At 36.8% G+C, this 115,430-nt stretch overlaps 4 protein-coding genes and 1 long non-coding RNA gene across 5 annotated transcripts; 4 read left to right on the top strand and 1 right to left on the bottom strand.

Moving 5' to 3' along the window:
* Positions 1–8,539: 8,539 nt before the first annotated feature.
* LOC120472345 (voltage-gated potassium channel subunit beta-3) lies at positions 8,540–49,424 on the bottom strand. The gene is made up of 14 exons (XM_089129849.1): positions 48,241–49,424; positions 27,236–27,279; positions 26,560–26,597; positions 25,880–25,959; positions 21,253–21,297; positions 20,091–20,135; positions 19,501–19,544; positions 19,329–19,415; positions 19,156–19,241; positions 15,744–15,864; positions 13,451–13,545; positions 13,185–13,305; positions 12,871–12,959; positions 8,540–11,502 (listed from the first exon to the last, which is right to left on the bottom strand). The coding sequence occupies exons 1-14, from the start codon at positions 48,462–48,464 to the stop codon at positions 11,413–11,415; spliced, it is 1,209 nt and encodes a 402-aa protein (XP_088985975.1). The 5' UTR covers positions 48,465–49,424; the 3' UTR covers positions 8,540–11,412.
* Positions 24,456–58,173, top strand: LOC148981551 (uncharacterized). Its single transcript, XR_016168214.1, has 4 exons — positions 24,456–24,595; positions 25,230–25,384; positions 57,189–57,304; positions 57,986–58,173. It is a non-coding gene; the product is annotated as an uncharacterized LOC148981551 (long non-coding RNA).
* Positions 58,174–73,497: 15,324 nt separating this feature from the next.
* slc25a11 (solute carrier family 25 member 11) lies at positions 73,498–90,436 on the top strand. The gene is made up of 8 exons (XM_039662093.2): positions 73,498–73,683; positions 76,540–76,692; positions 77,023–77,229; positions 80,726–80,816; positions 81,415–81,505; positions 84,949–85,048; positions 88,356–88,407; positions 89,862–90,436. The coding sequence occupies exons 1-8, from the start codon at positions 73,607–73,609 to the stop codon at positions 90,015–90,017; spliced, it is 927 nt and encodes a 308-aa protein (XP_039518027.2). The 5' UTR covers positions 73,498–73,606; the 3' UTR covers positions 90,018–90,436.
* Positions 90,437–91,482: 1,046 nt separating this feature from the next.
* On the top strand, positions 91,483–97,880 carry spag7 (sperm associated antigen 7). Its single transcript, XM_039662092.2, has 7 exons — positions 91,483–91,619; positions 92,098–92,165; positions 92,258–92,346; positions 93,062–93,146; positions 95,233–95,322; positions 95,594–95,750; positions 97,035–97,880. The coding sequence occupies exons 1-7, from the start codon at positions 91,535–91,537 to the stop codon at positions 97,145–97,147; spliced, it is 687 nt and encodes a 228-aa protein (XP_039518026.1). The 5' UTR covers positions 91,483–91,534; the 3' UTR covers positions 97,148–97,880.
* Positions 97,881–98,778: 898 nt separating this feature from the next.
* Positions 98,779–110,731, top strand: rnf167 (ring finger protein 167). Its single transcript, XM_039662433.2, has 10 exons — positions 98,779–99,024; positions 101,833–101,944; positions 102,839–102,919; positions 103,013–103,159; positions 103,346–103,433; positions 103,824–103,914; positions 106,785–106,890; positions 107,334–107,427; positions 108,351–108,431; positions 110,108–110,731. Exons 2-10 carry the CDS (start codon positions 101,855–101,857, stop codon positions 110,539–110,541), a joined length of 1,212 nt encoding a protein of 403 aa, XP_039518367.2. The 5' UTR covers positions 98,779–99,024; positions 101,833–101,854; the 3' UTR covers positions 110,542–110,731.
* Positions 110,732–115,430: the final 4,699 nt, after the last annotated feature.

Here is a 115,430-nt window from a genome sequence, read left to right on the forward strand (position 1 = left end):
ATGGGGCTGAGTAAATTATCAGCAAAAGTCTTTTTTTTTTTTTTTTTTTTAGTGAACTTCTCTTTAAGTGCTAACAATTAGGTTTGTTCTTTTTGTTACCTTGCCCTAATCGGGCGCATCCTGATAAAAAAGGCGCATCTCTTCTCTGTTCAGGTGCAATCACACTGACAACACTTTGCTGCAGCGAAGTGACAAAGCAATTCATTTTCAATGAGAGTTGGCAGCAAACATCTTAAGCGGAGTTCAAATCCTGCAGCTGTATACTAAAAAGCGCTATATCTGATGCGCTATTATATTTATCGTTTCACGCATCATTTAACGTACAGGGAAAAAATATTTGATGTTTGATTCTGATTTTTGGCCAGAATAAGCTACAGAGTGGACATGCCAATAGTCAAATGTCTGACTCTGTGACACTAGCCAAATACTGCATCTTTTCAATGGATTGTACTGTTGTTCAATAAGGTGCTGATGAAATATCTTTCCAAAAGACTTTCAGTAGACGACACCTTTAGATTAGGGTCTAATTCTCACTTTTAACTATGACTTTTGCCTTCATTAACTCCTAATTACTGCTTTTTAATAGGTGGTTATTAAGTTTAGGTATTGGGTATAATGCATGCTAATAGTGAGAATTGGACGCTAAACTGAAGTGTTGCCGATTTTTAGTTTTTTAAAGTGACTTTTATACAGCCTAACTATCTTTCAGCCTTGTTTTCATCCATGTTAAATTCAATATGGTGTCTACCCTGACTGATGTCTGTTCTCAGACAGTTGATTGAAAAATAAATCATGGGCAACAACCACTTAAATCTTGCTGTATTCTTGTCGCACCTGGTTCTCCTATTTTCAACGTTTTTAAGTTCTCAATTGAAAATAGGCTTGTTTGAGATGCGCCTCGCCTCGCCTGCAATGTAGTCGAGAGTAGGCGGGTGCAGTGAAGGGAGGAGTGAAAAAAGCACAATAAAGCCGGACAGATCTCGGTTCTCGCAGTGAATCAGACATCTGTGAGATCAAAGGCGGATATCGCGGGATTAACGGGATTCACGCTCGTGCACGTGTTGCTAATAAACTGTTGCTTTTATATAAAAATAAATATAATGAACAAGACACCCAAAGTACTTGTTATTTAATTACATTCCAAATAGCCTATGTGTTTATCAATCTTTTTTTTTCTTTAATACAGACGTGTTTTTATATAGGTAGCCTAGCCTATTGTTTTAACAAAAATGAAATATAACCCATATGGCACTGTCAGAGAGTTTATTCACCCATATGTATACACATAAAACATGATATCAGTTTTAAAATCAAACATTTTAAAAGAGAACAATTCATCTGTTGTTCTTTTATTTTTATTTTTATTTATTTTACCTTTTTATTAGAATGCAAGTTACAAACAGCCTACCTACAAGCACCACAATTCGTGAAACAAATAGGCCTATTATACAGCGACAAATAAATAAACATCAGAATAAAATTAATAATAAAATAACCTAAATAAATAAATCAAAATAAGCTTAGCTTAAATAGACAGACTTAAAAACTTCATCATCTATAAAATGAGAGCTATTTTTCACTTGAACATTTTAGAGTAGGCCTAGTATATTTGAGTTACTGACTATAGCTTTCTTATTTTTAACCCGTTTAAGAGATTCACAATATAGATCAGTTTCAATTTGAAAAAAATAAATAAATAAAACATGGCCTTGATTTGGAGAATTTAGCTTAATGAAAATGGAATTTACCTTCATCACTGTTGTTTAAACCAATGAGCATTAAGCTGTGTCGTCAGCAAGTCGTTTCCCATCATGCTTTTGATCAGCGCAGTCGGTGGAGAGCAACTGCGCGCGACTGCAGAATCCGACCCTTCCGCCTTGCGCTCGCGAGAGTTTTTTGACATACGTCGGCATGACATCAGAGCCAGGCGGACCGTTCTCGGACACATTTCTAACCGGCATGCATCTCGCGCTGATCACCGGTGATCGATTCTGCGCAGAATTTGCTCATCTCAAACAAGCCTAATAATATACAAATGGGAAAAAAATGTGCTACTTTAATTGTTCCAGTTGATGTATTTATTTAAAAAAAGCACAATAAATAGTTTGTGTATAGTTTCCAAAATACAGTACAGACAAATATGTTAGTAGTTGATATTTTCTGCATACTTTCCTTTAAATAAAATAAACGCACAACAAAAATAAGTGGCGAGAACTGCGGTTAAAGGTGCAATTTGAGTATTTAGTAACTAGGGTTGTGAAACGATTAATCGCATCCAAAATAAAAGTTTGTGTTTACATAATATATGTGGGTGAACTGTGTATAATTATTTTGTATAAATAAATACACACACATACATGTATATATTTTAGAAAAATTTGTCATTTATATATATATATATATATATATATATATATATATATATATATATATATATAAGAAAACATTTCTTAAATATTTTCACGCGTGTGTTTGTGTGCATTTATATTTGTAAAATGATTAAACACAGTACACATACATTTATTTTGTAAACACAAACTTTTATTTTGGATGCGATTAATCGTTTCACAGCCCTATGAACAGAAATGCAGTATGACATCCATAACTATGTTTTCAGTGGTGTATAAAGAACATAATAAAAAAAAAACTAATTTTTTTATTACCGGCTTAGAATGAGACATTTATATAATCTCCATAACCGCGGGCACCCGCTTCTACGAAGGTCGCCATATTGTGGCGTCATATGTTTCTACCGTAGCCGAACGCGAACACACAGCGCTACAGAGCTTTTCATCACTACCTTGAAAGAGAAGTAGCAGAAAGCTGGAAGCCATAAACACCGTGAGTAGTGACTTTTCCCTTGTCAGTAGTGTAAAATATGTAGTTGGGTTGTTTCATGTAACTTAGTTCTCCCTCACCAGATAAAGGTCCGTGTTAAAGAAAGGTCCGTGTAAGCTATATTTAACCCCGCGTTAGGTTGTGCCCCGCGCTCCCCTTTTTCCTTGTTACCTGAACCGAGAAATTACTGTTTATTTTGTCAGCAAAACTTTTGACAACTCCAGCTTTCTTGAAAACTAGACTGTCCTTCCGCATTTGTCAATGGGACCAACCTGTAAAAGCATGAATTTATGCTGTGAAAACGGACATTTTAACATGGGATCTATGGATATTTGGGATCTCCCTCTAGCGGATTTTAGATGCATTGCAGTTTTTCGCACTTCGGGTAGGCTTAATTTTTCAGATTAGAATGTTGCCGCTTGATTAGCCTACAGATGAGTTAAGAATGCTATTGCCATAGTGTTCCATTTTTACCATAAAGAGTATATTTACGTTACATACATTTACATTACATATTTTAAAGAGTAGACAAAGTATGAAGCAATTTTAAATTATAAACCTTACAATAACTGTTTTGTTAACAACCCTCTGTCGATCCGACTGAGGTACAAAAATGCGGAAGGACAGTCTAGTTTTCAAGAAAGCTGGAGCTGTCAAAAGTTTTGCTGACAAACAGTAATTTCTCAGTTCAGGGAACACGGAAAAAGAGCAAAGGTTAATTTAGCTACATATCGCTACTGTAATATATGATGGCTGCCAATCTGAACACACAACCAGAGGACTCGCACTCTATAGAGCCAAAGCTCAAGAAACTGTTCATTAATAAAGCAACGGGCCGCCGTGACCTTCATTTTAGAATTAATTATAAATTATGCATTATTCACGTTAATTATGAACATGTATATGGTAGTTCTTAGTAGTCTGGGAGATAAATAGTATGCTTAGTAGTTAGCTAATAGTGACTTACGGTATTCAAATGAGCGCTGTTACTTACTAAGCCGTTAATCGGAGTTTCTTGTTAGTTATTAGTTGAATGTTAATATTGCGTTACATTAGTTCCTTTTGTTGTTATTCATTCATGATGGAAGAGTATTTTTAAGTGTATAATGCTAATGCACATACATAGAACCATTCTTGCGTATGCGTACCCTCTTTCTCTACTGGAAAAGGCACACAATTCTGCACAATAATCTGTAGGCCTAATTTATATATTTAAGTGATTTTTGATTGTCTAAAGCTGCGTGAGTGTGTCTGTACTGTATATGTACTGTAGCGTATTATGCACATTCAGCACTGGTGCAATGATCATAACAACTGACTCTCATGGGACATGAGGCACATATTTTACACCAAACTCAGCACACATTCATCTACACACTCTCTGCTTCTGCATGGCTATTTTCAACCCTTTGCGAAAGAACTGGGTCATATGTGTCATCTGGGGCAGGCTAAATATTCACTGAGACACACTCACCTAAAAGATTATTAGGAACAGCATACTAATACTGTGTTTGACCCCCTTTCGCCTTAATTCTACGTGGCATTGATTCAACAAGGTGCTGAAAGCATTCTTTAGAAATGTTGGCCCGTATTGATAGGATAGCATCTTGCAGTTGATGGAGATTTGTGGGATGCACATCCCGTTCCACCACATCCCAAAGATGCTCTATTGGGTTGAGATCTGGTGACTGTGGCGGCCATTTTAGTACAGTCAACTCATTGTCATGTTCAAGAAACCAATTTGAAATGATTCGAGCTTTGTGACATGGTGCATTATCCTGCTGGAAGTAGCCATCAGAGGATGGGGACATGGTGGCCATAAAGGGATGGACATAGTCAGAAACAATGCTTTTAGGTAGGCCGTGGCATTTAAACGATGCCCAGTTGGCACTAATGGGCCTAAAGTGTGCCAAGAAAACATCCCCCACACCATTACACCACCACCACCAGCCTGCACAGTGGGAACAAGGCATGATGGATCCATGTTCTCATCCTGTTTACGCCAAATTCTGACTCGAGACTGAAATCGAGACTCATCAGACCAGGCAACATTTTCTCCAATTTTGGTGAGCTCTTGCAAACTGTCGCCTCTTTTTCCTATTTGTAGTGGAGATGAGTGGTACCCGGTGGGGTCTTCTGCTGTTGTAGCCCATCCGCCTCAAGGTTGTGTGTGTTGTCTGCATACCTCGGTTGTAACGAGTGGTTATTTCAGTCAAAGTTGCTCTTCTATCAGCTTGAATCAGTCGGCCCATTCTCCTCTGACCTCTAGCATCAACAAGGCATTTTGGCCCACAGGACTGCCGCATACTGGATGTTTTTCCCTTTTTTACACCATTCTTTGTAAACCCTAGAAATGGTTGTGTGTGAAAATCCCAGTAACTGAGCAGATTGTGAAACACTCAGACACCAACAACCATGCCACGCTCTAAATGGCTTAAATCACCTTTCTTTCCCATTCTGACATTCAGTTTGGAGTTCAGGAGATTGTCTTGACCCCTAAATGCATTGAAGCAACTGCCATGTGATTGGTTGATTAGATAATTGCAGGTGAGTGTATTTTTGCTACTCGTTGCACAATGATGGATTTGAAAAGGCTTTTTTTTTTCCTGCTACGATCCTGATGACGCTCTCTGATGTAAGAGATATTTACATACTATACTTTATATTCAACAAGACAAAATAACATTTTATAAAATATGTAAACATGCAGGTTTTTTGAATCCCTCATGAAACAATAATAAAGATGGATGTAGTTTCTGCAGGGGTTTGTAAACGTTTAAGCAAAGATGCCTCTGAATACTGTTGAATTCGGTCTATGTCTAATGTGTTAGAGGTTCAAGTATATTGTGTATTTGTTCCATCAGATAAAATCAGATTTTTTTTTTTTTTTCAATTTTCATGGAAGCTTGTTTCCGCCACAGAATAAAAAAATATATAAAATCTTAAATGGTTTTATTCAGTGGAAGAGACAAGCTTCGGTAACACTTAGACTGTCATGACACCTTCATAACCATGACATGACATATGTCAGACATCTCAAACAATGTCATATTTGCATTAAAAACGTCATTATTGAGCGAAAGACACTTAATGACAGTTGTCACAAACATGCATACTTCATATTCAAAACATATGTCATGTCATGATTATGAAGGTGTCATGTCAGTCTTAAGCACACCACCAAATTATTTTCTGATTGAGATTGGCACAAAAAGTCTTCCCTTATTTCTGGATTATGGGATGATATTTATCTATAACATGTTTTGGGCAGTTTTTGCAAGATTCAGTCAGCCAGAGAATATCCTGTATGTCCAATCACTTGGCTTTCTTCAAATGACATTTTACATGTGAATCTAAAACGACAGTGTGCTTTAATTATATTAGTATTGTGTGCTGTGAATTTGTCCTGTTGGATGACATTCACAACATACTTCAACGTGTGTGTGTGTGTGTGTGTGTGTCATGCAATGTGATTTTCATGACATAAATGACAACTGTGACAATAGTTTTCTCCACACATTTTAAAGGCAAGCAAGATACATTCAGTACAGGGCATGTTTCTTGTTTGTTTGTTGTTGTTTTTTGTTCTTTTTTCATTTTTTCTCGTTGCATGACAAATTTAACATATTCAGGCAAAATTACCATATGAGGGAGTGCACTAAATGTATATATACATTAGTTCAGGTTAACTAATGATTATGCATGTTGATTTAAAAAGATCAATCATTTCGATGCCTTTCCATCTTGCCAAAAAATGAGGAACCAACTCAGGTGCAGAACTTACAGAAGTCATTGAGCACGATAAATACAGAGACACATTAGAAACAACCAAAGCTGAATACAGAAGTGAACTTGGATTAGCACTAACCCCATTCAGAAGTGACCCAGGACCAGCTTGACCTTCACAGAGTAAAGCTGCGTTCACAATACCAGCGATAGAATCGCACACATTTTTCATTTTTGGGCGACATGGGAGATATGGTCTGAAACACTTTTAGGCCCAAAACCTGAAACGAGTTAGCAATTTAGCATTTCCATTGTCCTGAAGTAAATGTTTGGTTAAATGGCTGAAATAAGGTCAGCGGTGAACACAAGTTTAAGACACTTTCATGTTTTATTCTACGACATAAATCACATCAATATTACCCCACTCGTGATTTTTTTTAACTGTTTCTTGTCTTGAAAAAGATGGTTGTGGAGGAGATTAAACGTCATAGTGCTGTCTGACTGTCTGCCTGAAAAGATCTGAATATAAAGCATATAAAGCAGTCTGAATATAGCCGCTGGCAGTGTGAACGCAGCGTAAAGCTGAAAAAGTGCCAGAAAGCTCTTTGAGCCTTTTTACGGAAAGCAGCACGTACAGCTTTCCATTAAAATTTCAAACAACAGAAAAATAAAAAAACAAAATTGTTAAGTGTAACTAATACAGAATCTCGGTAGCTTGCGGGTCTGGTTTCTCAAATGCAAAACTGATCTCAGTTCAATATAAAGGGTCTCTGTTTGGGCTGAACTAAATGTCTTTGTCTTTTTGTTTTGACTGGGTACTATGGAAGCTTGTTTCTGCCACGGAATAAATAAATAAAAAGGGTAATTACGACTTTTAACTCACAATTCTAACTTTCTCAGAATTCTCAAGCAAGAATTGTGTTAAAAGCTCGCAATTGCAAGGGAAAAGTCTGAACGGTGTAATAAAGTTGTAGTCAACTTTTGAAAATGTGAATTTGTATCTCACAATTCAGACTTTTCTTCTCACAATTCTCAGTTTATCTCTCACACTTCTGAGAAATTGCAAGTTATAAACTCTATTGTGCAAAAAAAGGTCAGAAATGTGAGATATAAACTTACAATGGTGAGATATAAAGTCACATTTTTTTATTCTGTAGCAGAAACAGGCTTCCATGGGGTTCGGCAGCATGCTGTCAATTACAACAGAAAATAGTTTGCGCTTATGATTTAGTTTGCATTTTGTGTTTTACAGTAATGCTCTCACAATAGTGGAAGTGAATGGGGAATGGTATTGTACTATGGTAAATGTTAAAATGCATACCATTTTGAAAGTGTAATGACAAGACTAGCCAAAACTAATGCGAGAAATCACTTCTCTGGGCAAAGTCTGATTTTTCGGGATGGTCCTCACTGCAGAACACGAAATCCAGGGTTTTCGCCTCCCACTCCTCCCACCTTACAATATACCTTACACATACATATACCTCACATACCCATAACCTATCCATCTCCGCCCCCTAATCCCTAACCCCAACCTTAATCCTACCCATCTCCACCCCCTAATCCCTAACCCCACCCTTAATCCTACCCATCTCCGCCCCCTAATCCCTAAACCCACCCCTAATCCTACCCATTTCCGCACCCTAACCCCACCCCTAATCCTACCCATCTCCAACCCTTGATTCCTAACCCCACCCTTAATCCTACCCATCTCCGCCCCCTGATCCCTAACCCCACCCCTAATCCTACCCATCTCCGCCCCCTGATCCCTAACCCCACCCCTAATCCTACCCATCTCCACCCCCTGATCCCTAACCCCACCCCTAATCCTACCCATCTCCAACCCTTGATCCCTAACCCCACCCTTAATCTTACCCATCTCTGCCCCCTGATCCCTAACCACACCCTTAATTCTACCCATCTCCGCCCCCTGATCCCTAACCACACCCCTAATCCTACCCATCTCTGCCCCTAATCCTTAACCCCACCCCTAATCCTACCCATCTCCACCCCTTAGATGTGGATCCAACTCCGCCCCCTGGATCTTGTGTACTGCAAAGAGGAGCTACTGGATTTTTCAGCTGAGCTTCACATTTTAGCTTCAAACCTTGTGGCGCGTTTGCCCCCAGATGTCATTTCAAATGCATTACTGTAAAGAACATTTTTATTTTTACAAGCTGAGATCGGTCCAAATGATTTCCTGTGGAAACTGACAGCATACCATGCGATGAATTTTGGGTTTAGGAATCATTTTGGTTCTGAGACACTGCACATTGTGATATTCGGTAATGACTTGTGGGAAATTAACAATAGATATTTAATCTAGCAAATCTGTGTCTTTCTCTCTGAAATAATGGAATGACACAAACACATTAAAAGTGAAGCGCTTCGCTTTTCATTGTCACTGACGCAGCTTGTATTTGTCAAACACACAAAGCAATACTAGCACAGTTCTCTGGTCATGTTAACCTATGACCCTTCATGACTACTTGTGAACTATGATCTTAAATTATGAATCTGTCCACTTAGTGCAAAGGATGCTGACCGCTCAAGCCAAGCCCCACACATATGATGCCTTGCAAAAGTATTCAGACCAGGAACCAAGTTTTAAATTATGATGAATTACAAATCCTGCATAAAAGGTGATGTATCTTCATCACCAAACAGAGAAACAGATTTACAAAATTAACAGTCGCCGCTATATCCAGCCCAGTCATTCCCAAACATGTATATGAGTGAAATGAAACGAGAATAAAAAATGTTGTAGGATGGGACTTGATTTTGTTGTGAAAATTGATTTGATGTTTGGATGGGTGTGGTTTGCTATTGGTGGATCTCATGTGAGTGACGGGTAGCCCCGCCTTCGAGCCAGTAAACAGAATGTTACTACTTTCTTTTTTTCAGACTTTAACAGTGTTAACACTCAAATGAAGATATTTTTTTAGATTTTCAAACTAGAGTAGGCAAATGTTGTTCGTATACTGTTGCTACAACCCATTCTCATGGCAGTTTATAACTTTTTTGGCAAATTCTTATGAATTCATTCATGTTTTCATACGATCCGCTTACGCCCCACTGATGGTTAGGTTTAGGGGTGGGGTGGTGTTAGGGATCATGCTTATGTTTTTTTCTAAAAAATACATAGCAATAGCAATAATACTGACTAAAAGACTTGTTTTTAAACAAGTGAATTGGTAAAGGTCTAAATATGTTTGCAAGGTACCGTATACACACTCGCACGCCCCTCCCATAACTGCACGGATTCTCTTAAAGGGACAGGTGCACTGTTGTAAACACAAGGAGAGATGGAAAGGAAGGGAAATGGAGGAAGACTTGTGATGTGTCCAAACAGCTGTTTGCAGTTTCTGCATGTTGTTCCCGTCACACGCCGGAGTCTTTGCCACGCTCTCCTGCACCGTGAGAATGAAATGTGACAGGCAGCGAACAACGCCCCAACACACGGGGACAGGCACCTCAGAAACTGCTTCGCTCGCGTCAAGTCCATTTTTACAAGTCACTCGGGTGCAACACCAGCAACCGAGAGTTGGATCGAAAGAGTCACTGCATGCACACACACAAACACTCGCTCATACTTTCTTGAACACACATCCGCACATCCATGCCCACGCGGAATCTGCGCAGAGTTCGGCAGGATTCAGAAACTGCTACACTTCGTTCGCCCCGCACATCTTGGTTTAATAAATATTTGATAAAGTTTCCAGCTGCCAATAATAATGTAGCACTCTTAGCTTCCTTTAACTCATTTTATCATGTTTGATCCATTGCACAGAATTCCGTAGAGGAAACAGTGGAATTCTGCAGTGGAAAATGGAATTCTATTGTGGAAACTGGAATTCTGTTGTGGAAACAGTGGAATTCTGCCGGGGAAACTGGAATTCCGTAGTGGAAACTGGAATTCCGTTGTGGAAACAGTGGAATTCTGCAGGGGAAACTGGAATTCCGTAGTGGAAACTAGAATTCCGTAGTGGAAACAGTGGAATTCTGCAGTGGTAACTGGAATTCTGTTGTGGAAACAGTGGAATTCTGCAGTGGAAACTGGAATTCTGTAGTGGAAACTAGAATTCCGTAGTGGAAACAGTGGAATTCTGCAGTGGAACCTGGAATTCTATTGTGGAAGCAGTGGAATTCTGCACGGAAACTGGAATTCCGTAATGGAAACAATGGAATTCTGCAGTGGAAACTGGAATTCCGTAGTGGAAACAGTGGAATTCTGCATGGAAACTGGAATTCCGTAGTGGAAACAATGGAATTCCGTAGTGGAAACAGTGGAATTCTGCATGGAAACTGGAATTCTGTTGTGGTAACAGTGGAATTCTGCATGGAAACTGGAATTCCGTAGTGGAAACAATGGAATTCTGCAGTGGAAACAATGGAATTCTGCAGTGGAAACTGGAATTCCGTAGTGGAAACAGTGGAATTCTGCAGTGAAAACTGGAATTCTGCAGTGGAAACTGCAAGAAAGTCCCGGTTCCGTCTGAGCCTGCTGAAAAAGAAGATTTGTGACACTCTCATTCACCTCTTTCTATCGGCAGTACTTCCTCCTGGGATACTGAAACTTTAGTCTCTCCGAATAAGGAAATGGGAAAGTTGTTGTTCGTGGCGTTTCTTTGATGACAGTCGTGTCCATGTTTAATTGGTAGGTTATGTTGGGATATTTGAGTAGGGTTCGAGAGAGCGGTGTGGTATCGGAAGCATGTTGCAGAAGGCATGCAGGTGTTGTAATATACGGGAGAGCAGAAAAGCAATGGTACGCCATGTTGCGTCTTTTCCACTTGGCTTGCTTTGTCTTTTCAGACTGCACATGTTCATGTCATCTCTCTAGTTCCCTCACGCACGTGACTCTTTCTTGGAGTGAGGCTTGTTGCCCAGGAGAGCATCCATCTCGCTCACAGTCTGAGGCGTCATTTGAGACAGCACCTGAAGAGAATATGAAAATAATGTTATGAAGTCTCATTGATCAAAAGTGTCAGTAAAAACATTCTATTTTAAATCAAAGCTGTTCTTTTGAACCCTCCAATCAGTCATTGAGGAAATGTATCACAGTTTCCACAGAAATATCAGGCAACACTAATATTTTCAACATGGGTAATGATAAGAAATGCTTCTTGAAGATCATATCAGAATATTAGAACCCTTGTGAAAGAAGAACACTTCAGCACTTTATTTATTCATGTAAATAATATATTTCAAAAGAATATTCACACTCATGTGTGAATTGAATGTAACGCCTTCTGACTCTAAATTGCATGTTATTTACAATTAAATGAAAATATATTATAGTTTCCATTTATATTAAATGCAATTAGTTTAACTTAGTGTACTGATAAGCATTCATGATAAACCAAAATATACTTTAATCTATTGAAACTTGAATGTCATTTAAATATATTTGTAATTACACATTTACATATAAGGTTGCAATTTAAAAAATATTTACAAATAACACATTACAGTTAAAATCTTAATCCAGTACTTTACATGTGCTTTATTTAGTATGTTAGTTGACGACACGTCAAAATAAGTGTACTTCTTTAAAGCACCACAAAATACTTTTAATTTAACGTTATTATAAAACTGTAATTAAGTGTGTTAATAAACATAGAGTAGTCATGAATGTGAACTTTCTTTACGTACACTTAAAAGGACTTTTATTTAATCAATATTATATCACCTGGCTGCCAATAAGTATAGTTTTTTTTAAAAAATTGTTTACTTTTAAGTAAGGCCGTCAAACGATTAATCGCGATTAATCGCATCCAAAATAATAAATGAAAGTAATAAAATAAAAAAAGTTTGTATTTACATAATATATGTGGGTGCACTGTGTATAATTATTTTGTATATATATAAATACACACACATGCATGTATATTTAAGAAAAAAAAATATTTCTATATAAAATATTTCAATATAATATAAATTAAATATAAATCTATATACATGAAAATATTTCTGAAATATATACAAGAATGTGTGTGTATTTATATATATATATAAAATAATTATACACAGTGCACCCACATATATTATGTAAACACAAACCTTTATTTTGGATGCGATTAATCGCGATTAATCGTTTGACAGCCCTACTTTTAAGATTTAAAGTGCACTCTGAGTACTAAGCACACTTCTTTTTTCACAAGGGAATGATTTCTGAAGGATCATTTGATGAAGGAAAAGTAATAACAATTATACTGTAAACATTCCTTCCTTGACCTTCTTTCAAAAAACAATTAAGCGGTTTACCTTTGAGCGGTTGTGTGTGTGTGTGTGTGTGTTTATTACCCGCATGGCTCCGAGGTTCTCAATAAGCTGGTCTGTATTGGAGACACCAAGAAGTACAGAACTAACCCCTTCACTGCGCAAACACCATGCTGAGTGAGAGATTTCACAATATATAAACCGTTAATAAACAAACCGTTAAATGACCGCCCGATGCAAATTGCGTGTAAAAATGGCAAGCACTTTCTCCGTCTGGCATGCTCCAATATTCACTCTACACAACTTAGCACATATACGTGGATGATTATTGGCCCTGAAAGTCGATCAGACCATTAGCACCAATATTTAAAATCCAGGCTGAGCCGTGAGACACTCACCAATGGCGAGTTGAGCAGCCGTGCAGCCCAGCCTGTCAGCCACCAGGTGGAGCTCTTTGATTTTAGCGAGCTGTCTGCGCCCTTCTTCACTGTACACTCGCTCCTTCAGCCACTGGTAACCCTAATACACAATCAAACATTGAATTTGAGACCATTAAGTACAGGGATATAACATTATTAGATGACAAAATATGAAATCAAATAAGGAAAAAAATGAAAAATTAAAAAAAGAGGAAGCTACTACTGACAAACTCTTCACGACTCACTTTCATAGCGGCTCTTGAACAGTCTGGAACGCCATCGCTGTATTTTCCTGTGATCAGCCCACATGCGAGAGGAGACCAGGTCATCGCTCCAACGCCTGACATGACATGTGACAAGAGTTGACATCTGTTCTAATTAAACCTCAAATCCAACAATTAAAAATCATGAAATGAAGTAATTATTTAAAAAGTGCTCATAATTTAAGAAGTTGGGCAACACAAAACTCATAGTACCATGGTATGAACGACTTCTTCAGTACGTTTGTCATTCAGCTCAGCTATTTTCATGCTGGAACGTGGGGTTAGTGTCATTAAACAGCCATTGCCGGTAGATTATGTACTAACAAAATATATTTTTATAGCGTAAAACATCATGGTTGATGCTTCATCAGTGATTGAGCTCTTAATAGCATGAAAAAGACTTAAAGGGGTGGTTCAGGATTTTGGACATCGGGCCTCATTTCCAAATTAGCCTTAGTGTTATTTATCAGTGCAGACAGTTTTAAAAAAAATTCATCCAGTCGTTCCAGTTGCATAGTTCGCCGGTGCTAGGCTAGCGCGAGTCAACGGTAACTGCTAGCCTGCCATTACCCACTCCATAGTTCACCAAAAGTTTGATTTTTAACATTATTCTCTCAACAGACATTTAAGGCCTGTTCACACCAGGGCGAATTTCGCGTGTGTTATTCGCCGACGTTTAACGCCTCGCGACTAAACAAAGGGTTTTTAGTTTCGTTTTTTTAGTTTGACGCGCCGCATCAAAAACTATCCGACCAATTAGATTGCCGCTTTTGCTCACCTGTTTGGAGCTTCTGAAGTTACAGTAAAACACAACTTGGGGGCGCTCAAACACAAAACGGTCTTGCCGAGCACACATATGCAACGGCGAAGAAGATATACGCCAAGTAGCGTCGCCACTTACACTGCCTGGAAGAAATAAGACGAGGAAGATGAATGTAGAGCTGCTGGTCTCGTTGGCACTAGAACATAAAGAACTATATGACAAAAGCGACAGTGACTACAAACACCATGATAAAAGAAAACTGATATGGAGTGGTATTGCAGAGCAAATTGGCGCCATCTAATGTCAGGGAATGAATTTGCATGTTCACTCGGCTCATCGTCAGCGAAAATCGCTCGGGTGTGAACACAAAAAACACGTTGAAATAACGTGCGCTAATATCCGTCCCGGTGTGTACGGGCCTTTACATTTTTTAATGGCAGGCTAGCAGTTACCGTTGACTCGTGCTAGCCTAGCACCAGCGAACTATTGAACTGGAACGACTGGATTAACATTTTTGAAAACTTTTTTGAAAATGTGAAAACCTTGCTCTGTTCTGTGTGACTCTCCTGTTCGAACTCGTTCATCAAAATGAACAAATCTTTTTCTTGAAATCATAAAAGTTACCTTCAAATCATATTGAATGATTTGAAGGTAACTTTTGTGGACTGACCGATCTTGTGGTAGAGCTCCAGTCGTTCATCAAAACGAACAACTTTTTTCGAGTCATTTGGTTGATTCAACGAACGAAATGAACGAATTGACTCGGAAAATTTTTTTTTCATTTTGACGAACGAGTTCGAACAGGAGAGTCACACAGAACAGAGCAAGGTTTTCACATTTTCAAAAAAGTTTTCAAAAATGTTCATCCAGTCGTTCATCAAAATGAACAAATCTTTTTCCGAGTCAATTCGTTCATTTCGTTCGTTGAATCAACCAAATGACTCGAAAACAGTTGTTCGTTTTGATGAACGAGTTTGAACAGGAGAGTCACGAACGTGCGTCACAGAACAGAGCAAGACAATCATTTGAGCTTATAAAACTTAAACTTTTTTTTTTTTTTTTTTTTTAAATGAGCGATCGTTTCGCTTGATAAGACCCTTATTCATCGTCTGGAATCGTTTAAAGCCCTTTGAACAGTTTGCAGTTTGCTCTAAAACTGTCTTTTGGTCCTTGAACCGTTTGGTTACCAGTAAAGTCCATTATATGGAGAAAAATCCTGAAATGTTTTCATCAAAATCCTTAATTTCTTTTCAACAGAAAAAAGAAAGACATGGACATTTTGGATGACATGGGGGTGAGTAAATTATCAGCAAAAGTTTTTCGTTTTGAAAAAAGTGAACTACTCCTTTAATATACAGTAGAGTGATCAGTCATGAGTACGGCCCATGCCACGTTGCATACTACACATAGCCTACAATCTGAGCAACTTCCATTTGGTTTAATGGCACATTTTTTGGTTCAATAACACATTTGGTATAATGAATGATTTGAAGGTAACTTTTGTGGACTGACCGATCTTGTGGTAGAGCTCTGGCAGCTGCACCTCCACTTTATCCCTCTGGAAATAGTGATACTCGGCCTGCTCGCATACTGGTGGGATTAAGTTAAACTGCCTCGCTACGGAGTATGCCTCCTAAACACACACACAGAAGAGAAGAAAAGGTTAGACTGTCCTTTCTGTAGCCGAGATGCTAACAACCAGTGTTGTGTACAGCAGTGTTTAGAAGTCAATAAAAGACATTTAAAGATGACAAATATCAACAAAATGTAAAAAACGCATCAATTCCTTTTCCAAAAAAGTGTTACCATGCATGATTCACAATGGTAAGCTTATTATATAAGTTTTCATATTTTAGCTTTTGCGTACATGCGTCACTCGTTTTGTCATATCCGTAAATAGAGAAAAGATGCTCCGGCTACTTTAATATGTGTGTGTTTCGAGTGAGAAAGGTTGACATGGAGTGGGTAAATCTCCAACCTCACCCGTGTTACAAAATAACAGCGAACAGAGGAAAGTCTGCCGGCAAATAGAGGACGCGACAGAGCTCGTAATAATACAAGAATCAACATCGCCTTGGCTTTTCATGGTTGGAAAGAACTAAGGAAATTGAAATGCGGAGATCGCGTTTGTATTACTCAACAGGCGAGTAAGGTATTTTTAGAGATGTATAAAGTACTAGAAACCCGGACTTGAGTAGAAGTACAAGTGCTCTATCAAAAAAGTGACTTGAGTAGAAGTTGAAGTGCTCTTTAAGCACCACACTTAACCCTCCTATTATCCTTGGGGTCAATTTGACCCCATTCAATGTTTAACATCTGTAAAAACATAATTTTATTTATTTTTTTGCTTCAAATTTAATGACTTTTCCTAATTTAATGGGGACAACTCTGTAAACATAAAATTAACCTGCTAATATTTTTTCAAAGTCCTGTACAAATTTTGTAACATCGGTGTTCCTTGGGGTCAATTTGACCCCAGGCTCTTTTAGATGTATAATAAAACAGAAGAAATATAAAAATTTCACACACATTTGTTTTGGTTGTTATATTGAGGTCATTATAACATGTTATAATTTGAATTCATAATGTTCATTGTATTTTTACATATTCAATATCATTTTCAAAAAACGTCCCTCTGTTTTAGGGCTCTAACCAAACATAACCATATCTGTAGTATTGCGAGAACTACTAGTAGTTCGCATGACATGTGACATAATTCTCAAGATAACTAATAATTCTTTCCTGTGTATTTGGGAGTGGAAAACATAATTTTTGTGAGAAATTTGATGTTTCCCGTGCCATGGGGGAGGAGAAAACATAATTTTTGTGAGATTGACCCCAAACATAACTCGTACTATCCTTGATAAAATAAATAGTTTTTCTTTCCAAATGTCATAGATTACATAAATCTTAACTTAGAAATATTATAAAACACATTAAACACCAGATGTATTTATACTTTTCCAATTTTAGGTCATATCAGTAAGATTTTATGTTGATTTGTGAATTTCTCCATAGTCGTGCAATGGGTATTCTGGATGTATAAGGGGTTAGGTGGGGTGGGAAGGGGGTTGGTGGGTGGATGTCAACTTAAAACGTTACTTAAGTAGTCAACAAAGACATAAATTAACTGAGACAAACCTTTGTAAAAAAAAAAAAAAAGATATTGTGGAGGTTTAAATTACTGGGGGTAGAAGTACTTAAGTATTCAAAATTTTTCGTACTTAAGTATTGCAAGTAGTTTATTTTAAAATTCACTACTTAAGTACTAAAAGTAAAAGTACAAGTATTGTGTCATGTCATTATTAAAGAAAGCAGTCAAAAGTTTGAACTAGCAATCAAATAAGGCACTTTGGCGGGATACAAATTTGCTTTGGCGGCCGCCCAAAAAAAATGTCATTGCAGGACAATCCCTGCATTAGTTGTCAATGTGTGTCAATCAATACCATTACCCTATAAAACTGGTGTGTGATTAGGCAGCATGAAAGCCAACTTGCAACGAATGATTCGTAAAATTTGTATAATTCTAACGAGTAACTAGCAGAACATTAAAAAACTATCGAAGTAAAAGTATTAAATTCATCGAAAATATCTACTGAAGTAAAAGTAGAAGTATGAGAAAAAAAAACAATACTCTAGTAGAGTACAGATACAGCATTTTAGTACGTACTTAAGTAGTTCTACTTCGTTACTATACATCTCAAGGTATTTTATTGAACAGATAAATTGCCACATGTATCTCTGTAACAGAGTTGATTGTAAAGCATCATCTATTGTGAAGAATCATTTCATTATGGTTGTTGTAACGCTGTGTGTCGTAACTCAAGGAAGTAGCGTGTGTCTTAATGGGTAAAGCTACAGTAACGTCTTGAGATCCTTTCCAACTAAACTGGTTAAATCTGTTAAGCCTATAGTGAATGTTTTATGAGCAGTAAGATAACTACATTCATCTGCAGTCGCACAGAGCCGACACACAACCGAAACAATGTTCTTCCACAAAATGCATGCAGTTTTGTTTTTAACCACCAGAGGGCCTAAAAGTTACACAGTGTACCTTTAATCAAATTATATTTTGTGTGATAGTAGTTTATTTAGTGTCAAGTGTCAAATGACAAACAAATGTTACTTTACTGTTAATAATCAAACACATTCTCCTACATTGTTTTTTCATATGTAGCGTTTGAAAGTCCAATGGACCCGGTAAATTGGACAGGTCAGTTAAAAAAAAATGTTTTGAGTTCCTGAATCTTCCTACAACATTTTTAGTTTATATATATATTAGGGCTGTGCAGAGATTAATTGCGATTAATCGCATCCAAAATAAGTTTGAGTTTACATAATATATTTTTGTGTGCTGTGTATAATTATTTTGTGTGTGTATATATATATATATATATATATATATATATATACACACACATGCATGTATATATTTCAAAAAATGTGTTCTTCATATATAAAAAATTATATTTATATATAATATAGATTATGTATTTAATATATATAGTGTTTATGTGCAAATAATTCTTATATGCATGCATATGTATTTATATACACAGCACACACAAATATATTATGTAAACACAAACTTTTATTTTTGATGCGATTAATCGCAATTAGTCTTTGCAGTGCACAGCCCTAATATAAATATGTTTGTTCAAGTTGTAGATGCATGTAATATATATTTTAATATTTTTAAATGCCATTATGCCCTTGGGTGTTGGTGGCTTGTAGTGTAACAAGCTTTCTTTTATAGTTGAACTACTACAAATTGCGAGCTCGAGGCTTTACAAGCTACAGATTCAATGTTGCCCAACACTGGTATACACTTATTTCATTACAATGGTAAATGTGTTATATTATGAAGATCAGATGGTATGCTTATGGAATGAACTTTGTTCTATTGAGGGATGATAGATCCTACCATGATCTCCATGGCGCTCCAGCGGGACGTGCCCCAGTACATGGCCATACCCTGGTTTATAACAAATGTCATCGCACGTACTACCTCTGAAAGAACATACACACAACAGTGCTCGTGATAAGCCATATAGCATACATTATTCATTCATAACACATGTAAAAGCGAAGATAGACCTTCCATGGGGCTGTTGACATCGTTTCGGTTGGCAAAGACAATATCCACGTAATCCAGCTGTAGTCTAGACAGGGAACCTCTGAGACCTGTGGATACATCACCATCACTGTCTCTCCGCTTAATTATTATCGTCATAATCTCGAGGGAGAGGTGGGGTGAGCAGCACTTTACCTTCTATAATGTGTTTCCTAGACAGGCCTCTCTCTGTCTCTGCCCTGATGATTATAAATGCAGATGTCAGAGAGGAGAAGATATGGAGTCCGAAAATGACTACAGTTTATTCACTGAGTATTAGCATGCCGGAGTACAAGAAGTTAATATTGAATAACTTATATTTCAAACACAATATCTTAACTGTACACTTAAGAATTAATAAATGTAACAAAATAATGTGAACAATTTTACAGATTTATATATATATATTAGTGCTGTCAAAACGATTAATCGTAATGAGTATCTATATATATTATATATATATATATATATATATGTGTGTGTGTGTGTGTGTGTGTATAACATATGCATATACATATACACATATATATGTATATATATTGTATGTACACACATTATATAAACACAAACTTTAATTTTAGATGCGATTAATCGTGATTAATCGTTTTGAGAGCACTCGCGTAAAACAATATATATATATATATATATATAAATGTCATTTGTAAATTATTTTGTTTATATGTTCATTTTGACACTATTCTGATTTATTCATGTTAATCTATATGATTGTAGAACTGAATACTCACTGTCCTCCCCAGTAGATCTTAGTCGTTACAACATAACTGGACCGTCTGAAACACATTTTTTGGGGGAAATGTTGGTTATTATAGTGAGATCAAGCCAAATCCTGTCCTATAATAACAGCCACATTTACTCTGAACTCAACCTGACAAGATATAATGTAAAAACTAGGGCTGTCAAACGATTAATCGCGATTAATCGCATCCAAAATAAAAGTTTGTGTTAACATAATATATGTGCACTGTAAAAATGAATATGCTTTATCTAATCAATAAAATTGTGGCAACAGATTACAAGCATTATTAATTAAATTCAACAAAATTAGAATTGAGTAATTAATAAATTGAATTCCTTAAAAGTTAACCATTTAAAAAGAGTAAAGTTTACACCCAAATGGTGTAATGGTGACTTAGATTGGTGTAAGTTGGTGTAAGTTTTACTCATTTTAAGTGGTTAATTTTTAAGGTATTAATTATTACTCAATTTTAATTTGTTCAATTTAATTAATAATATTCCTTGTAATCTGTTGCCACATTTTTTTTTTATTAGATAAATCGTATTTGTTTTTATAGGTGCACTGTGTATAATTATTTTGTATATATGAAGAGTTCAGATGCAAAAGCCTCTAAATGCCATTTGAAATTTTCTTCTTTAATGATGATTTTTATCAAACTTGTATATTTAAGTTCAGTAATTTCACTTAAATAACATTGACATTTAAGTGAAATGACTGAACTTAAATATACAAGCTTGATAAAAATGATCATTCTAGAAGAAAATTTCAAATGGCACTTAGAGGCTTTTGCATCTGAACTCTTCATATATAAATACACACACATGCATGTATATTTAAGAAATAATTTAAAAAAAATATTATTTATATATGAAATATTTATATATAATATAAATTATATATAAATCTAACACAGTATATACATGAAAATATTTCTTTAATATATACAAGCATGTGTGTGTGTATTTATATATATAAAATAATTATACATAGCACCCGCATAATATATTATGTAAACACAAACTTTTATTTTGGATGGTTTGACAGCCCTAGTAAAAACGTTTTCCATGATTAATGTCTTGAGAAGAAGAATATGTAAACTTCTTTGCCACAAAATTCATCCAAAATGAGAAGCATGAGAATAAAACGGTCACCTCCAGCCTTTCTTCTTGATGATGTTGCCTAGAGTGATTTCAGCCCTGCAGAAAAAGGACACAAAATCTGAAAACCTATTTTTATTATTATTATTTGTAAAAATACAGATGAAACTCGAAAAATTAGAATATGGTGCAAAAGTTCATTTATTTCAGTAATTCAACTTAAAAGGTGAAACTAATATATTATATAGACTCATGACATGCAAAGTGAGATATTTCAAGCCTTTATTTGTTATAATTTTGATGGTTATGGTTCACGAAAACCTTTTCACCATATTCTAATTTTGACTTTGGGGTTTTCATAGCTGTAAAATTTTACCGTTAATAGTCTTTTACCATTAAAATCATGTTTTTTTGATAAATCTATATTTTGTGTTATTTGTATTGTATCACGTGAATTTGACTAGTGTTATACATGATGCATGAAGAAAGAAGGGTTGGTGCTAGACAGTCTTTTGACCGTGGAAAAGGCTAGAATTCATGTTTGGTGAAGTGTAAAGTAGTTCTGTGTTTGAGCTCTCTTATCATGTAACAAGACAAAGAATAAGTAAAGCTTTAAGAGACAAGTTATGGATTCAACCATTAAATCCTTTGTGCAAATGGCAGAGAACGAAAAATGGCTTAGATTGCCATGACCCTTGTGAAAAGAGTATTGAGTGTGTACTTAAAATACACACTCAATAGATATACATAAAACAAAGTAATTCCTACTTAAGTGGGTCAAAAAACATACAAATGTAATCTATAATACATACATTACCATGCAATAAAGTGTTGAAAACATTACATTCAGTTCACACTTAAGCATATTCTTAAAGTCCCCCTGGGGTGAAAATCAAGCTTTTAATGTTGTTTATGTTATATAATCTATGCGTTGTTTTTAATATGCTTTAAGACAAACCATGTGTAAATTCATAAGTCGACAGCATTGCTGAGTATTTTCTCCTTAAAACTGCACTGAACCAAAGGCAGTCTCAAAAACACGCTTTGAAATCGCTGGTGACGTCACAAACCTTGAAACCAAGGAAAAAACATTTAAATATGACATTTTGATGATCAAAAATTAGTTTTAAGGGATACAATTATTGACTAGGACTATTTCCGTAATAAGCACTCTTTTTTTTTAAGTATGAAAAAGCTTCTAACATGAAAATGTGTACAGGTAAACCAATCACCTTGTGATGATTAGAGAGGAATGTTCTATCCAGACATTATTTCTTGCTTTATTTGCGGTACTAATATCTGAAATTAAACGGTGCCTTACAGTTTGATTCAATTACAGTTCAATTTGTGAGGCAAATTCACTAGATTCAACCTATAATGTCAGCACATTTCTGAAATGAGCTGATGTGAAAACAGAAGTGAGTATGTGAGCATGTAGGTCACCAGAGCCGTATGCCAGCCAGATGCCCGCCGCACGCAGGACTCTAGAAGCGTGAAATGGAAAGACATGCTTCTTCATGTGGAGTGACCCTGCGTTTAAAAGTGACCTGGCTAGCTGGCCAATAGCCATTTATTTTACAACACTGACTATTTCAAAACTATGGAACATAAAAATGTTTAAATCATTAAAAGAGGTGCTTCACAAAAGTGTTTTAAATCGGTGCTACCTGGCTAGAGACAATAGAAAAAGGTGGTTGTCTTCTCTCCCTTTTGCCAAATAGGTAGGAAAACTTCAATACCCATAATGCACAAGGCTTAAAAGCATTATTGGATGTTGCCATCCAAGGCCACTCCCACCATGCTAACTTTTAGTCATAATGGTGTTGACCCTGGTGCAGGATTTCAAAGATTAAATGTTTAGCGGGAGGAAGTTTTCCTGTCAATGGGCGGGGATACAAAAAAGTGTGAAAGTATAATCTGTAGTTTTAAGCAATCAAAGGTCATCCGGCGGACTATTGTTGACAAATAAATGTGAAATTCTCTGTCCACGTAATACGGAGTACAAGTGAACACGGTTTATTTACATATACCACCGACATTCTAACAATACAAAGCGGGTTGAAAAATGTCAACGTTACACTTAAATTTTTCAATTATTAAAATGAGTCATAAAACACACAATGCAGTTGTGTAGCATCTCTGTGGACTTTTTTTTTTTAAATGGACATCAAGATTTTCGGTTAAAATGTATCATACTTTAGAAGATTTGATTACAAAAGATTCAACTTTGTCACTATAAATGCACACACATACATATACATTTATTAAAGTATTACTGTAGTATTAATTTTTGTTCAAATGCATTTAAGATGCAGATGAAAATGCATTAAGGGAAGTGTATATTTGGTCAACATTAGTTTACATTTTGCAATTTATAATCAGTCCTACAGTGTATGGATTTTTAAATATTCAATAAATAGCATGTAAAAAATCTGCATGCAAAATAATTATAAAAGAACTAGCAGTTTGAAGATGGTGTAAAGCATGTCACATTACAGGACATGTGGACTTCTCTTCTTCATATAATCTACACATGCTGCTCCAAATGTGTTCGTATAATCCCTCAAATAATCACCAAGATCTACTAACGGCTGTTCAGTTCACACAACCTTTATTTCAAACTATGGTTATCACATTACATCAGCAGTGTCCACTGGAGTACACTGTCCAGTCCTGCTCATGGAGAGCCTCCATCCTGCAGAGTTCACAACACACACTTAACTGGGACTAAAGCTAAACCCTGCTGGCAGGAGGCTCTCTCTCTCTCTCGCTCTCTCTCTCTCTCTCTCTCTCTCTCTCTCTCTCTCTCTCTCTCTCTCTCTCTCTCTCTCTCTCTCTCTCTCTCTCTCTCTCTCTCTCTCTCAGAGAGACTGAGACTGGAAAGCCCTGCTCAACAACATTGTCTACAATCCTAAGCTCTCAATTCTGTTTAGTCAGAAAGAGATGTAAAAAGAAACAACCAATCTTGTAAAAAAAAATTATTATGCAAGTGACTATTCACTAGCACTAGTCTACCTTACTATTTTTATAAAATTGTTACCACACAATACAATTATTAAAGCAAAAATATATGTATCATTGCACCTCTCATGAGGGAAAATCACTAAAAGTGTTCCTTCCGCTGGAAAAAATAGTCCCTGGCCGTGAACAGAAACAGGAGTTACATACACTATTTGGCCATTAGATGGAGACAAAGACTGTCTTTATGAGTGAGTCTGTCAGTGAAGAAGACTTTTATATTGACAGGACTGAAACTTGTGAACATGGAGAAGCAAGACGCAACGGACCGATGACTAGGGCACGGGAAACTTGATTGGGCAACGGACATTCAAACGGATTTTTAATCACGAATATAGCAGAGATCTGAAGGAAAATGCTCTATCTACTGTAAATGCAGGTAGGCTACACTTGCTTACTCGATCTCTCACAATATAGGTTACTCTAATCAATATCAGTGAGAACAAACATGTTTACGTTGCTAGAGGGGTTGTGTAGTGTTACATAGAACCGTTGGATGAAGCGGTCATTTGTGGTTTTATCCAGAGTGAATAAAACACAGCGATTGACCAATCAGAATCAGGGACTGTAACTAAATGTATTATATAAATAATATGCTTAAGTGCAAACAAATTGTAATGTTTTTGGACGCATGCTAATTGCAATTAAATGCAAATGAATTATAGTTACGATTTGTATTCCTAGCTGAACTTTAGAGTGCTTCTTTTTTTTTTTTTTTTTTTACCTACTTACAGAAAGTAGCCTACATCTTTACTTATAGTGCCATAATTACTGCTATTATATTTGAAATATGGTTAAAGCGTACAGCTGAATGTACTGACAAGCATTTGTGGTTAAAATATACTTTAAAGAGTAACTAAACACTAAACCAACTTTTTTAGTTAAGGATCTGTAAGAATGGATCTTTAATAATACCAGTCATTGATTCGAGTAACGTTTTTGACATTTGTGTATAAAGTGTTTTATTTTCTACAATATGTGGTGTAAAAACGTCTTAGTGCTGCCCTCTTCAGGTTGAACGGTGGCTACTGCAGTTGAATTTTCCTATTGGATGTTCCACACTTCGTGACGTACCCAGGTTTCAGCTCACCACGCGAGCCACGCCCTTGGCAGTATAAAAACCATCTTGTGTCGTCAAAACCACAGTTGGGAGTCAGGAATTGGAATTGTGAGTATTGAAAACGACCAGGATAGAGTGTTTTAGCATCTATTTCGTCCCCTCTATCTCCGCTGGGGTCAGCCCACTTTTTCAGCATTGTCAAATATTGCCAGTGGGTGGAGTCAGGCTCCGACCAGGGGTTTAGTTACCCATTCACTTCAACATTTCTTGGAAGTTGCAATTTAAAATATATTAAATGTTAAATTTAATAGCACATAAAGTATATGTGCTTTAAAGCACAAAAAATGAATGATTTAAAATGCACTTTCATGAAAGTGTACTGTATTTAAGTACGTATGCAAGTGTCCTTTTTATCATTAATATTATATTATTCACAAGTACAAGAATTGAAGTGCATATTCAGTACAATTAAACACACTTTCTTTCACAAAACACATTAACAAAAAGTGTCGATCGGAATAAAATCCACACCTGTGGCCCATTGTAGAACAGCAAAGAGAAGTACATGGAATCTCTTCTCCATTATATAGTTGTGAATCGTACCTGCCTGAAGCATAGACTTCTGCTGTGTCGAACAGATTCACTCCGTTCTCATAGGCTATCGTCATCAGACTCTCTGCCATCTACAGAAGAAGACATCCACACGCATAAACTGACAGAGGTCTGGCCATTTACATACAGTACATGCTCTTGGTGCAAAAGATGCTTCAGTTACCACAGAAAAATAATTCAAACTCATGCAGATTAAACTCATGGAAACTCCCAACATTACAATGATAGGCTACTTTTATGAGCTTGACTGAACTAATGCTGTACAACTACCATGATAATGTTACATTTGTGGTGTTATCTAGCATAAGGCATTTCACTAACTATTTGTATATCTTCAGGGCTCGAAATTTGACGCAGGATTGCGGGTATTGCCCATGATTCTAATCATTCCCGAAGGTCTCCCATTTATAATGCGGGATATTCCCGCAATCGTGATCCACACAGATTATAAAATCAAATCGTTCTTTTAACAACTATCTGCCTGACGCAATTCCACAAACAGCGTGAGTGTTCAGCGTCTTCTATCTCTTCTCTCAAAATGTGTTGTGCAAGGCAAGCAGAGATCACGTGGGTGTTTGAATCGAGATGGCGATCTTTTAACGATTAATCGTGCAGCTCTAGGAGGTGATTGTGTGAGGTAATGTAAAACTATCCTGAACATTACAGTTCACCTCGTCCGAGATCTGAGATCCAAATGTCACCCAGGTGCCTGTGAACAGAGAGAGAGTGAGTCAGAGAGAAGGATGAAGAAGTTGGATATTTTATTTAATTAACATTAGAGCCCGACCGATAAAGGATTTTGAAGGCCGATACCGGTACAAATATTTTTGGGTTTTAAAATCCGATATATCGGGCGATATTTTTTTGTATTTTTTTAAACTGGACATGATAGTCACAAATTTTGTCATGCTTATTTGAGTTAAGAGAACTGATGTGGATGTTCTTTTAATTGTTATTCAAGCAATGTATGTATCGTGAACAATTCAACGAGTGTTGCCAACAGGAACGGTGTAGAGTGCCCTCTGGTGGACAAACTATACAACTCCAACACTCATGACATGGTTCAAGCGTATTTCGTCTGTTTTTATGTTATTTTTGAAATATTCATTTATCGGCCATTATAACTGCCGATACCGATAGTTTGGAAAATGCCTAATATCGGCCGATAATATCGGTCAGCCGATATATCGGTCTGGCTCTAATTAACATTATATTTTTAAAATATACTTTTAAGATTTGAAGTGCACATTCAATACAATTAAGCACAATTCTTTTTCACAAGAGTAAAAGTATTTTTAACATGGAAACGATTGACACTTTCACTTAAATGACCGACTGGATACTCACCAAGACCCAAGCAAGAAACACGTAGACCCGACTTTCCAAGGTTTCTGAGAGAAAAGATGAGAGAGAAAGAGTATTTAGTTCTCTGTCCTCAGTACTCCAATCCTCATGATTTTTCTTCTACTCATCCATATAACTGAAAGTATATCAATACTGGATGTAGTAAAAGTAATGATATGAAAAAGCTATTCGCTGTATGGATTTGTGTCCAATAGGAAATGGACACAATCGCAGGGAATATTCTCAAAACTTTGGCTATAACATTCTGCCAAAGTTATGAGCAAAGGTTCTTCCAGTAGTGTTGATAGAACGTTAACATTCAAAATGATCTCTTTAATAATGTTATCAGCACAAAAATATTATCATTCGTGGAATGACATTTTTTTAATATCGAGAAAACATTCCCATCAAGGTGCAATAAGTGTCCACTCATGATGGGGGAGGGAGCAGAGTGAGCCAATCAGCAGTAGGGGCGTGTCCACTCATGATTGGGGAGAAAGAGTGAGCCAATCAGCAGTAGGGGCGTGTCCACACATGATTGGGGAGAAAGAGTGAGCCAATCAGCAGTAGGGGCGTGTCCACACATGATGCTCACAACCGGCACATCCGGGAATTTAACTGTCAATTTTGTCCCCGCCCCCTTTTAAGGGGAAAACAAACTAGACTCCCCATAGACTTCAATGTGCATATGGGGCAGAAAGAGTGAGCCAATCAGCAGTAGGGGGCGTGTCCACACATGACTGGGGAGGAGAAAGAGTGAGCCAATCAGCAGTAGGGGGCGTGTCCACACATGACTGGGGAGGAGAAAGAGTGAGCCAATCAACAGTACGGGGCGTGTCCACACATGACTGGGGAGGAGAAAGAGTGAGCCAATCAGCAGTAGGGGGTGTGTCCACTCATGATGGGGGAGGAGAAAGAGTGAGCCAATCAGCAGTAGGGGGCATGTCCACACATGACTGGGGAGGAGAAGGAGTGAGCCAATCAGCAGTAGGGGGCGTATCCATTCATGATGAAGGAAGGAGACAGAGTGAGCCAATCAGCAGTAGGGGGCGTGTCCATTCATGATGAAGGGAGGAGACAGAGTGAGCCAATCAGCAGTAGGGGGCGTGTCCACACATGACTGGGGAGGAGAAAGAGTGAGCCAATCAGCAGTAGGAGGCGTATCCATTCATGATGAAGGGAGGAGACAGAGTGAGCCAATCAGCAGTAGGGGGCGTGTCCACACATGACTGGGGAGGAGAAAGAGTGAGCCAATCAGCAGTAGGAGGCGTATCCATTCATGATGGGGGAGGAGAAAGAGTGAGCCAATCAGCAGTAGGGGGCATGTCCACACATGATGGGGAGGAGAAAGAGTGAGCCAATCAGCAGTATAGGGGGCATGTCCACACATGATGGGGGAGGAGAAAGAGTGAGCCAATCAGCAGTATAGGGGGCGTGTCCACACATGATGGGGGAGGAGAAAGAGCAAGCTATCAGAAATAGGGGCGTGTCCACACTTGATGGGGGACAAAAAGTGAGCCAATGAACGGGAGGGTGTTTGTTTAGGTTGATCTTAATATCAACAGTGTTCCTCATAAATCGACCACTAGACCTTTATTGTTTTCTCTAGCATTCATAAAAAACCTGGAAAAACAGGATGTTTGAACATTCTGAGAATATTCATATGTTCATAACTTAATGGGAATGTTAGCACTTATATAACACAAATCATTTTATAGCAGTAAATAGTATGGGGTAAAAATGCAATTACTATGTTCAGACGAGTGGATGTCTGTGCAGTTGTATTATTAACTAGATTAGTTTACAAAACCTTTAATTTACACGTTATAAAAATAACTTTTCATAAAAAATATCAAAAAATGTAATTTGGAAATCTGAACAATTTGTTACTTGCAGGCAGCCCAATATACATTTATATAGATATCAACTTCTCACGTTAACATCAGATTGCATATATTGGCAAATGGATATGGAGCTGTGTTCAAAACCATTGTAAATAAAAAAGATGGGTCGTTTTGAAATGTAGAGTAGCACCCGTGGCCGCTTTAATTACAGATGGATGAACACCAGTTGAAGATGGGCGATGTGTCACCCGTGCCTGCTTCTCATCCGAGCTGCTGCTCACTTACGTGTCCAATGGAGAGATAGAAAGAGACAGATTGTCAGTGTGTTTAGATCCAGGCGGCTGAACCACGCTTTCTCTTCTCTAAATCTATTTTTGTTTGCCCGGCTAGTCTATTTATAGAAATGATGCAATTGTGCATTTGTTTGTGTCCAGTCTGTGTGTGTGGACATTATCATTATATTGATAGTTACATATTACCAGCCAAGACTGTGAGAAATCACTAAATTAATAGCCTGAATCATTAATTTGATCTAAAAAAGTAGCGAGAAAAGGCACATCTATTCATCACACGAGAGGAACGGGTGAGAGAGAAAACTGCAAAGCTCTTTCTCGCTGACACAAATATTTTCACTTTCTCTGTCATCCTTCATTTTTATCTTTCTCCATCCTTTCCTCTTTTCCACAGCGCTGCATTAGACTGCTGAATCACACACACACACACACACAGTTATGCATGTATGACGAGAAGCCGCAGGGAAGAAAATGTGAAGCTCATGCGCTGAATATTCAGTCGATGCTGGATGTTTACATCTAAATGTGCACACACATTGGGTTTCCATGTTTTATGGGGACTCTCCATAGACGTAATGGTTTTTATACTGTACAAACTGTATATTCTCTCCCCTTACACTAACCCGAAACCTACCCATCACACAACACTTTCTGCATTTTTACAGTCTCATATAAAACATAATTTAGTATTACTATTATTAATAAGCTGTTTTCCTCATGAGGACCAAACAAGTTCCCCACAAGGATAAGGATTTCAGATATTGCCATTTTTGTGGGATTTTGTCCCTATAAGGGTTTACCAGCCCCCCACACACACACTTGTATTTCTATCATGGTGAGGACTTTCCATAAAATTAATATCCTTAGAGGCACTCCTCACAAAAACCTTTTTGCAATAGTATTAGTTAATAGTATTATTAGAATCCAAAGCTGCAAAAAGCTCTAGTCCATTGTGATTTTAGTATCATTCAGATTCTGTTTTAGTTAATATTCATAATTTGGGTTAGTTTTAATGTTTTTGAAGCATTGAAAATACATTTTGGTCCAAAAATAATTTATTCAGCATTGTATTGTCTTCCGGTTCTGTTGTGGATCCGCGTTCTGACGTGTGTCTGGTGCGTCCGTGTATTCGGGTTCAAGTAGGGCTGCACAATTAATCGAATTTGTAATCGCGATTACAATTATGGATGCCACAATTATGTAATCGTTCAAAGGCACAATTATAAAAAGTCCACTTACATTTTTCTGTGTGCTTAAAATGTGTTTTTTCCCCATTGTTTTAATTTTAGTTAGTGTAACATTATAATTACCATTAAAGCAACACTATCTAACATTGTTTACTTAAAATAATGTTTCCAAAATCTTATCAGTGGTTCATCAAGTCGTAACAGGGTGAAAGGCACTTCTGCCGTCGCCTGCCGGGGTCTGTTTCACTTTTACTGGCACTATGTAACTTCGGGGTTCGGGTAGGAACCCGACCACAAAAAGAACTACAAAATTCGACAAGCACTACAATAGTCATTATTTCGTTTTTTCTTCGTTTCTGATGTCGCAATACATCATCCTTTCATGAAATCATGTAACATACTCTACCTTGTCTGTGGACATCGCTCATTCTAAAGCCGGTGCTGGATAAACAGCGAGCGTGCGTGCGACGGTAGGCTAAATTATTTATGACAGCGGCAATGGACAATTTCATTTCCAACCAGTAGGGCGACCGAAGAGGAAAAGTTACTTGGTGTTACTTTAAACATAGAAAGGAATTGAACGTTTTTCAGGAGTTTTCAGGCGTTTTATTTTGATATAACAATTTGCATGCAGTCACTTCGAACAATGGCATAAAGTTGTTCAAAACATCATTCAATGTAAATTGTGATAATCGTAATTAATAATCGCAATGATCGACAATTATGATTTTTTGTCATAATCGTGCAGCCCTAGGTTCAAGTAAATATGGCTGGGCAAATAAATGCAAGTCTTCCTCTGTGTGGAAATCCTTAGACATGTTTGTGAAGATTGTTTTGTACAGCGTGCGTCTCCCTCAGACTGTAACCGAAGCTCAGCCGCACCAGACACACGTCAGCGGATCCACAACAGAACTGGAACACTGTAAAAAAGTAAGTAACCTGGTTCCCTTAAATTTTTAAGTTCATTGAACTGGAAAGAGTGAGTTAATACAATGAAGGAGATTAATTTAACCATCAGAAACTCAAAATTATATGTTATCTGAACTAAATAAATTATCTAAGTTGATTTGACAAAAGAAAAAATGTTGTGATTACCACACTGTAAAAAAATATTGATGGTTTAACTTAAAAAAGTAAGTAACCTGGGTTGCCTTAAAATTTTAAGTTGATTGAACTGGAAAAAGTGAGTTAATACAATGAAGAAGATTAATTTAACCATCAGAAACTCAAAATAATAAGTTATCTCAACTAAATAAATTATTATAAAGTTGATTTGACAAAAGAAAATATGTTGTGATAACAAATCTTGAAAATATTTTTTACAGTGAAGACAATACAATGCTGAATAAAGTCGTAGTTTTTGTTATTTTTGGACCAAAATGTATTTTCGATGCTTCAAAACATTGTAACTAACCCACTGATGTCAAATGGACTACTTTGATGATGTTTTTATTAACTTTCTGGACAAGGACAGTATACCGTACACACATTTACAATGGAAAGACGGAAAACTCTCGGACTAAAGATGAACGGAGGTCTTAGGGGCTTGGGACGACATCAGGGAGAGTCATTAATGACATCATTTTCATTTTTGGGTGAACTAACCCTTTAAGCCCTGAGTTTTTCTTTGCTCCTTGTCCAGTGTTAACGTTTAGTTGGAAGCGTAGTGTGCTCTTGCATTTTCTGTTCAATAAGATATTGCCAACCGTGACAATTTTATTTAGAGCAACAAAAACACTGTTAAATGGTTTTTATGGTATAGTTTTAGTTAACTATAATAGCTCTGCTGTATGCCTGAGGCTTTCAAGCTTCAAAAAGAACACAAAAGCACCGCTTGTATTATTAATAATCCATGTTTACACTGTGTTACACATTTTCTGAAGCCATGATAGCGCAATACATGTGTGAAACTTAACTTCGAGTGGGTTGATAAATGTGGATCAACTGACTGGAAGAGCTCAGGACAGAATGGCATAAATGGAGAACGCCCATTCATTGTAAAGATATGGAAAAGAGTGACTATACACTATACCGTTCAAAAGTATTAAAAAAAATGACTTTTATTCAGCAAAAGGTGCATTTAATTGAATTGAATGACATTTATGTCACGAAAGATTTCTCTTTCAAATAAATGCTGTTCTTTTTAAAATCCTATTTAGCAAAGAGTCCTGAATAAAATGCACCAATTTCCACAAAAATATGTAGCAGCACAACTTCAAACTGATCATAATAATCATAAATGTTTCTTGATCAGCAAATCGATACATTAGAGTGAGTTCAGAAGGATCATGTGGCGTGAAGACTGGAGTAATGATGCTGAAAATTCTGCTTTAATCACAGCAAAAAAATACATTTTAACATATATTTACAATTATCAAACAGTTATTTCCAATCCTTGATTCTGATTGGTCAATAGAGGGAATGCTTAAGTGAATAAGTCACGTCTGAAGGGGTTACTCCGCTTCGCGTCAAGCCAAACAACGCCTTTCAGCCTTTATAAGCACAGTCTCTCGTGCCTTTTTGCATACAGAAAACAATTTACTTTATAATTGTAATAATATTTCACAATATTACTGATTTTACAGTATTTCTGATCATATAAGAGACTTCTTTCAAAAAAATCTTACCAACCCCAAACCTCTGAAAGGTACACTCTAAACAATGCTGGGTTGTTTTAACCCAAAATTGGGTAAAATATAGACAAACCCAGATATTGGGTTAAAAATGTAATTTAAAAATTTTAACCCACCTTCAACATTCACTTTCAACTGTACATTTTTACATTACAACATTTGGGTTTGTCCATATTTGACCCAAATTTGGGTTGAAATAACCCAGCATTGTTTAGAGTGTAGTGTTTTAATGAACACATTTTAATTTCTGGGCGAATTAATCGTTTACGTGGTTTTCATTTTAGGCACCAGCCAACAGGAGGTCATTTTATGTTTTACTACAAATATCGGCAAAACACACATCCCCCACACACACATGATTCACATTCATACACGTGTGCACAGATGCACAGACTCTTGCAAGACATGTGACAGACTCATACTATGCATCATGCAGCAAATAGGTTTATATTAAACCACTTTCTGATTGCTTCTGACTGTATTTGGAAAGACAAATGACTTGTCGGCTGGTCATCATCATTAGGTAAAGACATTTGCTCAAGACTTTTAGAAGTCAGATACCTTCTGTGGTGCTTTCTTTTCTCACTCTCTTATGAACACAAGCTTTTTGTGTGAAAGAAAGAGGTTAATGATGCTGAGATTTTGGCTGATTCTCGTTTTCCTACCACAAGACTCACTATAAATCATCCTGTTCACACACAAACACATGCCTCCGCAACAACATGCTGTTCTATTTACTGGTGTGTTAACATCACCATGGTGTATGCGTAGACATTTACAGTTGTAGTTTGTGAAGTCAGCACTGTAAGGATTCATGTTACTGTGTGCTTTTGCACCCTTATGTAACCTATTTAATTAGTGGGGATTTCTAACACCCTAAAAAAACCAGTTCTGATTCACACTTTTTAGCAAGTAAAAGGCCTTTTAATATAATTGTAAAAATGGCAGACTTCAGGTCGTGGTTCACGTGTCTTTTTGTTGTGAAACTTTACTGATTTCTATAAAGTAAACGCAGTAACGTTTATATTTTTAGTAATATTCCAAGATGAACAATTACTGGACTGAAGCCACTTTAACCTGATTATCAATAAAACATTTAAAAAATAATAATTATAATTAGGGCTGTCAAACGATTAATCGTGATTAATCGCGATTAATCGCATCCAAAATTAAAATTTGTGTTTACATAATATATGTGGGTGCACTGTGTATAATTATTTTATAAATAAATACACAGACACTTGCATATTAAGAAATATTTTCATGTATATAGATTTATATATAATCAATATTATATATAAATATAAATATTTTATATATAAATAATTTTTTTATTAAATATGCATGCATGTGTGTGTTTCTCTCTCTCTCTCTCTCTCTCTCTATATATATATATATATATATATATATACACACAAAATAATTATACACAGTGCACCCACATATATTATTAGCTATATAGTTTTTATGTTTTTTTTTTTTTTTTTGTGACATCAAGATCTATCCAGGGACAGCAGATGTAAAATAGCCTACTGCCTAATTCTGGTACACTGTACATTTAATCATGTATCATTAGTCTGCATTGTCCCTGTTAAATAAACCTGAAATAAATTAAATAAATAAGTAAATAAAAAAAAATGTAAACACAAACTTTTATTTTGGATGCGATTAATCGTTTGACAGCCCTAATAATCTGAGTATCAGAAATGTGAGTATCAATAATGACGCATCAGACGTTTCTTTGTTCATGTTTTCCCCTACAATAAAATGAAGCATTTAAATATCATCTTACTGATATTTAAAGACATTAGAATTAATTGTTATTTATATGCATTTTATGTTAGTAAGTCTGCTATACATTTATAAAGATCTCAATGATTTATATTACCAGCTATTTAATTTTTTGTCCATATAAATATCAGCAACTGCACCGAATTGCATATTTTTGCTCAGTTTGGGCTTCTGAATAATATCAAGGTGTATTTTCTTCCTCAATATTCTCCCTATATCAGACTATATGAGCCATAAAAGCATGATTTATCGAATTTGGAAAACAAGATGCTAACTTTTTTTGTCAAAATGTTCAAAACACTGTTCTATATTCAAAAATGTGAACATCTCACTCACATTGTTGTGCTGATAATATTTGCAATGACATTACAGATTTATTTGCACGTGTAGTCTCAGACTTTTGGACCTCACTGAATATGATCACATCATACATCAGCGGCCGGAGACATCAGGCAGATTCATAAAAATCAGAAATGCAGAGCACAACACCGTCCAGAGTCAGACACACTCCTCTCAGAATACTGCAGTGCACCACAACAGGGTAGAGAGAGAGAGAGAGAGAGAGAGAGAGAGAGAGAGAAATGTGAAGATGAGAGTGAAGGCAGATAAAGTGTAAATGAAATAATGACAAGCACAGGCAACATTGAAGAAATAGAAATCAGGAGAGAACAAAGAGCGAAAAACAATGATCTAGAAAGAAAGAGGGAACGATTTTGAAGGAATGTGGTGAATAGTGAAAGAGAGAAAACAGAATGAACAGAAGTGTTTCTCCACAGAGTGTCTGTGGGTGCAAGCCGTAAAAAGGCCCATTCTGATTAATGTACTTTATAATGAGTTGGCATAGGCAATTATTGCACATGCTGAGAAGAGAGAGAGGGGGGGGGGGGACGAGCGAGTGAGCAGAAGAGAGAGAGTTATGTGCTGAATGGCTTACTTCTGCATACTACATATGTATATAGTGTGCAAAAGAGAATATTGCATAAAGTAATATTAAGGTATATTAATATACCTTCTATTTCCGGTGTGATGCATGAACTCAGTACTTTATTATTTGAATGGACTGCCAAAACTGGAATGGAATGGAAAACAATGTATTTATTTCTGAAATGAAAACCACTTGCCGAATTAAAGATGTAACAGTAACGTCACACACATCATTGAAATTTTGGTCTCACTTAATATAAAGTGTCTTTAATTATGTACTGGCATTTAAATTAATCATTCAATACAATGTACGTATTGTGTTTTACATTTGCACTTATGTAAAACATAAGTGTTTTACATTTACTGCACTTGCACTTATATTTTTTTTAAAATCCCTGGATTTCATTACAGCTGTAATTCATTTCTGTAATTAAGTCTATAATTACATTGTTGACCGTCCCTTATACATTAACCCACCCGTAAACTTAATCCAATGTCAGAATTGACACCAGTCTTTAAAATAATTAAATTTTAGTAAATTGATAAAAGTTAAATCCCTGGTGATGGACAGGGATGGCAGCTGTGGTGGAAGGTCTGGTACTCCTTGTCCACCAAAGCATTTTGAGAGCCGGTGCCTACTCGCGACAGACCCTGCACCCAAATCCGCACTCTACATAACAGGCGAACTGTCTGCACACGCAAGGTCTCTCGCTCGCTTGCCTCTCTGCCGTGCGCTCACGCGGTTTGGAGCACAATATCTGTCTCGCATGCACGCTCGCTCGCTCTGGATTATGGGATATTTTAACTAGTTTGCGGTATAACTAGTCGATCACGAGTGGCTCAACAGGTAGATCTATAGATAAACTTATCTTTCAGGCGTTTGACCGACCGGGTTGACACTTCAGTGTGAGAAATTGGGGGTGTGGCGTGAAAGCGTGAGAATTGGGTCAATTGCGTGAGTCTCACGCTGAATGTGTGAGCAGTGTTGTAGTTGAGACCAGCTCACTTGAGTCCGAATCGAGACCGAGACCATAGAGGGTCGAGACCGAGACCATAGAGGGTCGAGACCGAGAACATAGAGGGTCGAGTCTGAGTTGAGACTGAGACCAAAGATAGTCGAGTCTGAGTCGAGACCGAGACCAAAGAGAGTCGAGTCCGAGACCAAAGATAGTTGAGTCCGAGTCGAGACCAAAGAGAGTCGAGTCTGAGTCGAGACCGAGACCAAAGAGAGTCGAGTCTGAGTCGAGACCGAGACCAAAGATAGTCGAGTCTGAGTCGAGACCAAAGAGAGTTGAGACCGAGACCATAGAGGGTCGAGTCTGAGTCGAGACCGAGACCAAAGATAGTTGAGTCTAGGGATGGCTCGATACCACAATTTTGGCTTCGGTACGATACCAGAACCTAATACCTCGGTATCGATACTAAATCGATACCACAGTCGGAAAAAAGAGTCTAAATTTAAGTGAATTGAAACAATTTTATTAAACACTGCTTTAAACTCTCAACTACCATATGTGCAAAGAAAAGTATCAAAAAAAAACATATCAAAATTTAAAAAAATAAACAAATTATGCATAGGTAAAATTTTGATTTGGGAAAAAACCCACTGATATTACACAATTAAAATAGGTTAATATAATAGATTAACATAATAGAATAATGAAATGATGTAAACCATTAGCTGTCATGCATCAACAGAGAATTATCAACATTTATTGCATTTATTCATCTTGGTTTGGTTACTGTTTGTGTTTGGGTTCATATTATGCATATAATGCATTGCAAAAAGTAATGTTATGATGCTAAACATACATTTTTAGGTCATTTTATTACTGATTGATCTAGATTAACCAATGCTATATTGTTAGGTCAGGTTCCTTAATGAATGTTGACAAATGTAGCTTAATTGTAGGCTAATATTATTAATATTTATATTACCATATCTCTCTCTCTCTCTCTCTCTCTCTCTTTCTATCGCCACAGCCCCAGTAATGCCATTCATTTATCACTTTTATGCGTTATTAATTTAAATTAAATGAATATATTTTTTTGAAATAAATTGCAAAAATGAGATCATGAGACGTAAACTGAGATCATTCAGACGTAAACTGAATTGGTTCTAGCGTGTCATGCAAGAAGATTTGAGCTTTCGTGTTTACCATATCATATTTGATTGATAAGCTCTTAGGTATGTGCGCTGTTCAGCGTTCAATAAAAGTCTAAATTAAATCAGTTGAATGATGAACTCACCAGTCGATCTCTTGAACAAGTCCGGATGACCAACTGACGAGCGCTTCGGCAGATTTGATGTGTTGCCTTCGATGGCAACACATTATTGAAAGCAAAGATTGCAGAATGGTGCATTGAGTTCTGTATCTACACTATTCTCATTACTTTAGTAGGCAAAGTAATGCCTTATTTCACTAATTTTGCTCTCTCTATTTAATAATTTCGGGCGTGTAAGCTTCATTTCCACCATGTTCCTTCGTTTGCCGGTTTCGCGTGACTCGCGTCAGTGTCGGTAGCGCACTGCCGCCTAGTGGAGAACTTCGGAACAGCAGCTCATCAAATACCGAATTTAACAAAATGATGATATTGTACCGTTTGAAATTTATTATATACCGGTATTTTTGCAATACCGGTATACCGCGCATCCCTAGTTGAGTCCGAGTCGAGACCAAAGAGAGTCGAGTCTGAGTCGAGACCGAGACCAAAGATAGTCGAGACCAAAGAGAGTCGAGACCGAGACCAACGATAGTCGAGTCGAGACCGAGACCAAAGAGAGTCGAGTCTGAGTCGAGACCAAAGAGAGTCGAGACCGAGTCGAGACCGAAATCAAAGAGAGTCGAGACAGAGACCAAAGAGAGTCGAGACCGAGTTGAGACCGAGACCAAAGAGAGTCGAGTCTGAGACCAAAGAGAGTCGAGTCCGACTAGAGATCGAGACCAAAGATACAGTAGTCGAGTCCTAGACCAAAGAGAGTCGAGAACGAGACCAAAGAGAGTCGAGACGAGACCAAAGAGAGTCGAGACCGAGACCAAAGAGAGTCGAGTCCGAGTCGAGACCGAGACCAAAGAGAGTCAAGACCGAGACCAAAGAGAGTCGAGTCCGAGTCGAGACCGAGACCAAAGAGAGTCGAGTCCGAGTCAGAACCGAGACCAAAGAGAGTCGAGTCCGAGTCACGACCAAGACCAAAGATAGTCGAGTCCGAGTCGAGACCGAGATCAAAGAGAGTCGAGACCGAGACCAAAGAGAGTCGAGTCTGAGTCGAGACCAAGACCAAAGACAGTCGAGACCGAGACCAAAGAGAGTCGAGACCGAGACCAAAGAGAGTCGAGACCGAGTCCAAAGAGAGTCGAGTCCGAGTCACGACCAAGACCAAAGAGAGTCGAGACCGAGACCAAAGAGAGTCGAGTCTGAGTCGAGACCAAGACCAAAGACAGTCGAGACCGAGACCAAAGAGAGTCGAGACCGAGACCAAAGAGAGTCGAGACCGAGTCCAAAGAGAGTCGAGACCGAGACCAAAGACAGTCGAGACCGAGACCAAAGAGAGTCGAGAACGAGACCAAAGAGAGTCGAGTCCGAGTTGAGACCGAGACCAAAGAGAGTCGAGTCCAAGTCGAGAACGAGACCAAAGAGAGTTGAGAACGAGACCAAAGAGAGTCGAGTCTGACTCGAGAATGAGACCAAAGATATTCGAGATCGAGTCGAGACTAAGACAAAAGAGAGTCGAGTCCAAGTCAACTCTGAAAACTCCATATCTTCTCTGAAAACTCCATATCTCCATATCTTCTCTGAAAACTCCATATCTCTCAAATAACGAAGGTATTCCAAACTGTCTCTCATCTCACAAAAATGTCCCAACTCAGTTAACTGAGCATCGAAAGAAGTAGTACTTATGCATTTTAAGAAAAGGTCCATTCCCTGGAATGCCTCACCCTTCAAAAATTTTATATAAGCATTTTTTAGCGACGTGAGTTTCTCCAGAGTTCACAGCATAAAGCAGCGATTCGCTTGGCTAACTCGAGCTGTTGCTGGGGCAGTGATACTGCAATACTGTGATGCAATGTCTGAAGCTACAGCAGACATAACAGAGGAATATGTTTAATGATGTAAGACAGGAATGAGACTGGAAGATATTCCATGACATTATACTAAAAAAAAAAATGTATGCAGTTAAATATGAGTCACCATACGCCTGTGAGAAGAATGTGATAAGATTAATTTGCTTAATGTGATAAAACAGATCTGTTTCATTAACATGACTGTTAACACCCAGGAGCTAGAACAACAACTGAAAACACTAAAACACAAACATAAATGTGTAAAGAGCGACCACTGGTCTTGTGGTGCACTCTGGAGGTTTTGGTCTTGGGTCTAGTTCTGTCTATTTTGTCATGCTTTAAATTTAAATAACAAAATATTTTGATGCATTGACTACTAAAGCACATGTAAAAAAATTACTTGATTTTAACATCAACTATAGTGTGTTAATCAACATAACATTTGACGTGAATTTATAACTTCATCATTACAAATGTGTAAATATATTTAAATGAATTGCATACAAATCTCAGTAGAAATGACATTAAAGTATATTTTAGGTAACCATCAATGCTGGTCATTACATTCGGCAGTGCATTTTACCATATTTCAAAAGACAATAAAAGTCATAGTGAAATTACATACTAAGATGTACTTAAGTCTTACTTAAGTGGGTCAAAAATAATAATAATTCTGTTATAATTTATTCACCCTCATGTCTTTCCAAACCCATAAGACTTTTGATAATTTTCCAATCACAACAGAATATGTTTTTAATGAAATCTGAGAGATTTCTGTCCCTGCACTGAAAGTCTGTTTCTCAAAACTTTGAGACTTTAAAAAGCCCACAAAAAAGACTGTAAAAGTCTTCTAAAGAGACATAACATTGATCAATGCACATACAAACATATTTTTGCCTCAGACATGCATCTCTGCAAGTATTATAACCTCCTCGGTTCGGATCATTTGAAATATGATCTTTTTAATAAATAACTTTTGACATGTGAAAAGTGAAACATGGATGTTATTAAACATCTTTTGTGTCCCTATAGGATAAAAGTCATACAGATTTAGAACAAGGGTGAGTTATTTATAACAAATAATAATTTTCATTGAACGAAGACTTTAAAAAACTTTTCACAATGAATCAGTGAAAAACATACTTTTAAAAAGAGTATTAATTATGGACATAATAAGATACTTAATATACTTGAGCCCGGACTGAATGTGATGTTTTTAGGACGTGTAATTGCATGTTATTGACAATTAAAAGTTGTAAAATAAAATAAAAATAAAAAATAGGATTGGAAATTTTGGAATTTTTATAATTACTTGTATAATCTTTGAAATAAGATTAAAGTGAGAATGTACTGACAAGCATTTAAACTAAAATAACTTTGATGTCATTTCTGTTGAAACTTGAATGTCCTGCATTTAAATATATTTGATGAGGAAGCATTTTAAAAATATCAAATAGCACACTCTCAGAAAAAAAGGTACCTTGGGGCTGTACCTTTTCAAAAGGTACACTTTTGTTCCTAAAGGGTGCATATTGGTAACTTAATGTACATATTAGCACCTAAAATGTACATAATAGCACCTAAAATTAACATATTAGGACCTAAAATACACATATTGGTACCTAAATGTCCAAATTAGCACCTAAAATGTACATATTAATACCTAAAATGTACATAATATCACCTAAAATGTCCATATTAGCACCAGAAAAATTACATATTAGCACCTAATATACATATTAGCACCTAAAATGCACACATTAGTAATTAAAATGTTCATATTAGTACCTAAAATGCACATATTGGCACCTAAAATTCACATATTAGCTCCTAAAATGCACATATTAGCACTTAAATATCCATATTAGCACCTAAAATGGACAAAAGTTTACCTTTTGAAAAGGTACAGCCCCAGTGTACAGTTATAACAAAGTTAAAATGTGCTTTTAGTATGTTAGTCAACACATCAAAATAAGTGTACTTCTTTAAAGCACCACAGAGGACTCGACTCTCTTTAAGATTATTGAAAGCATATTAAGTTTTTATTTTAAGTTAAAACAATGATTTAAAATGTACACTGAAGTAAAACCTTTACCTGAACATTAAAAAACATTAAAAAAAAAATAATATATTATCTGCAATTAGAGTACATATACTTACTACTGTACAATTCAGTGCACTTCTTTTTCACCAGAACCTTCCAGTATTGAAATGTTCGCCTGACAGCAAACACAGCTAAACCAACACCCATTATACTGACACAATGACGAATGTCAATCACTGTCAGCCACTTCAACCAGGAACTGATATAAAAAAATAATGTAACATTTGGTTTGTGAATATTTCTCAGGCTAATACAGAGGACGTTGCTGTATAACCTGTCAAGCACAGCCATAATCGCAGATGATCTGTCGTCAGATGCGTATGTTTCTTAATGGCCTCCATCTCCCAGTGCATGAAAATGAAAGCATACATAGGAGTAATTAGCATAATTATAGCTATTGTTATTCTGAATGCCATTAATGGTCTTTCAAAGCAAGTACACATGTTGGTAGGTATACATACATTTGGAAAACTGCAAGCGGGTGCAATTAAATGCATTTATGTGGGGATGTTCTGAATAACATCTTTTAACAAAACCAGAATAAAAAGGCTGTTGCAATGCACACTGTACATACTGTTTAGAAAAGTATGCAGTGTATACTGCATAAATGCAGTAGGCAGTATGCTATACTCCTTTCTTAATGGGGTCATATATCACACCGTCTGACGCCCCTCCCCCTTGAGCTTCTAAAACTTAAACTTTGTTATTTATTTATTAAATGAGCGATCATTTCGCTTGATAAGACCCTTATTCATTGTTTAGAATCGTTTAAAGCCCTTTGAACAGTTTGCAGTTTGTACAGAAAGTGTCACTTGGACCTTGAACCGTTTGGTTCCCATTGAAGTCCATTATATGGAGAAAAAATTTCATCAAAAACTTTAATTTCTTTTCGACTGAAGAAAGAAAGACATGGACATCTTGGATGACATGGGGGTGAGTAAATTATCAGCAAAAGTTTTTTCAAAAGTGAACTACTCCTTTAAATACACATGCACTTAAACAGCTGTTTTTGACCAGGTAATGAGTGTTTTCTTACAATACTAAGGTGAATTTTTAATTAAAGTATACAAATTTTTCATTTAGACCATCAAATTAACTTGAAACTAGGGCTGTGCAAAAATTAATTGCGATTAATCGCATCCAAAATAAAAGTCTGTGTTAACATTATATATTTGTGTGTGCTGTATATAATTATTTTGTATATATAAATACACACACATGCATGTATATTTAAGAAAATGTGTTATTCATATATAAAATATTTAAACTTATATAATATAGATTATGTATTTATATATATAAACAGAGTTTAAGCGCAAATAATTCTTAAATATATACATGCATGCATAGGTATTTATATATACAAAATAATTATATACAGTACACACAAATATATTATGTAAACACAGACTTTTATTTTGGATGCGATTAATCGCAATTAACTTTTGCACAGCCCTACTTGAAACCCTTTAACATGTCACCCATTATGCTATTCATTAGTGTGTGTGTGTGAGAGAGAGAGATTTGGTTGAGAGAAAGGAATGAGTGCACTTGAAGCAGATTTTGGAATGAAAATACATTGACCACTAACTAGGTTACAGTGCTTTTGAGTCTATATTAGCTGAAAACTGAGATGACAGTTTATTGAGGAAAACTCCAGAAATACAATCTTCCTATTTTTACCAGCAAACTTCCACCCTCTGACTAATAATCTCTGTCTTTTATACACCATGGCACAGCTCAGTAGAGATGACTCCAATAAAAACACAAAATAAACTTGATTAAAAAAAAAGTTTGTTGAGACAAACTTTAATGTTGTCTTTAGAAAGTAGTTTGAAGTCTTAAGTTTTAAGTCCAGATACTGTAGATAGATAGATAGATAGATTGCGTGCATGCGATGCGATTTTTGAATTACTAAGATTAAAATGGGTAATGATACCCATTAAACATTATTAGAAAGGCATTTTAGCATTCAATATGCCTTAATTCGAATTTATTAAATTATATTTTTATTTACACATGGTTAAAATGTTTACTTGTGGTAACCATGGAAATCTACAAAATATTATAGACCTATTTGAACTATGGTCACTGCACTGTAATGTTCAGTTTCATGAGGGACTGCCAGTGACAGGCTATTGCACCAATAAAATGTATCCTTTTTATTCTGACAGTGTGATTTATATAAAAATTTGTTACAGAATAGCATATTAGTATGAATTTTTAACATTCAATTTAAAACAATTCAATTGCACAAACTATGTACGCAACAATGTGTTTATTGTGAAATAGCTGCTCAAACATATATTTTTCAAAGCATTGTTCGAATCACGATAACAATTTATAGATCAGTGGTTGGAATGTATTGTTGTCTCTGCGATTGATTGGTTCTGACTTGCAGCATTCGCGTGTGTTCAGTTCAGATAAGCAGGGAATTGGTTCTACTACACAATTATTCACTAACATAGGTAGTCCAATTCAATATATATAAGCAATATATTGTAAGCATTAGATTTCTTGTCAAATAAACAAAAAATTACTGGTAGAAAAAAACCTATAGTATCGATATATCGACACTTCGTATCGATCCGCCCATCACTAGTAGTGTCTGTCCAATTTGAAGAATTATCGTCCAGAGTTTGCTTTCAGGGCCGGGTAGATCGAACAGACTGAAGTTCAGCAGAGTGCTAACTCGTTTAAATAATGGCTCAGCAATCACTGAGAAAGTGGGTGTGCAGTCTGACGCTGAGATTAGTACAACACAAACACACACTCACACACAAATGTATTGAAGTCAACATGATATTCTGAAACTGATTTCAGAGTGACGCTACACTCTTAGAAGAAAAGGTTCTATCAGCGCTACGTATTTGGAACCCCTAAAAGGTTCTATACACTCTAAAAAAAAGGGTTCCTCTGGGTTCTACATAGAACCCTGGGGTTCCATACTTGGCCAATAGAACCTTTTACCAAAAAAAATGGTTTTATATAGAACCATTTTAGAGTTCCATATATGAAGCGGGGGATGGAACCATTTCTGGTTCTAAATAGAACCATTTCTTCTAAGAGTGTAGATATTCAATGAGAACAAAATAGGGTGTGGAACTAGATTTTATTCACCCAGAATGCATTGCATGGACAACACAGTATGTTTGGGGTGTGGAGCCTTCTCGCCTCCCACTTTACAAAGAAAGTAATTTCAGCAACACAGCAAGTAGCATTTTCTTTAAGATAACATGCGCTGATATTTGTTTGTGTGTTATTTGTAGGTTATGTGTATTATGTGGAATGCAATTATACAGTGCACACACACACATATTTCACAGTTGGACAGTCCATGCTGTCCATTAAGTCTTTAAAGGTCATGTTCTACTGTCTGAGGGAAGCTATTATTAGGACATGAAGCATTACTGATTTATCCATTAAAGTCAACAAGGACTCAAAATTGACCCTATAGACATCCCATCCATGACTGTGCAGGACTCTATGGAGGCTTGTTTTTGTCAGGGAATAACAAAATAATACAGGTAATTGCGACTTTTTATCTCACAATTCAGACTTTATTTCTTGCAAAAAATATATCATTAATATATATATATATATATATATTTAAGTTATAAACTGAATTGTGAGAAATAAAGTCAGAATTCTCAGTCTATATCTTGCAGTTATTACTTATTTTATTTTGTTATTCCTTGACAAAAACAAGCCTCCATAGAGTCCTGCACAGTCAGACATGGATGGGATGTGTATTAGGGTCAATTTTGAGTCCATGTTGACTTTAATGGATAAATCAGTAATGCCTCCAGTTCTAAAAATAGCTTCCCTCAGACAGTTAAACATGTCCTTTAAAGGGACACTCCAGCCATTTGCATTAAGCTTTCCATTGTTAGAAACCCAGTTATACTATTGAATGGTCGTGCAACACTCTCTCATTTTCCCCTGAGACGAGAGAAATCCGCTATTTAGCTTTTTCACTTCCTCCTACAATGGTTTCGTCATTTTACGTCATTGTAGGAGGAAGTGTAAGAGCACTAGATTTCACCCTTTCAAACCCGCCCATAGGGGGTTGGACCTAATGCGCTAACAGACCAATCACAGATCAGTGCCAGTGTGTCTGATTTCGCCGGCAGAAACTTTTTGAAAATAAGGACGAAGGTACTGAATACACAGACGGATGGTGATTACACATAGTGTCGGCCATCTTTGTTTGTAAGCTAAGCTAGCAGGCTCTTGTTCTGTGGAGAAAGCTGAGTAGTCGGGGTTACCATCCTCTTTTTCATGGACATGTCCGACCGTCGATGTCCGGGATTCAGTGATCGGTTGATGTGCCTTTTAACATTGCTAAGAAAATCCCCGCTCCTCTGTGAGAGATACGAGACCGGTGCGTCTCACAGGTGTCGCTCATCGGTAATCACGCCACCGGCCTCACGATGTTCTCCCGCGGCCCTCACTCGTCCCGCTCGCCACAGTAAACATGATGAACGGCGACTGTAGGACGCAAAAGCCCAATCCCGGACATTTTGGGCGATCTGGAAACACATTTTCGGGCAGACTCAACACGGAGACTCATTAGTAGCCTAGACTTGTTGTTTAACTACTGCGCTCTGTTATCGGTAGGCGTGGCCTCCTAGGGCAGCGAAGCAAGTGCATTTTGGGAGTTGTTGTCTTTCATCCACATGAGCCAAAAATACATTTTCTGGCTTTTCTCAGTCTAGAAAGCTCCAAATTTAAAAATAATTTTACATTTATTCTACATAAATTGCCCATTTTAAATACACATTCATCTTCCCAGAGGTGAAGTATCTCTTTAAAGACTTAATGGACAGCATGGATTGTCCAACTGTAAAATATGTGCTCTGTATAATTCCTACAAATAAAACTTTCAATGCAAAGTTCTGTCATGAAACTCTAAATGGTGGAGCCTTAACTCATGGGTGGATTTCCCACCCAAAACGCTTGTCTAAATGCAGAATAAAAATGATAACGCAACGCCACTTTTGCATTTTCTCCTCAGATCGTTTCCGTGTAAACATAGCCTGACATATATGTGTCTGTCATGGATTTGCACTGAATTGATTCTCAAAAATAGGGAACAAAGTGTGTTCCGTATCAGTTTACTACGGAACAAGACTTTTATGTGTCAAATACGGAACGATTCTGTATTACACAGAACGGTTGGCAACCCTACTGCTCAACCTTCAAATATTTTGTCAGCGTCTCATATAGCAGTTTGCAGCTCACTTTCAGAAACCCTCCACCTTCCCCAGCTCCACCTGTATAGATCAGTTATGGTTAATTCATGTATGTATGCTATATTGTATAGCAGAAGCATGTCTTTCTTAGTAAAAGGAATGAAAGGCGTCGCTATGACGACCGGGTACTATTTGTGGCGGTACTGTCTACAATGGAAAAGAAGTAAAAAGGCGAGTCGAGTCGAGTCGAGCTGTACTGGTAATGGAGAAGCAGCCGCCTTTACAGTTCCTCCTGATCCAAAACAACGAGCTCATGCTGTTCACACCATAACTACTGTCACGTGGAAGAGGTGGAAAACCGTGACGTTACATTCAGAGCGGTTCGTGACTTGAATTTATGCGTTTCAATGGCAACACTCAACGCTGAAATGAATCTGCAGCTGTCAGGTGGTACAGGTCAGTGCTCTTTAAGACATGAGGTTGTTTAACGCCGTCTCTCGTATCGTGACGCTTTGCAGACTCTGCTGTGTGCGTTCATGTGTTCTGAAGGAGGCGTGGCCTTTCTGAAGGGAGGGTGGGATCTTATGCTTTCAAAGCTAGCTCGCTACTGCTAGCCTCTCTTAAATTGCCTACCCTACCTTTAATGAAATACAATATTGTTTAGTTGGACTCGTACTCAAGCCCTTTTGGACTCGGACTCTAACCCAGCACTAGAACTGGTCCTAAAATATAAGTAAAAGATGCGATTCAATGCCTGGCCCTTTGACATCCAGTTAGCCATTCCTTCAACTCACCCACAACACAAGCATTCAAGTGAGCACAAACACACTCAGTATTAAAGCGGCTGCCCCTTATGAATCTTTAAAGAAGCCATAAAACATCAGCCAGTGCCGAATAACCCAGTCCCAGACTGAGCTGCCACCCAACAGGTGGCGTTACACACACATACACACACCAGTTCCACCTGTCTCACCTGTATTTCATGCTACTGTGCCGTCCGAACGCCTCCTTCATGTGGGCGTGGCCTTGAGGCAGTGGCCGTGTTTTGACTGAGCTCTGGGGGGGGTAGTTGCCGTTTCCTCCCTGTCCTCCTCCCCCACTACTGCCCCCTGGTGGAGGGGCAGTTCGCAGGCCACACAGCCGGTCCTCGCTGCGGCTCTTCAGATTGTGCTCCGTACAAGCAAATGAGACCTGCATCCTGACCAGCTCTCACACACTGTGTGTTAGAGTTTATCAGTTTGAATCACTTTAGAATATGTGTGTGGTAGTCTCACAGTTCGTGATAGATAGATAGATAGATAGATAGATAGATAGATAGATAGATAGATAGATAGATAGATAGATAGATAGATAAAGCCAGGTCTTGCACCTGCTGGCACAAACTTGCAGCTGTTGCGCGGTAGTCGCACGTCCAAACGCAACCCTAACGTGCGTGTTTATGTCGCAGGGCAAAAAGTCACGACTGGCTGCTGTCCAGGCCTTTAATGTGCTGATGCGTGCACAGTCTGACTTTGCATTCTCTCACTGCACTTCCCCAATACCTGGATCGACGCGACTTGAAGACGCTCCTCTCCGTGTTGAGGCATTCCTCCGCAGAATCCGGGTGGTCTCTCTCTGTGCGAGGCGGGGGACCTCGTCAAAATGCGGAACCACCCATTCACGCCGGCTTTCCAACGACTGGATGCGCAACAGCCGGTGCCGCTTTCCCAAATGGCAGCAAAGCCCAGCTACGCGAAGGGCGAATGCAGAAACGCACGCTTGTGTTCACGCGCGCCTGCCCATCTCCTCGTCTACAGTCGTAGGACCACAAATTCACGCACTATAGTGACGGTCACTATCTGACACACAGCGCGCCCTCACGCGCTCGACACAAGGCAGCGAATGTCGCGCTGTTTTTCTGACGCGTAATTGCCATGGTGATCATCGAACGCGATCAAAGGAGAGTTTGACAGCTCCGCGGTGTCCAAATTCCATCGTCTTACTTTAGTAGCCGATATGTCACATCATGAAGGCGTTAGAACGGCGGAATGCTGTCGATGGAGATGTGAGGGGAATTGAGCATCCGTTCAGAGCAACAGAGCCATCAAACGCGAGACTGCCAACTCAGAACCAAATGAAACCCTCATTGAACCCCCACCCTCTCTCTCTCTCTCTCTCTCTCTCTCTCTCTCTCTCTCGCGCGCGCGCTCGCGGATTTCCATTGTGATTAATGTGTGAATTGAGCAGGACCACTGCGGAATAATCATGTTATTGTTTGGGTCACACACACACACTCAATATTTTACATTCCCCGGTTGCTTAAATATAGCCTATGTAGCAGCAAGATTTTAAAAAACAATACTAAAATGATGCATAAAATAAAAGGTTTCAAATATTATAAAACATAATGAATATGTGGGGGGGAAACGAACAAAGATTTACACATCTGAAGTCAACCTATATTTCACTAATCAGGCCCATATTACATTTTAGCAACTACATCAGTTTCTTTTAACCATAAATTGTCCAAAATTGATTAAAAAACTACAAAAATATATATATATGTTTTGAAAGAAATTTCCTTTTTATAAGAGTCCACAGACACCCTGCAGTATACATTTCATGAATATTAGAATATTATCAAAAGAGGTCATCACTTTTATCCTTTGAGAAAGCTCACAACTTTCACAACTTCAATCGCATAAGCCATGAGAAAGAGAGAGCAAGGAAAATATTCAAGTCACAATGAAACAGAAGTAGTGATAGGCCTTACAATGCAACATGTTCCTATCGACATCTTTGTTGATCCTGTTCCGAATCCAATCAACCAATTAGATTTGAGGTACAATTTTACAGTTTATGTCAAGTTTAGAGTTACAGCCATGGTTAGATGCTTCTACATCAGTGTTATTCACCATCATTTCTGATTTTAGGGGTAATTTAGGGTTAGGTTTAGGGGTAAGGACAGGATTAAACTACATTTTCAGACAGGAATGTTCCTCCAGGATCAACAAAATATGTTGATCCAGGAACATGTCATACTTTGCAAAATCACGGTGACATCCGAGTGAGGGATTATTGAAAAAGAAAACAATGTAGGGCTGGGATTTGGCTTTGTGCATCAGTTGTTGATTGGATGTTGAGATGTGGGCGTGGCACTCAAAAGTGGAGGAAGATGAAGACATTTAGAATTCCTAAACTGAAGAATTCCTGACTGTAAAAAATAATCCCGTAATAAAATGGTAAACTACTGGCAGCTGTGGTTGCCAGCATCATACTGTAAAAATACGGTGTGTTACTGTTTTTGAAATAACAGCTAAATACCGTATTGTCCGCTACAGTATTAAAGTTTAATTTAACAGCTATATATTCTAACACCGTGTCCTAACTATACGCGACGCCGTGACCATAGCTGTCAACATTGAACATTGAAAATAAGGGAGATTTCCCGGAATCCATCGCCAAAATAAGGGATTTTTTTTACATTATTAAGAGCATAAGAAAAAAATGAAAAAAATATATATATATTTTATTCCTATGTTATGCTGTAGTGGACACCAGGACTCGATTGTTTAAAAAGGTCCAGTTATGACATTTTGATTAAACATAACAAGGTCCGAACCTTATGAAAATGAATTGTTCACATTAAAGTTTATAACGTGCTTATAAAATACACAGTGTGAATTTTGATTTCATACTGTCTTTAAGGTGGCGTGATGATGAAAACCAGGGCAAATAACGAAATAAATCCGAAATATAACTCACACACACTTTGCTTCAAACAGGTTGAACCACACTGCAATAACCTCTCAATAAACCCTTAACACAAATATGAATAATAGAAATGTGCTCTCGGTTTCCCTCAAAACGGGCCAGGGGTGGTTTAGTTTTCAGAGCCAGATGGTTGTGCTTCTGTTGCTGTTGAACATCTGCACCGAACCAGATTAAAACCTCAAAATGATTCACACCAAAGCATCCCGAATAATGCCTTATCCTGAATCAATGTGAAACTTATAAGGAGACATGTAAGGATTTCTTCATTCGGAGTCATGGGAGTTCTTCCTCAACTGACTCTTCAGATGGATCAACATTTGTACACCGTCATGCAGCTGAAGCATGTTTTTTCAAAGCTGTTTCAGTGCACACAGAGACTGCCAGCCAATCAGAGCGAGGCAGTGCAGAGGAGGCAGCCAGTGACAGCGAAGCCGTGCTGTGTAGCGAACATGGGGGAAATGAACAAATCTGCTCTCATCAGAGAACATCTGCATGCTGAGACACACAGAGGGAGATGGGAGTGTAACTGTCACTCAATGCATGTGCTTTCTGATAATGCAAATGAATCAATCGAGAATCCTCTTTTATCATTCACTGACTATAAATGTCTCTAACCGGACCAGTATTGCAGGAACTGTCCGTGGTTCTGAAAATGCTTCAGTAATGCCGGATCAGCAAGAATAACAATCAATCTGAAATTAAAGGCAGATTTTATAGGGCATCAGACTAATTAGCATGTGAATATACACTCACCTAAAGGATTTTTCAATTTCTCATTAATGCAATTATCTAATCAACCAATCACATGGCAGTTGCTTCAATGTATTTAGGGGTCAAGACAATCTCCTGAACTCCTGAAGCTAAGTACATCCCCCTTTATTCTCATCTAAATATATTATATATATACTAAATATATTAAGTATATTAATATATACTTTTTTTTCTCATTATCCCCATTATGCTCCATGATGATTCTCTTAAATTTCTCAATCCTGAAAATCATCTGGAGACTATTTTAATCAGCTCGTGCAACAAATACTATCATCACTACTGAACATTACATAATTGTAATAAGAAACCATTTAGATTCTTTACGATGATGAGAATTGTGGGGTGATGATGCACTGACACTTTATTTTCGATGGTCCACTTTTGACATTCAACATTGCAAATATGTCAACTAGCAGTGTATTGGACTGTTTGCTTAAGATCTGCTAACACTTTATTTTAAAGCTCCTCAATAGACATTATACTGCCTATAAGTACCTTTGCAAGTACATGTCATCTAATTCTAACCCAAACCCTATCAATCTACAAACACGAGAGTTACTAGTTGCTTATAGTTTCAAGATTTGTTATCACAACATATTTTCTTTTGTCAAATCAACTTTATAATAATTTATTTAGTTGAGATAACTTATTATTTTGAGTTTCTGATGATTAAATTAATCTCCTTCATTGTATTAACTCGCTTTTTCCAGTTCAATCAACTTAAAATTTTAAGGCAATCCAGGTCACTTACTTTTTTAAGTTAAACCAACAATATTTTTTACAGTGTAGTAATCACAACATTTTTTCTTTTGTAAAATCAACTTAAATAATTTATTTAGTTCAGATAACATACAATTTTGAGTTTCTGATGATTAAATCAATCTCCTTCATTGTATTAACTCACTTTTTCCAGTTCAATGAACTTAAATTTTTTAAGGCAACCAGGTTACTTTTTTAAGTTAAACCTACAATATTTTTTTACAGTGTAGAATGTCTAAAATGGACAATCGAAGTAAAGTGTGACTGAAAATAATAAAACAGGCCTCATTTTCTTCATGCTAAATATTATTACCTTTTTTATTTCTTATTCTGAGGTGAAATATGATATGGACATGTTCTTGACAAGTTTTGTGAGATTCACTCACAAAAATAACATTAGCGTTGATATAATAGGAACGTTATGCTCGTATAATAAGTGAAGCAATACTGTGTTCCTGAGATAAATACATTACACTGACCTCCTGTTTAGCTTTAATAGTTGCCTCAGCTGCAAACAACGTGAGGTGCAGCGACTGAACATGTGCTTTGTGAAACCAGAGCACAAACCACCTGGAGTCCATATGGCGGCAGAAAGAAAGACAGAATATGCCCTCTTATTTGCCTGTAAGGTGTGTCCTACTAAAAGCGTAATTAAGATATAATTGCAAATTAATTGGCAGAAAATGACAAAAGTAGGTCTCGGACGATAGTGTGAAGGGATTTATCAGAGGACGAAAAGCTCTACTTTCGTTCTTGCTCCAATTTCACGAAGAAGAAAAAACATTGGAAAACAGTTTCGCTTTTTTTTTCTTTAATAAATCTGTTGCATGGCCTCCAGTGGACAGTGAAGAGAACTGCACTTCAATTATTCATGGGAGTAAGAATATGTTTTACAAAAGAGGAAACCTGGAAGCAGATCGCTGTCCCCCCTGGAGAGACAGAGCTTTTAAGTGCTTCCATCTGGACAAAACGCAATATACGATAACATAAAGTGTACACAGATACACACACACACTTCTAACAGCAGTTTTTAAGCTGCTGAGAATAAGCCTCTGCTTCCTCGCCATCTTTACCTTCACAGAAGCAAAATGTCCCATATTTCATTGGAAAACACGAAAACACACAATATCAGGAATTAATAGCTCCTTTCACATGGCAATCGTGGTAAATACAGTAAAATTATCAGAATAAAACATAAATAGGCTGATCAACGGCTCCTTCAAATGTTTTCCCGTGAAATGAAGGATAAAACAGATGGATCCTTCTTGGCCTTGTCTACCCCAGAGTTAATTGCGCGACAGTCACGACAGGATTTTATTTTTGAGAAAGAAATTGCCGAATTACACTTTAAATGTAAGTATAGGGTTTCAACTTACTCAAATATCTAATGATACAACTTTAAAGCAGCTCAAATGTTGACTTGTGTGCAATTACAGTACATATAGGCCTAGTTTATACTCTTTATTATATACAGAAATGGACCATGGTGAACATATTTAGACAGTTTGTGAACCCAGTTTTGTTTTCAGACAGCCCCCTTGTGGTGAAAATTAGGCTTATAATGTTGTTTATATGTCTATGTGGTGTTTTTAATATGCTTTAAGACAAACCATGTGCAATTCATAAGTCAACACCATTGCGCAGTATTTTCTCCTTAAAGGGATACTCCATTTTTATTTTATTTTTTTTGGAAATAGGCTCATTTTACAACTCCCCCAGAGTTAAACTGTTGAGTTTTACCGTTTTTGAATCCATTCAGCCGATCTCCGGTTCTGGCGGTACCACTTTTAGCATACATTAGCCATTAGCTAAGACCATTAGCATTTCTAAAAAAAAAAATGACCAAAGTGTTTCGCTATTTTTCCTATTTAAAACTTGACTCTTCTGTAGTTAAATCGTGAACTAACACCGACGGAAAATGTAAAGTTGCGATTTTCCATGCTGATATGGCGAGGAACTATACTCTCATTCCTGCGTAATAATCAAGAAACTTTACTGCCGTACCATGAGTCCAGCAGGCGTAATGATATGACGCAGCGCCTGAAAATAGTCCCCGGTGACTTCCAACGTGACCGGGACTAAGTTTGTGTAGTTATGTTGACAGAAGGTAGCCTATTTTCAGGCACTGCGTCATATCATGAAAATGAAATGCTAATGGTCTTGTCCACTTTAATGATGTATGCTAAGCTATGCTAAAAGTGATACCGCCAGAACGGGAGATCAGCCTTTAAAACTTCAGTGAAAAAAACGAATGTCTCCAAAACTCGCTGGTGTTTCTGACGTCACAAACTACCTTGTTGTAACCAATTATGTAAACGTACAGGTGGCCTTTAGCATAATATTAACAGAGCACTAGGGGAGTCTCAAGACATGCTAGGAGGTTATCCCGGTATTTTTTTTTTTTTTTGTTGATATGAAAAATCGGGTAGAGTTCGCAATATAGCGGGTGTTATGATGTATATTACGATGTTATGATAAACTACGTCTTTCTCCACTGACGTTCTGAGTTGTTCAAAGCGTTTCTGATGATTTTTAGATGGCAGACTGGTATGGGAACATGGTTTGTGTAACATTAGCAACACGTAACAACGTATAGTCAAGCAAAAGGCTAATCATATTTACCGTTGGGTGTCTAACTTTATAAAGAGGGATACCATTGTGCAGTAAATTGGCTGAGTGAATCTCTGAGCTGGATTGAGCGAGTGGAGGCGGGGCTAATTAGCATATTCATAGTTCTAAATGAAGGATGTAGAGTTGCGTTCAAGCTATTTTAAGTCATGAAGATTTTTTTACAGAGGATAAAACGTTTAAATATGTAATTTTGGTGATCAAAGATGAGTTTTAAGGGATACAATTATGGACTTTAAAATAAAGTCTAGCAAATACTGTCACTCATCAGCTGTCACAGTTGCTAGGCGACAAGAACAGTCCCATTCAACAACGCTCAGTCCGACATACTTCGAAGGCGTGGCCTTTGAGTCCTTCGGAGGATGCAACCTTTGAATTGACCTATGGCTAAGCCACGCCCCCTCCACTCACTGCGCTATGGCAGCCGTCACATAGGAGACATTTCACAGGAAGCAATTGGTGATTTTTGGAGACAGAAAGATTATATATCATCTGGAAGTCACCTAAAGGGCCTTAACTATGCATTGGAGGGTTATATGAATAATTTTATTTTTGTGAATTTAATTTTATGATTGGCTCATCGCGTTTGAGGGCGTGGCTTAGCCATAGGTCAACCTTTAGCACCAACGTACTGGACATTTCTGTGATGTCACTCTTCTGAAATGACATTTAAACACTGCGCCGTTGTCTTCATTCACTCGCATGAGGAGAAGCACTTCAGTTTCACTAACCGTTCGATTTGAAAACATATTTTGAGTGACAGGCAGGAGAGTGCTGATGAATTGAAAAGGCGGTGAAGTTTGATTTTATTTACACTTTTCAGGCAAATATAAATGACTTCTTTATTGCTAATTGTCTCTGCATATTTTGAGCAGCGACGGAAGAATCAAAACAATCTGTTTTGCACGGCGCACCAATATTCTTATTGTGATTTGTGAATTTGTATTGAAGTGAGATCACCGGTCAAGCCATCGAGGACCTTCGTTCTTTTTCACACACACACACACACAAACAAACACTCTTGAGTTCTCTCATGCTATTTAAAGATACTGTAGCCCCTGTGCCTCAAAACAGCGGACCTTGAGCACGGCCGGCAGTTCCCATGGCAACCCGCATAGAGCCAATCACCTGGGGACACAGAACAGCCTTATGGGATTTGTGGTGCAATTATAACAGGATTTAAGTATTATAAACTTCAGGAAATGTCTTCTATGCCAAAAGTGCCCTAATGTTTATATTTATTATTGATAAAGATATTGTGGATATTTGAAATATTAACTACACTCACCTAAAGGATTATTAAGAACACCTGTTCGATTTCTCATTAATGTAATTATCTAATCAACCAATCGCATGGCAGTTGCTTCAATGCATTTAGGGGTCAAGACAATCTCCTGAACTCCAAACTGAATGTCAGAATGGGAAAGAAAGGGGATTTAAGCAATTTTGAGCGTGGCATGGTTGTTGGTGTCTGAGTATTTCACAATCTGCTCAGTTACTGGGATTTTCACACACAACCATTTCTAGGGTTTACAAAGAATGGTGTGAAAAGGGAAAAACATTCAGTATGCGGAAGTCCGCAGAGGCGGATGGGCTACAACAGCAGAAGACCCCACCGGGTACCACTCATCTCCACTACTAATAGGAAAAAAAGGCGACAATTTGCAAGCGCTCACCAAAATTGGTGAAAATGTTGCCTGGTCTGATGAGTCTCGATTTCTGTCGACATTCAGATGGTAGAGTCAGAATTTGGCGTAAACAGGATGAGAACATGGATCCATCATGCCTTGTTCCCACTGTGCAGGCTGGTGGTGGTGGTGTAATGGTGTGGGGGATGTTTTCTTGGCACACTTTAGGCCCCGTAATGCTTGTCAAGACAATACAATGCTGAATAAAGTCGTAGTTTTTGTTATTTTTGTCCCAAAATGTATTTTCGATGCTTCAAAACATTGTAACTAACCCACTGATGTCACATGGACTACTTTGATGATGTCTTTATTTCCTTTCTAGACAAGGACAGTATACCGTACACACATTTACAATGAAGCTCTCGGACTAAATCTAAAATATCTTAAACTGCGTTCTGAAGATAAACGGAGGTCTGACGGGCTCGGGACGACATGAGGGTGAGTCATTAATGACATCATTTTCATTTTTAGGTGAACTAACCCTTTAAAGGGTAACTCTGGGCAAGTCCATGAAAATGAAACTACTGTAAACACACAGACCAGAAGCAATGTCACTTTGTACAGAAACACCATGTGATAGACTAAACACGTACGTAATACACACACTCCAAAAAATGCTGGGTTGTTTTAACCCAATTGTGGGTCAAATATGGACAAACTCAAACACAGGGTTAAAAATTTAATTTAAAAAAAGTAACCCAATGGCTGGGTTTGTCCATATTTGACCCAAATTTGGGTTAAAACAACCCAGCATTTTTAGAGTGCATGCGCATGTGACCGTTTTCACAAATTTGTGAATTCATTTTCAAAAATGTGCACTCTGAAACACGTTTTCAAAAGCAATTTCAGGCCCCCAAAAATGCCATTGGCGTGTAAATGAACGGCCAAAACGCATAAAAAGTTTAAATTTTTAGTTTAAGGTGGCGGCCCCTGAACTGAAAGGGTAAACATGAAGAAACCAAGACATATTATCAAAAACCCAAGACATAAATGTCTTTATTGTCACTTTTGGTCAAATAAATGCACCCTTACTAAATAAAAATATTAATTTCTTATTCTATCTTCAGTTCTGAAAGTAGCTTCTGTTTTGCTCCTATCTTTTCACATTTGCTTTATCAGGTTTGACACCATTGAGAGTGCATTTCCCAACACACACTCACCGGTACAGCATGGCTTGTCTCTCTGACTGGCAGTCATTGATGCTGAGTCCACACTCCCTCAGGTAAAGCTCAAGACGCCGGCGCTCCACCAGTCTCTGTGCCGCCTCCAAAATCTGCGAAGCCAGGGCATTCGTTTCTCCTTTCTGCCCCTTTCCACGGCTTGGCACGTTTACTTTTGCCCCAGTGCTGCTCGCTGCCCCCGACGAGGCTTTCGGCTTCTTGCTGATCCCGTACAGGTCCTCGACGGAGAACTTGCCCCCCTTTGCCCCACGACCCCCAAACATGGCCATTTTCCAGGGGTTTTTGTTCGGTCTGTCGTCGTCTTCGGTTTGAGCTCTCAGTTGAGCATTTAGACGCACTCCGACTAAGTGAAAAAAGATAAAAGAAAGGTAAAAAAAGCAATGAACAAAGTTTCAGCTTGCAGGTACCAAATTGAATATCATTTATCTGAAACACACACAGAGTAAAGAAGAAAAAAAGTCTCATCTTTTGATGTTTTTTTCTTTTACATATCACTGTCAAAAGTCATTCCTTTTTAAAACATCATCTTTTTCACTGCAAAAAAAGTGCATTTTCTTAAAAAAAAATAGGGGTTTTTATTTTTTTATTTTCTTAACATTCTAAAATAACGAGATGCATTTACTTTACAAGCAAAATTGTGCAAATAATAAGCTTTGCTTTCATAGAATATCTCCTGATTTAAGATTATTTTTCTTACACCAAATAGTTTTTTTGATGTAGTTGTTGTTGCTTAAAGCATAAACCTTTAAATAAAATAAAAACAACTCGGACAAATTTAAAAAAAAGTTTACAAATCGCAGAAAAATTCAATTTCGTTCTTACTTTTGTCTCTTTTGCTTTCTCCTCTCTATTTCCCAGTCTCTTTCGCTCTTTGGAATGAAAGATGACAGAGGATTTACAGTGATGTTGTTAGATTTAAACACACACACACACACTAATGCTCAATCTGCTTGCATTGGGCTTGATTTAAAAAAATAGCAAACCTCAGATAAAAAGTGCCCAGGTCGCCCCTCCCTCATCCAACAGCTCAAACTAATGGTGTGGAAAAAGAAACGCTAAAAATGACACAATAAATCTAAGGACAGACATCCAAAAGGAAGCCAAAAATACCCCACCAAGATCTAATAATAAACGGGAATGGTTGACAGGCATCATAACATCATTTTCAAACAGGGCTATAAACAGAATATGCAGTTATTCAGTACAAGATACAAGTTTATACAGGCCGTTTTCAGGTGTGTATGAAGGACAAATCACAAATTAGATCTGTTTTACATATCATTTGTTTCTAGCAATTGGACTACAATCAAAAGTCGTGAATCCAGCACTCATTGCTCATCAAACTCTTTTGAGACTTAATGATCTGAACTGATTGGTTTTTATAGCTATATTCTAACAAGCATATTCTTATTTTACTTAATATATACAAAACAGACTGAATCTGCTTTGACTTCATTTTAGGATGTAAAATGCTAAAGTGAGTTGATATTTGTTGATATTATACAATTTTGTTGTGCAATATCACAATTTATCGATCACAATCTTGCTGTTGTTGTATAATCTCAGCATAAATGTGATTACATGAAGCCGCTCAGTCAAAACTGAGAAACATCTGAAACTAAATTGAGATTAAAATGAGACATGAAAAAACACCATATAATCTACTGGGTTGTTTCTCTCTCACACACACACACACACACACACACACACACACGCACGCAGCCAGATGTGTTGCTCTCTGTCCCATTTGTGTCAGAGGAGCACAGGAAGGGTTGAGGATGGAGATGGGGGAATAGAGAGTCGTGTAATGGATTCACAGTCATTAATCTGTTGCTCTCAGCACAGCTCCATTGCATTCTTTAGCACTGCGATATTCATCCATCAGAAAAATCCAAAAAAGAAGAATATATATCTTTTAATATTTTAATTATAAAACTATTGAGATAAAAGAAGTGCACTTACAGCATACTTTTAAAAAAAGAGTACTAATATGGAAATAAAATACGTTAAAATATATTCTTAAGGGCACAAATGGAATGTTTCCAGACACGTAATTACATGTAATATGCGATTAAACGAAAATGTATTAGTTTAAATGTGTTATAAACTTAGGTTAATAAAAGAATGAACTTTAAGCAAAACTTACGGGTGCTTTTTCAAAGTGTTATAAATAATAGTCATGAAAGTGCCCTTATACGTTTAAAGGGTTGATTATGATTTAAAGGGATAGTTCACTTTGAAATTAATTTTTGATATGTTTTATCTTACCTCAAGGGCATCCAAGATGTAGGTGTCTTTGTTTCCACAGTAGTTTTAATTTTGATATTTTTAGGTCAAACCGTTCTTGTCTATCAGTCATATAATGGAGGTCTATGGTCACCACCTCAAAGAGCATGCACAGAGAAGTCCAAATTAAACATGATTTAATGACTCGTAAATGTAAGTACACATTGATGGCCTAAGACATGAAACGAGCGGTTTGTGTGAGAGAACTAGCAGTATTTATATATTTTTTACCTCGTGTAACCACAGCCACGTCCAAGTGATCTGAAGGCACGGGCGCTTCGGTCTGCGCATGCGCCGGAAGTAATCTCTCGCGCGTGTACGTCACTCATTGTTTACACACAGATTTTGGAAGTTTCACCTTTCACTGTGAAGATCTAAACATATTTAGATATACGGGAAATCGCAACGGAAAACGATTTCAACATATCAAAATATGTTTAGATCTTCACAGTGAAAGGTAAAACTTACGAAATCATGTAAACTTTGTTTTATCACACAAACCGCTCGTTTCGTGTCTCAGGCCATCAATGTGTACTTACATTTACTAAGTACACAGTTTAATTTGGACTTCTCTGTGCATGCTCTTTGAGGTGGTGACCATAGACCTCCATTATATGACTGACAAGAACGGTTTGACCGAAAAATATCAAAATTGAAACTACTGCGGAAACAAAGACACCTACATCTTGGATGCCCTTGATGGGATGCCTTAGCCTGGTAAGCTTGGATGCCTTAGCCTGGTAAACTAAAACATACCAAAAATTAATTTCAAAGTGAACTATCCCTTTAAATTTTTTAAAAGTCACGACGCTCAAAGTTCAATGCAAATTAATGTAGATGTTTTCTTTTACAGAAATCGGTGGTGACATCACGAGACTCTAAAATTTGCATAAACCCAGTTTCCAGAACGCGATTTATAGATTATCATGACAGAATATAATCAATGACTAGAAGATAGTTAGCGCCACATCAGCTGCATACATTCATCAATTAACCATTCAGAAATGTCCTGTTGCATTCTCCATGTTGTCACTTCTTTTCCATGTTGTGTCTCCATCATTGTCCGACTTTGACTTGAACATAAAAGGTTTAAAGTTTTAAGTTTAAAGAAATTTTCAGTGTGTGTCTGTGTGAGGTAATCGTAACCGACACGCATATGCTCTCGAAGCTCCGCCCCCTGTGCCGGTAGCAGCATTTAAAGGGACATACACAAAATAAACGGTTCGTTTTTGCTCACCCTCAAAAAGTGACAATTTTAACATCCAATAAAAAATATCTGTGGGGGCATTTTGAGCTAAAACTTCACATACACACTGGGGACATCAAAGAGTTATTTTACATGGACCCCTTTAACATTTGAAGTAGGCATATACTACAACAAGTGCACATTCAATAGAATTAAGTACACTTATCTTTTAGCTACACTTAATTAAAGACTTACCAATTTTGTTTGTTAGGTAAATGTATTTTTTATTTTGAGGATTTTTTTTTTTTTTTGCAAAAGAAATTCATGCTGTCTGTATTCTTGTGAACTGTGAAGTGAAGCACTTTGATTTTCATATAGTTCGTATTACATCCTTGGAAAAGTGCTGTGGCTGTGGGAATACCCATAATTCCTTGCACTTGAATAATTTATTTAAATGTGGTCAAGGGGGAGAGTCACGTGATGGCAAGCTGGGAAATGGCAGCACCTTAGAGCAACGCTTCTGACACCCATCACCAATTAGATGATTTAATACATATTTCTTTCGCAAATTTAATCAAACTTTAATAGATAATTTACTTTTTACCTGAAACATTCGACAAACGACAAAATGACATCTAAGCAGCCGATTCGAGGGGTGCAAACACGTCTGAAAACAACGACCCCAGAGGCTAACGATTCCCCGTCACAAGAGTCAAGTAATCCAAACCCGAATTGGAAAGATCTTTTTGCTGAAATTAGTCAAATGAGCGCAACTTTGCAGGGGGTAGCAAATGATGTTATTACCATCAAAACGACTACTACAGAACTTAAAGACGCGATCAGCTCCGTACAGGCCAGACTCGACGAGGCAGAGAATCGCATCTCGCACGTGGAAGACGCATCGAATCGCTTGTCTGGTGAAACTGAGAGGATGACGAAACTTGTGGACGAACTCTGGAATAAAGCTGAGGATTTGGAAAATCGCAGCAGACGGAATAATATCAAAATAATCGGCCTTAAAGAGGGGAAAGAAGCGGGGTGCAAAATGAACGAGTATGTACAGAAGATCCTGTCAGAGGGGCTCGGGCTGATGGGATCGGAGTTCGAGATTGAACGGAGTCATCGGAGCCTGGGGCCCAAACCTAATGATGGTCAACGTCCCCGGGTCGTGTTGGTGAAATTTCTACGTTACACCGCGAGGGAGAAAGTCCTGGCCGCAGCAAAAAAGAGCAGGGGATTTGAATGGGAGGATTGCAAGCTGTCCATCTTCGAGGATATGTCGAGGGAGAGAGCGAGAATAAGGATGAAATTCGTCGCATCGAAGAAGTTACTCTGGGACCGTGAGGTTCGTCATACCCTGGCCCACCCAGCGACGTTGAGGTTTACTTGGAAGGGGAAAAAGCTAAGTTTTACTGATCACATGGAAGCGGAACGATACATAAAGGAGCACATCCATCTACAAGGAGGTGATAAATAAAGTGCTGTGACTGGATACATGTAAGTCGAAGTATTAGAATACGGGGTTACAATGGTGGGTGGACGAAAAGCTTTGGGGTCTGTCTTCCCGAGTCAGTGAGTTTTTGCTGACCGCGAGCATCACGGACCAAATGTTTGACCCAAAAGTGGGATCGCTGCCCCTTATGGGCAGTGTTTTGAGTTTACTTTTTTCTCCCTTTTTTGTTTTACTTTCTGTATGTTTTTCAAGGATCTGTTTTTCACAAAAATGTGTGAAGTTAAGTTGTTGGTTTTCTAGCGGAATTAACTATGGATATAATACCAGTTTATACATGTTAAAGGATGTTTGTTTGTTTTTTTGTTTTCTTTTTTTTTTCGAAATTGTATCGAGGCACAACAGGGGCAGTCAGTGTGTTATATTTTATTAGTTTGCGATGGATAGACAACGTGTAAATTTAATATCTTGGAATATAAATGGCTGTGGTTCACCTGTTAAAAGAAAAAAGATACTTGCATTTCTTAAGATCAAAAAGGCTGATATTGCCTTTTTACAAGAAACGCATTTCAAAGATGAAAAGGAAGCCTTGAAACTTAGAGGTGGATGGGTAGGTCATGTTTTTCATAATTCTGTATCAAGCAAGAGGAGTGGAGTAGCCATTCTAGTCAGGAAGAAAATAAATTTTGTATTGATGAATCAACATAAGGACAAGGAAGGTCGTTTACTCTGCTTAGAAGCAAAGCTCAACGATGTTAAAATAGTGCTGTGTAATGTATATGCACCAAATAAGGAGGAACCTGAATTCTTTCATGAGGTAAACAAAACATTGACAAACCTCGAAGGTTATGTTATACTTGGAGGGGACTTTAATCAGACTATGGATGGCATCCTGGACAGAAGTCAAAACAACATCAGAGCAATCCCTAGAGATAGGGCTGCTATTCACACTCTAAAAGATGACAATGGATTAACAGATATTTGGAGATTGGTTAATCCACGAGAAAGGGAATACACATTCCTCTCAAACTGTCACAAGACCTTTTCAAGAATTGATTACTTTTTGATCTCCAAATCCTTAACTGACTGTGTTGCTGATTGTATAATTGGAGTAATAGGATTGACAGATCATGCACATGTGGAGTTAAAATTAGAATTAAAGGGGGATTATAAGAAAAGGGGGAGATGGAGGCTTAATACATTTATGCTGGAAGATAAGGTCTTTATAGATTCACTGCAGGACGACATAAAGATGTTTTTTGAACTTAATATTGGGTCAACTCAGAGACTAGCAACAGTCTGGGATGCCTCTAAAGCATTTATTAGGGGGAAATGTATTGCTTATGCCAGTAGGAAAAAAAAAGAGAGTGTTAAAAAAATGAAGCTTTTAGAAAAACAAATCAGTGATTTAGAAAGAGAATTGGTACAAGGTTTTTCAGACTCGAAATTTAAACAGCTTTGTCAATTAAAATTTGATCTCCACGAACTCTTTAATAAGAAAGCAGAATATGCATTATTTAGATTAAAGACTAAGTATTATGAGAGTGGGGAAAAAGCTGGGAAACTCCTAGCTAGGCAGATTAAGCAACATGAGGCATCTCACATCATACCTGCAATAAAGGAGGGAAATAAGGTGTTCACCTCTAACAAGGAAATTAATAGGGTTTTTAATCAGTTCTATTCTAAACTATATACATCAGAATCCTATCATAGTCCGAAGGAGTTAAAAGACTTTTTAACCAATGTTACATTGCCCACTTTAACTCCTGAAGAACGAGACTCAATAGATGCACCTATAACACGAGAAGAGGTTAGAACTATTATAATGTCTTTGAAATCTGGAAAATCACCAGGCTCAGATGGATTTCCAGCAGAATATTATAAGAAGTTTGTCGATGAGTTGACCCCAGTATTAACTGATGTATATTCAGAGGTACTTGTCAGTGATATGTTACCTGACAGTTTTAATGAAGCTTTAATATCACTTATACCAAAACCTGGACGGGATACGATGGATCCTGCTAATTACCGCCCTATAAGTTTATTAAACGTAGATTGTAAAGTGTTAACAAAATTATTAGCCTCACGATTAGAAGGTGTTCTACCTAGAATTATACACAGAGATCAGGTAGGTTTTATCAAAAATAGATCCTCATCTGACAATATGAGAAGACTATTACATCTCATGTGGATGAATCATTCTAATCTAGATCCCATTGCGGCAATATCACTTGACGCAGAAAAGGCCTTCGATAGGGTGGAGTGGGGGTTTCTTTTCGCGGCCTTAGAAAAATATGGTTTTGGTTCAGGCTTTGTGAAGTGGGTTAAAATTCTTTACTCCAACCCTAAAGCAGCAGTGATAACTAATGGAATAACATCATCCTTTTTTAATCTATCTAGGTCCACCCGCCAAGGCTGCCCCCTTAGTCCACTACTTTTTACATTAGTTTTAGAACCGCTTGCTTCAATGATTAGAGATGAAACAAGAATTGGGGGCGTATTTGCAGGGGATAGAGAACATAAATTGCTACTGTATGCTGATGACATAATGCTAGTAGTTAAAGACCCTGCTTGTTCCTTGCAAATACTCCTTAATTTGATTGAATCTTATTCTAAATTTTCAGGATATAAAATCAACTGGCATAAGTCAGAGGCTATGCCAGTATCAGCAGTGTGTTTTGCTTCCTCAGTCAGTGCATTTAAGTTTAAATGGATGCATAAAGGTATTAAGTATTTAGGTATCCACCTGAGCCCTAATTTAGAGAATATAATGAATTTGAATATGGATCCTTTGTTACACAAAATACAGGCAAAATTAGATGGTTGGAAAAAGATCTTGTTAACTTTATGGGGAAAGATTAATATAATAAAGATGGTGATAGCTCCTCAGTTTAATTACATATCGGGGATGGTCCCTCTAACTATGCCTCCCCAGATATATAAACGATATAATGCTATGATTAAGAATTTTTTGTGGGAAGGTAAAAGACCCAGGATTGGCTTTAATAAGTTATGTTTGCCCAGAGATAGGGGAGGTTTAGCATTGCCGAATGTAGAGCTCTATAAAACAGCATTTGAAATGTCTAAGATCGCCAAACACTGGGGGGAAGATAATTTAGATTTAGATTGGGTATTAATAGAACGACAACTTACTTCCCCCTTTCGGCCAATAGAGGCTTTTTCACAAAATCCAGAAGGTGACTTTCAACATCATATGACCAACCCAATACTGCTTCATTCCAAAGAAGTTTGGAAAATCGCACACAAAAAATGTAAGATTTCTCACATGAGCCAATATTACTCCTCAATATGGAATAATCCTTATGTTAAGGTAGGGAAAAAGCCCTTGTTTTGGGGACAATGGTTTAGAAGTGGAATACGCACCTTAAAGGATTTATTTAGTAATGATACATTTTTATCTTACAATAGTTTAAAAGAGAATTTTAACCTAGAAGGCCGGGATCATTTCTGGAAATATTTGCAGATTAGAAATTGTCTGGTAGCAAAGGTTTCCACTGGACAGGACAAAAATGTTTTAGAAAAATTTTGTGAACTACCAAGACCCCTTCAAAAATCATCTAAATTTTATCATCTAAGTTTAAGGATAGGTGATAAGAACTGTGAAAACTTGAGATTGATTTGGCAAAGAGACATTAATAGTGACATAGATAAGGATACTTGGAACAGAATTTTGTCTAATAGTGGAAGGTACATAAGGGAAGCAAGAGGTAAATTTATCCAGTATAAGGTGTTACATCGGTATTATTATACGCCAGTGCGACTTTTTAGAATGGGCTGTTTAAGTGATAATAGATGCTGGAAATGTAAACAAGAAATTGGTACATATATGCATGTTCTTTGGCATTGTTCAAAGATTCAACCCTTTTGGAAAATTGTGTTAAAATATCTTGGAGAATGTTTGGGATTTAACCTTCCATTCTCATCAAGGATTTGCCTTTTAGGCGATAAATCTGAGATTCCCCAGGTTAAATATATTGAGTTTTCCCTTGTTACAGTGGGTGTAATCACGGCAGTACGATTGATACTCCGATTTTGGAAAGATATTCAATGTCCTTCATTTAAAATGTGGATTGAGTCTATGGTGGAGAATGTATCATATGAAAGAATGTTAGCTAAAGTGAACGGAAAGCATAGAGATGTTAACATGTGGGAGAATTTTATTCAGTTGGTTACTTTGAAGGATGACTACAGGCTTGAGTTGTAACTTGCCCATACTGTTGTGCATAAACTATAACCTTTTTATTTATTTGTTTATTTATTTTTTCCTTCATTCATTGTTATTATTTTGATTGTTGCATTTATTTATGTATATATTTTGTTATATATGAGAAAACCAATAAAAACTTAATTTCTAAAAAAAAAAAAAATGTGGTCAAGGGCACTGCACTGACTTATGAGGATATGCGCAACATTCTTATTTAAAATTAATGTTTTTAGCTCTATACATTTTGTTGATGTTTTTACAAAGCTGTGGTTGCATTATTAGGTTGGATTCATGTATTTATATTAGTAAATCTGTGTCATCTCCTTAACACCAGCATCTATCTAGCTTACAGAATGCTTTTCAGATTGTTATGTCATTAAAAAAAAGATCTATCTTTAGAAGAATTTATTTGAATATATCTGTCTGAAGAACAGTGTTCAGATGTGACTCGGAAACACACACGGGATGTGACAGGGGACGCTGAGCTGCCCTTGATCCATCCGCTGTAAGAGGGTCAGATTATCGGGGATTAAACTCTTGCCTAAGAGACTGCGATTGACTGCAGTCTCCCTGGGCACATCTGTTTCGTCTCATCTCTTCTCTTTCATTCCATCAATCACTCTCTCTTCATGCCTTCATTCAAGAGCACTGGGTTCTGTCCAAAGCGAGATAAATGTTTATAAATGTGTGGGTAGCAAAAAAAACATATTCCAAAATTCTGCTCCTTTGCCTTCACATGTTTTTCTAGTAAATATCCCATCACTCTCAGAAAAAATGTACAGAAGCTGTCACTGGGGCCTAAAATTTACATATTAGCACTTAAAATGTACATATTAGGACCTAAAATGGACATATTAGGACCTAACGAACGTGTATATATTAACACCTAAAATGTACATATTAGCACCTAAAATATACATATCACCTGAATGGACATATTAGCACATACAATGGACATATTAACACCTAAAATGTACATATTAGAACTTAAAATGTAAAAATTAACATCTAAAATGTACATATTAGGACCTAAAATGTACATATTAACACCTGAAATGTAAATATTAACAGATAAAATGTACATATTAGCACCTAAAATGTACATATCACCTAGAATGTACGTATTAGGACAAAAAATGGACATATTAGCACCTAAATGTACATATTAACACCTGAAATGTACATATTAGCACATAAAATGTACATATTAGCACCTAAAATGTACATCACCTAGGATGTACATATTAACACCTAAAATGTACATATTAGCACCTAACATACATATTAACCCTAAAATGTACATATTAGCACCTAAAATGGACAAAAGTTTACCCTTCGAATAGGTACAGCCCCAGTGACAGCTTTCGTACTTTTTTTCTGAGCGTGTACCTGGTATAGTCTTTACAAATTCATGTGCTTGCTTGAGAAAGTGCACAGTGAATCTACATTACAATTTCTTTGCTATAAGGAACATTGAAATCCCTAAAATGATCTTGCTTAAAGGTGCTAAATGATCAGGGACATGTAAACCCTCAGTAATCCACAACATATGTAGAGACAGTCTACTCCAGCATCCCCAGAGCTCATGAGATGATGTCATGGCAATTACATAAATCCATGTGCAAAACAAGGGGCCAAGGTTCACCTGGTTATAGCACGGTCCCTTTAGCCCCTGCTGGTAGATGCCGTAATTACAATGTCTGGCGGCTGTAAGCTGCCGTCTAAATCGATCCAATGGTGGTACTCGATTAGAGGTGAAGGTCTCACGTGTGTTCCGTCTCACATGTCTTTCTTTCTTCAGTCAAAAAAAAAATAAGGTATTTGATGAAAACATTCCAGGATTTTTCTCCATATAATGGACTTCAATGGGAACCAAACGGTTCAAGGTCCAAAAGACACTTTCAGTGCAAACTGCAAACTGTTCAAATGGCTTTAAATGATTCCAGACGATGAATAAGGGTCTTATCAAACGAAACGATCGCTCATTTAAAAAATAAATAACAAAGTTTTAAGTTTTATAAACTCAAATGCTCGTCTTGCTCTGTCATGCACGTTCGTGTTCAGACTTGTTCATCAAAATGAACAAATCTTTTTCTGAGTCATTTGGTTCATTCAACGAACAAAATGAACGAATTGACTTGGAAAAAGATTTGTTCATTTTGATGAACGAGTTCGAACAGGAGGGTCACAAACGTGCGTCATAGAACGTATAAAACTTAAACTTCGTTTTTTTTTTTTACACGAGCGATCGTTTCGCTTGCTAAAACCATTATTCATCGTCTGTAATCGTTTAAAGCCCTTTGAACAGTTTGCAGTTTGCACTGAAAGTGTCTTTTGGACCTTCAACCGTTTGGTCCCCATTGAAGTCCATTATATGGAGAAAAATGCTGGAATGTTTTCATCAAAAACATTAATTTCTTAATTTCTTTTCGACTGAAGAAAGAAAGACGTGGACATCTTGGATGACATGGGGGTGAGTAAATTATCAGCAAAATTCGTCATTATGTTAAGCCCGCCCACCGACTCTATACACGATTTGATTGGCCTGACCAGAGTTTGGTTTTTCCAGCTAAAACGTCTATGGAGAGTTGCTAGACCACACTGGCTAAGAAATTATTTTTGTTGCCGCTAGGTTTCTAGGCTAAAATCAAGCAGGTTCAGTTGAGATTCAGTTTGATTATAATTAATTTTTGTGTGAATATACATAAATGATCGAGTCTGTTCAGACAATTTGTACTAAACCGCTCAATTAATTGATAGTTTTACGATCACTTTCTGAACGTTTTGAAGCATCAAAGTGGTAGTTGCGTATCTGTCAATGGAGGGACAGAAATCTCTCAGATTTCATCAAAACGATCTTAATTTGTGTTCTGAAGATGAACGAAAGTCTTTTGAAGGTGAGGAATTAATGAAAGAATTTTCATTTTGGCTGAACTACAGTCATAAACGTGTTCTCTCTTTAAGTATACTTACTAAGTATTTCTTGAATATTATATTATCTGCAAGTACATTTTAAAATAATGCTTCTATGGTTTGAAACACAGCACAAGTGCACATCCAATACAATTAAGTGCACTTCTTTTACATAAGGAAGGCTTTAGTAAGGTTTCTGGACCCTTATTTCGATTCATCACTATAAACTCCTCACAATGACATGGTGTGTGTGTCAATGTAAATATGTTCTTTTTCTCTTGAAAGTTGAGTAGATCATTCTAGAATGTCTTGCTTCTCATAACAATCACATACAATGTTTATGCAGGACTTGCCTTTCCTTCTCCACACAATCTCTGATTCATTTCCAGCCAAACACAAACACTATACGTGTAGGGAATTGAATCAGAGTCAGTGGTCAGCAGCAAAACTCAACAACATGATCTTAGCTGAGCATCTTGACAGGCTGCTGTGACCCCTGTGAAATCATTTGTCTATTTATATCTCCAGTGGGTGATGTCTTAAAGCGGTCTGCAAAATAAGGGAGGGCGTACAGTATCTAGAGCACATCTACAGGACAGAAAATAATATAATGGTAAAACCAAGGTCATTTGAACTTACGCATCATCAGAGACTTTAAAAACACGCCCACTGTCCAGTTCTCAGGCATATACAGTGACGCACACATGAATGAGTTATATGTTATAATGCATGGTGACAGAGAGAGGCCAAAGGCATTGCATATAGCCTTCAGGAGAAACTGTGATGATGGGTTATCATCTTTCACCAAAGGAAAAGTGCAACACAATTATAAAATACACACAAAAATAATCTTTTACTAACCTGAAATAAACAGATGTCAAATGGACTTGGTTACACACATGGCTGAAAACAGACTCTATATATTTCTACAAATAAACACAATTTTTCATAGGCATCTAAACATAATCAGGATTTCTAATGTATTTGCACATGTTTACATGCACTGAAATAAAAGATCTTCTATGCTAATTTCACTCAATCTACCAGAATATGCTATTGCATATGATTTAGCACACAGTGTTTCTTATTGTTCCATTACAAGGACCAATCCTTGCACACGATACACTGCTTCATCATCTCATGTACTCCACTCTTGTTTAATCTTATGTATTGAAATGTGCACAGAGAGATTCTCTTACATTTTTTGCTATTTTCTCACAGATTAAATAAAAGTAAATAAAAAAGAGAAATGAAATAGGTCCCTGCAGCCTGCCACCTCCATCTCGACTGTCTGTGTTTCATAACGAATGATCAGTCAGATCACTGCAATAGGATGCCCCCTGTTGTCATACTACAATTCATTTTATGCCTGAACACAATATTATATTTATTGAATTGGCTAAATATAGATCAATCGTTGCATGCATTACCTGTCTTAGATTAAAACTATGTTCTTTCCTGAATGCTCTTAGAAAATGGCTTTAAAATGTCAGGTCCAAAGTTTTACCAAAATGCATGCATGTCCAAAAAATATTGTGCCATGTGCAAAAACATTTTTTTTTTTTTTTCCTGATAAGCAGTGAAAAGTAGGCCTACATTTTAATCTCCTTCGTGGACATTTAAGAGTTATTGCTTTCTTCTTTCAAAGTTTTTCAAAGACTTTCTTCAAAACAAAAAGAAAGTCAAATCATATATCTAGAGAACAAAATAACATTTCATGTCGAAGAAAAATCTATTTCTTCTCAACAGAAATCGAAATTTGAGCTCTGGATTAAATGCGTGCATTTACTTATCTCACTTGCACAAAAACATTCAGTATTCCTCATAAATAAAAAGAGTGAAGTACAAATGCTGAATATTATGCACAAATCTGCAATTATGCAAAATTCACTTTTATAAGGTGTTTGAACACGGATGTGTGTCCACAATTTATTATCCTTTTTTTTTTTGGCCTTCAAAAGTCTTAAATTGCACACATGTACATTGTCAGAAAAAAAGGTACAAAAGCGGTCACTGGGGCTGTACCTTTGTATCCAAAGGCTACATATTGGTACCTTAGTGGTACATATTAAAATGTACATAGTAGCACCTGAAATGTACATATTAGCTCATGAAATGTACATATTAGCACCTAAAATGTACATATTAACACCTAAAATTTACATATTACCACTTTCCCCCCATTTCAAGCCCTCCCTCAGACAACAATATAATAAAATTTAAAAAGCCAGTTCATGACCCCTTTAAATCCATTAATACCAAGAGCTGGTGCCTGACATAACATGGAAACTAACCCATGGATGTAATTCACTAATCGAAGAAAAATATGTATACCATACATACATATTTTTCTTCAAATAGGGATTACATCTGTGGGTTGATTTCCATGCTTCAGGACAAATTGATCAGAACAAAATACTTCAGTATTGACTTTGAGAAACACACAATAATGTGTTAAAAAAATTGTCTTAGTAAAAGTTATAAATATAGTAATAAAAATATACAATACAACCTAAATAAAGTATTCAACAAGACAGCCAGTTAACATCAATTAACACAAGTAAATAAAGCAATTAAGGAGCTCTTTGAAGGTATATCTGAATAAAATGTGTAATGCATATGACATACGCATAATTATTCTCTCCCACTAGCATTTGCATTTATTTTTGGTGTTGCTGTTGATGTTAAATTACCATTAGACCTCTGCAGTAGATTGAATTCTCTTCTTTTAACCCTCAAATTGTATTCACTTTACAGCCCTTAAACGTGGACAAATGTGGCCACAGAGGACTCAGGTGTGATCCTAATTTTAATTTATTATAAATGTTATATCACTGTCTTCGATAAAGTTTTGTCTATCCATTTATGGCGCTTTTTCAAAAAGTACTATATTTTATATGTAATTTTTGCTTATTTTTTTGTTTTATTTTTATTTTTTTACATTTTTTAACTACATTAAAATATCATTCCAATAAGTTCTTACAGCTAAAACCTAAAGATGAAGTGACTTTGCTGTCATCTGATGTCTTATTTTGGCTTATTTTAGAATGCTCTAAATTACAATTTTTCCCATTCATTTCTATGTGTGCCCATTTTTGACCCAAATACAAGATTAAGGATTTTTTTACCTCCCACTTAACATTGTAGAATTGAGTCAAAAAATGTGTGTGTTCAGGAGGAAAACTTAGGTAAAGTATCTAAGTCTTGTACCGCTCAGATCAAGGGAAGTATTCTTTAAAAATAAATCAAAACTATTTTGCCCACATTCATGCAGAATACGGTTTCCTCGCAGCTGAAAAGGCGTGTCTGTCTCTTTAAGACACAAGATTATACGTCACGTACGTCCTCGGCCCCGCGACTGAAAACTCGAATGTCATTGGTCCATGCGTGTTCCGCTTGTCGTGCGCGTTCCAGGCGAGTCACCTTGCTGTCCACAACAGCAGAAGTAGACCAGCAGAACAGAAGGTGTCCTACCGAAACCCGAACCAGCACTGCAGCCATGGCATCCGCAGCGCACACGGGCAAACCCAAAACCTCGCCCAAATCTATTAAGTTTCTCTTCGGTGGCTTGGCGGGGTATGTATGCGCCTATCATTCAGCGGCGCTCTCTGTTGCATAGGTTTGAATTGAATGAGCAACTGATGAGAGAGTGAGATTATTGATAAGGGTCATCCGTTATCAGCTGCGCGAGCTAGTGATCAGAATCAGCATAAGGAGTTTATGTGGTGTGTTATGGCTTTTCTTGTCTATTCTGCGAGTTCTGTAGTGAATGGTTTTGCAGGCCCAGAGAAAGCCTGGTAACCCCGTGTCAAAATTTGAACTTCAGAATAAATGTCACGCGTCGTCATGTGTCATTGAGGAATTTACGTTGAAACCTTTAAATATTAAATCCCATGCTTAAATATATTACTACACATGACAGTTCCCTCACACATGGACTCTCTGAAATAAACACAAGACCTGTAACGTTAAATCAATGCTGTTTCTTATACAGGTTGTCCTTGGGCAAATGTTAAAGTCACCATGAAATCAACACGGACAATTCTTGTTCAGTTTTTAATGGAATTTATTATAAAAGATTTATCCGTGCATATAGTCTAATTATCCTAATCTTTATTTATTTTATCCTAATCCTAATCTTTAATATGCCCTCCTAATCTTTATTCTGAATATCTAAACATCTCTGCTCTTTTCTGATGACGTGTTTTCTGCCACAGGGGCGGAGCAACCTGTCACTCACATGAGATCCACCAATAGCAAACCACAACCATCCAAACAATTTCCCATGAACAAAATCTAGATTTTTTTTTTTTGACCAAGAAGCCTTTTCATTCGGATATAGGGAAGAAAACACTATCTCAACTTCTGTTTCATGCACACTTTAAAGGCATAACTGAGCCAACATCTAAAGGTGCGTTCCATTCGACCGTAAGTGGACTGCGAACATTGCGAAGTGGACTTCACAGGGTATTTCGCCATCTTAAGTACGATTCCAATCCGAAGTGAACGAACATTTTCAGTTCGAAGGGCACTGCAAATGGCATAGGGAATAAGGGAACATCGATACAATTGGGGATGAAGGTTACATTTTCATAGTCTATTGTGCGAATACCTACACAAATTAAAAGTGCTGAGAAGCAGTCTAACTAATAAAATGTTTTGACTTTTATTTATTAGGCTGTTTTTTTCTCTATATATGATTTTAAATTAGAAAGCAGAGTAAATAATAATATTTAATATTGTAATTTTATATCATAATCTGCGCGACCCCGTTGTTACCTGTCTTTGATGATTTCGCAGTGCATTCCAAATGAGCGATTATTGACAGCGAAGTCCACTACAACGGATGTACCGTGTTCAGGGAGTAGGGAGCAGTGAACACTGCGAAGGGACCTTGTCGAATGGAACGCACCTTCTATCTAGGATACCATAAATTCACTAGTTTAAAAGGAATTTTTTTTTTTTTTTTTACGACAGCTGTTTTAGGATCCTCAGTCAAAAAAACACTCCTGTTTAAGTTCTAAATACATTTCAATCATTATTTGGAAATAGTCTCACAGATCCTGTTAAGATTGAAAAGCAAACAGGATGAGCAGATACTGGATGGACTGAGATTCCTACTAGTTCCAGTTTTGGGATTCTTCTGAATTTTCAAACTGGCATATTTAATCCTTTTTTTCTTTTTTCTTTTAACAAAGACATGTTTAATGTTACAAAAAGGTTTTCACAAAAATTAAGCAGCACAAATGCATGTCAACGTTGATAATAATAATAATAATACATGTTTTTTTGAACATTAAATCAGCATTTTAGAATGATTTCTGAAAGATCATGTGACACTGAAGACTGTAATGCTGAATGTTCAGCTTTGATCACTGGGAAAAATACCTTTTAACATATTCAGAAAAAAAACATTTATTTTAAGTAGTAATAATATGATAACATAATATTACTGTTATTAGTATTTGTTTGATAAAAAATCTGTAGATGCAGGATATTTAATCCTATTGGGGGATCATGTTGGTCCTGTAGAGAAAAATTCATTTTAGTTGTCCTTATCTTTTTTTTTTTTTAAATTTTTGATATTTTTTTAACAGGTTTCCATTAACATTAGTTAATAAAAATACAGCTGAGCTGTACATGTTAGTTCATAGTGCATTAAAGGGATAGTTCACTTTTGTACCCTCTTTTGATAGTAATTTTTGGTTTTATCTTACCTCAAGGGCATCCAAGATGTAGGTGTCTTTGTTTCCGCAGGAGTTTTAATTTTGATATTTTTAGGTCAAACCGTTCTTGTCTGTCAGTCATATAATGCAGGTCTATGGTCACCACCTCAAAGAGCATGCACAGAGAAGTCCAAATTAGACATGATTTAATGACTCGTAAATGTAAGTACACATTGATGGCCTAAGACACGAAACGAGCGGTTTGTGTGAGAAAACTAGCAGTATTTATTTATATCGTTTTTACCTTTTCACAAAGCGCCCGCGGCCTCAGATCACTTGGACGCAACTGTGGTTACCATAGGTAAAAACGATATAAATACTGTTCGTTTTCTCACTCAAACCGCTCATTTCATGTCTTAGACCATCAATGTGTACTTACATTTACGAGTCATTAAATCATGTTTAATGTGGACTTCTCTGTGCATGCTCTTTGAGGTGGTGACCATAGACGTCCATTATATGACTGACGGACAAGAACGGTTTGACCTAAAAATGTAAAAATTGAAAATACTGCGGAAACAAAGACACCTACATCTTGGATGCCCTTGAGGTAATGTTAACAAGATTTTAATAAAATATTAGTAAACGTTGAAATTAGCAAAGATTCATAAAAGCTGTATAAGCGCGGTTCATTATTGCTTCAATGAACCTTATTGTGAAGTGCTACCGATTTAGCTAACATGCATGCATTCTCTCTGACTTCCAGGATGGGTGCAACAGTGTTTGTGCAGCCGCTGGATCTGGTGAAGAACCGGATGCAGTTGAGCGGTCAGGGCTCCAAGGCTCGCGAGTACAAGACTAGCTTGCACGCCTTGGCTAGTATCCTGCGCAACGAGGGCGTCGGGGGCATCTACACCGGGTAAGAAGGAAAACAACTGTGTTAGGAGACCAGCGTTGTAGATTAGTGAGGTACACTTTCTCACAACAAGGCGAGAATGCTCAAGTACAGAGGAAAGAGTTTGAATGAATTATTGAATTAATGTTTTGTTTTGTTTTTTAATATTAATTTTACCAGACACTGGATGTGAGAAACTAGGGAGCTCTAGCTGGACATCCTTACTGAGTGACTGTAGATGGAGCCCATAGCTTTACACAAGCAGTAAATATCTGATTAGGTTTATATCTGATACTTACATCTCGTGTATCTCTTGTCTCACGCATTTATTCTGTCCCGTGTTTTTAATTGCAGGCTTTCGGCGGGTCTGTTGAGACAGGCGACCTACACCACGACCCGCTTGGGCATCTACACGGTCCTGTTTGAGCGCATGTCTAAAGCGGATGGCACACCTCCCAACTTCTTGATGAAGGCTTTGATCGGAATGACGGCTGGGGCCACGGGGGCGTTCGTCGGGACTCCGGCTGAGGTGGCGCTCATTCGAATGACGGCTGATGGGAGGTAGAAGAATATCATTACACTTCACCATAATTCACCTAAAAGTGACTAAATAAATCAGACTGTCAGTCCAAATTAGAGCCAGGCCGATATTAGGTATTTCCCAAATTATCGTTATCGGCAGTTATAATGGCCGATTATGAATATTTTGTATCATATTTTGATAATGAATATTTTAACAAAATTTGTGACTATCATGTCCAGTTTTGCTGCTGTTAAATAAGCCGAGAATGAAGCAGAATTAGCTAGTAATAGTTACATTATGTTGTTGCTAGAGCCCGACCGATAAAGGATTTTGAAGGCCGATACCGATACAAAAATGTGTTGGTTTTGATATCCGATATTCCGATATATCGGCCGATATTTTTTTTATTTCAGAAACGTGCAACAAAACATTAACAGATTTCCCTAACATTAGTTATTTGTGGTTATTTTTGAGTTTTAACTAAAATAATATGATAGTGCATTTAAAAAAAAACTTGTTTTGTTTTATTGTCACAACAAAACAGACGGATGATAGTGGCATTAGCTAGCTTTGTAGTTAGCTAGTCTATGATAAGCCATAATTTAGCAATGGATAACGTCATACTGCAAATTGTGAAACATACATTTTCAGGCCGAGGAGAGATGATGCGTCTCATTGCTATAACTGTCACTCACTATTAAAGAAATACTTCAGTCACATTGTCAAAAGTTAAAAGGACAGTCAGTCAACTACACTGTAACAACGTAACGTAACTTTTAACTTTTGACAATGTGACTGAAGTATTTCTTTAATAGCGCGTGACAGTTATAGCAATGAGACGTATCATCTCTCCTTGGCCTGTTATATTGAAAATGTATGTTTTACAATTTGTTGCGCGTTTCTGAAATAATAATTAAGAAAAAATATCGGCCGATATATATCGGATTTTAAAACCAATAATTATTTGTATCGGACTTCAAAATCCTTTATCGGTCGGGCTCTAGTCCAAATCAGATTTTTGTGCATATTCGAAGTGTGAACAGCTAAAAATCCGTTTCAAGCTACATCCAAATGTGGTTTGAAGTCCTATTCAAATCGCATTTCTGTAAATCTGTCTCACTCTGACCGCTCTGGGGTGCGTTTCCCAAAACCAGTTGGTTGGTTGGCAATGGGAAATTGCATTGGTTTTGGGAAACGCACCCCTGATCGGATTTCACACGCTTTATGTGACTTTCTCACGCCATTTAAAATGCAAACATCAAGCGTCGTTATAGCAAACATGCTGAAAGTCGCTGCCGAAACAAGGAGGTGTTGTTCCAAAGAACCGGACGAGCAGAAAATGGCAATATGACGGAGATATGTTTACAAACCGACGGAGACAACAGCTAAAACAAATGCTAAATACTGTACATTTTAAATAGTATGTGACCTCCCAGCATCAGCTACTTCACTTCACAGCCATTCACAAATCCTTTCCCGTGGCATCATGGGATAGTTAAAGGGTTAGTTCACCCAAAAATGAAAATTAAGTCATTAATTACTCACCCCCACGCTGTACCAACCCCGTAAGACCTTCGTTCATCTTCGGAACACAAATAAAGATATTTTTGATTGAATCTGAGAGCTCGATCAGTCCTACATAGGATGCCTAAGGGACTGGCTCTTGACGGCCCATAAAGTCATTAAAGAAAAGGTTTAAATATTCCATGTGCCTACAGCGGCTCAATTATAAGTTTATCAAGTGACAAGACTACTTTTTGTGCGAAAAAAACATAAATAACGACTTAATTCGACTATTCCATTACTTCCTTATGGGCGCATGCGCGAGAACTGAGACGAGGACGTTCTTCTCCTTCGACTACTTCTTGTTACCGGCTGCTCACCGCTTAGGAGTTTTACCGCCCCCTACCGTATAAGATGATGTGCTGATATAGCTGGAAGCGCAAAACTTTCTGTTTACAAGCAGAGGAAGATGCGCGCTGTACATACGCTTTTCAATTAGCGTATTTTCCGCACTACAAGGTGCACTTAAAAGCCTTTAATCTTCTCAAAAAACGACAGTGTTCCTTATAATCCGGAGCGTCTTATATATGGATCATCATTTTATACGGTAGGTGGTGGTAAAACTCCTAAGCAGAGCAGCCCGTAACAAGAAGTAGACAAATGAGAACGTCCTCGTCTCAGTTCTCGCGCATGCGCCCATAAGGAAGTAATAGAATAGTCGAATGAAGTCGTTATTTTTGTTTTTTTCGCACAAAAAGTAGTCTTGTCGCTTGATAAACTTATAATTGAGCCGCTGTATGCACATGGAATATTTAAACCTTTTCTTTAATGCCTTTATGGGCCGTCAAGAGGCAGTCCCTTAGGCAGTCTATGTAGGACTGATCCAGCTCTCAGATTCAATCAAAAATATCTTTATTTGTGTTCCGAAGATGAACGAAGGTCTTACGGGGTTGGTACAGCATGGGGGTGAGTAATTAATGACTTAATTTTCATTTTTGGGTGAACTAACCCTTTAAGTGTCCAACACATGCACACTTCAGAATCTCACCAGAAGTACTAGATCATCCGGGTACACTTTTACGAGTACTGAGAATTCAGTCATACTACTTTAGTCACATACTGCTTTTCGCATACTATATAGTTGGGAAGTGTGCGATTTCGGATGCAGCCCAAGCATGCTTAAGCATTCTTTGCCCTTTTTAGGGACGCATCTTGTGACATCACGTCCTGTTTTTGGTTCTTTTAGATGTTGCGTTCATATTTTAGTTGAACAGTGCCAGAGTTCATTTGGATCCACTTGTTTAGTGAGCACTTGTCCGCATGTTCGGTGACTCTCGAGGTTCAAATGTTCTCACTTATTCAAATGAAGCACACTAACACTGACAAGAATCTGAATATGGCGACGTAAGGCTACACTAACACAGAAATCGCACCAGAATTAGTTTCAATCAAACCGAACCTGTCAAGTATGAACACACCCTTAGATTCGTGACACAAAACTGACATGTAAAGTGACCAGCCAAACGAACAACGTTTGTTAGATAATGTTTTTTTTTTTTATGTGCCGGTTATAAAATAAAATACGTTTTATTAAAAATAAATTTAAAAGTAATGTGTAAATTCTATGATACTATATGAAGAGTTCAGATGCAAAAGCCTCTAAATGCCATTTGAAATTTTCTTCTTTAATGATGATTTTTATCAAACTTGTATACTTAAGTTCAGTAATTTCACTTAAATAACAATTAATAGGTAATTATCATTGCCATTTAAGTGAAATTACTGAACTTAAATATACAAGCTTGATAAAAATCATCATTAAAGAAGAAAATTTCAAATGGCATTTAGAGGCTTTTGCATCTGAACTCTTCATATAATAATCCTATAAACTTTTAGTATTATTTGATTGTGTTACTGACTGTTAATATCAATATCATCATCGTTATCTTATTAAAATATTGAAATGTAAATTAAAAAAAAATAGAAATTGTAATAAAGTATCACTCTCTCCTTTATCTCTTTCTTGTCCAGGTTGCCTCCAGATCAAAGGAGGGGTTACTCAAACGTCTTCAATGCCCTCGTCAGAATCACTAGGGAGGAAGGAGTCACCACACTCTGGAGGGTAAGTGTGTGTGTTAGAAGAATATGGTTTGTGTGTAATCTTGTTACATGTGCGCTAATTTGAGTTTTATGTTCTTGCTTGTGTTTTACAGTCACGTATTTTTGAGACTTAAGCCCATTTCACACAGATATGCCGGAAAATCGACTGATAATGTGTGCAGGGATTTGTCCCGGGATCAATCGATTTTGGTTCATTCGCACTGCCTGTGATGTGTTCACACATCTTATAAAGATCCAATAAAGACACGTGACATCGATGTGATGTGTAATGTCTCCTCAGCATCTTAAGTTTGCTTATGATCTCAACACACTCATTTAGTTTATTCAATCATAAATTAGCAATTGGCAATTTCGCTGTGTGAAATGGGCTTTACACTATTATCGGGATTTGAATAAGACGATTTAAGCTCGATTTAAAAGAAATCCTGAAACTAAACTTCTTTTGATTCTTTTACCAATGCGTACTGAAGTGCTCTGAAAGTCAGCTGTGATGCTGTGCCGCCACCACTGTAAATGTACATAAGTTGCAGATAAAAAATGGGTGCCTCAAAATCATACAAACACTAATGATGTGTGTTTTTGTTTTATTTCTAATGTAGGGCTGCATACCCACCATGGCCAGAGCAGTTGTTGTGAACGCAGCCCAACTTGCTTCATATTCCCAGTCCAAACAAGCGCTGTTGGACTCTGGTATGGATTGACCTTCTTTTATCTTATCAGTCACAAACATGTAGTTTCAGCCCTTCTTGAAAATCTGGCTAATTCCAGATTCTGATGGTATCTTGGTGTACATGGTTTGCTGATCTTGGTGGTTAATTAGTTGGACTACCAGTTGGACTTTGCAGAAATCAACCTCGGTCAAGATGGTTAGGGTTGAAAGAACATTCTAGACCAGCTAAACCATCTCCAAAAACCTGCTCGACTGTCCATTGTTTGTGATTTGCTTGTTTCTTACCGAGAACAGCTTTGTCTGTGTTTGCACTAGGGCTGAACGATTTTGGAAAATAATCTAATTGCGATTTTTTTTAACCAGTATTGCGATTGCGATTTAATATGCGATTTAAAAAAAAAAGTTATTTACCTTCTGTATTAGTCGACAAAGACAAGCAATAAATCATTGTACAGTTAGGGATGGGAATCTTTAGATAGCTCATGATCCGATCTACTTTTTTTCTTATTAATTAATCTTAATAACTCTTAAAATATGTATTTAATTACATGTGTAAAAACACATAAAAATAAATATAAAAAACATTTAATTAAACCAATTACATGTTAAGAATTTTAAATAGGCTATATAAAATAATATAGCTTCAAAATATAAAAGCTAGTAAATAAAGAGAAACAAAAAAAAAAAAACATTACAAGCAATAAACAAAGAGTGGTCTCAGTAATATAAAGTAGGCTGTCTGAATGTTTTTCATTCAAGAGCTGGAGTGATTTCCCCTCAGTTTAGATACGATAAGCTGCATTCACACTAATGCATACATCTCTTTTGAAATTGTAAATGTGGTTTGTCCTGTTGGTTTAAGATATAACTGACCGTGTTTACATTAATTTCGCGTCATAAAAGCATTTTGACATGCAAGTACATTTACCAATGAGTCGCTCACGGCCGCATGCACGAGCGCTCTTCACAAAGCACGCGTTAGTATTTTAAAATGAAAGCAGCCTTCTCAGTGATTTTCATGGTTTTAATAAGCCAACTGCATTCCAAAACACATAAATAATGCCTCTGTGAAGCATTTGTAAGGAAAATTCCCGCGGGAGAGAATGCGCACTGTAACGTTATAACATCAAGCAAAGCGGCAAAACCTGTTCAATGAAGCCCGCGAATGTCCTTGTAATTCGGTTCAATCCCGAACTTGTTTTGTAAGGTTCGAGCGGTGTCGTGTGTGTGAGTGAGGAAGAGAGAGAGAGAGAGAGAATAGAAGCAAGCAGATTCAGTTCACGGTTGGTTTCTAAAAGCACGCGCAGCGACATCACGCATCTGTGTTTAAAAACTAAGCTCATACTCGATTCTGAAATTCTCTGAATCAATCCAGGATTGTTGAGGAGAGAATAAATAACACAATAAACTGTTCTTTTCTGAACGCCAGACCGCGTAGCGTGGCAAGTTGATGCTTTATCTTGCAGACTGCTTTTCTCTCGCGTGTCACGTGATCAGTGTAATCGCAGCTCTTGCGATTACAAAATCGCGTTTCATCATATCGCGATTTTATCGCAAATGCAATTAATCGTTCAGCCCTAGTTTGCACGTCGTAATTTAGTTTTTTGGTGCTTGGTTTTTGATTCTCATAAAAGAAAAAGCATTTTTCTGGCATCTGCAAGTACCTGACGGGTGAACTGCTATTATTTGATGTAACAGGTGGAATAATATTTACGTTCATGAGTCACAGGCGGACTGCGGTCGATTAGCCAAGACTATTTAGATTTCAGCCCATTTTGACAGGCACCTGCTTTCAAACGGTCTAGTGCATATTGGGTTCACACTCTGAAGACAGTCAAAGGATTATATTTAAAACGTGTTTTGCAGCGTTTCAGTTGCGCTGATTTGAAGCGATTGACAGCTTGAGTTAATTTATAGGGATCGCTCTTTGCTCTCTTTCTGTATATAGTCTACTTATAATACAAGTGTTTATGCTGCTAAGTGGACCAATGGCCACATGTAGAGCCAGACCGATATATCGGCCGGCCAATATTAGGCATTTTCCATAATATCGGTATCGGCAGTTATAATGGCCGATAAATTAATATTTAAAAAATAAAATAAAAACGGACGAAACACGCTTTAATCATCTCTCCTCGGCCTGTTATATTGAAAATGTATGTTTTACAATTTGCAGTATGATGTTATCTATTGCTAAATTATGGCTCATCATAGACTAGCTAACCACAAAGCTAGCTAATGTCACTATCATCAGTGGAAGACGGCTAACGTTAACATTAATGAGCTTGGAAACCACAATGAACTATTACTGTATTTCTAACTAGCATATCTCTAGTTACAGTCCCTGCATTGTAAAATGTAAGTTATACTTGCGAGGAGTGAACATTTAGACAGAGAAAAAGTATCAAACGTATCTTGTGCAGAAAAGTTAGCTTTTCTTTTACACGTGTGTGAAACCCAACAATATTAAATAAAAAAAATATCGGCCGATATATCGGATTTTAAAATCCCAAAATATTTGTATCGGTATCGGCCTTCAAAATCCTTTATCTCTAATTGTTACAGTATGTGTTAATGTTAATCTTTATAAACATTACTTTATAAGAATACAACATCATTGTTAGCTCAGGTCCGATAAATAATATTAACAGAAACAACTTTTGATTAATAAATGCTTTAGAGATATTTATCATTGTTGATCGTTTTCCAATAGAGTTTGGATCCAATTTTTGTTTGGATTCAATTGTTTTAATTCAATTTTATGTTGTTTTATTTATTTTTTTTGTACTGTAAGGATTATTTATTGTATTTATTGTACACACCCAGTGGAGAGCGCTCCCAATTTCGTTGTATTGTAAAGTACAATAACAATAAAGGCATTGAATTTAATTCAAAGAGTTGATAAATTGATAAGATGGTGGCCATTGGTAATGCAGATGGTGGCGAAATAGACAGTTTTCTTTTTTTTACAAATGAACAGAAACATGATGCAGCACTTAATATGATCTTGCATGATCCGTGTCCTATGGTATACCTTAGTTGACTGCATAATGGAGAATGAAATCTTGCATTTTACTGGCAATTCATCCTTTTTGTGATCAAATTAGAAGTGGGTTGCGTTTCCCATAAGCATTGTATGGCTAAATGGATCTTAAAGACCATTAGTGCAGATGGGTTCTACATTTAGACTTATAATGTCTTTGGAAAAACTAGCCCAGATCAGTTTTGCAGCCCATCCAGTAGTAGCGACACCTATGAGTTTTTCATAATTCAGTTTTCACGTGTTGTGAAAATGTTTTAGAAGCAATGTCTAAATGTGATTCAGATGAACTAGTGATTAACCAATCACTAACTGTTATTTATTTACCCAAGTGTGGATGTATCGACGTGTTGGATACTGAGGTCAGTCTGAAATGGACTGCAATTATCCATTTAAAATATCTCTCTACTTCTGTTTGTGCAGGATATTTCGGAGATGATATTTTGTGTCATTTCTGTGCCAGTATGATCAGTGGACTGGTCACCACCGCTGCCTCCATGCCAGTTGATATTGTTAAGACCAGGTACAGCTTTACTTCCTAAAGAAAATTGTAATTTATTCACCCTCATGTCGTTCCAAAAACCCAAATGACTTTCTGTCCCTCCATTGAATGTCTGTTGGGGAAAAACCAAATGAATCGAGTGGTTTAATTAGGGCTGTCGCGGTAACCGCAATATTGTAGTACAAGTCAACCGCAGAGGATAGCACGTAACCGCAGCAACCGCGATATTCACGTTTTTTTTTTGTTTTGTTTTTTTGTTTTTTTTTATAAGGCTATACCCTTCTTGTTTTGAACTTAATGCATGTGTATTGAATGTTAAACAAGTTCATAACGATAACAAGACTGTTTATCATAGTGATGTGTAGCCTACAGGCTTCACACAGACAGTGAATGAAAGAGATCGGCAGAGCGCGTCACGCGCTGCGCGTGCAATTACCTGCGCCTGTCTTTGAAGTCGTGAAAAGCTTGTCGGGTCAAAGGGAAGCGAAAAATTTGTCGCATCATCATTTTAACGTTCTCTTCACGGGTATTTTCCCATAAATCCGCGTCAGCAGCAGCTCTGGTCAGCATCCCACAACACAAGGAAGCCGAAATAAAATCAGTGAGTCACGCATTGAATCAATGGGTCTCTAATAAGTGAAGCATCAGCTTCAGCATTGCCTATGCGACGCATTGCTGCTCAGCTGAGCCTTGAAAAGTTGAATCTCAAAGTTAAAAATAAATAACATCTTGTTGAATCAGCTTTTTTAAACGTGTTCGTTGAATGAACGGTTCAATGACTCGCTCAAAGTCCGTTGTCATAACAATATGCGCGCTGAGTGAAAGTCTTTCAATGCGCATATACTGTAGACGCTGTTTAGTTTCGGTTACATTGGTTACTGAAAATGTCCTCGTTTTTTTCCACATCGTAAACATTATTTGTATGGCAACAAAAACATATAATTATTTAAATAAATAAATAAATGGCGGTAATACCGCATATCGCGCTATTGAGCCACTCAACATTACCGCAAGGGAAATTCCATAACCGCGACAGCCCTAGGTTTAATCGAAGTCTTATGAAGGAACATGATTGCTTTATATAATGAACATATTTAATTTGGGCTTTTATATTGATCTGCAAACTATGGCATTGAATTTTGGCAAACAGAAGCTCAAGCATGCTTGCTTATATTAAAGGGATACTTCACCTCTGGAAAGATGAATGTGTATTTAAAATGGGTCATTGATGTAAAAGAAATGTGAAATTATTTTTGAATTTGGAGTTTTCTAGACTGAGAAAAGCCAGAAAATGTATTTTTGGCTTATGTGGATGAAAGATAACAACTCCCAGAATGCACTTGCTTCGCTGCCCAAGGAGGCCACGCCTACCGGTGACAGAGTGCAGTAGTTAAACAACAAGTCTAGGCTACTAGTGAGTCTCCGTGATGAGTCTGCCCGAAAATGTGTTTCCAGATCGCCCAAAATGTCCGGGATTGGGCTTTTGCGTTCTACAGTCGCCGTTCATCATGTTTACTGTGGCGAGCGGGACGAGTGAGGGCCGCGGGAGAACGGCGTGAGGCCGGTGGCGTGATTACCGATGAGCGACACCTGTGAGACGCACCGGACTCGTATCTCTCACGGAGGAGCGGGAATTTTCTTACCAATGTTAAAACGCACATCAACCGATCACTTGTTTAGGGTTCATGTAAACACTACATTCAGATTCACCAATCGGAGCGAATTCGGTTAGATTGAAACAAAAGCTGTGCATGTAAACAATGAATGGCGACTGCAGAAAGCAAAAGCTGAATCCCGGACATGGTAACCCCTACTACTCAGCTTTCTCCACAGAACAAGAGCCTGCTAGCTTAGCTTCCAAACAAAGATGGCCGACACTATGTGTTCATTCTGTGAGTGAGATCGCCCTCTATGGGCGGGTTGAGGACATGCGGGACAGACCCGACTACTGACTGTAGTCTTTAGCCTCTGGACAATGACGAAAATGACGATTTTTGTGTCATCTGAGGATTTTTTCCAGACAAAAAATACATAAATCTCTCGTCTCAGGGGGATATGAGGGATATGAGCTGAATGCTAAATCCTGAAGTATCCCTTTAATGTGTGAGAACCAATGAGGTTCATTATCACGCGTCACGCAAATATGCTTGAACTTCTGTTTATTTACGCTGGTCAATGTTTAAATGTGAATAAAAGCCTAAAGTCAATCTGTTCGTCATATAAAGTGACTTGGATTAAACAACTTGATTTATATGGATTTCTTTTACAATCTTTATGAACATTGTGGGTGAATAGACTTTCAATAAAGTGTCAGATTTCGTTAACTATCTTCAATTGTGTTTTTAAGATGAATCGAAGTCTTATGGGTTTGGAACGACATAAGAGTAATTTATGACAGAATATTAATATCTTTAAACAACTATAACATGCATGATAACTAGCGATGAATATGTTTACTGAAGCCGACAGTTAGTTAATCATTAATTTCCGTTTTATGGTCCAACACCAGTGTGACAGATTTCAAACCTGCGATTGCATTCACAATAAAGGCTTGAATCTACAGGTGAAACTCGAAAAATAAGAATATGGTGCAAAAGTTGATTTATTTCAGTAATTCAACTTAAAAAGTGAAACTAATATAATATATAGACTCATTGCATGCAAAGTTAGATATTTCAAGCCTTGATTTGTTATTATTTTGATGATTATGGCTTACAGCTTATGAAAAATCCACATTCAAAATTAGAATATTGTGAAAAGGTTTGCATATCTGTAAGCCATAGTCATCAAAATTATAACAAATAAAGGCTTGAAATATCACTTTGCATGTATTAAGTCTATATAATATATTAGTTTCACCTTTTAAGTTAGGTTGGAATGGTTAAAATCACAGCAACTGTAATCTCACAATTGTTGCTGAAAATTCAACATTTTTGTTAACCATTTTGATACTGTATACATAAAGTTAATTATTACTCAAATATTACATGACAATCTCATAATAGAGCATGGCACTATCATCACGTTCATGAATGATAAAATATAACTTGATTTCAATGTAACTTACTTTGTATTAAAAGCATCTGCCAAATGCATAAATGTCCAAGGTATCTCATTCGATTATTATTTTCATTTTTACAACTTGGACGCAACCCAAAAGATAAGACTGCACATAATAAATGAGTCACTCATTAAATAAGACCCGACTTGAAAACAGAAGACTCAAAGCATTCATTTTTGCTGATTCTGGTTGTTTTCTGAGCAGCAGGTTTGAGTAGATGTTGTGCTGGTTATCCAATGCTAACATACATCTCATTCTTTTCAAAAGAATCCAGAACATGAGGATGATTGATGGGAAGCCGGAGTACAAGAATGGTTTGGTATGTTTTCAACTCACTTAGTCAATCTCTGTTTTAAGATACTGATCTCAGACAGCCTTTCAGTCACGTTGGTGTAGGGAGAAATCAGAAATGTATCAAAGCTTTAGGAAAAGCTTAAACAAAATAAATAAAGAAAAAATCAGAATTGGTATATAAAAACATTTCAACTACCTATTTTTATTTTAAGTTCTATAAAGTGCTAAGTTTTATAAATTCTAACAAGTTTATGTCTGGAAACTTTGAAAGCAATTTTGACTTTTCCTCGTAATTCTAGGTTTACATCTTGCCATTCTAATTTTTTTTCCCCAGAATTCTCGTTTACATCTCACAATTCTATTTTTTTCCTCTGAATTCTCAGTTTTTATATCGTAATACTGACCCTTTCAACCAGAATTCTCACTTTACATCTCACAATTCTAATCTTTTTCCTCAGAATTCTCAGTTTAAATCTCGCAATTCAAATTTTTTTCCCCAGAATTCTGTTTACATCTCACAATTCTAATTTTCCCCCCAGAATTGTTTACATCTCACAATACTGACCTTTTCCCCTACAATTCTCAGTTTACATCTCACAATTCTATTTTTTTTTCCTCAGAATTCTCAGTTTAAATCTCGCAATTAAAATTTTTTTCCCCCAGAATTCTGTTTACATCTCACAATACTGACCTTTTCCCCTAGAATTCTCAGTTTAAATCTCACAATTCTAATTTTTCCCCCAGAATTCTGTTTACATCTCACAATACTGACCTTTTCCCCTAGAATTCTCAGTTTACATCTCACAATTCTATTTTTTTCATCAGAATTCTCACTTTACAACTCGCAATTCTAATTTTTTCCCCCAGAATTCTCAGTTTACATCTCACAATTCTATTTGTTTTCCTCAGAATTCTCAGTTTACATCTCGCAATTACATTTTTTCCCCTCAAAATTCTCAGTTTACATCTCACAATTTAATTGTTTTTCCTCAGAATTCTCAGTTTACATCTCGCAATTCTAACTTTTTCCCCCAGGATTCTGTTTACATCTCACAATTCTCTTTTTTTCCCCTCAGAATTCTGTTCACATCTCACAATTCAAATTTTGTTCCTCAGAATTCTAAGTTTACATCTCGCAATTTTTTTTTTTCCCCTCACAACTTCCATTTTTATTCTGTGGTGGAAATAGGCTTCCATGAAAACTTATCTTGGAGGAAACCAAAAGACTTGGTAAACAATTGATTTGCTCTGAGTTGCAGGTATTCGAGTGCCAACAGTAACGTTTAATCAGCAGGTCCGTTGGGATGCCATGACTTTTTCAGTCCCATTGTAATGGTTAAACTGGATAAAATGCGAAGTAAAGTGAAAATACACTTGTGCAATAATTAAATGTCCTTTATCATTATGTTTGCTGTTAGTGGTATAGTCCTCTGATACTTCCAGCCTTTCTCTCATTCTTTTTCTTTTGTCTTTCTTTAGGAGGTATTGGTGAAGGTCATAAGAAACGAAGGATTCTTCAGTCTGTGGAAGGGTTTCACTCCTTATTACGCTCGTCTTGGGCCGCACACAGTTCTTACCTTCATCTTCCTAGAGCAGATGAACAAGTTCTACAAGATCTATTTCCTTGACTCCTAGATATGTCCGTAGGGTCATCAGGGGACAGCACAGGCCATACTTCCACATTGTTTTTCTCCCACATCTGGTTCCCAGTATAGTTTCCGGTTTTAATGGTTGGTAACAGAACCAATGTATGCGCTGGATTGTGGCCCTTTGCTGTGGTGGTAACTGTGAAGACCATTTGGACTCTTATATTGCATAGACTGACTGACCACATTCTAGATTGAATTAAATGAAGGTATCGCTCACTCCAGTAAGACCCTTGTTTTAGTTTTAAATGATATTTATGTAATCCCTTCCTCCACACAAACTTTTCATCCTTGAAGGTCAACAACTGTACTGACTTGTCAACAGGCTTAGTTGTAACTTGTGAGGAATCTTTGTCAATACAGATGCAAACCTCTATTCTGAGTGAATCATAAAAGACTTTTCTCTTTCTTCTCATAATTATTTTGAATCTAACCAGCATACACACAATTGTGTGCAAAACACTAATGATCACAATGCAGTCACAACTTAGCCTCACATCAGCATGTTCTACCATGAAGACAGCTTTGCATTGATCATTTGGTTATTTTTGCTTGCATTGAGCACAATTGACTGGAAGCTGTTACTGTGTAATAAAGATAATGAGGTGTGTAAAGGCCAATACCACACCAGCTGGCTGCTGTAGTACAGTTTGAGGTATTCGTTTTCCAGTCTGAGGAACTGTGTGAAAGTAACAGTGCAATTATTGTGTTCTAAAATTTCGGGATGGACACTTGATATTTTCTTCCTAGTATGTAAGGCATTAATTGCATTTTTGTTTTTAAATGAAGAGTGATATCAAACGAGACCAGCTTTTAAAAATAATCATGCTATTGTGGCCTTCATTAAGTAAAGAAACTAAATTGTGGTGTTTTTCATTTGCTTGCACTGCAGAAACAACAAATTATACAATTTAACATAACTAGTAAATTAAACAGCGCTGTTTTAAGTAACACTTCATTAGTAAACTTGAAAATATGAGTTAAAAAAAATATTATATAAAATATTTACATACTTTGTTCAGTTGTTATACTGCTGGGTGTAGAACAAAAGTTAATTCTTGCCTAATATCTATATTTGACATGCACCTAAAAGAACAAATTGATATTAACCAATTTTTTTTCTAAATATTCCATTTAGAAACATAATTAATAAAACCTTTAAAAATATACATTTTTCTAACCTGATAGTAAAGCGAGTCAATACGTGAATAAATGAGCAGAATAAACGAAATAGTGTTTCTGAATGTGAATCATAAAATTATCAAGAAAAATGATTTTTTTCATTTTTGTAAAAGTTCCTACATGATAAAACCGATGTAGCAAGCATTTGCTCAACTATACAAATACTATTAATCGTACGCCTGGGTGTTTTACCTCAGATTCAGCCCATTTATTTGGATTTAATTACGTCATTGTGAAGTCCGCTGGTTGGACCACATTACCCAGAATGCAATTTCAAGAAAGCAGCATGCGGCGAGTTTCCGGTCAGAGTTAAACAGTCCAAAGATGGCGGACCTCCTGGGCTCGATCTTGAGCTCGATGGAAAAGCCTCCAACCCTTCACAACCAAGAAAGCCGACGGAAAGCTAGAGGTATAACGTTTTAATTCTACAAATACGCTTCCTTGTACGTTAGCTAAGAATATGAAACTGAGAATGCTTGTAGATTTGCAAGTGGAAATAAACAAATATCCGAGTGCCCTCTGCGACACCAACTCTGCAATAAATATAACCAATCACCGCTTGAGAAAATACATGTACGTACATACGTCATCTGTCGTTGAAAATCCTCTCGACGTCATATCTGGTTTGTTGATGCCGTTTGTGGTTGGTATTAAACTGTTTTATAAATAGGCCAGCCGTACATTTGCTGTGTCTTAAAAACACGAATAATCTATTGCAAGATAGCAGTTCAACAATAATAGCTAAGCTTTAATAAGCAATTTCATTGACAATGTTGAATACTAATTGTTCATTAACAATTCCAACGGTGCACATACAGGTGTTGCATAAGAAATAATTTTTGTAATTTTTATTGAATATTCTGATTATTTTTGTTCTTGTTGTGCAGAACAAGCAGCCAGACTGAAGAAGCTCGAGGAGGATGAGAAGAGAAAAAAAACTGAGTTTAGGAGAAAGGTAACGTTACTGGCTTTATTTATCTCACATAAACAGGAGCCTATGACATCGGACGCTTTTATTCATGAAAATGAGTGTGATTTTTGCTTTAGATGGAGAAAGAGGTGTCAGACTTCATTCAGGACAGCAAACTACAGAAGAAGAAATATGACCCGATGGGAAAGATCGAGAGAAGCATATTGTGAGTTCAATTCAGTGAAATTTTAGTATCATTGATATGCTATATTTTGAATAATATTTTTCAGTGTGCGTTTTAAATTTAGTTGACATTTTAGCAATTTGTTATTATTATTGTTTATGTTTTCTGTTAAGATTTTTTTTTTTATTTTAGTATATAAAATTAGTCAAAATGCTTTATGTATCATTGCTGTATTTATTATAAATGATTTATCCATGCACATAACAATTTTTTTAGATACATGTGCCCTTGTAAATCTTTAATCAAAATATGCATCACAATAAGGTGGGACAATACTATCACAACTTCTGCTTCATGCTGACTTTAAACTAAATGAAAATGAAAAATATTGTCTGCAGCTCGTGCTTAAAATAAACATGATATTGTCCTTTACTTTCTATTTTTGTTATAAATTTCTTAAGACATGATGAAGTCTTCTGCAAAGTGAACTACATGCTTATAGAAGCGTGTTTGCAGATACTTTTGATTATCGAGTTCAATTCCTAGATTAGGGTTACATTTGATGCCCTTCAGAATGGCATAAGATCTTCTCAGAGTCTATAACATTATCAGCTGTGATTAATCAATGTCAAAATACATTTATTTTAAATGCAATCTGCTATTCTAGTTTAATATTAAGAAACGACTATATAAGCCATGTCTTGTTTTTTTGCTTGATGTACCGTACAGTTCATGCTAACGCCTCCACTTCTCTCAGGCATGATGTAGCCGAGGTTGCAGGGCTGTCATCCTTTTCCTTTGGTGAGGATGAAGAGAGCAGATACGTCATGCTGTTTAAAAAGGTATGTATTGAAGACAAGGATCTTTGTAAATATGTTTCCTTGTGTTGTACATCGACATTTTTTAATTCTGTTCGCACATTTAGTTATAGTTAACTGAAATGAAAAAAAAAACTGTTAAATGTTTTTTTTTTGTTGCTTGAAATAAAATAAATGTTTACAAAAATAAAATTTAAGTTTTTTTATATCATTTATATTTCAGCTCAATATTACTCATTTTCATTGTTTAACTTGATGTGCAAAAATAACTCGAACAAAAAAAATAATAAAAACCATATAGACATTTAAAAAGTGGCAAAAAATTCTAAACAAAATAATAAAAATACAAATGGAAAATGAGACATTCTTGCAATTATTTCTACAGCGCACAGCGCACCACAGAATGAAAAATAAAAAAGGTAATTCTAACTTTTTATCTCACAATTCTCACTTTTTTTCTCACATTTGCGAGATTTAAAGTCCCAGTTGCGTGATAAAAAGTCGCAATTGCATGTTGTAAAGTCAGAATTGCGAGATATAAAGTCAGAATTGATTAATATAAAGTCGCAATTGCATGTTATAAAGTCAGAATTTCGAGATATAAAGTCAGAATTGATTGATATAAAGTCGCAATTGCGTGATAAAGTCAGAATTGATTGATATAAAATCGCAATTGTGTGTTGTAAAGTCAGAATTGCGAGATATAAAGTCAGAATTGATTGATATAAAGTCGTGATTATATCTCGCAATTCTGACTTTATAAGATGCAATCACGACTTTATATCTCGCAATTCTGACTTTATAAGATGCAAAGTCAGAATTGATTGATATACAGTCGCAATTGTGTAAAAGTCAGAATTTATTTATATAAAGTCGCAATTGCGTGTTATAAAGTCAGAATTGCGAGATTCTTCTCTGAGGGGGGAAAAGTTACTCTTTTTTTCCCTAGAATTGGCCTGATAACTCGCAATTGCTAGTTTATATCTCACAATTCTGAGAAAAGATGTCAGAATTTCGAGATATAAACTCATTATGTGTTATAAAGTCAGAATTGCGAGATATAAACTCCCAATTGTGAGAAAAAAACTGTTTTTTATTGTTAAATATTGTGACAATATTTATTGTGTACAGTTCACCCAAAATAAAATTACTGTGTGAGGGGAAAAAATCTAGTATCAGTGCTATATATGATGTATAATAATGCAATGGGGGGATATTTGTGGGTCCTGATTATGCCAAATGTCTGATGTTACCAGTAAAAAGTGACCAGCATTATTTTAAATAAATCTAGTCAGTGAATCAAGCATATTCATCTAAAATAATTATGTATTTTCAGCTTCAGAATCATGAATATTTTATTATTGTCCTGTGCATTGGGTTTCCAGCACCAAACCCAAGCCCATTGATTTACACCCACAATGGTATACCACATTTAACATTTTAACCAACAGAAAAAAAAGAAAAAAAAATGTGGTAACCTTTTATCATACACTCTTAGAAGAAAAGGTTCTATATGGAACCTTAAAAGGTTCTAAAGCGCTACGTATTTGGAACCCCTAAAATGTTCTATATCAAAATTCAAGATATGGGGGTTAGAAAATGTATATATTTATGTAATTTTATGTAGTTAATCAATATACCACGAAGAGTGCCATTTCAGATTGTCTCCTCCAAAAATCAGCATGATTAAAATGTGATATTAAGTTTAATAAACAATAATTTAATTACAACTACAAAATATTGCAGAATTATGTAATATTTTAATATATAATAATGAATGATAGCCTATTAAGAACCTTTGTGCCAAAAGGGTACTTTCTTGTCATTATAGAACCTTTTTTAGCATAAAATGTCATTTGGAGTTGAGAAAAGAACCCTATGCTACATAAATAGAACCCTTTCTTCTAAGAGTGTATATCTTGGAGTATCATCGTAATGTAAGTTCAGTATCGTGAAATGTTTTGATTTGTGACATGATGGTATACAGTAATTACACCCTTAAACACTACCTCAGATGTGACAGTAGTGAGAAAAGAAAAAAAACTCTATTCTGAACTATTCTGAATTACCGAACACTGTGTATTAATGCTTAGTGTGTTTGGTTTTGAAGGAGTTTGCACCATCAGATGAAGAACTGGAGGCTTATCGCAAAGGTGAGGAGTGGGACCCGCAGAAAGCTGAGGAGAGGCGTCGACTAAAGGTAAGAGGACGTCCATACTGAAAACTGTGCAAGTTAGGCTTCAAAACCTCAAAACAGAAGATAAGCAGAGAAAGTCATTCCGTAATCGTATAGAGCTTTGTTATGAATTAAAGGGATAGTTCACTTTGCTAAAACATACCAAAAATTAATTTCATAGTGAACTATCCCTTTAATACAGTATTTCTGTTGGGAAGTATCTGGCTAATTGGATATCCTGTATTTTACTAATTCTTCAAAGACATATTTACATGTTTTGCTGCACTCTCTTCAGGAAAAGGCTGCGCTGGAGATGGAAGCAGCCAGTCACAGTGTGAAGAGGCCCGCGTCGCCCAACTCAAACTACAGAGACAAATACAGCCATCTGATAGGAACGTCTGCTGCTAAAGACGCCGCACACACGCTGGAGGCCAACCAGGCATATGGCTGTGGTGTGTAAAAACACTTAGTAAAAACACTTTAAATCTATATCACGCAGCTCTGTGTCGAGTGAAGTATTGCACATTTAGTGAATTTTACACTTGAATTAGTTATCCCGGGTAAGTATAATCCTGGGTTATCTTGCGTCACGTTTCGCACTGCTCATGCTTTACCCGGGGTTAAAGGAGTAGTTCACTTTTGAAAAAACTTTTGCTGATAATTTACTCACCCCCATGTCATCCAAGATGTCCACGTCTTTCTTTCTTCAGTCGAATAGAAATTAAGGTTTTTTGATGAAAACATTCCAGGATTTTCTCCATATAATGGACTTCAATGGGAACCAAACGGTTCAAGGTCCAAAAGACAGTTTCAGTGCAAACTGCAAACTGTTCAAAGGGCTTTAAACGATTCCAGACGATGAATAAGGGTCTTATTAAGCGAAACGAGCGCTCGTTTTATAAATAAATAACAAAGTTTAAGTTTTATAAGCTCAAACGCTCGCCTTGCTCTGTTCTGTAACGCACTCCTGTTCGAACTCGTTCATCAAAATGAACATATCTTTTTCCGAGTCATTTGGTTAATTCGGCGAAAGAAACGAACGAATTGATTCGGAAAAAGATTTGTTCATTTTGTTGAACGAGTTCGAACAGGAGAGTCACGGACGTGCACCACAGAACAGAGCAAGGCGAGCGTTTGAGCTTATAAAACTTCAACTTTGTTATTTTTTTTAAAAATGAGCGATCGTTTCGCTTGATAAGAGCCTTATTCATCGCCTGGAAACGTTTAAAGCCCTTTGAACAAGTTCGCAGTTTGTACTGAAAGTTTCTTTTGGACCTTGAACCGTTTGGTTCCCATTGAAGTCCATTATATGGAGAAAAATCCTGGAACTTTTTCATTAAAAACCTTAATTTCTTTTCGACTGAAGAAAGACAGACATGGACATCTTGGATGACATGGGGGTGAGTAAATTATCAGCAAAAGTTTTTTGAAAAGTGAACTACTCCTTTAACAAGTAATCCTGGTTATTCATAAAATGCTATTCCTACCATGACCAGAAACATGTAACCGACTCGCCCTGGCCTCTTACCATGAGATCACAAAACTTGTCGTTTACCAGACAAAAACAACATAGACAATAATTACCAAATTTCCTGTATCAATAGAAGTAAATCAATTTTGGTTTTAAACTGACTTTAAGCCTTTATGGAAGTAAAATAGCCCAGGCATGTTCTGTCCTACATGCCTTTTCCTTGATTTTTTTTTTTGACCATGTGTGTTTACTCTCATTGTTACAGTTCCTGTGGCCAATAAGAGAGACACTCGCTCCATTGAGGAAGCCATGAATGAGATCCGAGCCAAAAAAAGGCAGAAGAAAGGCGAGGAAGAAGGAGCTGGCAGCGGTGTGTGAGAGGCGCATGTGTGTGTGTGTGTGTGATCATTTGGGTGATAGAACAGTATTTTACTCATATGACTATGTTTTACATAAACAGCAGGGTTTGGTAAAGATGAATTTATGCACATAAAGGCAGTCCAGAACTGCCACAGTATAAGCGCACTGTTCAGAAATGCTTTGAACTATATTACTGTCCCAAATTATGTGTTTTTAAAGGTCATTATTAGAATAAACGGAAACTGTTTAAGGAAGCAAATCCTTGTGTATTTTGGCATGGTGACCTCTATTTAATATAAGTTATCTGTTAAAACACATTTGGTTTTATTATAGTTTTCATTTGCATTTCCATTGATTAAAACAGTCATATTTATTGCCTTGACATAACTGGTAGTTTTGACTCTATGGATATTTTAATCGTGTTTATTTTAAGTCATGAGACAGCACGTCCTTAAACTAGTAGTTATTTCTTGTAGCTGTTCTGTTTTAAATAAATTTGGTTAAGGATATGTTTTAAGTGTACATTGTGTCTTTTATACACAAGTGTTGAATTCAGTCTGTTTGCTTAGTTTGAGCTCTAATAAGCATATGTATCTCATCTGTGTTTAACATCTTTTGTCCATTTACACTGGCTAATCATCATTCTGGGTCATGGACCATGACTAGATGTATCAAATATGATGCTAATTTGTATTTAAGCCTAATGTAATGTCATAAAACTGTTTCAAAATAAAGATAAAGACAAATCGTTTTCCCAGTCGCTTTACTGACTGCCTGGTGATGGTTTACCCTTTATTTACCCTTCAAAAATCGTGCATATGCCATGAAGTGTAATTTTCCTGGTTATTTATTATATTTACTAACATTTTAAACCCTTACCCTATTTACGTTTTTTAAACATTTGACTTAAAGGAGTAGTTCACTTTTTAAAAAAAAACTTTTGCTGATAATTTACTCACCCCCATGTCATCCAAGTTGTCCATGTCTTTCTTTCTTCAGTCATAAAGAAATTAAGGTTTTTGATGAAAACATTCCAGGATTTTCTCCATATAATGGACTTCATTGGGAACCAAACGGTTCAAGGTCCAAATGAGAGTTTCAGTGCAGCTTCAAAGGGCTTTAAACGACACCAGACGATGAATAAGGGTCTTATGAAGCGAAACGATCGGTCATTTAAAAACTAAATAAAAAAGTTTTAAGTTTTATAAGCTCAAATGCTCGCCTTGTTCTGTTCTGTGATGAGCGTTCGTGACTCTCCTGTTCAAACTCGTTCATCAAAATGAACAAATCTTTTTTCGAGTCATGACTCGAAGGGTCCTAGATAAGACCCTTATTCATTGTCTGGTGTCGTTTAAAGCCCTTTGAAGCTGCACTGAAACTCTCATTTGGACCTTGAACCGTTTGGTTCCCAATGAAGTCCATATGGCGAAAATCCTGGAATGTTTTCATCAAAAACCTTAATTTCTTTTCGACTGAAGAAAGAAAGACATGGACATCTTGGGTGACATGGGGGTGAGTAAATTATCAGCAAAAGATTTTTTAAAGTGAACAACTCCTTTAATAACTTCTCTCACACTGCACTTCCTTCATGAATCCCACGGACCCTCATTTGAAATCTCAGTCATCGGTATCGCGATACTTGCAGTTCTCGCACTTCCTGTTGGCCTTACAGGATTGTAAACAAACGTGAGATCGTAGTCCCACGAAGGGTCGAATCAGCCAAACATCCAGAGAAACCGATACAAATCAATGAGCTATGAGCTTCGAGAAGGATCTTTTGGAGGAATAAGCGCCATTACAGCTGAATCAAAGCAACGACGCGAGAGGAAGACTAACGTCAGCTGTCCGCTAAGGAAGACGAGTGATTAGCCAGCTAGCTGGCAGTCGCTTGTACAGTGAGTAAACAATTACAAACTAACAGACACCTTGCCATTGTGTTACATTACAAACGACACTCTAACGTTTAGCGCTCCATTGTACTTTCCAAAATATAATTTGTTTTTTCAGAAATAGTTTTTTCAATGAAACCAAAAGAGTCGGGAAGTAACGTTAACGTTAGCTTGAAGGATGATCGATTCATCATGACGCAATTATTATATTTCCTACATTATCATAGTAGAGAGGAATTTGGAGATTTTATTTTTGTTTACTGTTTGATGTCTGTGTGTCAGTACTCACGGGTTGTTATTGGTTGCAATTAAGTTGTAATTGTTGGTTATAAAGTCTGTGCTGTTGCTCACTAGCTATAAAGTCGTGTTAAAACATTACTAGTTTTAATGATCTATGAGTGCTGACTTGTGCGAAAAAACGCTATTTTGTTTTACTATTCCCCGTAGTTTTATAGGGCTTGACAATAAAATGCGTAAAGAAAGTCACATGAAGTCAGTAAACACTAACAGAAAAATAAGGCCATGGTATTGCAAGCAATAAGCATTAGGAGATTATCACTATTGTAAGTAGAATAATGTTGATTAAATGGCAAACTGATGTTAAATCTTCAACGAAAAACAACTAATTTGCTGTTGACAATAATCGACTAACGGCTGAATGCTAGGCGATTAATCGCTCTTGTTGAGTGATATTTAGTGACAACATTCAGTGTAGCAGAATCACATCTGAACAATTGTATGACTGGTTTCTTGTTTAATCACAAAACAACACAAATATACCATTTGCAAATCTGGAAAGACCGCTCTTCATTTGAGCCACCAGATACTAAACATGTTGGGTGACTCAGACACACCTTGCATACATGTCTTAGCTATTGTTTTTTATTGAATTGAAATGAATGCTTATGTTGTGGTTTCACTCACCCATACATGTTTATGAATTAACCCCATTAAAAGTAGATCTTTACATTGGCATTAAACCTGTTATAGGCTAGTCTGTAAAGTACTTGCTGTAGTAGTTGGTTTCACTTCCGGCTGATTTATCTGTGTAGGAACACTTGAAATTACTGAATGTGCTCAGTGTGTTTTACAGGCAGGATTATTCATTTATTGGAAAGCTGACGTGTAATTCTCGAAATGCTCAAATTATTTTGACAAAGAAGTGCAGGAAGCCATTAAAGCTTCTCTGTTGATAAATCGCTTCTCATTGCAAGTATGTGAAGATGGCTGGTACATGTTGCGTTCAGGTTTAAGTGACCCAGATGCAGAGATGGAGTTTGTGTTGAGCATTTACTGTGAATCGAGATGCTGGAAACACTGGCCTATTTAGTTTAGTTAAACCGCAACCTTTGCAGTTTAATAATTGCTTCAAGCCATATTGCAAGTCATTTAGCATGCTGTTTGAATAGAAATAGGAAACTATTTAAAAACAGGAAACTGGTTTTGTCAGAACATTGAAGTCAGCATGAAATGAAGATTGATGAAAATCTATTTTGTAAATGCATGTTATTATCGTATTGTGAATAATTCATCTGTGCATGTTTTCATTTTTAAAAAAGTATTTATTTACTTAAATGATAATGTATAATCAAAATGTCACAACTCCTCCTTCGTATACTATGGCAAGCTGTTTTAACTTTTATTCATTTCCAGGATATGAATTCTTGATATCAACAATTATATTTTTGATGTCAATAATTCAGTTGTTGATATCAACAATTACATTTTTGATATCAAAAATTTAATTCTTGATATCAACAATTGTATTTTCACTTGTGAAATGTCACCATAGGCTGCCATTCAAAACCAATTGTTGATGTCAAGAATTGTTTTTTTACTAGTTGAAATTGCAATTCCACATATCAGAAATACAATCATTACTAGTAAAAACCTTTATTTTTGATGTCAAGAATTCAATTGTCTATTCTTGATATTCAAAATTTAATTGCTTACTAGTAACAATGTTAGTTTTTGATATCAAGAATTAAATTTTTACTAGTGATAATGATAATTTCTGATATCATGAATGTGATTGCTACTAGTAAGAAAGCCATTTTAGATATCTGAAATAATATTGATATCAAATACATTTTCAGATATCAAAAATGATCATTTTTATTAGTACCAATTGAATTGTTGATATCAAGAATAGACATTTCAACTAGTGACAAATTGACATTTTAATTATTGAAATCAGGAATTTGCATTTTTACTAGTTACAATATAATTGTATGTTTTGTAATTGTACAGTGTTATTGATATCAAAAATGATATTTCTACTAGTAAAAAATACATTTTTGATATCAACAATTTATTTTGAATGGCAGCAGCCTATGGTGACATTTCACTAGTGAAAATACAATTACAGATATCAGCAATTAAATTGTTGATATCAAGCATTCATATCCTGGAAATGAATAAAAGCTATACTAATGTTTTTTTTTATCCTTTACGCTTAGATATACATCACAAAATAGAAGAAAAGTTCAGTTTCATCATCGACTTTAAAAGCTAATTAGCGGGTTGCTGTGGTAATATTAATCAAACAGATCAAATCATTCATAGTTTCATTCATGTTATTATTAGCACAGATCAGGCGCTTACAAAACTGCTGATAGTCATGACTTCCTCCTGAGGGAAGAAAAGTTTTATAATTTGATATAGAGTTGATATGAGCTTTCTTAGAAATAAAAGTGATGTACTTAACAGACTGAACTGTTTCATACTTTTCTATGTCTAATTTCTTTAGACATTGCTTGCTGAACAATTTGGTCATTAATGTTGAAGTTTGTTAACTCATGAATCTATATGCAGGTCTTCATCGCCCCTCATCAGGATGGTGTGTGTGGGGACTCGACTGGGCGTCTCGCTCCTGGTCTTATGCTTCACTCTGGCACCCTCTCCTGGTCAGGCATATATATATGCTGTAAGTGTCAGCTTTCAGAATTATTAAAGGAGTAGTTCATCATTTACTCACCCCCATGTCATCCAAGATGTCCATGTCTTTCTTTCTTCAGTCGAAAAGAAATTAAGGTTTTTGATGAAAACATTCCAGGATTTTCTCCATATAATGGACTTCAATGGGAACCAAACGGTTCAAGGTCAAAGACACTTTCAGTGCAAACTGCAAACTGTTCAAAGGGGTTTAACGATTCCAGGCGATGAATAAGGGTCTTATCAAGCGAAACGTTCGCTCATTTAATAAATAAATAACAAAGTTTAAGTTTTATAAGCTCAAACGCTCGCCTTGCTCTGTTCTGTGACGCGCATTCGTGACTCTCCTATTCGAACTCGTTCATCAAAATGAACAAATCTTTTTTCGAGTCATTTGGTTGATTCAACAAACAGAGCAGGGCAAGCATTTGAGCTTATAAAACTTAAACTTTGTTATTTATTTTTGAAATGAGTGATCATTTCGCTAGATAAGACCCTTATTCATCATTTGGTGTCGTTTAAAGCCCTTTGGAGCTGCACTGAAACTCTGATTTGGACCTTGAACCGTTTGGTCCCCATTGAAGTCCATTATATGGAGAAAAATGCAGGAATGTTTTCATCAAAAACGACTGACGAAAGAAAGACATGGACATCTTGGATGACATGGGGGTGAGTAAATTATCAGCAAAAGTTTTTTGAAAAGTGAACTACTCCTTTAAGGCTTTTATCGGTTTTAGAGACTGTATGGCACAGAGTATTTGGTTGCATGAAATGTACACGCTTCACCTTTTTACAATCAATATTAATTTATTAATGTGGGTTGTTTGATTGCTCTATAATGTTTTTGTACTGCATTAGCTAATGGACTCTATTTTATTCCATGCAGCATTACAGTAACATGACCTCCATGCTGTTTGAGGATCTGCCTTCTCTCTTTGGCTCTCCCCTGCCAAAAGATGGACTCAGTGTAATGAATCCCTGCTTCTGGACTTGTAGTTTTACCCAGTAACTAACTAATGTTATTGCATTAGTGTGACTGACTTCTCTCTCTATCCCCCAGGGTGTGCTGGTTGAAGCTCGTCCTCAGAACGCTTGCGCACCTATAGATCCTCCTCCAGTTTCTCCCACACCCTCAGATCCCACTACAAACAGCTCTACGAAATACATTGTCCTCATTCGACGCTACGACTGTAACTTTGATATCAAGGTTAATGCACAGCAAAGCTATTCTAATAAATGAAAAAAATATATTGTGTAAATGTACATATGCACATAAGTGTTAATTATATGATTTGGCCAAAGAAATGTCACTCATCCAGACTTTGATTAGTCAATAATGAACAACAGAAAAAGTGAGTAATATTGTTTATGTTTTGATTTTTGGGTCTTCTAGGTGCTCCATGCACAGCAGGCCGGTTACAGTGCTGCCATAGTTCACAACATGTTCTCTAATTCACTTCTCAGTATGGGATCCAGCAATGGTGAGAGAGGCACACACACATGCACTGCTTGTATTGAACAATTATGGGAAATAAACTCTTGGTTTGGTTGAATAGGACTGTATATTGAAATTTGCAAAATTCGAAAGAAGAGGGACCCACATCATCACACACCTTCCACCACACCTAGAGATTGGCATGGTTTTACTTCAGTTAGCCTAATAGCTGGTTTGATTTGCATTGAAAGATGATCTTATGGAAAGTACCCCATGCCAATCTCTAGGTGTGGTGGAAGGTGTGTGATGATGTGGGTCCCTCTTCTTTCGAATTTTGCCAATTTCAATATACAGTCCTATTCAAAATGGTTTGTGACATTTGTTTTTGCCAGACACATACTTTTTAATCCTCGGAATCTCTTTTGTTTCTTTTTAGACACCATCGCGGATGGGATCGAGATTCCCTCTGTGTTCACAAGCTACTATGCCTCTCAAATACTGCGCAGCTTTATCATACCAGAGAAAGGGTGAGAATAAAACAGGCTACACACATTCTTACACACACATTTAATACAGATACATACGTACAACCAGTCATTTGGACACTCTTAAGGCCATTGCACACTGAGTACGAAATATTCGTATGCGTATTTTCATGTTCGTCAGCCTAAAAATTCGTCACGCATATAAACCTTGCATATAAAAAAAAAGTACACTAGTCTTACTGATATTTTTTCTTCAAACTGTATTTAATAAATATGGAATTCTGTATACTCTAAACACTATAGAGTTAAATGCCGGATTTTGTTACCTAAATACCAATAATAACCAGAAAAAAAAATTCCTGCATAATGTGGGAAGTTTATTCTAAACAAGTCCAAAATATTTAGGGACTCTTATTTTGACATGTCTTTATTACTTTCATCATTATTAAAACATATGAGTGAGATAACATTATGCGCTCTTACAACTATCTAAGACATTACAAAACAAACACCATAAAGTAAACATTGTAATATATATGAATACATAATTCACAATTCCTTTCATTATGTATTAATAATATGAATGCATAATTCATCAACAGTAGTAGATCATAAGCGATCTCTTGACTTAAATGCACAGTATTCACTAATTGCAAACTGCTCTAAAACCTCAAACCTGTAGAACAGAAACATTTTTACTTTGAAAACGCAGATCTCACCCTTTTTTATGTAATCATCGCCTTTTGAAATAATTAATAATCATATTAAAGTGTTTCGCAATTCCTGTTTTCCTATAGACGAATCCGGCGAAACTACCGGAAGTAAGCGGGCGCCATTACTGAGCTGTTGCTGGGTAGCGTTGCGCCATTGCCTCCTATTGTTTTAGTTGCAACTTGCGTCCACTGGAATAAACAGCTCGTGATTTACGACTGTCACTAACGTTACAACGTTAGCCCTTGTATAATGTCGAGTGGGTAAACAGTTTCCGTTATAAATTGTTTCAATGGTGGCAGTAAAATTTCAATTTTGAAGAGAAAACATTGTGAATACCCCGGGTCGACTGCCCCTGTCTGGAGCCGTACGGTTTACAAAGATTTCCTGGGCGAGTACAAGACGCGGACATTCGCGTATAATAACAATTATTTAATGACATAAGTAAAAAAATATAATAAATGTGTGATATAGTGATCAGCAAAATCTCCTCTCTTGTTATTTTTTTTATTCAATTAACATGCTATGGTCATTAAATGGCTTTCCTGAGCTGAATGTAACGTTATGTGACATAATTGTTCTCCTGCTGTTATATTGACCTCTTTCCATGGTTTAAAAACAGTAGTTGGTCGATATTATGTATACTTTCTAGCTGTAACGTTACCTTACCCATGCCCGTTGCAATGTAAAAATGAGATAAATAATGGACACAAATGAAAAACATGAAATTGTTTATTTGATTTCATTTATTTATTTATTTATTGTTGCCAAATGGACAGATCTTTTTTTTAGTTTCCTCGGTAGCAAACGTTAGCCTAGCTAGCTTGCCAAGCTATTTTCATAAATAATCTGTAAGATCGTTTGTACCTTCATCTGTGACTGGAGGCCAATGTCTAACATCATCAACCCATCAAGTCTGCCTGGCTGTAGCTGTCATCAAGGGTGCGTTATCACCTTATCTCCGAGGTTTGTTTACATACCGGTGCATATGTCTATGCCGATGTAACAGCTCAGTAATGGCGTCGCCACAAGATGGCAGCCTACACAAGAACGCTCGTCGGATTCGTCTATAGCCTCTTCACATGATAATTAAGACTTTTGTTACACCATTTAAGATACTTAAAGGGATAGTTCACTTTGAAATTAATTCTTGTTACGTTTTAGCTTACCTCAAGGGCATCCAAGATGTAGGTGTCTTTTGTTTCCAAAATAGTTTCAATTTTGATATTTTTAGGTCAAACCATTCTTGTCTGTCAGTCATATAATGGAGGTCTATGGTCACCACCTCAAAGAGCATGCACAGAGAAGTCCAAATTAAACATGAATTAATGACTCGTAAATGTAAGTACACATTGATGGCCTAAGACAGGAAACGAGCGGTTTGTGTGAGATAACTAACAGTATTTATATCGTTTTTACCTCTTGCAACCACAGCCACGTCCAAGTGATCTGAAGGCACGGGAGCTTTGTGACTAAAAACGATATAAATACTGATCGTTTTCTCACATAAACCGCCTGTTTCATGTCTTAGGCCATCAATGTGTACTTACATTTACGAGTCATTAAATCATGTTTAATTTGGACTTCTCTGTGCATGCTCTTTGAGGTGGTGACCATAGACCTCCATTATATGACTGACAGACAAGAACGGTTCGACCTAAAAATATCAAAATTGAAAATACTGTTGAAACAAAGACACCTACATCTTGGATGCCCTTGAGGTAAGATAAAACATACCAAAAAATAATTTCAAAGTGAGCTATCCCTTTAAAACTGAATTATTAAAGACCTGCAGGAACCTGATTTTTATGTACTCCTAAATACATTTTATAGTTCGCACACATCTATTTTTAGACGATGCCTGCACTATTCCGCCCTGGTGTGGTGATTATGTAGCGGCCGTCAACAAATAAATAAATAAATTAAAAAAAACGTATATTTGAACACTTTGAAACTCTTTGGGTAGTTTACGGTATTAAGAGAAGTTCTTAACTATATTCCACTCTAACTAGTCATACACTTATTAAGAAGAAGAAAAAACAATAATGAGCATTACAATAATGTCCAAACTTCCAAGTGGCATATACACACTCATTTTGAATGATTTTATTCAGCTTGCCAGCCTCAGGGGCATAGGTTGCATAGGTAGGCATGTATGTTATCGTGTGTGTAACTTTTGTTGCTGACTCACTTTGCTGCAGGGCCTATGTGATCCTGAAGCCAGAGTTCTCCTTTCCTCTGTCCTACTATCTCATCCCCTTCACTGGAGTCGTCGGCATGATCATCATTGTCATGGTCGTCATACTGGTCAGTGCTGCCTTGACTTCTTTATAAATGTCTTGGGATTACAGGTGTCTTGAACATTATTTACGTTTTTATCACATATATTCTAGTGATAATATGAAATGCTGTGTATATTCTTACACTAGTTTTTTGTAGTACACTAGTCAACTCACCTAAACCCACATTTATTTATTTATTTTTTCTAATGGAACACAAAAAGAGAAGATTTACTAGTGTATCAGATGTTTTCAGTTTCCATTACAGTGATTGCAGCTTTTAGGAAAGTCTGAAAAAAAGTGTAGAGCATAGTTTTTCTTTCTACTGTTTGGAATAGTTTCACATCCGGAGTGCCTTTATGATGGCAAAAAAATGTTCTCTAGGTTGGCGTCTATGTAGGATTTGTAAAAGAGCCGATGATGCGTTCATTGGTGGGTGATGATATATGTGTTTCCTTCTAACTGGTCCAGGTTGTGCGGTGCGTGCAGCACAGGAAGAGACTTCGGAAAAACAGACTCTCCAAAGAACAGCTGAAGAAAATCCCCACTCACAAGTTTGTTAAAGGTGAGCGAAAGAGAGTTTGTTAATAGTCTGGGTTCAATGCCTCCAACAAAAACACTTTTACTGTAATGCACACTTTTGCTTATGAATATGGTCAGGTTTGCAAACCAAACATGAAAAAAATCCATAGCATAGCTAAAGAAATGCATTGCCACTCCCAGTGTTGGGTAAGTTACTCTAAAAAAAGTAATTAATTACTAGTTACTAATTACCTGTTTCAAGATTACTGTACTAATTACTCTCTAAAAAGTATTTAATTACTATAATTACTTTCAAAATCCCATATCAATCTCAACCAGCTGAATAATACAAGGATAGACATGAATCTGTTTTAATTCTTTCAAATAAATGCTATAAAATTGCATGAATTATCCTTAAACTGACCAAGGTGGAGAAAGTTACATTATAAAAACATACTTTTTAGCATCAGACAAAACATTTTGATATTAAACCCACTATTGTTTTATGTCTGATCTCATGACATTTCACACTTTTTTCATACATATTTTACAATAATTCAAACGAATTTGTACGAGTGCGGTCGTAATATTTAGACACCTCATAAAATGCATACGAATCGCCGTGAGGTCGGATTGATGCACAGTATTTACCTTAATTACATCAGAAGTAACTAATTAAAGTAATCGCTTACTTTACATTTTCAAGGGAAAAGTAATTAAATTACAGTAACTAATTACTTAGTAATTAGTTACACCCAACACTGGCCACTGCTACTTGCAAATAATAGAAGTTCAGCTTTTTTTTTTTCATAAAATCATGTTTGGGTGCTCTAAAGATGATAATTAACAGCACTGGATGTCAGCACGTGTCACATGTAACTCACTGATGACTGATGTGTTCTCATAGCAAAGCATGATTGTTCTACCGGAACATCTAACACTTCAATAATGCCATATTTTTCTCAGGTGACAAGTATGATGTGTGCGCGATTTGCTTAGATGAATATGAAGAGGGAGATAAGCTGAGAGTGCTGCCGTGTTCACATGGTAAGTGAGCTGCTCCATCATCTGTGTGAGCAGTGTGTGTGTGTGTGTGTGTGTGTGTGTTGTCTTTATTCTTTCTCTCTAATAAGCATATCTAAAGTATGGATTTTGAAGTTAAAGTGAAAATAAGTAAATGTTTCAGGTCAGGTGTGTGTGTGTGTGTGTGTGTGTATATATATATATATACATATATTAGAGCCCGACCGATAAAGGATTTTGAAGGCTGATACCGATACAAATATTTTTGGGTTTTAAAATCCGATATTCCGATATATCGGCCGATATTTTATTTATTTATTTATTTTTTAAACTGGACATGATAGTCACAAATTTTGTCATGCTTATTTGAGTTAAGAGAACTGATGGGGATGTTCTTTTAATTGTTATTCAAGCAATGTATGTATCGTGACCAACTCAACGAGTGTTGCCAACAGGAACGGTGTAGAGTGCCCTCTGGTGGACAAACTATACAACTCCAACACTCATGACATGGTTCAAGCGTTTTTCGTCCGTTTTTATTTTATTTTTGAAATATTCATTTATAGGCCATTATAACTGCCGATACCGATAGTTTGGAAAATGCCTAATATCGGCTGATAATATCGGTCTGCTGATAAATCGGTCTGGCTCTAATATATATATATATATATATATATTTATATACTACCGGAGGCTGCTTTATTTGATGGGAAAAAAAAAACAACAAACGGTAATATTGTGAAATATTATGACAATTTAAAATGATTGTTTTCTATTTTAATATACTTTAAAATGTAAATAGAAAGCCGAATTTTCAACATCATTACTGTTGCTGATTACAGTGTCACATGATCCTTCAGAAATCATTCTAATATGCTGATTTTATGCTCAAAAAACAAAAGTTATTATTTTCAATGTTGAAAACAGTCGTTTACCATTTTTCCCCAAAAAAATTTTATGATGAATAGAAAGTTCAAAAGAACAGCATTTATTTAAAATATAATCTTTTCTAACATTAAAAACATCTTTACTGTAACTTTTAATCGATTTAACTCATCCTTGATGAATAAAAGTATTTTCTAATTTCTTTCCCCCAAAAATAAAAAAATAAAACCTTACTGACCCCAAACTTTTGAATGGTAGTGATTAATGTCACAAAAGCTTTCCATTTCAGATCAATTCTGTTCTTTTGAACTTTCTATTCATCAAAGAATTCTGAAATAAACATGTAATAAACATCATAAATGTTTCTTGAGCATCATATTATAATAATTTCTGTAGGATCATGTGACACTGAAGACTGGAGTAATGATGATCACAGGAATAAATTACACTTCACTATATATTCACATAGAAAACCACTGTTTTAAATTGTAATAATATTTCACAATAATACTGGTTTTTGTTGTATTTTTTATCAAATTAAGCAGTTGGGGAGCAGAAGAGACTTCTTTTAAAAACATAAAAAATCTTACCGATCTAAAACTTTTGACCGGTAGTGTATATATATATCATTATCATGATAGAAGATTTTGGTCATCTCATGCATCTGGCTTGAATTTGGTACAGCCAAGGGAGGAAATTATATTCATTGTTTTCCACACATAATTCATAAAACAGCGAAGTGACATGCATATTTTTTTTTTTCATTCAAGAGTTCATTTTTGTCCCTGTTTTTTTTTTTTGCTTCCATCATTCAGCTTACCACTGCAAGTGTGTGGACCCCTGGCTCACCCTAACCAAGAAAACCTGCCCAGTGTGCAAGCAGCGCGTGACCCGTCCCAACCCAGAAAACTCTGAGTCTTCAGATTCGGAGGAAGAGGCGGGGCCGCGCGAGGCCGGCGGGGAAGAGGACGGAGCGATCAGTGAGGCTGACTCTGAACGCACCCCTCTCCTCCGCTCATCCAACCCCGCGTCCCCCGCCTCCTCCAGCCCGCCTCCCAACTACTCCTCCACCGAAGCCGCGGCTACGGTCACAACCTCCGCTCAGTGCTTGCCACACACACCGCAGCACGACGAGTACTGCACACCCGTAGAGGACTCGGATGAAGGTACTGATGATGATGATGAGGAGGGTCACCCCTCGGATAGCGACACCACAGAGCTCATCGGACGCGGCGCATTACGAGTCTGATTTAAAAACTACCCCTTTATCTCGGTCGCTTTGGTCGCGTGTGTATCGCAGAGGTGGATTTTTACACCCAGTCTCACTGAGATTACACGTCCATCCCATTAGTCCTAGCTAGTGCATCCAACACTAAACGGAAAATGTGCAAAATTTGACACTTCCTGACAAAAAATACAGATTGGCGTGGTTCACAAAATCATGTGTCCTCTTAATATCACAGTTAAAGGTCATGAATGAAACATCATTTACTCATTTTCATGTCATTCCAAACCCATATTCATTTCTTATTTCCGTGGAGCACAGTATCAACACTGCACCCTTTTATTTTATCGACACCTATTTCAGGTTTTGGAGGCTCTACTAATGAGCTGATTAGGGGAACACTGTTCAATCCTAGACAGGTTTGAAGCCTGAATATGCTTAAGTCTAAGATTTCTGATTTTATAGCTGTGGTGCAGGGGCAGATTTTTAGTCATTGATGATTTAAGGACTATTTCATCCAAAAATGAACACGTCGTTCCAAACCCATGAGACTTGTATTGAAAGTCCACACAACCAAAACTTTAATGCATTGCAACAAAAAGGTATTGTGAACATAATCCATATGAATTGAGTGGTTTATAATCCAAGTCTCACTTCATATGAACAGATTCAATTTAGGCTTTTATTCAGATATAAATGTTGATTACGTACATAGAGCACATCAAAACAAAATAAGATACTTGATTGACACAAGTTTGTGATGTGCATGTATGTGTGTTGATTTTTTTTGCATATGGATTGCGTTTACAATCTCTTTATGAACTTTTTTGATGTGTTAGTTTTAGTGTTACAGACTTAAAGTGGAGGGACAGAAATCGTTCAGGTTTCATTCAAAATCTTCAAAGATGAACAAAAGTCTTACAGGTTTGGAATGACATATGGGTGAGTGATTTAATGACAGAATTAACATTTTTGGGTGAATATGCTTTTAAAGGAGTAGTTCACTTTATAAAAAAACTTTTGCTGATCATTTACTCACCCCCATGTCATCCAAGATGTCCATGTCTTTCTTTCTTCAGTCGTTTTTGATGAAAACATTCCAGCATTTTTCTCCATATAATGGACTTCAATGGGGTCCAAATGGTTCAAGGTCCAAAAGACAGTTTTAGTACAAACTACAAACTGTTCAAAGGGCTTTAAATGATTCCAGACGATGAATAAGGCTCTTATCAAGTGGAACGCTCGCTCATTTAATAAATGAATAACAAAGTTTAAGTTTTATAAGCTCAAATGTCGCCTTGATGCACGTTCGTGACTCTCCTGTTCGAACTCATTTATCAAAATGAACAAATCTTTTTCCGAGTCAACACGTTTATTTCGTTCGTTGAATGAACCAAATGACTCGAAAAAGATTCGTTCATTTTGATAAACCAGTTCGAACAGGAGAATCACGAATGCGCATCAAGGCGACATTTAAGCTTATAAAACTTAAACTTTTTTTTTTAAATGAGCGATCGTTTCGCTTGATAAGACCCTTATTCATCGTCTGGAATCGTTTAAAGCCCTTTGAACAGTTTGCACTGAAAGTGTTTTGGACCTTGAACCGTTTGGTTCCCATTGAAGTCCATTAAATGGAAAAAAATCCTGGAATGTTTTCATCAAAAACCTTAATTTCTTTTCGACTGAAGAAAGAAAGACATGGACATCTTGGATGACATGGGGGTGAGTAAATTATCAGCAAACGTTTTTTTTTTAAGTGAACTACTCCTTTAAATTCTGCTGTGTTCCACGTACAATGCTGTCGCATGGCTTCACAAGAAATAGAATATATCACATAAGTCATATGGGTTATTATTATGGTTTTTAATTGCGAGTTATTGTCTTTTGATAACTTTGTCAGCTTGTGAAAAAGAGCATCCTCCTTATCCTGTTAAGTTTCGCTGAAGAAAAAAACTCAAACTTGCGGGTTTAGAAGGCTAAATAACGACAAAAGTCTCAAAAGTTGGGGGAACTATTCCTGTAAGTTGGTGATTCTGGTCACCATTTATGTGCAATACGGACAGGTTGCCAGTTTGTAAATGAATACTAATAATTTATTTATACCTACAGGGGTCGCACAGAAAAAAAAAATGCAGACTTCTGAATTAGTGTCTTTGATAAGTAAATCCTTTTATGTTATTTTTAGTAAACACCTGCATTGATCAACCTGTTTAAGAGATGAAATCATACCATTCTCACAGGATTCACTTTTTGACTGTGAAGATTTAGATTTAGTTTGGTGTGGTACTTATTACAACATCATCCTTTATAATCGTTTTTTGTTTGTTATTTTCAATACATAAACTGACTTTCTGAAGCAGTTCCTTGCAGATCTCTCTCTCCATAATGTAATGACATTACTCTCTCTCTCTCATATAGAAAGATTGCAGTTGAAAGAGTTTTATTATCGTTATTGATGGACTAAATGGACTAATCTTTGTTTAACATAGACATTTACCATTTAAATGCTAGCTGCTGTTTCACATCTAAATTGACTTTGATCATGGCTGACAGTGTATAGACATAATGGCAATGTTTATTACCTTTTCCTCTTAGATCACATCTTTCATCTCAAATGAATAAGAAGTTGTGTTGTCTATACTAAATAAACATGTGCCTACTTCAAATTTTCATTTGTAAATGTGAGGCCATCCATCTCTTCCTCTAAACCACTAATAATCAGTCACATGTCTGTTTTTTTTCAGTTCTTTGACATCACTGACAGTATCAAGCATTGTTTCTGCCTCCTTTTTAAAAATAAAAAGCAAATAACACTATAAAGAATCATAGGGTTTGCATTTGTGGCAGTAGCGTTTATTATTAATTTTACTCCATATATAATTTTGGATCTTGTCTGCGTAGTGCTGCATTGATTGACTTAATACCGAAGATTTATTTAGGACTGTAACATTGCTTAATTTTGTGCCATAAAAACAATTTTACTATTTCCTGAGTCAAATCTTATATTTTCAAGGTTCAAGGTCTAACAAACGGCATGTCATGCCATTAAAAGTCTTGATTCTGTATAGTTTAAAGCTGTTCAGTAAGTGACTGAATGCTGGTGGGCGGGGCCTATAGTGTGATGATGTAAAATTATTCGCCAGGTTCACACTGTACGATTTTGTGATTCCTCTGATTCTTGACCAGAAAATGATTTCTGGTTTAGTTTTTTTTTGCCTTTTGCGTGTTGAAATCATGAAAAGAACATAGGCCTATACAAAACCATCACATTCAAACCTTACAATTAGGCTAAAACGTGTTAAAAAGTATTATATTTTTTGTAAAACGGTTATTTCCAATCCTTGATTCTGATTGGTCAATAGCTGCGTTTTATTCATGATAAAGGGCCGGTTCACATATCGCGTCTTTTGCGCGCTCAAGTTCGTTATTTCAAATGTAGGCGCGCGGTATGCGCGCTCATAATGGAAGCGACGCGGTCGCGGTGCGACGCGCTCGTTTTTTCCAGGCGCGTCCGCGCCGCATCGAGATAAAAACATCTCAACTTTTCAGAATGCCGCAAGCGCACCGTAGGTCACGTGACACGAACCAACCAATCAGCTTCCTCGCCATTTTTGTACCTCTTCTTAAAATATAATCAAACTGGTCCTTGTCCACTCTGAAATAGGCTTTGAACCTCCCATTGTCCAGACGGAGTTCCTGAATCAGCTGGTGAAATTCCCCATGTTTCTTGCGTTTTTGTAGTATGGGGTGCACCCAAACACTGCGGCGTTTTTTTAACTTTTCTGAGTAAATAAATCTTGTAACAGAGTTACAGCAAGGGTTTTTCGGTGGTGGAAATCCATTGCTGAAATTTCCTTCATGTAATGGAGAGCGCAGCTGATGGTTGCTTAGCAACGACAGACGCCTCCGGAGTGCAACCGCCCTAGCGCTTCTTTGGAAAAAGGAGAACGCGTGCGCCTAGCGTTTTCTACGCGTTTTGAGGCGCGATATGTGAACGGCCCCAAACACGGCTATGGCCGCTTCACCCAACGGCTCTGTGTATCTCTGCGCAACACTGCGGTTCCTGTGTTGTGTTTATTTGAGCTTTCACATTGGTGCTGTTGCTGTTCACGGGCGGTTAGGGACTATTTTTTCTAGCGGAAGGAAGGCTTTTAGTGATTTTTTCTTAATGAAAGTTGCACTAATACATTTTTTTTTACTATATTTTTATTGTGTGGTAACCGTTTTATAAAAGCAACAAGGTACTCGAGGTAAGTGTGGCTCCGCCTCGTGTCGGTCGTGCCTTACAACGCCCTTCGTTACTTAACTTATTCACGATAGCACATCGTCTTTTACTTTATTGCTTACTTATGCTGCGTTCCAGGCAGGTTTTGAGCACGCAAATCACGACTTCAAACCATGACTTACGACTTTGTAGCATTCCAGGCCAGTCACGCCAAATTACCTGAGCGCAAGGAATTGTGGTAGCTAGATGTAAACAAACCAGCATGGCGGACCTTACGGGGCACGCGCATTTGTAATAATTTCTAACGCCAAAGGTGCTTACTCCTTGTTTATTTGTGGGAAACTGAGGAGGAAAAATAGCGCATGAGGCAAGATAAGCTGTTATACCTTTTATTTTACTTTATTTGTATATTTGGAAATGTATTTGGTATTAATTTATCCTTGCACTCAATGTAAGGCATTACTAATCAATTTTCAGTAATATTTTACTCATTACATGTTCAGTGAGGCTTGTATTACAGTTGTATTACAGTGTATTGTCTGCTTTTACTTCTTAAAGGCAACAGACTATGTGAAAGTTTTAAAGCAGTCTTTTAGTGCCGGTTCAGAGCGGTCGCGTCTGTAACATTGTTTTTTCCTCATAAATGCGAACACGAAAACTAAAATAAAATGGATATTTTAAGTTCTAT

The sequence above is a fragment of the Pimephales promelas genome, chromosome 4 (assembly GCF_988280905.1).
Source record: "Pimephales promelas chromosome 4, fPimPro1.hap1.1, whole genome shotgun sequence".
In the NCBI taxonomy this organism is placed as follows: domain Eukaryota; kingdom Metazoa; phylum Chordata; class Actinopteri; order Cypriniformes; family Leuciscidae; genus Pimephales; species Pimephales promelas.

Bases quoted from the DNA above. Each gene is read 5' to 3' on its own strand.
- LOC120472345 (XM_089129849.1), bottom strand. From the start codon at position 48,464: ATGCAGGTCTCATTTGCTTGTACGGAGCACAATCTGAAGAGCCGCAGC. The intron at 27,280-48,240 runs GTGAGACAGGTG...CTTTTCTCTCAG, and splicing joins CACAGTAGCATGAAATACAG to AAACCTTGGAAAGTCGGGTC. The intron at 13,546-15,743 runs GTCAGTCCACAA...ATGTCATGTCAG, and splicing joins AGAGCTCTACCACAAGATCG to GCGTTGGAGCGATGACCTGG.
- slc25a11 (XM_039662093.2), top strand. From the start codon at position 73,607: ATGGCATCCGCAGCGCACACGGGCAAACCCAAAACCTCGCCCAAATCT. The intron at 76,693-77,022 runs GTAAGAAGGAAA...TTTTAATTGCAG, and splicing joins GTCGGGGGCATCTACACCGG to GCTTTCGGCGGGTCTGTTGA. The intron at 80,817-81,414 runs GTAAGTGTGTGT...TTTCTAATGTAG, and splicing joins GAGTCACCACACTCTGGAGG to GGCTGCATACCCACCATGGC.
- spag7 (XM_039662092.2), top strand. From the start codon at position 91,535: ATGGCGGACCTCCTGGGCTCGATCTTGAGCTCGATGGAAAAGCCTCCA. The intron at 93,147-95,232 runs GTATGTATTGAA...TTGGTTTTGAAG, and splicing joins ACGTCATGCTGTTTAAAAAG to GAGTTTGCACCATCAGATGA. The intron at 95,751-97,034 runs GTGTGTAAAAAC...TCATTGTTACAG, and splicing joins CAACCAGGCATATGGCTGTG to TTCCTGTGGCCAATAAGAGA.
- rnf167 (XM_039662433.2), top strand. From the start codon at position 101,855: ATGGTGTGTGTGGGGACTCGACTGGGCGTCTCGCTCCTGGTCTTATGC. The intron at 106,891-107,333 runs GTCAGTGCTGCC...TAACTGGTCCAG, and splicing joins TTGTCATGGTCGTCATACTG to GTTGTGCGGTGCGTGCAGCA. The intron at 108,432-110,107 runs GTAAGTGAGCTG...TCCATCATTCAG, and splicing joins AGTGCTGCCGTGTTCACATG to CTTACCACTGCAAGTGTGTG.